Genomic DNA, 140,643 nt, shown 5'->3' on the forward strand with positions numbered 1-140,643 from the left:
GGCTGAAGTGCACTCAGGGAACCTTGGGGCAGAGCTCCCTGTGCTGCTGGGCTGGACTCCATCCCCTCTGGGCAGAGCTGGGATTTACCCTCTTGCATCAAACCCATCAATTTGTCTCTTCCTCCAGGACAACTCTTCAATCTCACTCTTCAGGCTGATGTTCAGGATGTGAGAGCCCCAGTGGCACTCAGTGCTGGATTTGGTACCTAAAGCTGCACAGAGACTTGACTCTGTTCAGGCACAAAGTGATTTCCATATGAAACTCACACTTAATTCCATCATCATTTCACTTTCCCAGTTTAATTCCAGTGCATAGCTCAGTTGCTCTTTGTTGTGAACAGTAAAAGGAGTAGCTATTTTTTACTAATTTTTTAAGCTTCTCGTTATAACCTCAGCCAGCCTCTCTGATTTTGTCCACGATGTTCTTTTCCAGGTCCCTTCCAAGCAGAAAGCTCAGCCCAGCCTGCCCTCTCCTGGCAGCCAAGCACAGCAGCCAACCCAGGAACTCTCCCCAAAAGCAAATCCCCAAGCCAAACATTCAGGCAACTGTTTTTGGAGGGATTTAAGACGTGGAGATGTGGCACTTGGGGACGTGGTTTATGGGCCACAGGGCAGTGCTGGACTCTGATCTTAAAGCTCTTTTCCAACCCCAGTGATTCTGTAACTCAAACAGCACTTAAATAGTGGAGTTTCTTTCAAGTTGCTTTAGGAATTCTTGTCTGGGGAGAAAGTGGTATAAAATTCCAACTGCTCTGGTTGCTTTCAAGCTCTATAAAAGCAGCCAAGTACATAAAGGATTTTATCCCACATCACTCAGAGGAAAAAGCAGGTCACAGAAGGGACTGTGCTGGACACAAAGCCATTTCCTCCAGGCTGGCACGGGGACCCCTCTGGGCTGGAACACCCCAGGATGAAAAATGAAAGCAGCAGCAAAGCTTGGAGCAGAGCACCTGCAGTCCTCACTCTTTATTCCACTGATCCAAGCAGTAAAAAACAGGAAGGTGACAAGGGCCAGCAGGGGATGGGACACACACACACACACAGTGCTGGGAAGGGCTGGAAATGAAGCACAGCCTTCCTGGTGAGGAATGCTTCTCCCCTCAGCCAATTTCATGTGTCAGATGAATTTTGTACAAATAAAGATCTAAAAGCTTTTTTTTTTCTTTAATGACCAGCCTTTACATCAGAGAATAATTCATGAACTCTAACACAAAATCTTACTCTAAGGAGCTGCACCTCTGCTCATGCCCAAAGCCTTTTCAGAAGATAGAACCAGGTTCCCCACTTCCTCCCCTTCCCTTTCAAGAAGTGACTCCTTCGTTCACTGCAGACAATCTCTTTTTAGTGTATTTTTGCAATCTAGAAGAAAGTATTTGCAGATTTCAACAGCAATTTGTAGGGCATGGTCAAGCATATGGGAAACAAACCCTTGGAGCAATTGGAAGGACACATTTGACTCGGTGGTTTAACTGCTAAAGACAAGCCCACATTTATCAGAGAGAATTTTTAAATTCTCTTCATTACCTGCCATAACTGTACCAGACCAATGCTCTAGGCCAGTCCGCCACACAGTTCAGATCTTCAAGCATTTTAGGCATCAAGACAAGGAAAATGAGTTCTGAGTTATCCAGAAAATGAGTAAGAAGGTAAGTGAGGAAATACGAGTGGGAAAGAAAACTGCACTTGAGAGACAACACAAGGCTCTAAGAAGCACCTTCACTTCAGAAAATCAGAGATGCCTGAGACATCTTTCAATCTTAGCTCAAGAGTTTCTGCTGCTTCCGAGTGTTTTTGGTCACTCCTGCCCTTCCCACACACAGAATTTGTGCTTCTCCTTCTCTGGGTGGGAGCCCAGGGCGTTTCTTGAGCTGTGGCTTCACAGGAGCTTCTCCTCCTCCACCTCCTGCCAGGAGCAGCAGCAGGAGGAGCAGAGTCCTCATTCTCCTTCCCTGGGGCTGGCAAGGGGAGGAGGTTTTGCTCCTTGTGGTGAATATTCTCAGCTCCTGCCAGGATGGATGTGCTGCTGCTTCTCCTGGCTTTGGGAGCAGCCGGGAGGGGAGGCTGCTTGGGAATCTCACTGGGAAGCTGAATCCACGCAAGTCCCGTATTTGCTGCATCCCTGCTCAGCCTCATGCTGCGCCTCACCCTGACCTCAGCACTGGCACTGCTCCTCCTCCTGCGGGCCTGCAGGGACCCCTCCTGCCCCTGGGGCACTGACAGAACTTCTTCCACACTGTAAGAGCAAACTGCAACATCAGCCCCAGTTATTTCCAAGTTTCCAACAGGAGGGAAGTAAAAGGCACTGCTGCTTCTTCTTCTTCTCCTTGCTGCATCACCTCTGACAGAATCCTTCTGAGGACACTTGGCTCTCTGGGCATCCTCCTGTACATCCTGTTGCTCCAGAATTTCCAGCCCACTTAGAAGATTTCCTTGTAATTCTTCCTTTTCTATCAAGGAACTGCTTTCTTTTGCTTCTTTTCCACATAGAATCTCTTTGCCCTGCTGGAAATAATCAGATGTATCAAAATCACCTTTGGCATCTGGCACAGCATTTGAAAACTGGGGAGATTAAAAAAAATTGATTTTTTAAAAATATAGGCAAGAGGTAATCCATAAAAACCTGGTTTCAAACAGCTGAACTGGCTCCTATTCTCTTACCATGTGTCTCCAAAATCCCAACACCTGACAGAGAATCCTGCAGGCTGGAATCTGTTTCAGTGCGAGGCCAAACTTAGGTTGCTTGGGAAGCAGAGAATGCTGGAATGGCCAGGCTTGGAGGAGACCTTGAAGATCACCCCCCATTTCACCCCCTCCCATGGGCCCAGGCTGCTCAGAGGCTCAGCTGAGTTCTGAATGCCCAACTCCTCCTTCCAAGGATGGCCTCCAGGCTGCCTGATCCACCCCTCCCAGGGCTTCCCCCCAGCCATCCATCCCTTCTGTGATCCCCAGGGCAGCAGTTACCTCAGGAGCAGTGCCAGGAGCAGGCTGCAGCCCCCCTGGCCCCTCAGAGTCTCCATGCCCAGAGCTGGTGGCTGCTGCCTCCTCCAGGAGCCCGGGCTTTGGGCACAGGGCAGCTGCAGGGAGGCCCCTGGCACGCGTCCTCCCAGCCTGGGGCTCCTGGGCAGGGTCCCTGCAGGCACCCCTGCGCTGGGGGTCACCCCAGCTGGCACCCCCTGAAAGGGAGCAAACACACGGTTAATTCACTGAGTGCACAAAATCTTCTGCGATTACAAGAAAAGCTTCATGGTGGTTCACTTCATATAGAAATTGTTTTACTTATTATACTTATTTACCTATATAAAAATAACCTTCTAAACAACCATCCCAGATGAACAGTGGGGAACAAACCCAACAGAAAGCTCTGCACATCCCTTAACTCTTCATACCCAGCTTAAAGACTAAGGAAAATAGTGTACCCAAAGTAAAGAGGTGGATTTTTTGTCAGATTTACACTGGAGTCCAACAAGAACTGAATTTATCAGTTGGATATTATTAATTTATTAGATCCTCCAGACTCTGCTATCAGAAGCAATTAAAAGTAATTTTTTTTTTGTTTAACTGTTGATATAAAGGAACAGAAAGAGCAAAGCACAACAAAACTAAAACCCAAATTACCTGTGAAAAGTGCATCTGCCTTTGGTGAGTCTGGAGATGACACAGAAGAGAAAACCTCTGGAATTTCAGGGATAGGGCTGAGCAGGGGTTTCTTAGAAGCCATTTCTCTTTCCCCATACAAAGATTTCTTCACTTTTCTCTTTCTTCTTTTCCCGTAGCTAGGGTATTTTGTTTTCTGAAAAGATTGAGAAAGAGAATAACACACAGTGAAATTTTAATCATCCTCTTTAATATTTTTCAATAAGTGACCCCATTACTGGATTTTGATGGATGACAACTGTTTCCCCTAAAAGGAAGGCTCCACTTCTTCTGCCAGCTACAGAACAATCTAGAAACTCAAAAGCAAAAAAGAATTACTTTTCTCACATGCAAGAACCACAAACTCATTTGTTGGCCCTCAACTCTGAAAAGTGGCACACAAACACCTCTTTGCAAAAAGCTCAATCCCTCAAGTCAGTAAGAAGAAAGGATGGGCCAGGAAACGCAGGAAAACAAGATGGGGATGAAGAAGAAAATATGAAGAAGAAAATATTGGCAGCGACAGGAAGATCAAAATAATGCTGTAAGACACGTGGAGAGAGAAATAAATAAAAATAAAAGCAGAATTCAGCAAGTGGCTGGCACGCACCTGGGTCTTCTTGGGAGCAGTTGTGGTTGGATCCTTCTGTCTCTGACTCTTGCTCCTTCTTGGATTTTTAGTGTTTTTGTCATTCTCAGTGTTTGTGGCTCCTGAGCTGCTCCCATCAGTGCCCTGTGCCATGGCCCTGCACTGTTAAGGACAGGATTTGGAGGCACCAAAACCCACCAGAGTCCACCAGGCACAGGAATCAAATGGAATTAATCTCTTATCACCTCATTAGGGGCTGGCACAACTGGGAATTAAGTATTAGAGACTCATTTCCCAAAGTGCAATCCAGTCCTTTTTGTATTAGAATGAAAACACAGTAAATTTTCATCTTCAGTTATTTAAGAAAATGGGTTGCTTTTTTATGTTCCTCTGTCTTTTGCCTTCCCCTCCCACCAGAGCTGTCCAACACTGAAGTCTGAAAGCACTTCTTGTACAATCAATTCCGTGCCTTGAAATTCCAGCAACCAAAACATTTTGTCACATTATTTGGAAAAGCTCCTGGAAAATTCAATAGAAATTGTCCATTTAAAGTATCAGGCTGTATTTTTAACAACTGGAAAATCACTTTTACTGAAAAATCTCATTTCCTCAAGGTACTAACAAGAGGTATTTCCATATACCTGGATATATAGATAAGCCTCATAGCTGAGGCTGGAAAAACTTTTTTAAGCATCAAGAGGGATAAAAGAACAATTCTGCCTGAAGAAGTTCAAATAAACAAAATAAATTTCATCACCAAGGAAACTCACCTTCCTTTTAGTAGAAGAACAAGTTGTTACGTCAGGTTTGTCAGTCTCTGCTACTATAAATGGAAAAAAATTATTTTTAATCACTTTCAATGCAAGTTAATCACATTTTAAGGAAATTATCTACGTAATTTCTGACATTATGCACTTCAGCCATTTTAGTCTTGAGTAGAAACTTAATCTTGAGGACTATCAAACATGGCAAGATAAAAATTCCTTGTTGCTCTACAAAATAGAGGAAAATTCAACTTGGGAGGATTTGGTAACAATAATTAGAACATCCAAAGCTTTCAAAAAATAAATATGCACAACCCATTTTCAATGCTTTTGTTGTTTGGTTGCTGTTTAAAAGTCATCAAAATTACAGTATCAGAATCAAGCCTCTAAAAAAAAATTACTTTAAGCAGTAAAATTGTCACAGAAAGATATGACAAGTTTAAATAAGATCCAGTTAACCTAAAGCTCAGGTAAACACTGCAGCTACTGCAAGGAACTTCAGAAGAAAACCTTTCAATTTAAATGCTAGCATTCAAGTTTTAGCACAATTGCAATATATTAATAATTATGTATTTAAAAAAATACAAACAGAAAAATAAACCAAATCCTCAACTCTCAATTTTCAGGTTCTAAAAGCTTCATTATCTATTGATAAAAAGCCAAGTTGGGGTTACCTTCTGCCATTTCAACAGATGAAGGGGCTTCTGCAGCAACAGAACCTTCCAGGAATTCTGGGGGAGGCTCAACGCCTTCCTTCAGACAAAAAATGACATTTCTTAGCAATTACAGCAGATATTTGATGGACCTTGTCCATCAGTGTTTGCAGACAACGTGGTTTTATTTTGTTTCCTTAGAGAAACCAACTTTGTTCTGTGTGGCAAAGAATTTTAGGAAAATTCTTGTTTCAAAGAAAAGAAATTTCAAAGAAAAAATTTCAAAGAAACACAGCAGCAAAATATAAGAAAAAGTGAAGGGGAAAACACTTCAAGGTCCAGAAACCTTCTAAAACAGCTCTGCAGACCAAAGTGCTGCTCAGAATTCCTAAAAACTCAACTTCTCAGTGTGATTCTCTAACTCCGAGCAGACTCTACATTTCTGTTTCAGCAATTTCTTTGCAAAACCCAGCGGCGGGGGGGAAAACGAAGCAAGAATTGATTATTGACGGGGAATAGAGACAACAAACTCACATCATCCCAGGCAAAATCCAGGGGGGGCAGAGGCTCCTGGGAGAGGCCCGGCCCTGGCCCCGGGCTCTGCCCCAGGGGTCGCCCTGGGGAGGCTCCTCGGCGCAAGGGGGTGTTGGCAGGAAGACTCTGGTCAAAGATTTCAGGGCTCAGAACTTCCCCAAAAGTCACTTTTTTCTTCTTCGGTGTTTTGGAGTTCTGACTGTCAGTTGTCTCTGTTGGAATCAGATGAAACGAAGAGTTGAGTGAAGAACTGGCATAGAGCAGAGGTTTTGCAAGAGATTTAAATATCTCCTAAAAATCACCACCCAAACAATCAGCAAAACACCTGGGAGGACAGCCAGGATTTTCACTCTGGGTTTATTAAAAAATCAAGTAAGAAACATACTAAAAATTATTACCTGTTCCCCAAGTTTCAGTTGAAAAGTATAAAACTCCTTTAATAATCAGGACTTCTATTCTGCTGCTCAAGGCTTTCTGAAATTTTGTGGTGGGATTTTTTTTTTTTTATAGACTTTCCTTTCCTTGGCAATCTTGTTTTCCATGTTATCAGCAGGATGCCACAAGGAGGTCATTCAGTGGTGATTAATACCAATAACCAGACTTAGCAAAGAGGCAAAAATTTTATCAGGACAATATTTTACTTATTTAAAAAAGAAATAAAGCCAAGAGTTTTTTTTTTCTTCTTGGAAAAAGGAATCTGACCTGTTTGCAATGTTTCAAAGGCTTCTACACAACTGGAGATTGCAGCAGATTCCTCTTCTCCTCTGTCAGTGGCACTGTTTAAGTATTCCTGTCAAATTTAAGATATACAGTTCAATAAAATTTAATTAAAATATTGTCCTCTAAGCAGCATTTAATAATCAGTCATATATTCTAATCCTTGTTTGCTGCATGAATGAAACTCAAAACATCCATTTCGTGGAATCATGGAATGGTTCAGGTGGGAAGGGAGCTTAAAATGATCCAGTGCCACCCCTGCCAAGGGCAGGGACACCTCCCACCATCCCAGGGTTCTCCAAGCCCTGTCCAGCCAGGCCAGGGACACTGCCAGGGATGGGGCAGCCCCAGCTCCTCTGGGAATTCCATCCCCACCACACCCTCCCAGGGAACAATTCCTTCCCAGTATCCCACCCAGCCCTGCCCTTTGTCAGTTTGAAGCCATTCCCTGTGTCCTGGCACTCCAGACTTTCGTAAAGTCTCAATTTTTCCTGTCACCCGTTCAGGTCCTGAAGGTGCAACGCCACGAGAGCTTCAAGCAAAGCTCCCAAGGATGACCAAGCAGCATCAAATCATTCCCAAACCATTCCCAAGCCACAGCAATCAGTCCCCCAAGGCACCTTTATGCTCATCCTTGGTGCAAGCACTGAATCAGCCTCGGGGCCGTGGCAGAGCTCCCTGCCCGGGGTTCTCTTCAGGATGGGTCTCGGCAGGGAGAGCTCAGTGCTGGGGGTGCTCCCAGGGGTTTGGTTTCCAACCAGCACTGCCAGGCTCACCACTTCCACAGCCTTCCTTGTGCTGAGCTCTGCCACAGCATCAGCAGCACCACCGTGCTCACACCTGGCAGCTGCAGGGCAAGAACAGAGCTGTGACACTGAAGAGTCTCAGGAAAAGTGACAAAACTTTAGTACAAAAAGCATGAGGATAAAAGCACACACATCTCCACAGATCCTCTGCAGAAACACCTCACAGAAATCCACCAGTCTGTAAATTCTGGCTCTTTTGGTGCCAAATGGACAGCTGCTATTTTCAGAAATTTATAGAATATACTAAAAAGAAGCACTGCATGAATAAAAAGTTATATTGGGTTTCTACTGCATCCTAAATTGTAGACAAGATGACAAATGTCAGCTGAAACGTTTCCTGACAAACATTCCAGTATTTTTATTTCCTAATGAGAGTTTAACAAAGATTATAACAGTGCTGAATCCTCTTACCATGGCCTGTTTCCAGGGAATCTCCAGTTACAACAGTGTCCAAGGATTTCACAGGATTTTGCTGCTCACAAACCCATACCTAAAGAAAGAGTTCCAGGATTTTTACAACAGCACAAACTGTGAAGGGTTTTAATCCCACAGAGAAGAATTTCAGAGTTTTTTCCATCACCCACAATTTCAGCTGAATTTATTTTCCCAAAACACCCAGGGAAATGCTTAGAATATGCTTAACTAATTAAATACTTAGACATATTAATATATTAATACTTAAGATATTTAATACTTAGATTAGACATGGCAAATGAAGAAATTGTCTGTTTTAATGTCTAACTTGGAGGTTTCTCCGCAGTTCAAAGCACCTTTTCAGCAGCAGGGTCAGTGACAGTCACAGCTTGGTGTGGGGACAAGATGCTGCAGATCCTGAGCTCACTCCTGCTGCTCTTGCTGCCATTTGCTCTTAAATATTCTTTCAAAGCAGCTCCACTGTTGCCCAACATAAACTTTTCAGTCCACTGCTCCAGGTTTGGCTCTTTTTTAGAAGGTGCTTTGTTCTGGGCTGCATCAAATAAAACAGAACCCAAACAAAACACAAATTTCAGGTTTTTCAATGAATCCTTTTTATATTTCTTCATCAAGAGGTGCAGAAAGTCAGGAAATGTTCTAGGCAGGGAGAACACATTTTTTAATCTACTTTGAAATAACATTACCAACCTTCAGAAGAAAATAAGAGATTCTTTTCATATAAATGTTGTTAAGATCAGCAATAACATAGAAGCAAAATGAAAACCATTCTCTGTTTCACGGAAGAATGTGCAACACCATTAATGCTCAGTGAGAAATCCATCAAAGAGTACAAATCTAGGAACTAAAACTCAGGAAAGAGACCCAAAAATATGAGTTTTCAGAGAAACCACTAATCAGGGTGCATGAAGATGTTTTAAACAAACAAAACAAACCTCAAACCAAGCACAAACACCTGTGCCGTGCCTTAGAAAGGAAGATGATTTTGTTTTATAAGTATTTCTGGTTTCACACTTTTAGCCTAAGGGAAGAGCTGACATTTAAGGTGAATAACTGACCAGGATATTTAATCAACTTACAGGAACCTCCTTCCTGGGCAGGCTCCCCCAGGTGTGAGGGCCCAGCCTCTGCCTCAGCTTCCTGCAGGGATTCAAAGGAGGCTTGGAAAGCATCGATCTTGTCCTTCAGCGACCTCACATTTGCAGGTTTAAAAGGACTGATCTGCCAAAACAAAATTAATCCCATCAGGCATTCCTTCCCTCATCATTTGAGCTTTAATGTTTTGTATTTGCACTTTAACATAAAATATAAAGGATCTAGCATTTCATCTGGCTGCAATTATATCTGTACAGTAAAAAATAAGGAAAAAAAGGAACTTTATTCAGAAATCTGGTACATTTTATTGCATTTAATCTGTTCCTCTAGTCTAGAATTTGCTTTCTGACAGCCCAGGATAGTTCAAGTTATGAACAAATCTGATTAGCCAAGTAACTCATGCTTGAAATTGACTTCACTTGGAAAGAGCAACAGTTTAATTACCCAAACCCAAGTGCAGCCAGCACGGGAAAGTAACAAAAAATACAATTTATCAACAAACTCAACATGGAGAAGAAATTCCAGCCTCTATGCAGTGCAAACAAAACCTGGAACATTCCCTTGTCCTGAAATCAGGTGAGCAAGGGACAACAGCAAATTACTGCCATGGTTATTCCTTTTGCTGGATTCTTCCCAAGACTCAGCTCCCCTTCTCCCAGCACTGGGTGGTTCCTGGGGGGAATGCAAGCTCCCCATCAGGAATTTGGGAAGGACTCTCACCTGGGTGAAAGCTTCTTTCTGTCTGCTGCTCCTCTGCTGGGCCAGGTACCGGATCAGAGTGTTGTTTTCTGGTGATCCCCTCAATCCAATGGTTGATCTTCTCCTAAATTTCAGTGAAGTTGGGGAAGGCCCTGAAAAGGGGACAAGAGGAGAGGTGAAAAAGAAAAACAAAGTACAAAACCACAAAAATGTTTTGTAATACCTAAAGCTTTAAAATGGTAATTTAATCTTTTTTAGAGGTTGATTAATGCTACTTATTCTAAGGTATAAAATTACCTGCTCTGCCCAAGAAACCTCCCTGAGCATATCAAATAATCACGAATCAAGTCTGCCTTTTAGCTTTTCAATTGTTTGTTAGTGTGCACCAACACTTGCAGAATTTGTCTTGCAACTCCCTTGTGAAACAAGACGCTTCATTAACTGGAGAGAGATACACAGGGAGCATTTAACTGTGTAGGATATGCCCAGAACAGTTAAATGGCATAATTACCCTGTCTGTGGCATGTCCTGTAGAGATGCTGCAACAACAACCTCTTGAGAGTGCTCCTGGGCACATCCAAACCCTGCTCACCTGAACCTGCCCTAAATGAGAGCCTCTGGAACGAGGCTGGACTAAAGGAGCTGGAGAATCTCCTCTGAGAAGGACAAAAGCCATCTGTCACCCCAGCCTCACCCGTGGGTCGTGTTCCAAAACCTTCCTGAGCGATCCCAACCTCGGCATTTAGCACAGCAGCAAAATCAACGGGTTTTTTCCTCTGTTCAGACAGCCCAAAATCAGGCTTTCCCTCCACTTGGTCCCTCTCAGGAGTGGAGAAGGCGTTTCCCAAGGGAGCAGCCGGGCTGCTGGACAAATCCTCCCTGGTGAGCAAAGGCAAGGGGGGCTCACTGAGCACATCCCGCCCCAGTGCCCCCGAGCAGCCCCCCGGGAGCTGCCAGCCCACATCAGCCCCCTGGGGCTGGCACGAGCTCTCCTCGGGGCCTCTGGGGCATTTCCAGGCACGTTTTGGTGACCGTGTCCCCTTCCCATCAGTGAAATTCTCCTTCTTGGATGGCCTGATGACTCTGGGCTTGGTCGCTTTGCAGCTCTTCTGGGCTCTTGATGGAGGTAAAGAGGCCTCTTCCTTCTGTTCAGGACAGCCACTCTCGTTTTCTTTAACTTTCAGGGGAGTTTTAGATCCTCTGAACATTGTTTGGGATTTATTTGAAAGAACATCCACTCAGCCTTTGCTGCTGTAATTACAGATTCCTATTAAAAAGAAAATAAAAAACTTATTTACTAAGAGCAAGAACTCACTACCATGCTCAAGCTTCTCCCAAATCCACATTTTTCCTGGACAAGGTGTTTAATAGTGGGGTGGGAAAGGAAATTTATCCCCTAAAACCTACAGGGAAAAGACACAAGGGGCAGGGAGCAGAAAGAAAAACACAGAGCAATAAAAACCTGCATTATAAACGTGCACAGGAGTGGCAAAGGGTAAGGAGCCACAAGGCTATGATTTCACTCTGTTAAACTCCACATGAATATAAAATATGCGTACAATATACAATTATCACAATTACACTGCAACTGTTTTGCTCCAAGTGTTACAATAAATATCAGCAGTTTCATACTACTTTTAATAGCACTAATTAGTAGCAGCAGAAAGAGAATGCAAGTCTTAGAAAGAAATCAGCAGAAGAAACAACACTAGTAATACTTTTTAACTACCATTAGCTTCTAATCTAGCTAAGCTAGATTTTTTTGCAATTCGTTACTTGAAGTGAATGATGCACAACTCAATAACGTGACTCTGAAACTTCACTTCCGCAAACACATGCACTTTTAGCAATAAAATTACGGAAATTAATCTGCTTTACAACGCCTGGGCAAACCTTTTCTTTCTTATTCTTTCTTTTTCTGCTCTTAGGCCCCGGCAGAGCCAATGGCCACAGTCACAGCCACCAGCCGAGGAGGGGAAAACATCGAGCCGGGGGCTGCCCCGGTCTGTAGCGCTCCGTGGGCTCGGGCACTCACAGCCTGCAACCCCGGGAGAACATCCCGAGGATCCCCCGGGAGCGCACCCGGAGCATCCCCCGGGAGAACATCCCGAGCATCCCCCGGGAGCGCATCCCGAATATCCCCCGGGAGCGCATCCCGAGCATCCCCGGGAGCACATCCCGAGAATCCCCCGGGAGCACATCCCGAATGTCCCCCGGGAGCGCATCCCGAGCATCCCCCGGGAGCGCATCCCGAGCATCCCCCGGGAGCGCACCCAGAGCATCCCCGGGAGCACATCCCGAGAATCCCCGGGAGCACATCCCGAGCATCCCCCGGGAGAACATCCCGAGCATCCCCGGGAGCACATCCCGAGAATCCCCGGGAGCGCATCCCGAGTATCCCCCGGGAGCACATCCCGAATATCCCCCGGGAGCACATCCCGAGAATCCCCCGGGAGCGCATCCCGAGGATCCCCCGGGAGCACATCCCGAGAATCCCCCGGGAGCACATCCCGAGAATCCCCCGGGAGCGCATCCCGAGGATCCCCCGGGAGAACATCCCGAGCATCCCCCGGGAGCGCATCCCGAGGATCCCCCGGGAGAACATCCCGAATATCCCCCGGGAGCGCATCCCGAGGATCCCCCGGGAGAACATCCCGAGGATCCCCCGGGAGAACATCCCGAGCATCCCCCGGGAGCGCACCCGGAGCATCCCCCGGGAGCGCACCCGGAGTATCCCCCGGGAGCGCATCCCGAATATCCCCCGGGAGAACATCCCGAGGATCCCCCGGGAGAACATCCCGAGGATCCCCCGGGAGCGCATCCCGAATATCCCCCGGGAGAACATCCCGAGGATCCCCCGGGAGAACATCCCGAGAATCCCTCGGGAGAACATCCCGAGGATCCCCCGGGAGCGCACCCGGAGTATCCCCCGGGAGCGCATCCCTAATATCCCCCGGGAGCACATCCCGAATATCCCCCGGGAGCGCATCCCGAATATCCCCCGAGAGTGCATCCCGAATATCCCCCGGGAGCGCATCCCGAGGATCCCCCGGGAGCGCACCCGGAGCATCCCCGGGAGCGCACCCAGAGTTCCCCCGGGAGAACATCCCGAATATCCCCCGGGAGCGCACCCAGAGTACCCCCGGAGCGCACCGCCGGCATCCCCCGGGAGCGCACCGCCGGTACCCCCGGGAATCCCGGAGCGCACCCCGGGTATCTCCGTGCATCCTCGGGCCCCCCGCTTGCTCCCGGCCACTCTCGGGGTCCCGTTCCCCCCCGAGCCGCCCTCACCTCAGCCCCACGCCCGTCCCGCCTCACGCTTTCAAACCGCGCCACGCCCCTGCGGATCCCTTCGCGCCCCCGCCCCTCCGCCCACCCCAGCGCCCGCCGCAGCCAGCCCGGCTCCGGTAGCACCGTAAGGAGGACGGATCACGGAGGCGACCCCTCACCGCTGCTCTGCCCCGGGGGTCCGCGGGGCTGGCGGGGACAGGGAGGACTCTTTGAGCCGGCGGAGGGATCGCGGGCCGTTTACCGCAGCACCGCGGTGTAGGGGGAGGAAGAAATAAACCGATTAAATGAATTCATTCAACGGCCCGCGCGCACGTGACGGGCAACAACCAATCACAGAGGAACTATGCAAATATCAGCGCTTCTTCTAGTGGCGATTGGCTGCCGCGCCGAACTTTATCCCGCCTCCTCGCTGCCCGTTGGGCGGACGCGCGGCGCTGATTGGCCGCGGGGCCTGCCCGTCAGCGCCCGCCCCTTCCGGGTGTCGCGCGGCGGCGGGCGCAGCATGAGGCGGGTGACGCTGTTCGTCAACGGCAGCGCCCGCAACGGGAAGGTGAGGCCGGAGCGGGGCCGGCCCCGCTCCCCGCGGCCCTGCCCGGCCCTCCCGCAGCCTCCCGGGGCAGCCGCGCCCTGCTGGGGGCAGCGGGGAGCTCCCTCGCTGGGGGCAGTCGCGACAGGGGGGGATCTTTGGTGGCTTGAGGGAGCCGCGTCCGGCTGCTCGTGCGGGGCACGGCTGTGGGATGAGGGCTCTGAGGGGAGACGGGAACCCTGGGGATAATCGCACTGAATTGTTTAAAAGCTCGCTAAAATCATCTCAGGGCTGAAAACTGTGGGGTTTGGGCCCAGGCAGTGCTTGTCCAGCAGAGGAAAAGGCCCTGGGATGCAGTTCCGCACAGAGTCCGTGATCGTGGTGTTCATTTTGGTGTTTCCATCCACATGCTGAGTGCAGACGGCGATGTGACTGTGCTTCAACGTGTAATTCTATTAATTCTGCCCACGATCCCGGGTGCAGGAGTTCATGTGGCCGCATTTCAGCCTTGCACTTCTGCTAAATCACGTCTGTGATGCTGATTTTCCATCCACATCCTGAGTGCAGACAGTTCGCGTGCCTGTCCTTTAATCCCTGTGTTTAGGCAAGGAAGAACACTTGGGAGAGGCTTGGAACAGCACAAGCAGCAATGTTTCTTTAGAGAAAGAAATAGCTGAATTACATTCCTCCAGCACCAACATTTATTCCCTCCATGCTGTTGCAGTGAGTTTTGGTGGGAGCTGTGCAAGCCACCCTGTGTTTGTGTTCCAGCACCAAAGCTGGGCTTTTCCCTTGTTTCTTGGTCAAGATCCAAATGGATTTTGCTCCTCCTAATAGCCCCAATGAAATCTGAAGTAGCAGAACTTTGGAGCGGTTTGCTGGGTTTGTTTTTATTCACAGCCTCTTCTCTCCTCCCCCAGGTGGTGGCCGTGTATGGGACTCTCTCAGATTTGCTCTCTGTGGCCAGCAACAAGCTTGGGATAAAAGCCACCAGCGTTTACAACGGGAAAGGGGGACTCATTGATGATATTGCTTTGATTAGGTGAGGCTCAGCCAGGAAAAGGCAAACCAGAGCTGTGGATTAAGAGACTAACCAGTTAATCCTCCTTAATCCATACCCAGTGCTTTCCCTAAAACCAGATGTGATCATTTCCAGCCAGGATGCCCAAAGGTCCTTTGTGTCTTTCTAACTTCAAACCATTTATTGAGTCAGAACTTGATACAAGCTGTGTTTGAGGCATTTTCACCTCCTCCTGTGTTGATTCTAGGGCAATGGTTGTGCTGTGAAATCCCCACTATTCCAGTGAGCCCTGCAATGGGGGGATTTCTGTAAAAGAGACAAATTCTGTCAGTACTTTGGCTTCACAGAATAGTCCCAGACTGGAGAGAAAAGCAGCTATTTTGTAAGAATTAATTGATTACACAAGTGGTCCCTACCTGGCTGCTGCAGATAAAATCTCTGATGAGGTCAGTCCATTCCAATCCAGTAGAACCTTCAAAATACGGATAAAAAATAGATAAAGAAATTTCAGCTAATAGCCACTGGTCATAATTTACCTGAAATAATCACGAGAGGTTCCACTATCTATTAGATGAACAATAAATTACGATTTAAGTATGATTAACCTTCTTTTTCTCTTCCCTCTGCCCCCTCCTGTCTCAGGGATGATGATGTTTTGTTTGTCTGTGAAGGGGAGCCCTTCATTGGTGAGTCTGTAATTCTTACTTTTTAAACCTTCTATTATTTATTAAACCTATTTAATAGAGTTTATTTTGCATTCATATGAACTTAAGATTTTATTTTCTGGTATTTTCAGAAGATACCTCTTTGTAATTAAAGAATATTAAGGATTTTTCCAGTAATTAGTTTGTTTCTTCTCTGCAGATCCTCAGACTGATGGGAGGGCTCAGGAGGAGCTGACAGGGTCCCACACAGACTGGCTGACTCTCAATGTGGGCGGCAGATATTTCACCACCACCCGGTAAAAATGGTCTTCAAAAACTCCAATAAAGCAAAATACCTTAAAAAGTAACTTACTGTGAAGCAGGAGGTCTTTGATTCCTGCATCTTTCTCTGTATTTTATGTTTGCCACCACAGTTTTGCAAGAAATTAATTCTTAAACGTTTACAGATGAAAGAGAAGTAAAGTTGGGCTGCTTTTGTTTTCTAGGAGCACTTTGGTTAACAAAGAACCTGACAGTATGTTGGCACACATGTTCAAAGACAAAGGTGAGTATGCTGAGATGAACTTTATTATTTTTAAGTAATAAATGAGCAAAGTAGATAAAAGTTACTGTCAGGCTAAGACTGTTGTTCATAAAGGAAAATATGCAAAGTGTGTTAAAGTACCAGAGCAGAACAGGGAATTATTTTTTATTAACTTTATTCCTCTCTTTATCATCTCACCACCTAATGTTGATCATTTGTCTCACAAGCTGCAAACACAGCTCCCATCCATTGTGAGTAGTTTGGGTCCTTTGTTTGTTTACTTGATTTGAGGTTTTTGTCTTGTTGCATCTTCCTCAGTTTTGTCAGCAGAGCAAATGAGCAAACTGCACGAGGCAGCCTTGGGGAGATAATCAGACTAAATTTCAGTGCTGCTTTTATCCTAGACAGGATTCTTTTGTAAAAATCCAGTTATTCAGAGCAGGAACAAGGTCATTTTAAGCTGATTTTTCCCCTCACTCCTCTTTTCCTTCCTTCTGTCTCCAAACTGCCCTTCCAAGTGGAATGTTTGCTATTCCAGTCCCCTTTGGTAATGAAAAACTCTGAAAACTGAAGCAAATGCTCTTCTATCACTACATCAAAAGTAATTTTATATATATATATGTTGTGGAAACAGATGCTTGGGGGAATAAGCAAGATCCTAGAGGAGCTTTCCTCATTGACCGCAGTCCCGAGTATTTTGAGCCCATTTTGAACTATTTGCGTCACGGACAGCTCATTGTAAATGATGGCATTAATTTGCTAGGTAGGTATTACCTGTCTGACATCTCCTCAATTATTCCTCCTTGGAATTAAAGCTTTGCCCGTGGTGAAGCCAAGGGGGAGCTTTGTGTGCTCATCCCCATGGTTGGGAATTTTCTTTTGGTGGATTTATTCTCAGCAGTGCAGCTCCATGTGCTTGCTTTAATGAGGATAGGCTGGTTATTTCTCTTTGGAGCATTAAAAACCCATACTGGATTAATATCTGGAATTCTGGAGTTGATCTCTTTAACCTAATGCTGGCGTTGGAAATGTTGTGTCCGAGTTATGTTTTTCCTTTTAGCTGCAAGCAAACTTTCTCTCTCTCCCCAGTTACATCCAGTATGTGTGTGTGTGTTCTCCAGTAAGGGGAGAGAAGGGTGCTGCTGGATCTGCAGTTCTCTGAAATAACCAGCACCGCTTTCTTTGTAGGGGTTTTGGAAGAAGCCAGGTTTTTTGGGATCGACTCCCTCATTGAACACCTGGAAATTGCTATTAAGGTACCTTGCTCTCTGTAATCCCTGGAGGCACGTCCTGCTGTGCCAGGGAACACAGAACTCAGTGTCCCTGTTGCCTCCTCTCCCCAGAACTCGCAGCCAGCCGAGGATCACTCCCCCATCTCTCGGAAGGAGTTTGTCCGATTCCTGCTGGCAACGCCCACCAAGTCCGAGCTGCGCTGTCAGGTCAGGGAGCTCAGCCTTTATCCTTCCAACAAAACTCCAGCAATTGTTTCCTAACACCTTCTCCAACCCTGCCCTCTCGCAGTCTAAAACCACAGCCTGTTTTTAGGAAATGTCCAGATTTTGAGAGCTTTGCATTTTCATTTTGTGGTGTTATGTAACAGAGTAAATAATCTTGTGAGTGGGTGTTTATTTAGCACCATGGAATGGTTTGGGGTTGAAGGGACCTTAAGGATAATCTTGTTCCAATCTGCCGTGGGCAGGGAGACCTTCCACTGTCCCAGGCTGCTCCAAGCTGGCCTGGGATGCTTCCAGGGATGGGGCAGCCTCAGCTGCTCTGGGAATTCCATCCCAGCCTCTCCCCATCCTCACAGGGAGGAATTTCTTCCCAATATCTCATCTAAACCTGATCTCCAAACCTATTGCCCCTTGTCCTGGCAATCTCTGTCCATATAAAAAGTCTCTCCCATCTTTTTATCAGCTCCTTTAAGGTACTGGAAGTGTGTTTATCTGTATAGATTTATATACACAACTACCCAGACGTGTTTCTTTTAATTCTTTTGTGTCCAGACCTCCCCCTTCCCTTCTGTGACCATTCTGGGGGTGTTGACTGGCTTTTGCAGGGTCTGAATTTCAGTGGAGCTGACCTTTCCCGCCTGGATCTTCGCTACATCAACTTCAAGATGGCCAATCTGAGCCGCTGCAACCTGGCCCATGCCAACCTGTGCTGTGCCAACCTGGAGAGAGCTGACCTCTCTGGATCCGTGCTGGATGTAAGGATGCTGCACCCTGGGCAGCCTGGGCTGCCCTGCACTTGTCTCAAGAAACAGGAATTGGAACAAAAAAAAAAAAATAATCAATTTCCCAATGTTTTCTGTGATTGTTCCACTTGCAGCGCTCCCACACTTCCTCACAGTAACAGTTGTGCTCACTTCCTCACAGTTGTGCTTTGGGGGGTTCAGTTGCAGTGCAGAATTTAAGTCTGTGTTCTGCTGGTTTTTGGTATTTATCCTGACACCCTCGTGACTCACATCCTGTCTCTGCCAGTGTGCAAACCTGCAGGGGGTGAAGATGCTGTGTTCCAACGCAGAGGGAGCATCCCTGAAGGGCTGCAACTTTGAAGATCCATCAGGCCTTAAAGCTAATTTAGAAGGTAAGTTGTTGCCTGTTAATTATTCCCTGGAACCAGCCCTGAGCCTGTACTCTGATAGGGCAAAAGTTCAGCTGTGTTTGTAAAGTCTGTGGGAAGAGCCCACAACTCTGGTTCTGTCAAATAATAAAATAATTAAATTCCCAGTTCTGCCTTGGCCTCTCCCAGTTGACCCACCTCTTGGGAAGCATCTCCTTGAGCTGTTGCATTGCTGCTTTCCCTGTGTGTCGGAACTCACAATGTTCCTCAGACATTTTTGGATGCTCCAGGCCCAGGTCAGAAGCATTTGAGACCCTGGCACAGCTGCAAACAGCTGTGATTTTGGGTTTGAGCCATGGAATCATTTACCAACCTTGCAGGAAGAACAAGAAGTCACAAAAGTTTAGATATTAGAGTAGAAGTAGTCACAAAGTAGAGGGAAGAATTTCTGAGTGCTGTACAGGGGGGTTTTGGTTTTGTACATGGGGGTCAGAGGGTTTAAGATGGATTTGGGATTTGGGCCTGCCCTGTCCTCCCTCTTTCTCCTTCCTCACCTCCATGTTCTTGGTGATGTTGGCACTCACAGATTGGTTTAGAGTAGAAAAGCACCATTTAATATAGGTAATAGGCATTGGGGAGAACTGTGAACATGTAACACGTAATGTACCATATAAAAGATAGAAAATCACCATTTAATATAGGTAACAGGCATTGGGGAAAACTGTGAACATGTAACATGTAATGTACCATATAAAAGATAGAAAATCACCATTTGGAGGAGAGACTTTTCCATCACACCCCTGACCTGTGGGTGTGTTGCAGGTGCCAACCTGAAGGGTGTGGACATGGAGGGCAGTCAGATGACCGGGATTAACCTCCGAGTGGCCACGCTGAAAAACGCCAAACTCAAGAACTGCAACCTCCGAGGAGCCACGCTGGCAGGGACTGACTTGGAGGTGAGTTAGCCTTCATTTCCTGGACATAAATATACTTGGAGATGAGTTAGTCTTCATTTCCTGGACATAAACATAAGTATATGTACAAAAATATGGTAATTTGGGGGATTTCTGGCTTTTCTCCAGCTACAAAGTTAAATGGAGTTAAGGGAAATGGAGTTAAACTTTTGAACAGAGTTCTGTCTCTATTCAGTGAACGTTATTTTTCCTTTCCCCCTTTCAGAATTGTGATCTGTCAGGTTGTGACCTACAAGAAGCAAATTTGAGGGGATCTAACGTGAAAGGAGCCATCTTTGAGGAGATGCTGACACCCCTGCACATGTCCCAGAGTGTCAGATAGGGGCCAGAAGACACTGAAAAGGAAGGAATCCAAACATTCATCGTGACTTTCTTCACCTCCTCCCCTTCCTGAGTTCAAGTCATGGTTATTAGCCACCTTACATTTGCAGTAGTGCCTAGGTAAACTCTTTTTGGTCACTTTTGGGGAGGGAATTTTTGTTTTCAGAGGTACCAGCAGAGAGTTTGTACCTCTGTGAGCAGAGTGAGGAAGTGGTGGTGGAATCAGAGAGTCTGGCTGGTTTCGGGGGGAAAAGGTTCAATGGTTTCATTATTTAGCATTGCCTCACTTTGGAATGCATTTTAATTTATAAAGCACAATATATGCAATTCTATTTATTAGATCTGTAGCTGCAATATGAATAGAAAATGTTACTCCTGTACAGTAGCAACCAAGTTGAGGTTTACAGGTGTATTTGCAGTCTGGATCCATACCAGGGGTGGCTCGGCGTCCCCAGGGGGTGCTCAGGTCTCTGCTGGGGTGGAAGCTGATGGGAACATCCCTGCTCAGAAATTGGATATCTTTAATTAATCCTCTCCAAATGAGTGTGGAGGTGCACTGTCAGTCACAGCTGGTGAGAAAAATCCTGCTTTCACATGTCCTGACCACACCAGGCTGGAGTTCCTGCAGTGTTTTCACTTTTTGTGGTGAATTCAATGCAGAAAGTACAGAGCTGGCACCAAAGCAGAGAGAGGCTGAGGAGCCCCAGCTCGTGCTCTGCCCTCCCCTCATCACCTCAGCAGGTGAATCTTTCCCTGTTTCCCCTCCATGTACTATGCAAAGACTCCCTGAAAGCTCCCTGGGCATCCTCCTTTTCCCAGCTGGGTCTTCCTCTTCTCTTTGGGCTGCTTCAGGTGGCTGTAAACGCATTTTGCCCCGGGCCAGGTGCCCTCCCAGCCCTGCTGTGCCCGTGCAAGAGCAGCTGGAGCTGCTCTGGGGGAGTTGTGCAGGGCAGAGGCCTCAGCACCCCTGCTGTGGATAAGGAGCTGCTTCCCTGTAGGATCCACGGAGTTCTCAGCTCACACCACCTTTATTTTACACACAATCAAAGAGCACATGAAGAAACTATACCAAAAAAAAAAAAAAAAAAAAAAAAAAAAAAAAGAAAAAAGGTGCATCAAGAACTTACCTCAGATGCTTAAACCACCCCAAAGTTAAAACTAACCTTGAATTTAAAGAAATCAAGCTGTTACTGTAGAAATACAAAGGAAGAATAAGAACCAGTGGGAGTTCCACAGTTCTTCAGGGGGTTGTCTCTCCCTTGCAGTGCAATTTCTGTCGTCTTGTCTCAGTTGTTGTTACAAAAATGCTGCTTTGCCACCAGTCTGGGAGGATCAGAGATGGCTGAGGGTCAGCAAAGGATGTGTTTGGGGGGAATTGCAGGATTCTCCCTCCTTTTCAAGTTGGTTTGACTCAGGCAAGTGACGTGAGCTTTCAAGGCTCAAAATCCCAGAGCCACGAGGTTCAGAATTGGGATTATTTCCTGCAGATCCCTCTGGATCAGGCTCTAGGACAACACTAGATCCTTGGAGAAATGACCTGTAGATTCCAGGGAAATATTCCAGTGTGACTTTGGAGTCCTTTCTCGCACCTCATGGCTTTCAGTGGGAATGTTGTGTCTGTTGCAGTAGAAGAAGATTCCTAGGGCTAGAGAAACAAATGAATTATTTTTCTTTATCATATTTTGTAGCTGGCAGAAGTAAAACTATTGTATGGGAAAAAAATATATATATCTATTTTCATAATCACTGTGTATAAAATCTCTTTGAACTTTCACTGAAGCACTATGGAATAATCACAGCATGTGGCACCATCATTCACAGCTGGATTTTAGGTACCTCTTTTGCCAGGACAGAGCTGTGTGAAAAGCCCTGTGCAGAATTTGCAGGTTCCAGCTAATTTAAGTTGCATTAATAAAAAGTGTGAAAGAAAAAGTGGCTTAGTTGTCTTCATTTTAATAAAACCCCAAATCTTTCCTGGCTTATGTGAGAAGAACAAGATTTTTTTCTTAGTTTTAAGCATAAAATACCTGTTGGAAAAACAACTATGCTTGTGGGGGTTCTGAGCCATGAATTTGCATGGGATTGTTTGTTCTTCTCCAAGTCTTCTCAGTCTTTTTGTCCCCACCCTTCATATTTGCTTAATAAAATAGTTGGAGGCAGAATAGTCAGAGAATCATGGAATATTCTGAGCTGGAAGGGCCCCAAGGATCATAAATGTGGATTGCACCAGAAACCTGTGGAGAAGGAGTTGTTCAAAGCTGTTCAGAGCCAGGGTAAGTGGTGGATAATGAGGTGCAATTATTGGGCAAAGCTCTCTTTAAATGTCCAAACCAACTCTGCTTTTACCTTTAAATAACCCTCATTTTTGCAGAGCTCATCGGGGAAGGAAGGAGGGAAATCCCTGGGGAAGGAAGGAGGGAAATCCCTGGGGAAGGAAGGAGGGAAATCCCTGGGTGACTCCACCTGCCCCAGGCAGGAGCAGGAACATTTCTGCTCTTAAAACCCAAACTTTTCACAGCTTGAGCAGCTGAGCTGGAGCTGGGGCTGGCTGCCCCTGCTGGGAGTGGGAGGAGCACGGGGGCAGGAAGAGTGACTCTGCAGAGAGTCACCAAATCCTCCCTGAATTATTTACTCATTAAATGACTTTAATCCATTAAAGCTCCAAGAGGTCATGGCAGCCGGAACAGAGGAAGTTTGGAGAACATTCAGGTGGCACAGAACAGCGCACAGCAAGGCAGAGGAGCAGCCAGGTGGGCAAAAACTACAATTTCTGCAGTCAAAAATACTGAATTAACTCCTGCATGCAAATAAATCTTTATAAACCTGCAGTGCACAAACTCTCAAGATTGAAAAATAAGGAATCGTGGAATGGTTTGGGTTGGAAGAGGCCTTAAGGATCGTTTCCATCAATTCTATCCCCAACACCTCCCACTGTCCCAGGCTGCTCCAGGCTGACCTTGGACACTTCCAGGGATCCAGGGGCAGCCACAGTTTCTCTGGGAATTCCATCCCAGCCCCTCCCCACCCTCAGGGAAGAAATTTGTCTTAATATAAACCCAAATTATAGATTTTTTCCCAACCTAAACCTTCTCTGTTGTCAGTTTAAACTCATTCCCCCTTGTCCCTGTCACTCCAGGCCCTTCTAAAAAGGATTTGGGGATCCTGTTCACACCAGAGACACCAGCAAAGTACATTTACAACCATAGATTTGTCCATTTTAATCCCACCTGGCTTTTTATAAAGCAAGGAACACCAAGGCACCTGAAGTTAAATACTAAGGAGGAGGATTTCAACCTGCTCTGGGCACTTGTGCAAGCACAGGCATGAGTTTGAGCACTGAAGGGTTTTTCCTTCATGCCTGATAGAAATGAAGATGGGCACGAGGTGTTGCCTGGACCACGGATTCTCCATCCCTGAAGTGTCCCAGGCCAGCTTGGATGGGGCTTGGAGCACCCTGGGATGGGGGAAGGTGGCAGAGGTGGAAATAGATTAATTTAAGGTCTTTTCCAACCCAAAACATTCCAGGATTCTTAAAGACTGAGCTCAATTCCTCACCCATTTCACACCCTCAACAAATTCAGACTCACCCAAGAACTTTTACTAAAGGAAGCAGAACTTGCTGACAGAAAAGCTCCTGCATTTCCCAGCAGGATCTTCGGGATCCCAATGTGGGATTTACAACCTCTTAGAAACAAAGCTGTTACTTTTATGACTTTTTGAGAAAAGAGCTGAATTTAATTGCTGCACCGGGTGTCCCAATTATGGGCTTTGCTTGTGCGTGACAGTAACACCAAAATTGCAGCCGGGGAGGGAGAAGTGGGAAAAGTCTCCTGCTGGGAACGGGGTGGCACTGGGGTTCTTGGGTATAAAAAGTGAGGTGAGAGCACATTTACAGACATTTTCCAGAGGAGAAGAGCTGGAGTTACTCCACAATCTCTCTCAGGCAGCAGGTAATGTGCTGAACAACATCCCACACTCCCTTTTTATTTATCCAGTGCTTACAGATGCTCCTATTAAAAAAAAAAAAAGGATTAGAAGAGTCTGCAAAGAGCAGCTTTTAAGGAGCAGGGACATGAGAGCAGAAACCAGCTGAACACATCTGCCAACACCACCAGGGAATGCAACCTTTGAGGTCCACACATGCCTGGAACTCAGAAATCCTAATTTAGATCTTCATCCAAATTTTTCAGATGTCCAATCTCTTTCAAGTGAGCTAATCCACACTTTGAGAGGCTGCAAACCCAGCTGGGGCTCCTGCCCAGGAGGTGCAGCTCAGAAGTGGAACAGGCACCAGGTGGGATTTTTGGGGTGTCTGTGCAGGGCCAGGAGCTGGAATTCCCTGATCTTCGGGAGTCCCTTCCAGCTGAGCACATTTCATGATTCTGTGTCTCAGAAGTGCCTCATTTCCATCCCTCTGCAAGGTGCAAATGGAGCTGCCATGGCTTTGTGAGCAGCCAGGTGCTTTTGTGTCTCTGGCAGGATGGAGAAGCCCAGGAGGATGGTGGCCACTGTCCTGCTGTGTGTGCTGGCCGTGGGGCTGGGGCTGGCTCAGCACTGGTCCTACGGCCTCCAGCCAGGGGGCAAGAGGAGCACCCAGCTCCTGCTGGGACCATTCCAGGAGGTGGGTCCTGGGCTGGGAAACAACCCCAGCCTGCAACAAATGCAGCCAAAAAGGTGACAAAAGGCTTCCCTCTACACCTCTCCCCGTGGCTGTCCCCCAAACATCCCCACATCTGGGGATAAAGGCATTGGTTGAAGGAGGATTTGGAAAAACAGGGGTGAGGTGAGGTGCCACCACTTACCCTGGCACAAATAATGGAACATTGTAGCTGGCAGAAGTAAAACAATTGTATTGAGATAATTTTTCATAATCACTGTGTTAAAATCTCTGAACTTTCACTGAAGCATTACGGAATAATTTGGACAGACAGCTCCAAGGGAGAGGTGGAGCTCTGAGGTCCAGGTTAAATCTGATTTCATCCTCTCCCTAAATTCCAACATTCTGATGGGTTATTTTATGATAATTCCTCCACTTCCCTTAACATTTTGGCAATTTGCACGTGGTGGATGCTCAGCATTAAATGACAAAGCACGTGTGGAAGGTTCTGTCCAGCAGTGGTTTTCCCCTCTTTTCCAATCCATACCTCATGTCTAGTTCCTTATTTCAGCATCCTGGGGCTGGTGAGGAAAAGGTGAATTTCATTTGTGCACTGAAACATTCCACTCCACAATTGCAGTTGTAGTTTCACCTCCATCTGTAACTGGGGTAGAATTGCTTTTGGCAGAACAATCTCCCTTCTCCCTTCCTGAAGGTTGTCTCACTTCCTCGGGTCACTTTTCCAATCCAGATTGCAAATGAAATGGAGAAATTAGAGGAGGAGCAGCAGAGCGCGTGCCCAGGCTCCTACCAGAATTCCAGGAGGGGGGCTCTGAAGGAAGCCATGGTGAGTAATGTGCTTTTTCTGTCATCACTATGGGGAAATTTAAAGAAGATACATGAGGGGAGGGAAAAAAAAGGGTGGTGGAGGAGGAAGAGGGAGTAAAGTTTAGCTCACATCAGGAAATACTGGCTCTGCCCTTACTATGGAATCCCAGGATGGTTTGGGCTGGAAGGGACCTAAAATCCACCTTGTGCCACATGCAGGGACACCTCCCACTGGATCAAAATCCCTGCAGAGGTCCCTCACTGTCACCTGCACCGTTCCAAAATCCTCCCTGGACACTCCCAGGACAGGGACCCATCATTGCAAAGCTGCCCTTGGAGCAGTGGCGTTTCCTGCCTCAATTCACCCAGAGCAAGCCCAGCCCTCCCCGGCTCCCTGCGCAGCCACAGCAGCCCCGGAACTGTCCCAGGGCTGTCCCTGCCCCAGAACTGTCCCTGTCCCTGTCCCTGTCCCAGAATTGTCCCTGTCCCTGTCCCTGCCCCGAACTGTCCCTGTCCCAGAGCTGTCCCTGTTCCTGTCCCAGGGCTGTCCCTGTTCCTGTCCCAGGGCTGTCCCTGTTCCCATCCCAGGGTTGTCCCTGCCCCAGAACTGTCCCTGTCCCTGCCCCAGGGCTGTCCCTGCCCCAGAACTGTCCCTGTCCCTGTCCCTGTCCCAGAACTGTCCCTGTCCCTGTCCCAGAACTGTCCCTGTCCCTGTCCCAGAACTGTCCCTATCCCTGTCCCAGGGCTGTCCCTGTCCCTGTCCCAGGGCTGTCCCTGTCCCAGGTCTGTCCCTGTTCCCATCCCAGGGTTGTTCCTGCCCCAGCTCTGTCCCAGTTCTGTCCCTGCTGTCCCTATTCCTGTCCCAGCTCTGTCCCTGCTCTGTCCCTGATGTCCCAGCTCTGTCCCTGATGTCCCAGCTCTGTCCCTGCTCTGTCCCTGCTCTGTCCCTGATGTCCCAGCTCTGTCCCTGATGTCCCAGCTCTGTCCCTGCTCTGTCCCTGCTCTGTCCCTGATGTCCCAGCTCTGTCCCTGATGTCCCAGCTCTGTCCCTGCTCTGTCCCTGCTCTGTCCCTGCTGTCCCAGCTCTATCCCAGCTCTGTCCCTGCTCTGTCCCAGCTCTATCCCAGCTCTGTCCCTGATGTCCCAGCTCTGTCCCTGCTCTGTCCCAGCTCTATCCCAGCTCTATCCCTGCTGTCCCTGCTCTGTCCCTGCTCTGTCCCAGCTCTATCCCAGCTCTGTCCCTGATGTCCCAGCTCTATTCCAGCTCTGTCCCTGCTCTGTCCCTGCTCTGTCCCAGCTCTATCCCAGCTCTGTCCCTGCTCTATCCCAGCTCTGTCCCTGCTCTGTCCCAGCTCTGTCCCAGCTCTGTCCCTGCTCTGTCCCAGCTCTGTCCCAGCTCTGTCCCTGCTGTCCCAGCTCTGTCCCTGCTCTGTCCCAGCTCTGTCCCAGCTCTGTCCCAGCTCTATCCCAGCTCTGTCCCAGCTCTATCCCAGCTCTGTCCCTGCTCTATCCCAGCTCTGTCCCAGCTCTGTCCCTGCTGTCCCTGCTCTGTCCCTGCCGCTGCAGGGCACTGCCAGATGGAAGCTGCAGCTCCCAGGGTCCCCAGGCTGGGAATGCATTTCCATGAGCTGCTGCACAGCAGCGACAGCACAGACCTCATCTCTGAGTTCACTGACACCCAGCCAGCCTTCTCAGGCAAAAATCTGCTTTTTCATTAACCCAGCAACACCCCGATGGGGCCAGATGGGCACCATTTCCTGGGAAGTGTCCCTGGGCCATCCCAAAAGATCAATCTCTGCTTACTTTGGATTTGAAGCCAAGCCCCAAAGCTCTGAGTGCTTGAAAGCCTCTCCAGACTCACCGAGGAGTCAGGCCTTGAAAAGGCTCATAAAGTCAGGAACAGGAATGCAGAGCCTGAATTCCACTGGATTTCCATGCAGAAACTACCCCAATAAATACAATTTTAGCTCATCTTTAATCCTGCTTGTACTGAACATGTATTGGAGTTGTGGCCCATGACTTCCAGCAGCACTGCCTGCACAGTGAAGAGCCAGCAGCAGTCATTTACTATAGTCAAGTATTTTTTTTTACTGCAAGAGATGATGGGCAGGAAAACACACCAGAATAATTAGCAGGATATTTGAAATGAGTCCTTCTGGCTCACCCAGGGAAACTTGCCTTGTCTTGGCAGAGATGGAAGGACCAAACCCCACCAGGTTTGCTCAGGAACTTCTCCTTCCTTGCTGCTCATAACACTGAAAACAAATGAAGCTTTTCCCACACCCAGCTTTTCCAGCCCAACACAATCCTGGCGCTGCTACAGGAATATTAAACAGGGAAAAAAAGGGGCGTGGCTGGGAATGTTCCACCCCATGGAAAAACTCAATTTAATTATCACCATTTCCTGGGGAAGGTGGGAGGGAGCACAAAATTCCCCCTCCCTGAGGCACTCCAGGGAACAAACCCCAGATATTCACCCAGCCCATCCCAATCACCCCGGGGCTTCACCTCTGTGGTATCTGAGCACCTGAAAATTCCATCCTCAAAGTCATTTCTGCTCTTTAAACCCCAAATTTGGTGTGTGTTACAGGAGAGGCTGGTGGAGGGAGAAGGCAGAAGAAAGAATATTTAAAAATTTCCGAAGTGAAATGGAGCCACAGAGCCAGAGTGAGGTTTCAAAACTGTGTTAAAATAAATTCCTCCTCAAACGGTCTTTGCTTGGATCAATATGTGAATAAATACTCTGAAATGGCATTAAAATGGTGGAAAATTGTTGTGTAGATAGATTATTTATGTAAAATAGAACACATCCCAGTCCAGAGTGGGAGCAGCAGAGTCTGCTCTGAGTCCTGCAGGGACAATTTGGATGTGACAAATTTTGTTTCACGTGTCCAGACAAAACCATGGCTTCATCTCACTCCTTTCTGGGTAAAACACGGAAACTTTGGTAAAAGAATAAACTCACGTTTGGAATTAACTCCTGTGTCCACCACTGGTCCATGGAAGAAAGACTTTTCCTGCTTGTTTTTTCTGGTTCAGTCATAAAAGCTACATTTATTTTAAAAATGTATTTACAAACTTTACAACCATCGTTACATTTTAAAAACCCACAAAGATGTGTACACCTTGCTTTACAGGTTTAGTGAATCGTGTGGCATTTACCCAGGGAGCTGCAGCCCCTTCCCACAGCTCCTGCCCTCCCCAGAGCCACTTTAAAGCTGTATTTTTATTGATTTAGTTGCAAAGGACTGAAAAAAACCCCACCAAACATCCTATTTACACGCTGCAAAAGTGGGTTTGTGATGGAATCACCAATCCAGGATCCCAGAACACACAAAAACTCCTCAATTCATGTCCTGAACAAACACATCCCAGGGTTTAGAGTGATCAAACCTTTGTAATACCACAGTGAGAAAAATTAATTCAGTGTACATTGGGGTGAATTTGGAGCTGAGGCATTTCCACCTCTACCTAAAAACACAAACCAGCACCACATGGACCTGAAAAATGGGTTAAGGTGGGAACACCCTTTGAGTAACCCCTGTAGTGCCCAAACTGTCCTAAAAGTGCTTTAATTAATGGTCAGAGAGAAGAATCAAGTGAACCTCGTGCTTTTCAACAGCCATAAAATCACATTATTTGTTTATTTTTCCTCCCTGCTGTAGTCTTTGGAAAAGCTTACCCTGGTCCACAAGATTTGGTCTACAAGAGTAAAAATAAGGTCAAGTTCTTAATTAAAATAAAAATAATCAAAAGAAGGTAGCAGAAGCAGGTCAGGAATATTTTCACTATATAAAAAAATCAGTTAAATTACAGATTTAAAATTATTTCCATTTACAATGGTAAAAATAAATAAGGAGAGGAAAATCTGGGGCGCTGTCACTGCAAGTGCTGCTCTCCCTGGAATCTGTGTCCTTTCCTAATCCAATAATCCACTGAAATCAAAGCTGCCTGCTCCCCTCTGCCCCTGATGTGGATTAAAGCCTGTCACATTTTTAAAGGAATTTATCACAGCATGATAAATTTTAATTAAAAGCTCCAGAAAACAAGTGTTGAACACATTTCTCCCAAGGAGAAAAACTGAAAATCCTCAAAGGCTCGAAATTTCACAGCGGCTTTGAAGAGCTTGGCTCTGAAATGGGATAAGGTTTTGTGTCCTCTTGGATGTTTTAACTTTGAGATTTTATTCCAAACCATGAATTGGGCAGAAATTGCTGTAATTTGTGGTGTGGAGAGACCATCGTTATGGATTTTCCTATTCCCATTTTAAACCCTCCAGTTTAAAACACATTAGAGGCATTTCCCAAAGCACCTAATTAACCTGAAGAGATGATCCTCATTTAAAAAAGCAAGGTAGAGACAACCTTAAATTGCCTCTGAAAATTAAAAACTCAAGTCAGGCAGGTACCCAAGCAAAGAGCAAACACAAAACAAAATCACAGTTCTGGCGGGATTTCTCCTAAGAGTGGGCACTTAATTCCACTTATTTAAAAATCATTAGAATGCTCTGTTCTTCCTCACACACTTAAATGCCCAATTGCCTTTAAAAATCTGACACTTACATGATTTTTTTTCTCCCCAAAGCCGTGACTCATTTGGGCACAGAACAAAAATTCCATCTTGCACCTCTGAGCCAGTGACGCCAACTTTTATCAGCCAGGTAAAAGAACTGGACACCACTTTGGGGACATTGCCAAAAGGAGCAGGTTATAAACTCTGGAACATAAATAATGAAGGAAAAAAAGAACCAAATGTAGAGCCCTTTCTGGCAAATTTGCCAGTGAAAATGCCCAAAATGTCCTGGGAAGGGAAAATTTGTCCTGAGCTCTTTGGTGTCGGCTGCTCCCTCCTCCCAGTTCAGAGGGTGCCCGTCCCAGTGCCCAACTGGGCGGGCACAGGGAGGGAGAGGAGAAGCCTGAACTTGTGAGCAGCAAACCCAGGTGAGCTTTAAGGTGAGAGGAACAATTTCAAGGCAGGGCAGAGCTGAAGAATTGTCCTCACCCCTGGCAGCTGCACTGCCCAAAGAAGGGAAGGAAGGGAGGGATAATTCATGCCAAGGATTCTGTTCAAAATCCTGCTCTGTAACTGCAAAAAATGCAGCCAGAGCCAAACCTCCCCAAGTAAAAGAGCAAAAATTCATAAAAGATCTGCTGAAAATTCTTCCCAAGGCCTCACCTTCTCCTGTGAGTGTTTTTTGCATGGAGTTTTCCTTCTCCAGGAAAAACCTGGATGCAGAAGGTAGCTCCCTGTGTTAAGGTTGTTAAAGCAGAACAAAAAGGCAGGAAAAGAGGAATTCAAAGTCACTTAGAACCAAAACAGCCAAACCTGACAGCTCAGTCTGTTTGCCCAAACCATTTTAGAACCAGAACACCCAAACATGACAGCTCAGTCTGTTTGCCCAAACCATTTTAGAACCAAAACAGCCAAACCTGACAGCTCAGTCTGTTTGCCCAAACCATTTTAGAACCAGAACACCCAAACCATTCCTGGGATCCACTGAGCCTCCTGCAGGTTCACTCAAGGAGTTAAACCCAACCTGCTCTGAAAAGCAGCCAGGACTGAGGCAGAGCAGAGGGGAAAGGCACTGAATTAACATTAGGGGCTGTTGAGATGCACTTCAGACAACTCAGCCCACATCCTGTTGTTCTGCCTGAAGCAGAATTCTCAGCCCAGACAAAAAGCTGCTCTCAAAGTGAACTTTCAGAGGATCCAGGGCTGGTGTGAGCACAGCAGGACGGGAGGGAGAGTGCCCAGAAAATGGAACGACAAGAAAACCCAGCGGTTTTCCAGTCAAGCAGTGTCTGTGTCCAAGAACACAACGAGGAGCTGACACGTCCCACCAGGCCCCAGAGAGGGGGAAAGCTGGCCAGGGTGTCCAGGAAGATTCCCAAGATTTCCCCTGAGAAGCAGCAGCCCGGAGGCAGCTGGAAGTGCTGCAGCAGTCAGGCTGGGGATGGATGGGATGTGACTGCAGTGCCACCTCCACAGCAGCTCCAGGCTGGAGGTGATGGGATCTGGGATGACTCTGGGATGAAGGCAATCTGCTTTTAGAGCTGGCCAGGCAGCACAGCAGCTCCTGCAGTCACCCTGATGTCAAAGGAAGTGGGGAAGAACAAATGAAAATGACAACTTCAGTCTGAGCAAAACCCTCCTGCGGGTGGTTTTTGTTGGGTTGGGTTTTGTTTGGTTGGTTTTTCCCTGAGAAAGCCTTTGCTGAGGAAACTTTTCATTAGGTTTAACAAACTTTGGTTTTTCAGTAAGGGCACAAACCCATTTCACTCAGGGGAGCACAATAATGGCCTGTGAAACCCCAGCCCAACAATAATTGTATTTCCTGTTGTGAGCAACACCCTCAGCAGGGTTTTAGTGGCTCTTCCCAACTTCTTCAAGATAATCAGAAGCAAAATGAGAGAATGAACAACAACAACAAAAAAAATTATTTCCTGGAAGAGAAAGCAAAATCTTCATCAATACTGATGATAAATAAACAGGCCACAAGCTGTTTATGGAACTGGTACAGTAAAGTCCTGGTACCGGTGCAGGTGGTACCAGTAAAGTCCTGGTGTCAGTGCAGGTGGTACCAGTAAAGTCCTGGTGTCAGTGCAGGTGGTACCAGCCGAGCCCTGGCAAAAGTGCAGCTTCTGTCATCTCAAACATTCACAGGAGGGATTTTTCCCACCCCATTCAAAAGCACAAAATGAGATCTTGTTCCAAACCAAGCACGAGCTGGGCAGAGCCCCTGACCCAGGCAGGAAACTCCAGTGCCCTGCAGGGATATTAGCAGTGAGATCACCCAGGAGATCAGCAGTGAGATCACCCAGGATATCAGCAGTGAGATCACCCAGGATATCAGCAGTGAGATCACCCAGGAGATCAGCAGTGAGATCACCCCAGGATTCCCAGTTCCACTGGGCAGGAGCTGCTGGGATGGCAGCAGTGACAAACTTGGGACAGAGAAGAGCAGGAGGCAGAATTCCAGTAGGGAGACATCTGGGTTAGTGTGTCAACACAGGGCAGGGAATCCAGGCCCAACAAGGTTTCCTTGGTGGCATTTCCCAGGAGAAGTGCAGGGAAGTGGTGCAGTGGCAGGGGAGATCCCAAATCCTCACTGCTCCGAGGACACCACGCTGGATTTCCTGGTTTTGGGGGGTGGAGGGGGAGGTTTGGCCTCACGTCTGCTGGGCAGCGGTGGAGCAACCTGAGGAGATGGAAACACAAAAATCAACCATTGCTGGCGAGTGGAGGGCGTTTTGTTTCACCAAATGAGAAACCCAAAATGTCGTGATGGTTCCTGCAGGAGCAAACCTTTGACTTCACCCACGTGTGGGCCAAAGGACAGATGCCCAGGAGATACCAGGAGCTGAAATGTTTTAGTTGCTGGAGTATGCCTGAGATAAACTTTAATTGCCTCTGACCTGCAGCCCAACTTCAGCATTTATCCCTCCTTTTGGTGATCAGTAAAATGGCAACAAACCCATCTTTCCAGGTTTTAAAATTCAGGTTTTTTTTTCTCCTGCTGGCTGGATGAGCTGCCCCAAAAGGATGTAAAATGTGTTCAAATCAGAATGGCAAAACTTAACACCCTAAAATGGAAGTGAGGGCAGTTCTAATGAAACAAGCCACATCCTGCCTGCCTGCAGAGGGGCTTGGAGGGCGTTTTTTGTTCTTGCAGAAAACTGCACTAAGGGGGGGTTTCATGTTGTGTCTGCCTGTTTTGAGGGGCATCCTGTAAATAAATGAGATGGGAAAGGCCAGGAGAGTGAGGAGGTTGTGTGGTTCATCACTCCTCAGCCAAAACTCAACATTTCAGGGTTGTTTTAATCCAAGGAAAACACACCCAACTTTACAACAGCAAACTACCAAAATCCTTCAGAAAATCCTTCCCAATCTCCCTTTGCAGCCCTGTGGATCTTTTCCCTCTGGCCCCCAGCCAAGGGGGATGCTGCAGGCCTGGACGTGGCAGGAAATTTTTCCTTACAAGACTCAAGGGAAGGAGGCTCTTTGATTAATTCCTCTTGATCCAGTGACTCCCACAGATCCCTGGAGCTGGGATCTCTGCTGGGCACAGCACCACAGCAACCACAGTCAGTTCCAGCTAAATGAAGGGCAAAGAAGAAGAAAAACTTCCTCCTGGTCCCATATTTCAAGGGTTTATTCCAGTGTCACAACACAGAATTATTAAGTGATGAGCTGTTTTCTTGTTTTCCTGTGCTGCTGAAGTAGTTAAGTGTGCTCACTCTTCAAATTCTTCAGTTTAGCTCACTCAGGTAGTCCCAAATCCTCTCTGTGAACTGGACTGGGGAAGAGATCCCTCCCTTTCAATTGCAAAAAGTAATTCCTGACGGGTTTTGGGAGGGCACCATCCCTCTCTCAGTCACAAAAGGATCTTTTCTTGCTTCCCACTGGTAAGGAATTAGTTTGGCATCACCAGCACCTTCATTTCAGGGACAGGTGAAAGGATTCTGACACAATATTTGCATTTGGATTCCAAAGAGCCTGCAGAAACATCAGTGATACAGCACTGACAAAGGGGCAGTTTGATATTCCTGCAAGAAAATCACTCCATGGAACTGACACAAAGGGCAGGAGTTAAATACAGCCTTTTTAAAGTCACTGATGGCTTGAAAAATCAGATTCTGCCCAGCTGAAGCTTAGGAGGAGACACTGGAGACCTCTGAAAATTGTGGTTTTCTCCCCACTGCTTTTTCAACCCAAATTATTGCACTATTTTAGGCTAATCATGTTTTTGAAACTTCTGCTGCTGGTGTGTTTTCTGTGTCTCTTCCCACCCCCACACACTTTTTTCCTGACCAAGGACAACACAACTCCCACTTGGAAAAAAAAAATAATAATAGAGGCACTGCACTCCAATGTCCTCTCCTGAAGCAAAATAAAAATTTCCCATTTTTTCCTTATTTTGTGCTTTCAGGGAGTGAAGCAGTGAAATGATGAGACAGGTTTCAAGCAGCACCACCCTAAGAAGAGTTTGGAAAATTCCACTGGTGCCTCCTGCCCCAAAGCTGCTCTCCAAAAAGCTGTCAGCTCCCATTTCCTCACCTCCACGGAGTTCCTGGGGGTGCTGCTCTCGTAGGGTTTGTTTTTGGGTGGAGGAGGAGGTGGCGTGGGCAATCCATCAGCCTGCAAGGAGGGGGAGCCTGGAAACAACAGAAATGAGAGAAGAAATAATAAAATATAAGGGGAAAAAAGAGCTAATAAGGAGAAAAACAAAACAAAACAAAAAAACGAGCAAATAAGGAGGAAAAAAAAAACCCCAACCAAAAAAGAAAGGTGAAAAAGAGATGGGAAATGGGGTTGCACACAGATTTTTAGGGAGATTCATTAAATTCCCCATGGTTGTCATGGATGTGCTGGGTCCCAGCTGTCTCCCTGCAGTGCCCTGAGGAGTTTCCCCTACCCCAAATGGCTCTGAGAGCAGCAATCTGCTTCCATCAGCACATCTGGAGTGTTCCTCAGAACTCACTTTGATTTTAACTCCAGCTGATGGAGGAGATAAAACCCAAACCTCACAAGGATTCCAGCAATTAAACCCTTGCTAAGGAGAAGAGAGAGGTTTTACATTCCTTTCACACACCTTTCTTCACCGAGTTCCTGAATTTGTTTCTGGTTGTCTCCCCAACTCATCCCCTGCCCTGGTAAGGATATTTTTTTTTTTTTATCCTCTCACAATATTTTTATGCTGGTTTAGATCATTATCTGCACTGGATTCTGTCTTGATGCCCACATAAAGGCAGCCAAGTCCTAACCAGGAACTTCTGTTCCTTTCAAAAAAGAGCAGCAGACAGAAAAATGCAGCAGCCAGGGAGTTCTAGGGGTGGAACTGCCCAGGGATTTTTATTTTTACCTTAAGCCACATTTAAATATGCTGCAGAATTGACTACAAAACTTCCTGAATATACAAGAAAGGGCCTTTCCCCCCCCCACTCTTTTCCAGGATCAGATTACTGCGCTGTTTTACATTCAGCATGTTTTTGAAACCTTTGAAATTACTCGTTTTGTTAATTCTTGAAGATAAATTCCATCTCCTTCAGGTTGAACATTTACAGCTGAATGTCCAAGCTGCACAGCAAGCTCTCCTAGAACTCTGTGCCATGTGATGGGAGGTATTGCTCATTAATTAACAGAACCCTCAGGGCTCGCATTGATAATTCAGGCACAGAGCTGATCACAACCACCACGGGATCCCTGCAGTGCCCTCCTGGGGATCCACTGGAGGTGCTCCTGCAGACCTGACCTGGTGATATCTACACTGACTGCACGTGCTGTTCTCCTCAGGGTTTAATAAACCTGCCCAAAATTCAGAGTCATGGGACAGCTGGGGTTGGAAAGGACCTTAAATCCCACCCAGTGCCACCCCTGCCATGGCAGGGACACCTCCCACTGTCCCTGGTGCTCCAGCCTGGCTCTGGATGCTCCCAGGGATCCACAGCTTCTCTGGGAATTCCATCTAGGCCCTGCCCACCCTCACAGGGAGGAATTTCTGCCCAAAATCCCATCTAACCCTGCCCTCCCACAGTTTAAAACTGATCCCCTGTCCCATCACTCCACACCCCTGTGAAAAGTCTCTCCCCATCCTTCTTGTCCAGGTCAATACAGGAGAAAACAAGAAAAAGAAAGGAACTGAGAAACCCAGAAACTGTTCCCTGGAATCCCAGTGATGCACTGCTTCAACAAGTGACGTGCAAGCCACAGATGTGATCTTTGATGGCACAGCCAAATCCTGTTATCTGACAAAAATGATAACCTCTGTCTTCCTGGGATACAGAGGCAGTGGACACCTGGAATTCACTGGGGGTAACTAATCCAGCAGCTGGGGCTCAGTTCCCACTCTTTGTGCTCTACACCCCGTCTGAAAATGGAACAACACTGACCTCCAGGAGCATTTTACATGCACTTCCATGGAGTAAATTTGATTTTCGAGATTTCCAACAGGCCCCAGCTGCTCCCTCCCTCTTTCCCTCCCTCCCCAGCGTGTTCCCTCAGCAAACACAGAGTCAGTCCCACCAAATCCCAGCAGCAGGACTTACTCTGGGTCCGGGGGGTTTTGGGGGTGATGGGGGGAGGGCTGCGGGTGCATTGCTGCAGCGAGGAGCCCTGCAGCAGGGTCAGCCTGTTCTCTCCCAGCTGCAGACTCTTGGGCCTCTGTGCCTTCCCTGCCGTGCCCTGCTGGGAACAGACACAAAAACCTCCAGGTGAGCACAGCCAGGTGACACGGAGCTGTCAGTGACACAGAGAGGTGAGCACAGGCAGGTGACACAGAGGTGACACAGGGACACAAACACAGAGAGGTGAGCACAGGCAGGTGACATGGAGCTGTCAGGGACACAAACACAGAGAGGTGAGCACAGCCAGGTGACACAGAGCTGTCAGGGACACAGAGAGGTGAGCACAGCCAGGTGACACGGAGCTGTCAGTGACACAGAGAGGTGAGCACAGCCAGGTGACACAGAGCTGTCAGTGACACAGAGAGGTGAGCACAGCTAGGTGACACAGAGCTGTCAGTGACACAAACACTGTCACAGAGAGTTGAGCACACCTAGGTGACACAGAGCTGTCACAAACACCTGGCACAGAAAGGTGAGCACAGGGAACTCAAAGGTGACACAGGGACACAAACCCTGGCACAGAGAGGTGAGCACAGGCAGGTGACATGGAGCTGTCACAAACACCTGGCACAGGGAGGTGAGCACAGGCAGGTGACACAGAGCTGTCAGTGACACAAACACAGAGAGGTGAGCACAGGCAGGTGACACAGAGGTGACACAGTGACACAAACACAGAGAGGTGAGCACAGCCAGGTGACACGGAGCTGTCAGTGACACAAACACAGAGAGGTGAGCACAGCCAGGAGACACAGAGCTGTCAGTGACACAAACACAGGTGAGCACAGGCAGGTGACACAGAGCTGTCACAGTGACACAAACACAGAGAGGTGAGCACAGCCAGGAGACACAGAGCTGTCAGTGACACAAACACAGGTGAGCACAGGCAGGTGACACAGAGCTGTCACAGTGACACAAACACAGAGAGGTGAGCACAGGCAGGTGACACGGAGCTGTCACAAACACCTGGCACAGAGAGGTGAGCACAGGGAACTCAAAGGTGACACACGGAATTCAGAGGTGACACAGGGACACAAACACTGGCACAGAGAGGTGAGCACAGGGAACTCAAAGGTGACACAGGGAATTCAGAGGTGACACAGGGACACAAACCCTGGCACAGAGAGGTGAGCACAGGCAGGAGACACAGAGCTGTCACAAACACCTGGCACAGAAAGGTGAGCACAGGGAACTCAAACAGTGCACAGAGAGGTGAGCACAGGGAACTCAGAGCTGACACAGGGACACAAACACTGGCACAGAAAGGTGAGCACAGGGAACTCAGAGGTGACACAGTGACACAAACCCTGGCACAAAAGGTGAGCAGGAGTGCAAGCCCTGCCTGGCTTGGCTGTGCCAAAGGCACCCTCTGTGCTCCCAGGACACAGCCCAGCTTCCCCTGGCACTTCCTGAGCAGCATTAAACTGCTTTTAATGGTATTATTAATGTATTAATTAGCTGAATTAATTAAGGAGGGAAGATGTCACACTGAAAAGTTGCTGCAGTTCTGTGGAAAAACTTTGGAGGGGAGTGAGGATTAACTCTTTCCAAGAAATAAAGAAAAATAAAATTCTGGGTGCAGGTCAGGGCCGTGAAATGAGTCCATTTTAGGCTTTACAAATCTTTTCCATTTGGGAATTTGCATCCAGCTCCTTCCAGTGTCACATCCTTTGTGCTCTTCACTCAAACCACGAGGCCACCTCAGTGTGGCCCCAGAAGTGCAGTGATAAGTCCAGGGGCCCTTTTAAATATTAGTTCATTGCTTCCCAGAGCAGGCTGTCACCTAAACACATAATTAAACTCTTTTTCAGAGGTCAATTCTCCATCCCCTGTGCAGGAATTCTCTCTGCACAGAAGGGACCACACACACAAAAAGCCCTCTGGCTTTCCAGCCGAGTCCAGAGCTGCAGGAAATCCCTGTCCAACTCCTGCTCTCTGTGCAGCCATGGAGCAGAGCCATAAAAGCAGCTTTTCCTGGGCTTTGCAGCATCCTGAGGCAGGACTGGAACCCTGGATGGCTCCTTCCCTTCAGAGATGTTGGGGATTTCATCCAACAGCAATTCCAGAGGCAGAGGGCCAGGCCTCCTGCAGCACCCCATCCCCAGCCCCAGTTTTACTGGGCTGGAAATGCTGTCAGTACCAATGACAGCACCACAGATCCCCTGCTCAGAAACACTCTGCAGCCTCCCTCAGAGCTGATGAGAATTCCTGGGAATGGATCAGCATTACCTGTCCCTGCCAGATTCAGCTGGAACTTGGAGAGGAAAGGGAAACACAGGAATTTGTGTTTCCCCGCTATTGTGAAAAATGAGCCTGTGTTAAATCAGATTAGCAACCAGCTTCAGTGAGATTAGGAGCACTGAAATACCCAGGTGCCCAGTTCTCTCAGCCTCAGAGTGTAGCACAGTTTTTATGTCCATCAGGACAATATCCCAGGGTAAAACACAGTTTTTACATCCATCAGGACAATATTTCAAGGTATAACACAGTTTTTACATCCATCAGGACAATATTTCAAGGTGTAATACAGTTTTTATGTCCATCAGGACAATATCCCAGGGTGTAACACATTTTTACATCCATCAGGACAATATCCCAGGGTGTAACACAGTTTTTATGTCCATCAGGACAATATTTCAAGGTATAGCACAGTTTTTATGTCCATCAGGACAATATCCCAGGGTGCACAGTTCTGTCTGTGGCCTGAAACTCATCCCTGTGCTTTGGGTGACCACTCTGAACCCCACTGTGAGCCTCCAAGCCCAACAGCTCCAGTCTGTTCCTCATGCCAGCTCCTGGGGGGCACATTCTGGTTTATTCCTCAAGCAGTGACCGCCCTGCCCTCACAGGGGGCTGCAGCAGAGCACAGCCTGGCAGATCCAGGTCTCCAGAGCTGCTGATGAACCACCAGAGCATCTTCTCCCACCTCCCTGATCCATCCAAGGGCTCTGCACCTCACAGGACATTTGATTTGTGCAGTGCTGCTGCCTGCCAGCAGCTCCACATCTGGCTGGGCAGCTGGATCCCTGCCTGGCTGGGCAGGGGCTCCTTGCTCCAAGCAGAACAGGGCTTTGCCACGGTGCTGAGAGGGCTCAGCACCACCCTGAGCCTTCCTGCTCCCAGTCTGCACCTCCAGCCAAGCTGCAGTTGGGCCCGTGACACGAATTTTCCAAATTAACAAAAAGAGAATTACTCAGATGACTGAGGCTTGTTGGTATTTGAACCCCTCCCACTGTTTAATGAGGCTCCCCCTGACCAGCAATGGAAACTCTCAGCTCCTGCTGTGGGCTTTATTATTGCTGACGTTATGATGATGGGGTTTTTTTACCATTTTGGAAGTCAGTTCTGTTTCTGGCTCCTTCTCCACAATAACCTGAGACTTGCTAATGCTCCACTCCTTCCTCTTGAGTTTGCTAATCCTGTTGTCACCGTCGTCTTTCACAGGCAGCTCCTCAGCTCTGGAAGATGTGGATATTCTCCTCTCCAAGAGAGGCTCCAGGGTAGATCTGTAGCCCAAAAGAGTGAGAAAAACATGAAACACGAGTCCATCAGACATGGAAAGGGCTGATTGTTAAAAAGCTGTGATCTCTTTGTTTGTGTAAGGGATTACTGTGGAAAAGTGAGGCAGGACCATGATTTTTCAGTGGGATTTGTGCTGTTACCCCTGGAATTCTGAGTATGATGTGTTTTTGGTCCAAGGTAAAGTATGATCTGCTTGCAGAAGGAGCCAGAGCTGCAGCTCCTGCTCAGCCGTGAGTCTCACTGACCTGCACCACATCACCTAAACTCTGGTTATCCCAGCTGTAAAGTCAGTGTACAGACAGGGGACACCAGGGGATGTCCCCAGGTGTGGCAGCTCCTTTCCACACCGCGGATGCAGCTGCAAACAGGGTGAAACACATGATGTGTGCCTTATTCACCTCTTGGATGACCAAAATAAACCCTTTGTGCTGCCTCACACCCGTTTTCCTGGGAAACAGAGGCAGTGGGCACCTGGAATGCACTGGGGATAACTGTACTCCAGAGGCAGCAGCTGGGGCTCAGCTCCCTCTGTTTGTGCTCCAAAGCCCCATCTCTAAAATGGAACAACACTGACCTCCAGACACATTTGAAAGGTATTTCCATGGAGTAAATCTTGATTTTCAGAGCACCTGATTGTGGGTGCGACAGTTCAGTCAGAGAGAGACAAGCCACACAAAGTTCCCCAGGAATTGTTCTGGGGAGTTTAGAGAAGGCTGAGAGAAAGAATTAAAACCATCTTGCAGTTGGTGTTTTGAAGAGTTGTTTTCTCATAAGAGGTTTACCAAAGGGTGTTTTCTTAATTACCCAATGGCGTGAGGGGTGTTGATTAAATGATCAAGCAGATGCACCTGTATCAGAACAGTTTCTAACAGAATGGGTTTCTAATAAACTCAGATGAGCCTTCTGAGGAGACTCAGAGTCTGTGTATCACCCCACTCCAGTTCCTGGTCAATGGGGATCCCTGATCCTCTTTAGGGCACATCCCTGCCCCTCTCTGGGGCACATCCCTGCCCCTCTCTGGGGCACATCCCTGCCCCTCTCTGGGGTATTTCCCTGCCCTTCTCTGGGGCACATCCCTGCCCCTCTCTGGGGCACATCCCTGCCCCTCTCTGGGCACATCCCTGCCCCTCTCTGGGGCACAGCCCTGATCCTCTCTGGGGCACATCCCTGCCCCTCTCTGGGCACAGCCCTGCCCCTCTATGGGGCACATCCCTGCCCCTCTCTGGGCACATCCCTGCCCCTCTCTGGGGCACATCCCTGCCCCTCTCTGGGCACATCCCTGCCCCTCTCTGGGGCACATCCCTGCCTCTCTCTGGGCACATTCCCGCTGTCCATCACTGACCCGTCGGAGCCCGGCCTGGAGGAAGCGCTGTCGGATGAGGTGGACGAGGTGGAGGCCACGGACGAGGCCACGGAGGTGACCGAGAGCCTCCTGAGGGTGGAGGACATGATGTAGGGCAGCACCACCGAGCCCGACCTGCTCGGCTTCCTCTCGGTCAGCGCCGGGGGCTGCGGGGACGGGAACGCCGTGAGAGAGCAGCAGCAGCAGCAGCCCTGCAGCAGCCCTGCAGCAGCAGCCCTGCAGCAGCAGCCCTGCAGCAGCAGCAGCAGCCCTGCAGCAGCCCTGCAGCAGCCCTGCAGCAGCAGCCCTGCAGCAGCAGCCCTGCAGCAGCAGCAGCAGCCCTGCAGCAGCAGCAGCCCTGCAGCAGCAGCAGCCCTGCAGCAGCAGCAGCCCTGCAGCAGCAGCAGCAGCCCTGCAGCAGCAGCAGCCCTGCAGCACGCTTGGGGCTCTGCACAGGGACCTGGCCAGGCCAGGCCCATGGCCTGAACCCGGGGACACGAGGGTTAAAAACAGCAACACCGAGGGTCCTGCACTTGGGCCACAACCCCCAGGTTGGGGACAGAGCTGCTGGACACAAAAGGACCTGGGGGTCAGTCGATGGACATGGCTGGACATGAGCCCAGGTGGCCAAAATGGCCAAAGGGATCAGGAGCAGGGCAGGGACTGTGCCCTGGGCAAGTGGGGGGCCACACCTCCAGTGCTGTGTTCCCAAATTTAGGAAGGACATGGAGGGGCTGAGGGGAGTCCAGGGCAGGGAACAGAGCTGGGGAAGGGTTTGGGGCACCAGGAGAGGCTGAGGGAGCTGGGAAGGGGCTGGAGAGTTCCTGAGGGAGCTGGGAAGGGGCTGGAGAATTCCTGAGGGAGCTGGGAAGGGGCTGGAGAATTCCTGAGGGAGCTGGGAAGGGGCTGGAGAGTTCCTGAGGGAGCTGGGAAGGGGCTGGAGAGTTCCTGAGGAGCTGGGAAGGGAATGGAGAGTTCCTGAGGGAGCTGGGAAGGGGCTGGAGAATTCCTGAGGGAGCTGGGAAGGGGCTGGAGAGTTCCTGAGGGAGCTGGGAAGGGAATGGAGAGTTCCTGAGGGAGCTGGGAAGGGGCTGGAGAGTTCCTGAGGGAGCTGGGAAGGGGCTGGAGAGTTCCTGAGGAGCTGGGAAGGGAATGGAGAGTTCCTGAGGGAGCTGGGAAGGGGCTCAGCCTGGAGCAAAGGGGGATCAGGGGGGACCTTGTGGCTCTGCACAGCTCCTGCCAGGGACAGGAGGAGAGGGAACGGCCTCAGGCTGGGCCAGGGCAGGCTCAGGGTGGAACCAGCAGGAATTTCCCCATGGAAAGGGAGCTCAGGAATTGGAACTGCCCAGGGAGGGTTGGATCCCATCCCTGGAGGTGTCCCAGGAAAGGCTGCAGGTGGCACTCAGAATTCTGGCCTGGGGACAGGGTGGGGACTGGGCACAGCTGGGACTCCATGGTCTCAAATTCCCAACCTTGATGATTCTGGGATTCTGTGACACCACCTCACACCCACCCGTGGGTGGCAAAGGGGGAGTTGGGTTCCTCTGGGGCAAAACATGGAAAAAACCAGGTTCCCTCACCAGAGTTATGACCCCGTACTGCTTCTCCACCTTCCTCCTGAGCTCCCTGAAGCAGGCTGTGAGCCTCTCGTGCAGGGGCTTCAGCTGCTCCGTCAGCTTCTCGCCGTGGATGCGGATCCCCTCTGCCAGGAGAGGCATCTGAGCGAGGTGGCAGGAAGGAGCAGAATGAGCTGCAGGAGCACAGACCAGCCCTCCTGCTCCCCAGAGGGTCAGTTCAACAGCTCAGATAAAAATAAAAGCTCTAAATCAACGTGTTTTGTGCTTGTGAAGGGGAAAATAAACAGTGACACAGCAAGGGAGCTCAGCTGCTCCTCAAATTCAGTGCTGGAGCTCCAGGTGCTGAACAAACATCAATGTTTTCCCCAGACCAGGCTGGGTGGGATTTGGAGCACCCTGGCATGGTGGGAGGTGTCGCTGCCCATGGCAGGGGTGGCACTGGGTGGGCCCTTCCCACCCAAAGCATTCCAGGATTCCCTCCTCCCCACTCCCCCAGTGCCTCCACATCCCCAGTCCCACACCTGGATAGCAATTTGTTGCTTAAGCAGCTCAATTTTTTCTTGATCTTCAGGATGCTCTTGGAGATATTTCTCTGTGAAGAAGGCCTGGAAGCACAGAGAGAAAGAGGAGGTGACACAGGTGACACAGACACTGCTTCCTCAGGCAGCTCTGAGGGGAACATCCCTTAAAAGCAACGCTGCCATTATTGTTCATATTAAACCCACATTTTGCTGGCACCAAGATGAGGGACAAAGAACCCAGATTATTTGTTCCTTTAAAAGCAACACTGCCATTATTGTTCATATTAAACCCACATTTTGCTGGCACCAAGATGAGGGACAAAGAACCCAGATTATTTGTTCCTTTAAAAGCAATTCACTGCCATTATTCCTCATATTAAACCCACATTTTGCTGGCAACAAGATGAGGGACAAAGAATCAGGGTTATTGGTTGGGAAAAGGGAACAAACCCCACTTTTTTATTTTAAAAAATTACAGCTTTTTTCCTAGCAAAACATATGGAAGAAAACTTACTGCATCAGAAAGGTTTTGCCCAGCCCTGATCCCCTTCTCACAGCACTGATTTGAATAACTGAGGTTCCATCAACTTCTACTTCTCACTTAAATGTGAGTGGCAGACCCAAAACCTCAAGTTCTGACTTCAAAAAGCCTCTTTATTTTCAGCAGTCAGTGCCTCACAGCACACAAGGCCAGCTGCCCCAAGGAGAGCAAAGCAGCTCCTGCTGCAATTTCCTTATTTCAGCCCTTAAATCCCCATTTTCACCTGGGGCTGGTTACGAAGATTCAGTAGAAATAAAGACCGTGCTGGGATTTGGGCTCCCAGCTTCCTTCAACAAAGCACCTTTAGTCTTCACTTCTCCTGGGTTTACCTTTAATCATCAGAATCTGGTCTTGGTTTGAAGTTGAACAAAAACAAATCCATTTTCCTGGACGAAAAACTTAAATTTGTGCCAATTCCCATGATGTATCCCATTAAAATGGATTCTAATTCCTGCTCAGAGTAACTTTTTTCTTTTTTTTTGTAGATAAACCCCCTAATAAATTTTTCATTTGTCTCTCCAAGCTATTTCAGCCTCTGAGTATATTTTTTTTTACTTCTGTAAGACTGGACTGTGGTACAAGTTTATAGGGCTGGGGGTTTGATCCTGAACAGGATGGAGGTGAACCTGGGAAAGGGCTGCTGGGCTGGTCCCAGAGGATTTTCCTTGAAAGTGCTTAATTATTTCAAGAGGAAAGATGTTAAAAACTCCAACTTTGGGTTTTGGCTACAATGAAACAATTAAAACTCAAGATTTTAGCCGCCCACAAAAGCCAAATGTTCTGCACTGATCTGCAGCTGAAATAGGAAAATATGAACCAGAAATGAGTATTTCCAGATGTGGCTGCAGAGATTTTGTGTTTTCTAGTTTTAACTGCTTTCTCAATTCTGTAATTCTAAACTTGATGTCAACCTTAATTCATAAAATGGGAGGATTCGGGGCCAAATTCAGCCCTGGCAAAGCATCCAAACTCCTTTGGAATCAGCAGAGTTAGACCCCAGATCAATCAGCCCCTCTCCCAATTAATGTGTGCACCTCATTTCAGGGGACTGGGACGCAGCTGAGGAGAATTAAATGTGTTTTACCACATTGCACCCACTTTGTGCAAACAAGCAGTGCCTTTTGTGCTGGGAATTTCATCATGAGGTGGAGGGAATCAACAGCTTGAGTTAAAGATCACAGAAAAGAACAACCTACACTGCTCAAGCGAAGTCAGCTGAGTAAACCTGTAGAGGAAATGCTGCTTTTTTCCTGAATTATTTGCTCTGTTGCAAGACTCCAAAGACACAGAGGCTGCTGGCAAGAGAAAGCCTCTTCTGCCTTCTGTGAATACAGGGGAGGAAGGGCAGGTTTTGGCTTTTCTCTGGTACCCAGGCTGCCCACAAGGCAGGAGCAGGTTCTCATCCCACTGCAAAGGAAGAGCTGGATCCTCCCCTGGCCCTGAGAGCTCTAAACCTGAATCCTTCCACCTTTCAGCCAGTGCAAACCTCAGCTCTCTGTGCTCCTCTCCCCCTGGCTGAGCTCTGCACACACAGAGCCCCAGACAGGGCTGAGATGGAGCTGGAGCTGCTCCCACCTGGGCCTGGCACGCTGCAGGGCTCCAGAGCAGCTCCCAGAGCCCTGCAGTGCTTTGGGAAGGGACTTCAGGGCTCAGGCTGCTCCCTGGGCACTGCCAGGGATCCAGAGCAGCCACAGCTCACTGGGAATTCCCTCCCAGCCACTCCCAGGGAACAACTCCTGCCCAACATCCCACCCATCCCTGCCCTCTGGCAGTGTGAACCATTCCCTGTGTCCTCCACCCCTTGTCCCCAGTCCCTCTCCAAGGAATTTTGGAATAGTTTGGGTGCGACCTTAAAAGTCTTTAAAAGTCACCCAGTGCCATCCCTGCCATGGCAGGGACACCTCCCAGGCTGCTCCAGCCTGGCCCTGGGCACTGCCAGGGATCCAGGGCAGCCACAGCTGCTCTGGGAATTCCATCCCAGATCCTCCCCACCTATTGGGAACAGCTCCTGCCCAATCTCCCACCCATCCCTGTCCTCTGGCAGTGGGAGCCATTCCCTGTGTCCTGTGCCTCCATCCCTTGTCCCCAGTCCCTCTCCAGGGAATTTTGGAATGGTTTGGCTGGGACCTTAAAAGTCTTTAAAAGTCACCCAGGGCCACCCCTGCCATGGCAGGGACACCTCCCAGACTGCTCCATCGGGGCCTTGGGCACTGCCAGGGATCCAGGGGCAGCCACAGCTCACTGGGAATTCCATCCCAGCCCCTCCCCACCCTCTCAGGGAGGAATTCCTTCCAAAAATAACACCCATCCCTGTCCTCTGGCAGCGGGAGCCATTCCCTGTGTCCTGTCCCTCCATCCCTTGTCCCCAGCCCCTCTCCAGCTCTCCTGGAGCCCCTCCAGGCTCTGAGCTCTCCCTGGAGCCTCCTCCTCTCCAGGTGAACACCAGAGGGGCTCCCTGGGGTGCCAAGGACCTTTTCATAGTTGGTGTAGCCCCCCATGACGGCGGGGTCCACGATGCCGCTGAGCAGCATGGACAGGGGGTGCACGGGCAGGCTGCGGTCCCACGTGTGCTGCTGCACGATGTTGGTGATCCTCTCATTGGTCAGCTCCATGGTTTCTATGGCGTTCTCCAGGGGGCTGATCTCCTCCTGAGGGACAGAAGAAACAGAATGAGCCTTCTGCAGAGTCGCAGGATAAAGCTTTCAGACCTTCATGCAGTTTTTAGGGAGAAATCCTTCCCTGTGAGGGTGGGGAGGGGCTGGGATGGAATTCCCCGAGGAGCTGTGGCTGCCCCGGATCTCTGGAAGTGTCCAAGGCCAGGCTGGAGCACCCTGGGACAATGGAAATTGTCCCTGCCCATGGCAGAGGGTGGCACTGGATGATTTTAAGGTCTTCCTAACCCAAACCATTCCTCTCCACTGAGTAAGAAACTCAATAATTTGGTTTAATCTGAGCCACATCCAACAGTGGAAGGACTGGCATTGCCAAGTGCTCCAAGGCTTTATTCCATGAGGGATTGGAGAGGAGGAGATGCAGCCCATGTGGAGAACTCACCGTTGTGACCTGTTTGACCTCAAACCACTTGAGGATGCCTGGAAAGGAATAAGCTGTCGTGTAGGTTGTCCTCTCTATCCACATGTTCTGGTCAGAGAAGGAAAGAAAGAGATCTGAGATGTAAGGGAAATATTTGGTCTTGCTGAAACGTAAATTTTAAGGAATTTAGAGATTTTAGAGGAGCTAAGATTTTAGTTAGAGATAAGCCTTACTAGAGTAAATTAAAATAAATGAGTAGGCCTTGATGAAGTAAGGAGTTAACTAATAACTGATTGCTCGTCAGCACAATGTTGAGTTAGCTGGGTTTATAATGAAGAATATAAACTGATAAACAGCTTTTAGGAACATCAGACAATTGTGGCCTCCTCTGTTCTGAAACCAAGACAAGGAATAGGAGTTCTACCCAGAGTTCATTTGTCATATTTGCATTGAAAAGGTAGAAAGGTCAGAATGAGGGAAAAACTTCATTGACTTCCTCATTTTGGGACCCTCCCCATGGAAGGGACACTGACCCATTTCAAGGAACAAACCACACGTACTGAATGGCTTTTGAAATGAGGAATGGGATGTACCAAAATGATGAATATGCATTTGTATTTTGGGTATTCAACACTTGGATGGATAAAAGGGCTCTGTAATCACCTGGAAGCTGTGGTGTGGATTTGGGATCCCACACACAATAAACACACACTTTGTAACTTTAAACTGTTAGAGAGTGTTTGTCCGTCACAGTTGGATATCGGTACTAGATCAATATCCAGATTTTTTTTTAAATAAATCATTGCAACTCAAGCCTCTCCTGCGTGGAATGAGGCTTCCGGGACGAGCTGGCAGAACTCCACAGCCATTCTCTGGGATGGGCTCTGGTGAGGCTGGGCTCCCACACACATTTATGGATGCTGAATGTTCAAACTCCAGCTGTGAGGAGCTGAGCATCACCCCCAGCTTCAGGTGGAGACCAGAATGCCCTTTGTGTCTCCTGCTTTTTCCTTCCCAACTTCTGTGGTCCCAACAGAGGGAAAAGGTGACAGTTTGGTCAAAATGCCACCAACAAACCCGACAAAAGGCAAAGGACTCACAGCAAACTCGTTGTCTGGATCTTTTTCTCCTTTCCTGACAGGTCTGGAGTGAGTGAATTGCTGCACCTCGTTGGCTCTGTAGTAGCTGAGAAGAAGCAGAGTAAAAAGGTGATTTTCCTCACCTCCCATCCTCCTCACTCAAATGTTCAAGTGTTTCCTCACAGTTGGTGGGGAGGAATTGACACAATTTACACAAGACACAAAGGCACAGCACCTTGTGGGGAAAACACACACAAAACGTTGAGGGAAAAGAAAAAGAAATTACTTTAAGATCTGCTCAGGAACAGGTTTGTCTTTGTAATTAGGTGGCAGGTTCATCACAGGCTTCACAATGAAGCACTGCACATCTGAGCAGCTCTGGTTAAGGATGAAAAACTAGGAACCCTTTTGGGAAAACAGGAGAGGGAGAGGAAAAACCCTTCCTGTTTCCACTGTCAGACTTTTCCACAAATCCCTGTGCTCTCATTAAGTATTTTTCTTCAAACCTGACTAATTCATCACAAATCACAGGCATTCTGTTGCACCTTGCAGTTTGTAGGCTCCTTATGAATTAAAAACCCAAAAAGAAAAGGACTTTACAAATAATAATCCCAGAATGGTTTGGGTTGGAAAGGACCTCGAAATTCAGCCATGGCCAACCCCTGCCATGGACAAGTTCACCTTCCACTACCCCAGGGTGCTCCAGCCTGGCCTTGGACACTTCCAGGTGCTGAAATTCCCTGAAAATGCTTGGGAATCCTTGGCACCACTGATTCCTACTTTGGGAGACAAGAAAAAGAGCAGCAAGGTTCTGCAGGAGGTTCAGTGATGCATCTTCCTTTTCCCACCCCACAGTTATTTCTCTCTCTCACCCCACAGTTATTTATCTCAGGCTGCTGCTCCTTCCCTCCCAATTTTTACATTCATGAAGCCAACTGAACAAAGGAATTGCTTCACACTTGGCTTCTGCACCTGTGAATCATGACAGACACGAAAAAGATCTTAGCAATTGTATCCCCGAGCACAACAGCTTATCGTGTTCCTCCAAAATTCTGCTTTAAGGACTGTGCTGAGGCTTTACAGGAACAAAAACCTGTCTGGAAAAGCAAGGCTGAGCCAATCTGACCCCATTAGGAAATGTCTGTCAGAATCTGAGGTATTGATGATTCTGAGATTTAAAAAGTCTCTGTCAGCCCCGCTGCCAAAGCAGAAGCCAGAATTGGTCTGTGCTGGTTTCCAGGTTGTTTATTCTGTTGATCTCTCACATGTTCTGCTGCCCTGCCCAGCTCTGTCCTGCAGGGCAGCGTGTGGGGCTCTGCCCTCAGTGGGATGTCCTGCACATCTCCCCGTGCCCAGCTGTGCCCCTGGGCTGCTCTGGGCTGCAGGGAGCCCCGAGGCTCAGCACAGCTCACCTGGCAGCCCCAGCACATCACTACCAAAAGAAGAACGAGGTGTTTTGTCATAAAAGAGCAAAAAACCCAGCCTAAAGAAATAAAAAAAGAGCCTGAGGCAAAGGAGGTTAAAGGAGGCTGAAAGTAAAACCAACCCCAGGAGCAGCAAGATCTGCCTGACACAACAGAGGTCTGGGCACTCCTCATCTCAGGAGGTTGGGGGGAGTCCAAGGAGAACCTGTCCCAAATCCAAGCCCTGCAGCTGCTCCCTTCATCCCAGGGCTGTGCCAGAGTCCCGGAACCACAACACCCCCAAACCTTGGGGAGGGTTCAGATCTGCATCCAAATTCTGCTGCTCAGCTTCATCCCGAGCCAGGAAGATCAGAACAAACACAAACAGATGCAAAGGAAGCAGCTGAAACAAAGCAGCAACAGAAGAGGCATTTTTGATACCAAGTTTGATCCTGAATGGATTTTAATTTCCTCTGTGGATTCAGGGCTTGGCAGGAGGATTGAGCAGGAAGCATCTGCTATCACTGCCTGGGCTGGGCCTTTGTGCACAGGGTTTGAGGGCCAAAAAGGACCTTCAGATTCCTCAGCCTGGCCTGGGGAGCACAGGCTGGAAACCCAGAACTTGATTTTCCTGACTGAAGCCACTGGCAGCAACCTGGAGCATCTCCACTGCCTCACACTCACAATTCAGAGATTTAAGCTTGGTGGGGAGCTTGGGACACAGCCTGGAGTCCCACCAGCATGGAGGAAAAATAAGAATTAAAAAATAGCAAGGGCTCTGCACTTAACAACTTTTAGTGACATAATCACTTCACACTTCTTACAAAGGCACTTTCAGGGGAAAAAACACATAAACCCCAGCACTTCATAAATGCTGAAGGACTGCAAGGAAGAAGGGAGTACCCTGCACTTCTCATCCTACTTTCACAGCCTGCATTTCCCATCTTTCACCCAGAAACAGCCAAGTGGGTCCCACCATGGCCCAAGCAGCCAGCACCACCTGAGTGAGAACACAGGAGATCCTCCCTGCAGCCTGATTCTCACCCTGACAGCGACTTGTTGAACTCTGACAGCCTCAAACAGCCTTTAAATCCCCCCTTACGACTCTGGGCAGCCCCGTTTTCATGCCCAGTGCCTGCCTCCACATCCCCCTGGAGCAAGAACCCCTCACTCCTCGCTGCTGCTGCTGTGGCAGGGAACAGGGAGCTCTGGGGTGTGCCAAGCTGCCCCAAACCCAAAAGATACACTGTCTGGGGGAAGCCTTGATCTCCTCTGCTGGAGGGGCTGTGCTGGTCATCTTCTCAGCACTGGGGAACTGCGTCAGCAGCTTCAGGTTAAAATCCTCCCTCCGCTCGTACTCTTTGCCACGGTAGATGAAAACCTTATTCTGTGGGCAGGAGAAGAAAAAGGGAATTAAAATACAACAAAGCAGTGGGACAGAGCTTTCCAAACCCGGTTTATGGGAAAGGTGGATTCCAGCTGGACAGAAAAGGTGAAGGGATGAACAAGGTTGGAATGAGGGCACAGCACCTCCTGGGAGCCAGGGGAACCTCAGATTTGTCTAAAAAATCCATTGCTCCAAAAAGAATCATCAGCTAGGGTTGGAAAGGAGATTTTAAAGGCCACCTGCAATGAGCAGGGACACCCTCACACAGGATTGTCCACACAGACACAGCCCAGAGTCACTGGGCTGCTCACACCTCCCAGCACCCCCAAAACCCCCAGCTTCAGCACAGGAATCTCAGCCAGGAGCTGGATTTTAGTACCAGAATAAACGTGCCAGGAAATTCTTAAATACAGGCACCTGCCTGCCAGGCCTGGTGTGAGCTCCCTGAGGGATGTCCCTGGGCACAGGTGGGAATTCCACCTCGGTCCCATTCCTGACCACCACCACCCACGATGTCCTGGCAGTTCTGTTCTCACACCCACCACCAGACCAGGGCCAACCATTTTTCCACCTGGCAGTGGTTTCAGGAAGGGATGGATTCCAAAACCTGGCCTGGAGCTGAAAGCCCTCTGTGCCATCTCCTCACACAGCTCTAACTTAACATTCTCCTCTTTTTTTTTAAGCTTGGCTTCCACTGAAGACCAGAACTTCAAATAGCTCCAGGCTGAGCAGGTAAAATGGCCCTGAATTTTAAATAACAGGAGTATTTTAAGCCTTGCTGACCCTGGATCTGAGTCATTCCTGTCCTCCACACAGATCCAGCAGTGCTCAGCAGCTGTCTTAAATAAGAAGCACCTTTACAATTGAATTCTTCTGTGTGGGACAAACTCTACCTGAGAGAGAGTTTGTCCCACACATAATATATCTCATTATATCATTATATATATAAATATATCATTTTATGTATATATCATTTTATATGAATAATCCCCATCCTGAAAATTTGGTTTATTGAGGCTGAAAAGCAATGGGATAATTTCTTCACAGGCCAAACATTTTCTAACAGCAGCAATTCCATTTCAGAGGGAGCACAAACACAGAATGTAAATTCTGCTTAAATCCATAGAAGAATTTAACACTCATCTAAAAAACCTATTGTAACACCCAGACTCCACTCGAGCTGGAACACACAAAATTTCATCTCTAACTTGATTCATTTTAGACATTCCTGGGATTTAGATCTGTCAGTGCCACTGAAAGGAAAAGGAGTTTGGCACCGAATTTTCTTGGAAGCTCTGCAAAAATTGTGACTTTTAGGGTCTCCAGCAGTGGAGAAGTTGAGTGGGGAAGGATCCTCACCCTCAGGAAAGAGGGAAAACCCTGTCCATAGTATCCAACAGCAAAGTACTCGGGCTGAGGTCTCATGGCCTTCATGATGTTCTCATAGAATGTAGCTCTTTTTTTCTGGAAAAGAAAACAACATTTTCACTTTGGGATAGTCCAGGACACTGCCAGCTCACATTCCCAGGGACAATTCCTGAGCTCTGCCCTCAGAACACACTTCACAACTGCCCTTTGATGCAGTCTCTCATCCTTATCCATTTACTTGATTAAATATTTGCTTTGTCTGGGCCAGAACCAACTTCATTTCCTGGTCTGCAGGCATGAGAACAATGCCATGGCTTTAGGATTCCAGAAGGATATTTGAAATCCTTCACTGTGGGAAAACAAATTAAATACAAATACATTCTGAAAGAGAACAGACACAAATGGTGACAAATGTCAGAGAACTGGCAGAAATAAAACTGGGCAGATGATTCTGCTGTGAAAGAACATAAAGACCATCTGGTTCCATCCTTAACCACTAAAAAGCAGAATTCAGAGCCAAGAGGATTCTCTAGCTCTGTGCTCATGCCCAGCACTTTTATCACAGAAATAACAAGGTGATGTGATTTATGGAGCCTGAAAATACACCCTGGATGTCACTTCATTTGGTTAAGAGCAAGAATTCTAAACATCTGCAAATGGTATTATCATGCTAATTAGGAGGTGAAAAGACACTATGAAAATATTTATTCTACTACTAACCTTTACAAAACCATGGGGTTAAGTTGGTTTGTTTGTCTTTAACATGCATTTATTTTAGGCTTATCCTGCTTGAACAGTATTAACTGAAGCAGTCAGCAGGCTGCTGGATATGGAGGAAGAAAGCCTTACCAGGAGATTACCAAGTCCCTCGTAGTCAAAGACCTTGTTTTCATACATGTCAGCCAGCTCCTTGCTCAGCTGAATGGCTTTTTCCCACATCTCCAGAGGGTGAGGACAGGCAGGAGGGGGAAGAACAGCACAAGCAACATGAAAGACTCAGTTAAAAGCCTTCATTAGCACAGATAGGTAAACAAAATGCAGCTGATTTTAATTCAGGCACTACTTTCATGCTCTGCCAGGTTTCCCTCAGACTCTGCTGTGCATTTTGGGTTTTTTTTTGCAGGGATTATTACAGTCATACAGATCTTGTGATTTGGAGATCTGAGAGTGATTTACAAAGCCAGGTCTCCACTGAGATCCGGACACGAGAAACTGAGGCACTGGGAGGAGGAAGGACAGGCCTGAACAGCAGAGAGAGAAGCCCAGGTGGTCTCCTGCTCCAGCAGCACTGGGACAGGGGCTCCTTGGGTTTGTCTCATCATGGAATCATGGAATTTGGGTGGAAAGGGACCTCAAAGCCCAGTGCCACCCCTGCCATGGGGAGGCCATCTCCCACTGTCCCAGGCTGCTCCAGCCTGGACACTCCCAGGGATCCAGGGGCAGCCACAGCTCCTCTGGGAATTCCATCCCAAACCCTGACATTCCTTCCCAAGATCCCACCTAAATTTCCCTTATTTCAGCTCAGGGCCATTCAGCCCTGGCAGAAGCCTCTCCCCAAGGTCAGTGCCAGCCAGGGAAGCCCAGAAACCTGCCAGGAGCCACTCCCAGGGGAAGCCAGGAAGGAAGGAAAACTCCTGCCCTGTTCCCATCTACCCAGAACAGCTTCACTTTCCAGACACTCTTTGGCCAACACAGAAATAGGATTTAAAGATCTCCAGACAAACACGTGCCTTTGTGTTTGGTGGTATTTAAATCCTGATGGCAGCATTGGGATCCCTGTCCAAATCCCAGCCAGGTGTGGAACCACATCTGCTTTTCCCCTTGTAACCAACCCCAGCCTGCCCCAACCACCAAGAATTTCCCAGTAAGGAAATCCTAAATCCACAGCAAAGTGGATTTGCCAAGGCAGGGCTTGCTGCAGGAACGGGGTGAGGATCTCACCTTGCCTCTGTCGAAGAAGGAGATGATCTCCTGGTAGAGCTTCTCCTTGAGCTCCTGCTGGGAGTACACGCAGTAGGAATCCCTCTGCAGCAGGTGAGGCACGCAGGGCTTCTCTGACCACTGGCACAGGGAAAAAGGCAAAGCTGGAACAACTGCCACACTTCCAGATAAATCCCCACAGGGCGACTCAAAGCAAATCCCTCATCGAGGCAAAGGAAGTTTGGCAGGGATATAAACCTGAGACGTTCTCTCCCAGCTCACTGCAGCAGGAGGATGCTAATAATGATTCTTCTTTTAACGTTATTATCTGATTATATCACTTATTTTATGTATAACATGCAATTATATAGACATATGTGATTATTTGTATCTCATATCATTATATATATATTGTTAATGTAGGTGAACTCAGTGGGAAGAAATGAAGATGTTTGACTTGATTTAGAAGGCTGAATTATTCCTTTATTATAACTATGCTAAAATACATTAATATGCTATATAAAAGGAGGATATTAAAAGTACATACTACTTTCTCTGACCCTATCTCTAACCCTAACCCAACTTGTGCCCCTCTCTGAGAGTCCAGCCCCAGGTGGGTTGGATTGGCCACCAGGCTCAAACAATCCTCACCAGAATCCAACCAAGCACTTATTTTAGGTAAACAATTCTCTAAACACATTCTACATAGGAAAAACAAGGAGCAGAAATAGAAATTGTTTTCTCTTTCATTTCTCTCTGCGCACCTCTATGAAAAATCCCGAGAGGGAGAGAAATGTGCTTGTCACGTATATATAACTATATCATTTTATGTATATATAATTATATATATCATAGTTATAATTATTTTGCTGTGGAATCCCCAAGACTGTCAAGCCCCTCAATGACCACTGCTACCTACATGATTCAAAGTCCCATTAAAAGCAGAAAAATGAGGGTTTTGGTTATTCTGAGGTGTTTGTGCCTCATGAAATCCCAAACGCGGGGGTACCTGGAGCAGCTCGGCGTGCAGGAGCAGGGTGTAGGCAGCCTCTGTGAAGTTCTCACAGTCTGTGTGCAGGTCCCTGAGCTTGTACAGATACCTGAGCAGAGCAAAAGCAATTCCTCGGTGTGAATTCCTCCTGTGTCCAAGGCAGCTCCAAAGGCTTGTCCAGGCTCAAGGACACGGCCTACCTGATGTAAATGTCCTCTCGCTTCTTCTCCTTGTAAAAATTCTGCCAACAAGAGAAAAAGTCCAACATTGGCAATGTGAAGCAACACAGATTTGCAGAATCATCTCTAGGCAAGTAACCTGAGCAGCAGTTTTAGGAATTTCAGGGATATTTGCTGTTGTTTTGGCTGCTCAGGTGGATCCATCTCTGGGACCATCCCTTCATACCAGAGGGGCACCAGCACCTCCAAAAAAGGGACAAACCAGAGAAATCACTTGTCTAAAGTTAGACAGGCTCTTTGCAGGGGAACAAGATCCCAGTCTCTGCCTGTGTCCCAGGGTTCCAGATTGGGAGGATCAGCCAAGGACCTGATTTTGGACTGTCCATCTTTCTGTGATTATAGCTCCAGAGCCTGACTCGAGCACATCATTAACCAAAAGTGACATGAGGAGTTCATTAAAATCATCCCCTAGATCGAAAAGGATTCCAAGGGGGTCTAGAAAAGCCATGGGGAGGTGCCCAAAGCCCAGAGGAGTGGTCCCCAGCCTAGGGCAGGTGTCCCCAGCCTGGGGGAGATGTCCCCAGCCCAGGGGAGGTCCCTAAAGCCCAGGGGAGGTGTCTCCAGCCCAAGGGAAGGTCCCTAAAGCCCAGAGGAGGTGTCCCCCAGCCCAGGGGAGGGTCCCCAGCCCAAGGGAATGTGTCCCCAGCCCAAGGGAAGCTCCCTAAAGCCCAGAGGAGGTGTCCCCCAGCCCAGGGGAGGTGTCCCCAGCCCAGGGGAGCTGTCCCCAGCCCAGGGGAGGGTCCCCAGCCCGGGGGAGGTCCCTAAAGCCCAGGGGAGCTGTCCCCAGCCCAGGGGAGGGTCCCCAGCCCAAGGGAGGGTCCCTAAAGCCCAGAGGAGGTGTCCCCCAGCCCAGAGGAGGTGTCCCCCAGCCCAAAGGAAGGGTCCCCAGCCCAAAGGAAGGGTCCCCAGCCCAGGGCAGGGTCCCCAGCCCAGGGCAGGGTCCCCAGCCCAGGGGACGTGTCCCCCAGCCCAGGGGAGGTGTCCCCAGCGCAAAGGAAGGGTCCCCAGCCCAGGGGAGGGTCCCCAGCCCAAAGGAAGGGTCCCTAAAGCCCAGACGAGGTGTCCCCCAGCCCAGGGGAGGGTCCCCAGCCCAAGGGAGGGTCCCTAAAGCCCAGAGGAGGTGTCCCCCAGCCCAGAGGAGGTGTCCCCCAGCCCAGGGGACGTGTCCCCCAGCCCAGGGGACGTGTCCCCAGCCCAGGGGAGGGTCCCCAGCCGTACCAGCACGTTGACGGTGCAGCTCATGCGGTTCTCCTTGCTCTCATCGTGCATGATGGTCCTGTAGTCCAGCAGGTTCTCCAGGAGGCTGCTGACCAGCAGGGCAAACACCTCTCCCGGGGCTGACAGGTACTTGTGCTTCCTGCAGTGCTCCAGCAGCCTGCAGGGACACGGGCACGCTCAGCTCTGCCTCCCAGCACTGCCAAATGGCATTTCCCTGCCAATTCCCCAAAATCTTCACCGTTTCCCCGGATGGACACTCGGTGCTGGACACACACACCTGAGACTGCCAACTCAGGCAGGGCAGGACAGCACTTGCTGGTCAAAAAAACCGAGTTTTTGCTGCTAAAAGCTCCAATTTTGCTTTAACTTTGAGCCTGCTCTTCCATTTGCAGCCCCCTCCCAAATTTTGGCAGCCGACTCTGATTTCCATCTCCAGGTTAGGGCAGTTAAAAGTGCAAATAAACCTCTCATTTTTGGGCAATCAGCCTCAGAACACCTGCACAGCACTAAGATCACTGCAGCTGCACCAGCTTCCTGCTCACTGGAATAATTAACGAATTAGGGCTTCTTTGCATTAGAAAAGCAGCCCAATAAAGTGCGGAAAAATATATAAAAAGAGCCTCCAGGTGCTTTATAAAAACTCACAGTTTCTCCAGCAGGATCTTGTACTGCTCATCCCCTCGGCCCCCCTCCACCTCCTGGTCCAGCCTGGTGATCAGCTCGTTTTCAAACTGGAAAGGCACAAAAATCCCAATAAAGCAGAGAGCAGCTCCCAGGGGCTGCCACAGGAACAGCCTGGGGGGCTCCTGAGCCTCCCCACAGCCGAGGCCGGGCTGCTCTCAGTGCTGAGGCAGAAAAAAAGGAGGAAAAAATCCAAACTGGCAAGATTGGAGCAAGGAAATGCAAGTCCCCCCCCTCCCACCCCACACAGCAACGCTCTGCGCCCAAAAAATCCCAATATTTGACTGCCCAGCAGCTTTCTGCAGCCACTTACTGTCTGGTGTGGGGGATTTTGTTATTGTAAAGGTAAATAAACAGCTAAAATTGTATTTTAGACCCGCTGAGGGTCCCCAAACTGCTTCCCAGTTCAGAGGTGAGCATTGACACCTCTGCTAATGCAGGGAAGGGTGAAAAAAGGGGAATCCAAGGATTGACAAAGTCATGGCAAGGCTCAGGCAGGACAGAACTGGCAAGTCCTGAACCCTACAGACCAGAGGGACTTGCCAAGGGGTTTGGCACAATTTTGGGTGGGAAGTTTTTTGTTTTGTTCAAGTGTTCTATTTTTATTTTGCCCGATGGAGAATATGGAACATTTGTAGTGAAGATACCAGTATTGTGTGTCTATTGCAAATACATGTATTACAGTGCATTTATATATATATATTATTATTTTAATATATATTATTTTAAATATACTGTATTTTTATATTTATGTATTTATATATTTATATATTTATATATTTATATTTAAATATATTAAATATTTTAGTATATACTATTTTAATATATACTATACTATATATTTACTATTTTAATATATATTTTAATATATTATTTTAAATATATAATATTTATATATTTATAGATTTATATATATTTATATTTAAATATTAAATATTTTATTATATACTACTTTAATATATATTATTTTAAATATATAATATTTTTATTTTCTATATGTATATATTTATATTGTTTATATATTTATATTGTTTATATTTAAATATATTAAATATTTCATTATATACTATTTTAATATATATATTATTTTAAATACGTATTATTTTATAGTCATATATAATGAATATTCAATCACATTCTGTATAATTCTGTACATATAATATTATGTATTAAAATATTGATTTTTGCATATTGTATATCTGTATTTCATATTATATTGTATTTAATAGCTATATATATTGTATATATTAATTATATAGGGCATGCCTTACCATGTGGAAGTTCCCGTTCCCACTGAAGTTGAACTCACACTGCATCATGTCAAAAAAAATGGGAATTGTTGCTTTCCTCAGCTCAGGCTCTGGGACCAGGGTCACCTCCAGGATCGGCCCCACCATTGCTGGGATGAATTTTATTTTGTGGGGACCTGCAAGAAATTGAGAGTCAAAAGTCAAATCCATCCAGGGGCAGGGTTTGGATTTCCCAATGTTTAAGCACATTATTCACACAACAAACACTCTGCTCAGAATGTGGATTTGATGTGGATGTTACTTAAGGAAGAATTAACAGGTTACAGCTCCAAAATTCAGGAATAGCCCAAGGAAATAATTGGGCTGAATTGTAAAGCACAAAAAAAACTCTCTGAAAAATCCCACTCAACCTTTACATGGCAGAACATCCTTTAGAGGGAATCTAAGAAATCATCTCAGCAGCTGATGTGAGGAGAAAATCAGCTTTTCCAAGTTATTCACAGGAAAAAGGAGGATTTTGTGTGCTGAAACAGCTGAAGTTTAAGTGCATTTCCCCACATTAAACACGTGCAGCTTTTATAAGGAAATAAAAGGATTTGAAAGCCAGCTTGAGAGCTGGAATAAAGGTAATTCTTTAGCTGGAACTCACCCAGGTTATACCACATATCCCTGATTTTGAAGCCGATTTCTTTCCTCATGTCCCCATACCTGGAAACAGAATTCAAAGGAAGAGATGAGAAAGGCCCAAGCACTGAGATGATCCTTGGAATGCTGCTGGAGAATGAAAGGCAAAGCCACAGGTGCCCGTGGCTCACTCTGAGAGGGCACTGCAGACTGCTGAGAGCAGAATTTCCTGGAAATTCAGATTTCCTGAAAGCTGCAGCCCTCCTCCTGCTTCCTGCAATTCCACCCCACTTTGGTTGGGTTTGGGGTTTTTTTCCTAAAGCTTTAATCTCTGATATCAAGGCAATGCAAAAAGATTTTGCTATCAGGCTTCTACAAGCCACTTCTGCAGAAAAATGGGACAAATCATAACAAAAGTCTGTGTCAAGATGCTCAGAGGCACCCAGCTCCAAGGAAATGAAGATGCAAAAGCTGCTCAGTGACTAAAAATTGCTGGTTTGGAGCTATGAATGGCACTGAAAAGAAGAAAAAAATAAAAGGTGGGGGATTAAAAGCTGGAGAGCTTTTAGGATTCCTCTGACCTATGAAAAATAAAAGGTGGGGGATTAAAAGCTGGAGAGCTTTTAGGATTCCTCTGACCTATGAAAAATAAAAGGTGAGGGATTAAAAGCTGGAGAGTTTTTAGGGTTCCTCTGACCTACCTTCCACAAAGGCTGAGGAATTGCAAAAGGGAATTTTGGGAATAATGACAACCTTTCCACTACCGACCTCTCCGTGGAGAGACTCCTGGCAAGATGTTCAAGATCTGCCTGCCCAAACCTCAAGCAGCCCTAATTTACAGCCCTGACATCTTGTCCTGGTCCCTCCCTTATCAGGGTGGCTTAATCAGCATTTCCACCCCGGGGTTGTGTGAAAGTGCCTGGAACAGCAAAAAAAGGGCCAGAAATGGGAACTCACTTCTTGATGATTTTGTTGCGTTTGGCCTGGGAGAAGGTCTCCAGCTGGAGGGACTCGTGAGTGAGGAAGGCCACTGCCAAATGGAAATAATTATTCCAGAGCTGGGGGAGAGAGAGGAGATTAAAATGGGAGGATAACAAAGGAAAAGCAACAACGGGCACAAAAGAAGCTGCCCAGAGCTCCCTCCATGAGGAGGGGACCCACAGTGAGCCACAGCCTGCTACCAGTGGGATTTAGCTGTTCTAGCAGGTCTGGGATCCATAAGGAAATCCAGAAAAACAGGACAATCACCTGGAGTTCAAAATTAGCTTGATCCAGGAAGAAGCGGTTGAGGACGGAGGTGAATTGGTTCACTGCCCGGAGGAAAACCCTGAAGAGATAAAAACATCAAATAAAGGCGATTCTGTGAGCAAAATCAATGACATTGCAGCTCTGGGTTACAGCTCCATGTGCAAGCTCAGGAGGCAGCAAGAGATGCTCCCAAAAAAGGCAGGAATTCCTTTAAATCAGGGAATATTCAGGCAAAGTTAACCCTTGGTTTAACAGCCTCAAGTTGCATCAGGGAGGCTCAGGTTGGATATTGGGGAAAATTTCCTCTCTGCAAGAGGGGTTAAGCATTATCCAGTTCTGGCTTTAGGTTTTCCATGTGATTCCCTCAGAACTGAGACCAAAAAAGCTTCTGTGGATTAAGTTGTAAAAAAGACCCCAGGGTTCGATGATGTTCTAGGCAGGACAGAGATTTCCAGTTCCAGCAGTGGAACTAAAACGGGCTGAAATCTGATTTAAACCAACCTGAAGCAGCTGAAGAAAATAAACTGCCTTGTGTGAGTGGCAGGTCCAGGGAGGCTCCAAAGCCAGATTTAACCCAGATTTAACCCTGTACCTGCTCTGCATCATGTTCATCACCATCCAGTCAGCTGCATACACGTTTTTCCCAATCAGATCCTTGAACATAATGAATGTTTCCATCAGGAAATCCTGTTGGAAAAAGAAAAGCCCATCAGGTTGCACGTGGTGGGTTTGTGTCCGTGGAATTACAGGGAGACAATGCTGTGAGCTGGTGAAATGCAGATGTTTGGGATTGCAGTGATTAATGACCGTGCTGATTGGCAATTAGTGCCCTGCCCTGCCTAAGAGGGGTCTCTCATTCTGTTGGTACAGCCCAATAATGAAATTATTCCTGACATCTCATCCATCCACTTGCACAAGGAGAAATAATTGCACAGAATGTTGGTCTGCTTAATGGTATCTGTCTTTGCTGTTTTGCATTAAGCTGTGCACAAGCTGGATTAGAGAGCAAAACCAATATTGCAAGGCTTGTTCCCAAATCTCTGAGTGCTGACAGTGCAGCAGATCTAAATGATCTAGGAAGTCTGAAATGACAATGTAATTTCACTCACTAATTAGGGTTAAATCTTTCCTGGTCCAGTTTAAAGGCAGTGAATATAACACCAGAGATGCGATTTAGATGTGATTCTACATTATTGTAGAAAATACACTTTTTTGCACAAACACCCTCCAAACGTGACTTCAAACTTGGAAAAAAACAAGGTTGAATTGCAGAATGAGAGGAAAAAAAAGGAAAAATAACAGAGATAAGCAAAAGAAGGGAATATCAAGAATATTGATCTCCTCCTTGTGGTCTCTGCAGATACAAAAGCCACTCTGAGCTCTTAAATCAATTCTATTCTCTGCAGCAGCACATTAATATTCAAATATGAGAGGGACACAAAGAAGGTCACAGGAGGAACCATCCCCCTGAAATGATCACCAGCAAGAAAATCTGTTGAGCTGAACAGTTTGGGCTGAAGAATTGGCAAGATATTGATGGAGAAATGAAGCACTCGGTGCTGCCTCAGTAAAAATCCTTTTGGCATTGTTAAATCAGAGCCTGAGGAGAGGGTTGGATTTGACACGGGCACCTTGAAAATATGAATTAACTCCTAAAAGTGCTAAACTCACCAGGGAATGAGGCCAAGGCAGCACAAACATACCCAAAAAAGAACAACAAAAATAAAAGGAGTTTTAAACCCAAAACTTTCTGTTGGTATCAACAACCACCACACCACTACAAAGGCAGATTTGCTCCTGATTTAAAGGTGTATAAAAATCAGATTAGAAATTATTATTTTCTATAATCATCCTGAAAATCTTCTCACTGGATGAACACTTCCAGAAATCCTGAATCTTTCTGATTTTGGTTTATTTTTTCTTTCCTTCCTTCCTGCCCAACAAATCATTTGGGTAAGATAAAACCAGTCCTAAACCCACATGAAGTGTGAATGATCTGTAGATGGCTCTGTTGCTCCACGCTGGCTCAAGAGCGGATTTTGCAAGTGATTGTCTGTGAAATTCTGTATTTCCAACTGCACAGGGGGAAAAAGGGATCACCTTGGCTCCCAAAACTGAATTCCAAAGCTTCTGGTGGGTTTTGTGGAAGAACACAACTCCAGGCCCTTCCCCAGCTGGTATTTCAATAAACAGCCACTTCCCAATTTCAAAATAAGAATACAGAGACAAAAAAGCTCCAACAGTTGGGTACCAGTCTTGCTAAAATATTAATTTAGGTGAGTTTGGGGGGAAAGCTGCTGATTTTAAGCAGAAAAACCCCTCAGAAATGTAGTATTTCACCTTATTTCACACCCGAAGTTTTTGGGGACGTGAATTTTCAACATTTTGAGAACTTTCTGCACTAAAGCAAGATTCAAGCATTTCATTAAACTTCAGAGGAGGGGAAAGAATTAGATAAAGAGAACAGGGGCACAAAGGGAGCGCCGGATAAAGGGAAATGCTTCTCTTTTCCATCTTCATTCCCTCTTCTGGTTCCTGACTCAAATCAAACATTTCTTTACCCATTCAAAAATGTTTTTCCTCGATGCCACAAATGCTGCTCTTGGGCTCTGCTGAGTCAGCAATCCCCCCGATGCCCAGCAAGGGTGACAGGAATAAATTCCCAGAAATTGTGGCCCCAGGAGCCACTGCTGAGGGTTTTCTCACCCCAAAATCAGCCCAGAAATGACCCTGCAGAGCAGAGAGGTGCTGCTGGGTGGGCTGAGGTCATTCCCCAGCCAGGCTGACTTACAATGATGTCCTGCCTGGTTTTGAAGGTGTTGATGTAATGGCTGTAATGGAAATCATCCATCTGCCTCAGGATGGCTGTCATGCAGGCCACGAAAATACCCTGGAATGGGAAAACCACAAAATACTGGGTTATTTGCCTGGGTTAAGCACTGGAACTTCTAAGTGTGGCACATCAGTGTGACCTGGTCAAGTATCACTGATCAGAATATTCTTATCTGTGTCCTAACATCAACCTCTAAACCAGTCAAGAATTCCTAAAATTAAAGCTTGAAATCTGGCTATTGCTTTCTTTCCCCCCCATGGATTGCAAAAGAAACACATCCTTCAAACACAGAATTTTGTTTTGTATATATTGATCCACTCCATCAGATATTAGAAGTCTTTTCCAAGCTGACCCAGATTTCCAGATTTAGCAGGGCCAGCTGCAATTCTTATGGGTAGCACATTAAAGTGACCCCAGACTTATCAAAAATCAGGTAAATCCCCAGCTCCTGGATTCCCCATCCTTCTATAGATGAGCTCCAGGGTGAATTTTAACACCCCAGCTGCCACACAGGGCTCAGAAATGCCCCTGAATGGTCTCATCCCCCAGCATTTCATCCTCTTGAGCCCAGGTGACAAAATGCAGCAAAGATCCTGTGTCAGGCGCTGCACTGACACAGAATTCTGAGCACAGGGGCCAAAAGGAAACGACTCAGTGACTCAGCTCAGACTGGAGAGGGATAACCTGAATCCTAATCCTCAGAAAAAACACCAGGAGCCATGGCTGGGTGACAGAGAAACCCTGCAGGGCAAGGAGGGATGAGTGCATCAGGCACTGCTGCCCACTGAGAGCTCCCAGGGGAGTGAAGCCCTGTGTCAGAGGGGCTGGAGAAAGAAGGGAGGCAGAGAAGGGTTCTCAGGGTATGAACCCTGTGTCAGAGGGGCTGGGGAGGCAGGGAAAGGCTCCCAGGGTATGAACCCTCTGTCAGAGGGCTGGGGAGGCAGGGAAAGGCTCCCAGGGTATGAACCCGTGTCAGAGGGGCTGGGGAGGCAGGGAAAGGCTCCCAGGGTATGAACCCTCTGTCAGAGGGGCTGGGGAGGCAGGGCAGGGCTCCCAGGGGAAGGGACACAGGGGTGGGGAAGGGCTCCCAGGGTATGAACCCCACTGTCAGAGGGGCTGGGGAGGCAGGGCAGGGCTCCCAGGGTATGAATCCTGTGTCAGAGGGCTGGGGAGGCAGGGCAGGGCTCCCAGGGTATGAATCCTGTGTCAGAGGGGCTGGGGAGGCAGGGAAAGGCTCCCAGGCTATGAACCCTCTGTCAGAGGGCTGGGGAGGCAGGGCAGGGCTCCCAGGGTATGAACCCCACTGTCAGGGGGCTGGGGAGGCAGGGCAGGGCTCCCAGGGTATGAACCCCTGTGTCAGAGGGCTGGGGAGGCAGGGCAGGGCTCCCAGGATATGAACCCGTGTCAGAGGGGCTGGGGAGGCAGGGCAGGGCTCCCAGGATATGAATCCTGTGTCAGAGGGCTGGGGAGGCAGGGCAGGGCTCCCAGGGTATGAACCCGTGTCAGAGGGCTGGGGAGGCAGGGAAAGGCTCCCAGGGTATGAACCCGTGTCAGAGGGCTGGGGAGGCAGGGAAAGGCTCCCAGGATATGAACCCTGTGTCAGAGGGCTGGGGAGGCAGGGCAGGGCTCCCAGGGTATGAACCCGTGTCAGGGGGCTGGGGAGGCAGGGCAGGGCTCTCACGATGTGCGGGGACTGGCGGCTCATCCCGATCACCGTGCGGTTGACCCGGCGCAGCAGCCGCTCCATCATCAGCTGCACGTGCAGAGCAGTGGCACCCTGGGGACAGCCAGCAAGGGACATTGGAGACCATTGCTCAGGCACAGCCTTCCTGCACAGCTCCCTGCGTGGGACGACTGCCCTGGCAGCGTTCAGTTGCCATTAGGGGAAGAAGAAGAAGGAGATTTAAGCGCACGAGCGATCGATTCAAACGCTCTGGGATTCACTTGGTGGAGAATTCCCTTAATGGATCTGTCCCAGCTTCATCAGCTCATCCTGAGGCTTCCACATCTTTTCTCTGAGCAGTTCAAACCACTCTGTTCACAGCCCCTCAGAACAGTTCCCATGGCCAGAGTGGGAAGTGCATCTTTCTGCCTGAACAGTGATTGTTGTCCTTATTCCACAATAGAAAGAATGAGCAACCCCCTCATTTTTATACCATATAATATTTCTTTGACTTGCTCCAAATTACTGAACAAGCCACCAAAGCAGCTGAGATGACATTTTGGTCCCTAGAAAGGGAAGTAACTGTTTCTAGTAGTGATAACAACTAATTCAGCCTTTCCTGACTCCTTTTCAGACAGAGCTCCTACAAAGACCTGCACAGCAAGGCATCACAAAATTTCTATAAATATCACAATTCTGGCTCATTAAAGCATAAGTTGAGCATGTTTCTTTCCTGTAGCATCTCAAAAGAAGAACTGAGCTGAACTGGCAGCCCTGAGAGCTCGTGCTCACCACATCTTTGCGGTCCAGGACCTCCAGGACACTGCTCAGGAGCTGGGAGCTGGCCTCGTGGTCGGGCTTGCTGGAGTTGTCATCCAGCTGCCCACTCAGCTGATCGATGAGCAGGGGCAGGAGGGCATCTCTGCACTCTGCAAAGTGACACAGGGACAGAGCAGAGCCTCAGCATGCCCTGGCTGCGGGCACCTCACAGCAGGGTCCTGCTCCTGATTCCATCTGGGACAGCAGAACTTGCTTAAAGCCACTGGAGTTACAAAAAAAGGACTGGAGAGAGTCATAAATGATCTGTAATTTGAATAATGGAATGCCAGAATGGGTTGAGTTGAAGGGACCAAAAAGATAATCTCATCCCACCCCTGCCATGGCAGGGACACCTCCCACTGTCCCAGGCTGCTCCAGCCTGGCCTTGGGCACTGCCAGGGATCCAGGGCAGCCCCAGCTCTGGGAATTGCAGCTCAGGCCCTGCCCACCTTCACAGGGAGGAATTCCTTCCCAATATCCCATCTAACCCTGTCCTTTCATTCATAAATTCTGTATATTCCACCAAACAGCACACTCAGCTTCTCCCTCCTTCTACATCACCACCCTGGATCAGGATCCCACATACTGGGCACTGAATAAAGACTGAACAGCAAAAAAACTCAGTTCTTCCACGGCAAGGAATGCTTTGAGTTGGATTTAATGGTGGATTGCCCCTGATGACTGACAGGGGAAGGGTTTTGAAGGGTGGGTGGCCCCTGGCAGAACCCAGAGCCTTCCAAGTGCCACTCACCAGCCTGCTTGAACAGGTCACTCTCCACGATCTTGGTCAGGCAGTTCAGCTTCTGCCGGACCAGCTGGTTGTCAGGGATGCTCTGGATGAACTTGCTGAAGAGGACACTGTGTGCAGCACAGAGGGAGCAGAGGGTCAGCATTCCCAGCCCATCCATCCCACACAGACACTGCCAGGCACCCGGGCCACACCAGAAGTGGCAGCTGTGCTTCTTCTGTGCTTCTTGGGGGTCTGTGGCACAGGAAAAACTCCTCTCTCCCTCCATGGACTGAGTATTGATTATCTGAAGGGTGGGAACATGACTGGGGGGTCCAAATGTGTCTCACTATGGTTTGTTGGAATTGGAGAGGGGAGGAGGAATGTTTTGGAAGGTTTTCATTTTGGAGTTGGTGTGTGTTTTTCTTTTTTTTTTCCTTTTATAGTAGAAGTAGTTTAATAAAGTTTTTTCCTTTGTTATTAAGCTTGGGCCTGCTTGTGGGAATCCAGGGCTTCCCTCTGGCTGCCCTGGAAGGCCTGGGACCCTTTAAATGGTGCTTTTATTCTAGGACACGCCAGGTACATCCCAAACCCTAAAACAGGCACTGCTCTGTGCCCTCCCAAAGCCAGGGTCCTCATAAGACAGGAAAACTGGACAGGACAAACACCCGTTAAACCAATATGGTTAATCAAACGTTCTCCCTTTATTAGAGAGAAGATGGCAGTTTTTATACACTTCTATTTAGTTTACAGTTTACAAAGGCACTCTCATTGGCAAGCCAACATTGTTTGTCTTTGTCTTAAGGTGGCCTAAACCTCACACTATAAACCTGTGCTGCTTCACACCCAGACAGCCCAGTGCTTCCCATCACACCTTAATACAATTTCTAACTGTGCCACAAACTCTTAATTTCTAACTGTGCCACAAACTCTTAATTTCTAACTGTGCCACAAACTCTTAATTTAATTTCTAACTGTGTCCCAGGCTTGGAGGCCTCACAAGGCCCAGACCTGAGGTCTAGACTGGAGTAGCTTAAATCTTATTCCAGACATAAATCATGGCCTCTCTCTCACCCTGCAGTGCCACACAGGTAAATCCCACTGGCTGTCACACCCAGGGAAAGCAAGAGTTTGGAAAGATTCATTTGAACCAACTCAGCAGCCCGCTGGTGAAATTTGGAACATCCACAACAGCAAAGGCACAGCCTCCTTCCAGATGCCCCTTTCATCTCCAACCCCAGATTCCCTTAATTCAATTCCAGGGACATTTGCTGCCTCTCTGCTGCTGCCCAGCAAATCACTTGTGTCAGGGCAAGGAGGCAGGGCTGGGCAAAGCTCTGAGCACCAGGAATCCACAGGGCTGAGAATTTCCCGGATAAAAACAACTTTTGGGTTCCCAACCAAAGCTTGGCCTTTGCCACACTTTCCAAGAGCATTCACCAAGAGCTGGTGGAAACTTGCATGAGGTTTCAACACTTCACTGCCCTCAGATTTTGCTTTTCAGTAAAATCTCGAGGTGCCTGTTAGGATCCCAGAATCCTGGAATGATTTGGGCATCAAGGGGCACTAAAATCACCCAGCTCCACCCTGCCATGGGCAGGGACACCTCTCACTGCCCCAGGTGGCTCCAAGCCCATCCAGCCTGGGCTTGGGCACTCCCAGAATGAAAAACTGGGATGCAGAGAATCCTTTGAACTCCACTAACATCCTGTAAAGCCCTGCAAGCACTTCCTCGAGTCCATGCACAGGATCTGCGCCATCAGATCATAACCAGAGTGGCTCTTTTTAGCCAAAGCTCCAAAACTCTTCCCACCAGATCAGATGGGTTTAGAGGACAAACAAACTTAATAGTTACCTGAGCTCAACAGGGTCAAATACCAGCTTGACATCATTTATGATGCTGGGCAAATATTTTAAAGCTGCCCCCTGAAAAAAGAAAGAAACCAAGGACATGAAACACACGTGGGAAATCCAGTTTTTGTCAAAAGTAAATATAAGGACAACTGCAGAGAACAGGTTTAAAATCAAATTTATGTATCCAAAGAGCCTCCAGCCACTCCAGATCTGCAGTGCAGAGTGGGAAAAGTGCAGGAGAAGTGATTCATGGATAATTCTCTCATTCCTTTTTCTGGCCCAGCCCCTTCCCAGCTGCACCAGTTGATCTAATTAAAGATTTTTACTTTTTCCTGGAAATGATGCTCACCTTGATCTTGACAGCCTCCTCCAGGGGCCGGTCCATGAGGACATTGAAGGAGAGGAACAGCTGGCGAATTGCATCATTGAATTCATTCCCATCCTCACTCTTCCCATAAACACTGCAAAGAACAGGGCCAGTTACACACGGAAATCCAGCAGCTGAAACAGGATTTCATCCCGTGGAACAACATCTTAATGCCATCTCCTTCCACAAAGACACAGGGGTAAAAATGGAATTGGACATTTTGCAGGGAAAACTGCACTTTTCAGGCTGCTACTGCAGCAAATTCTGCTTGAGTTCCAAGTATTAAACAGGAAAAAAATCCATAATGGACATGAATAAAGAGTTTCAAACCCTCACTGTGAATCTCTGGAAGGATGTTTTTGAAGCTGCAATTAAACTACTTTGATTGGAGAAATGTGTCATCTCCCACCTCACCTAATGATTGAAGTATCTATGAGTTTCTTAAAGTTTCTGAAAATGAGGAGGAAATTCCATATTTTACTTTATAAAATAAATACTGGGTTCCTTTTCAGCTCTACCATGTGCTGCTTATTGCACGTTAGGGGAAACTAAGAGGTTTTTCTCCCTTCTAATCTAGTACTTTAATTTTTGCTCAACTCATTTGTTCCAGCCACTAACGAAGGGCAGAAAGATCCTCTCAATCAGTCAGTGATGGAGGATTTGATGAAGAATATCTGTTGTAGTGATATTTACTGGAAGGAACCCCAGTGGTTTCCCAGAGGAGGCGCAGGGATGGAAGGGCTGGACCCACCTCAGGTACAAGACCCGTGACTGCACGATGAACCTGAACAGGTATTTCAGGGCCTTCAGGGCTGCAAAGAGCAGCTCTGTCTTGCTGGAGTCCTCAGCGTTCCCCACGTAGCAGTTCAGGACTTTGGTGAGTTTCCTTTGGAAATAAAAACACAAAAAGGGGAAGCGATTCGGGCACGGTTCAGCTCCTGTGCAGGTTCAGCTGCCTCGCCCCAGAGAGGAACTGCAGGCACAAAAACACCACAGGGCTCCTCCTCACTGCCCATTTCCTTCCCAAACCTCGGGCTAAAAGGTCACAGATTCCACCCTCTTGCTCTGCTTTTCTTTTGCCCTGAAAGGACCTGTCCAGGAGGATGCAAACCCCGCTCCCAGGGGAAGGGACCGAGGCTTTCTCCCTGTGAGAGAATTCCCACGTGTGGAGCAGGAGGAGAAAAGGAAACGTGGATGGGCAGGAGAAGAGGACTTCAAGCTGTGTTTCCTCCTTTAGGGTGGCAGCCAATTCATGCAGATCAATAAAAATTAACAGGAGATTTTTAAAGAGGAAAAGCAGTTTGGTTTCTGGTTTTGCCCTCAGTTTGAACTTTTCACTTCTGCCACCACAAGGGTGATGACTTTTGGCTAAGGGGTGCTTGATCAAGGGGCTGGAAAGCCAAGATCCACGACAGAAGTGTCTTTTCTGTCTGCTTTGCCAGAAAAAAACTTCACAACGGAATTTTTTAGAGGGTAAAAAATGCACTAAGAAGGATTCTTTTTCTCCTGAATGCAGAGAAGGGATGGAACTCTGCTCTCTGCTGCCTTTATCACATTAACATCATCCAAAATGACCTCATCAAATACATCACCAGGAGCTGATGTCATCCCCAAAGCCCCCAGTCACACTGCTGGGTGGCACCCGAGCTTTGGGACCAATACTCACACGTAGGCCAGGGTTGCACTGAAGTGTTTGTAAATGTAAGTCTCAAGCACAGTGTTGAAATGCTGGAACTTGATGTCTCCAATCAAAGAAATAATAAATACCTGCCAAAAAATCCAGAAGGAAACAAATCCACAGAGCTGCACACTAACTTGAATAGAACAGTCTCTAATTCCATTTATTTTGCTGGGTTGTAATTTTTTTTTATCAACAGCATCAATGCTACAGAGAGGGTTATTCATGTTGTAACAGTCACTAAATACTGTGTGTGTGCAATTTATTACTCTTTTAACTATGGGTACTAAAAACCTGATGCACATTTCAGTCCTGGCTCCTGAAAAAGCCTCAAAAAGTGTTTAAATATCATTTATTTCTAGAGCAAAATACCAACTGTTCACTGGAATTACCCGGAACAGACTGGAAATGTGGCTGAAAACAAACTCTGCAGCCATCGAGGGTTCACTCACCAGCGCATCAAACACCAGGAAATCATAGGTTTCATTTTCTGACATTTCCATCATGATGTTGAAAAGTGCATCGAGGGTGTCTGGCAAAAACTAGAGGGGAAAAGGAACAGTAAAAGGGTGGGGAAAGGCAACTGCTTCTGGCATCCTGCACAGGAGTATGAGCTGGATCATTCCTCCCCTTCCAGCCTGGCTGAACTGTAAAACCTGTCCACGAGAAAACATCTAAAAAGGGATCTCAGCCCTGTGTTCATGCACATGATTGTCATGATCATCTCTATAGGAAGGAAAATCTTTTCTTCTCAGCTCTAAAAGGTCCCACCTTTGCTGTTCTATTCCCTTTTCATCCCACAGGATAAAAATCCTGACCTCTCCGGAGCAGCCCGCCCTGTCCCGAGGCAGGACACTGCCCTCAGCCAGTCTGCAGTGACACAGTGACACATCAACCCCGTGTTCAGCTGCTCCACAAAACCATCACCTTGCAAAAACCCAGCACAGGTGAGATCCTTCCTCCTAAATCCTTCAGCACACCATTTGCTGTGGGAATTCCCCCCATATCAGGTCCACTGCCCACTCCCCATCTCCTGTTCTGTGAGATCTCTGGGCTCTCTCTGCTCCCAGATTCACAGCAAGCCCCTCCTCATTCACAGAGGAGTTGAAAATTAAATGTTAGGCTTTGGATGTGTCTCTTATTTCATAAGGATAAAGGGGAAAATAAATTCAACGCTCTCTCCCTGATCCCTCTAATATTCAACTTGTGTAATTCTGGTAAATTCCCCTAATGAGGGGTGGAGCAGAGGGTCCCAGAGAAGCTGTGGCTACCCCATCCCTGGTGTCCAGATGTCCAAGGCCAGGCTGGAGCAAGCTGGGACGGTGAAAGGTGACCCTGCCCATGGCAGGGGGTGGAAAAATCTGATTTTCAGGTCCCTTCCAAGCCAAACCATCCCATGATTTGATGATTCTCCCATTCCTCAGCACTCAGACCTGCCCTCCCAGCCTGCCCAGACACCTTTTGGGTCCAACACCAGGCTGACACACGACAGTGTGTGCACCAAGGAGGCTCAGATCCCTGGGGATACCTTCACAATTTCTCCTCCTTCCACCTCCATGAGCTTCCTGAGGTTGTGGGCGATGTTGTGGGCGTTGGAGCGCCAGTTCAGCAAACCCAGCAGGTCAACTGCAAGGACACAAAGCAGCCATCAGCAATTCCTGCTGCAGAGCAGCCCACAGCAAGGCTGGGGGATATTTTTAGTCAGTGCACAAAGAACAATCACCCTGAGGTACAGAACGTTACCTTGAGGTGCTTCTCTTGTCTTGGCAAAACAGCAAAGCTCTGCTATAAATGGAAACCTGGCTGCCATCTGATAACACGCTTGAGACCATTCTGCAGGTTTTTTTAAGAGCAGGTACCTCAAGCCAGGAATTTCATTGAAGTGCACAACTCAGTGCAGGAGCCTTCCAGAGCTGCTGCTGGAAGTCTCCCATCATTTACCAGCACAGGCTGGACTCAGTCACACACTGCTCCTCATTCTGACCCCTCTGGCAGCACAGCAGAGTTAATGCACACCACCACCCTGGAGAGCTCAGCCCTAACTGCTGCTCTCTTAACAGCCAGAGGAAAGAAGGCAATTAACCTTAAATGTTTAACATTCTGATAAAACACAGACACTGTCACTGACAGGTGACATTTCCACGTGCCAACAAACTTGTTGGGTTCAACACTGGCAGTCTGGATGGAATATTTGTGTGAAAGGTGTTTCTAGGGGCTGCACAAACATTCGGGGAGCTTGTTCTGGCAGCTTGATGGGACAGGGCTGCCACTGACACACGAGAAGAAAAACAAAAGCTGAAAAGCTCTCTGGGCACACACAGAAACCTGCCTGAATTTAAAAATGCCCTGTGTATTGCAGAGCCCCTACCATTCTGGGTGAGTTTGGTGGAGCAGATGACAGTGGCGATCTGGAAGCTGTCCTTTGTGCTGTCCTTGGTGGGGGTGAAGTTGGCCAGAGGGTGCAGGTTTTTCCCTGAGGGAGCCTCCTTCTCCTCCACCTCCGTTTTGGTGCAAGGAAGAGTCAAATAACTCCTGGCATCTTCCATTTTCTTGTTGTCACCCTGTTGGTTGGACACAACAAGGAGAAGGGTCATGTCCCACAGTGGCAGCCAGAATGGGTTTGAAATGTTTTTTCATCTCTGTCATTGCTTGAGTTCTGAATTTCAGGGATAAGTTGCTCATACTGCAAATGAACTGAGTTATTTCCAAAGCCACAGAGTTCAAGAGGATTTCCCACCCCACACACACACAGTGTACCTTTCTATAGCTTGGAAAATCAGCCAGGAGAGCATTTTGATGAATTTAACACAGACAAGGCTGGAAATGCCCAGGTTACCTTGTAAATAATCAAATTGTGTTTGCCATCCTGCAGCGTCGTTCCATCTGCATTCATCAGCTTCACAAAGCCCATGCCAAAAGCTCTCTCAGATCTATCCCTGGCTGCAAAATGGAGAAATCTTCATTAGGAATTGTCTTATTCATGCCCACACAACCCAAAATGCAGCCCTCTAACCTCAGCAGCAGCAGTATTTCATAGGCAACTGCAGCTACACAAACACATCCTCCTGGAGCATCTCCCACACACAATTTCAGTGGGTTTTGTGCTGATAGATGGACAGATTAATGGTTGGAATCCTTGATCTTCCAGGCTTTTTCTAACCTTAAAAATTCAATGATCCTCTGATACAGAATTTTATAGATATTTTTGGTTGGGATTTTGGTTTGTGAGCTGTGGATATGGAATGATGTCACTGCCTTCCTTTCAATGGCTGAGCCTCACATTATTGATTTCTTTTCAGGGCTCTGAAGTGATCTGATGGAACTTCTGGCTCTCACTCTCTCATTAGCCTTTCATTAGCCTAATTAGCAATCTTTCTATAGGAACATCATTAGAAGCCCACCAGGCCTTGCAGTGAATTTTGGGGAATAAATTAAAAGCAACACCCTACACTGAGAAACCAAATCAATAACAAACATAGATAATTGTCTTTCGAGGGGATAAACTGCTGCTCCTTATCAAATTTCAGTTTCAGGACAAAAACCAGCACCTAACTTTGGGTGCAAAAAATCTGAATGAGTTTTGGTTTTTTTGCTTGCCACAAAACTGGGAATAAGTAAACTGGGCAGGAAGAAACACTGTGGCTATACAGAAATTCAAGTTCACAGCAGTCCTGCAGGTGTCCCCTCCTGGCACTCACATTCCTGGGACGAGCGGTGGCGGAAGGTGAACCTCAGGTGGCAGCGACTGACTTCTTCTATGGCAATGGCCACCTGCAGGGAGAACAGGGTGAAAACACATTTTTCCTGCCCCAGCCACTCTCCAGCACGTTCTGGTGCTGGTGCAGCTGCTGGCTGTACATCAGCTCAGGTTTGCACAGAGAAGAAAGCAGCTGCTGACGTTTCTGGAAAAGTGTTGCTGACAAATTAAGACACATTGAGCAGACTAAAAATGCCTGTTGCTGCCTTGGAATTAATAAGGTTTTTTTACAGGAAAAAACAAGGCTTGATTGTAAAGAATTTGAAAATTGGAAATCTCTCTGAGAGTTCTAAATCAGTGTCTGATTGAGGTTCAGATTAACAGCCAGCACATTGCTAAAGTGACCTCTTGAGCTGTGCTTGTTTTCCCTGCAAGGAGCCCTGCAGGGCATTACAGATGCTGCCTCCTCCTTTAAACAAAAAGGGGGACCTGTGGAAATGAAGTTTAGTCAGAGAGAGAAACAGATCACTTTGCCAGGCATTGTTCTGGGAAAAGCTGTGAGAAGCTCAGGGAAAGAATTAAAACAATCTTGCAACTGGTGTTTTGAACAGTTGTTTTCTCACAAAATGATCACCAAAGGGTGTTTTTTTAATTAGCTAAATTAGGAGTGAGGGGTGTTGAATAAATGACCAATCAGGTGTACCTGTATCAGTGTGGGAATTTGAGCTTCCCTCTGGCTGCCCTGGCAGGTCTGGGACCCTGGCAGGGCTCAGGAACCCCCTGGACAGAGCCCCCAGAGACACTGGCTGTGATCTCTGCCCATGGAAAAGAGTTTTCAATCTCACAGGATGAATTACCAGCTCTGAGGGTTTGATATCAGTAATAATTAAGTGTGGCACAGGTACAAAAATAAAATTTTAGGATTCTCGATGAGGGGTCCAAAGGGGACAAGCTGGAGGAAATTGGGTGTGCCTTGTCCTTTTTCTCCTTCTTCATGCCCTCCATGTCTCACTGTGGTGTTGGCATTTTTCTGTTGGTTCAGGCTGGGGACACACTGTCCAACGTAGGTGACAGATATTGGCACGTTCTTGTAAATGCAGCCCAGGGAGTTTCTGGTATTTAATGTTTGTCACATCCCACTGAGGGCAGAGCCCCACACGCTGCCCTGCAGGACAGAGCTGGGCAGGGCAGCAGAACATGTGAGAGATAAACAGAATAAACAACCTGGGAACCAGCACAGACCAATTCTGGCTTCTGCTTTGGCAGGGGGCTGACAGACAGAGACTTTTACAATCTCAGAATCATCAATAGCTCAGATTCCATCATATCAGAAGAGTTTATAACAGAATGGGTTTCTACTACAGTCAGGGCAGCCTTCTGCAGAGCCCCAGAGCCGTGCTGCTGCCCAGCAGAGACACACAGGGACTGACAGAGCCTCACCTTGACAGTCTCGTACCAGCAGGGCTGCTTGACCTGGTAATACACCACAGACTTGTACTCCGAGACCCCCTCGTAGCCAGCCCCGGGGTGGATGGCTTTCTTTGGAGGAAAAAACACAGGCACGGGGGAAAAAGGTCAATACAGAATATTTTGGGTGATGAATCCAGAATATTTTGGGTGTCGGAGGCCATCCTACCTCCTGCAGGTTCCCGTCCTCGTCGTGCACAGACATGGTGACCTCGACGTTCTTGGGGGTTTTCTTCTTGCCTTTGTCAAATTCCCCCTGGATCAGGGTGACGTAGATGTCATTGCGGACGTCACCTGCAATTCCCAGAGTTTAATCAGCTGGTTGTTCACTCCCAGTGTGACAGGTTAAAATTGAACACCCTTAGGTACCACGTTATCCTAATTTCCTCTTAGCCTTTCATTAACAACACCCACCAGCACATCGTTTTCATCTCCATCTCAAATGACACAAAATCTTCTAAAATGAACCATTTTCCTTTCTACAAACCTGTGCCCTGATGTTTTGTTTGGTTTTCTTTCTGTTTTTTTTTTTAATTTAATGAAATTTCTAGGGTTAAACCCACTCCAAATGGGTGGGTCAAAGCCATATGCAATAAAAACTCCTTTGACTAAAGAGATTTTCTTCCAGAAGCTCCATAAACCATCATTTTGCTGTAAGAAAGGAAACTCATGTTTTCAACTTCTTGTGGCAAAAAAAAAAAAAAACAAAAAAAACCCAAAAAAAACCCCAAAAACCTGGACATTTCAAGAAAAATAAAAAGTTTTCAGATAAAAATAAATTTTTTTTTTTAATAAATCTTTTTCTGACAGAAATTCTAGAATTTCAGGTGGCTCTTTCACTCCATGGAATGCAAAAGCACATGGAACCTACCGGGAAGGATGATCTCAGGGAAACCCATTTTTCGAGCCACTGCAGTAGATCTGTCTACAAGGTGAGAAAAATCCTTCTGAACCTGAGCCAGATCCCCAGGGAGCAGCTTCAGGGACACCCAGAGACCTAAGAAAAGGGGGATGACACTCGTTTACTGAAAATAAAAAGGTACAAACCTGTGAAATTTCAGTCTGTGCTTCCAAAAAATCAGTGTTTTCATGACAATTCCATGTTCTCCATTGCCCAGTCCTCTCTGTCCCTGAATCTAAGTAAGATTTTTCTGGGCAAGAAGATTCTCTGAAGCAAACCCCAAACTTTCAGAGATGAATCTTGATTGCCTTTGAGCCAAGGAATAATGTGATTTAACCCCAAAGCATTTGGGACACACAGCCAAGTCTACTTACAAATATTTCACGTCCCATAAAACACTTTTATTTTAAAGGTGTTAAAAAAATATTGACCTTAAACATAAGACCAGCGAGCAAGTGAGGAGCTGGAAGAGCTGTTCCCGTGCAAGTTTTGTCTGGTTTTATGTGGATTTCAGCTCCGTGTGTGATGGGGTGACAAAGGGACAAAGTGAGAACCACGGCAAGGAGCATGGATTGGGCTTGGGGAAGGGATGGAACTCCACTAAAGCGTCACCCTCAGACTTTCAGCACTCGTTTATTCCCTGGAGCCTCCCCCAGGCTGCACCTTGGCCCTTGTGGTTGACCTCCTTGGCAGCGATGACTTTGTTGAAGACGGAGGTGAGGGGCTCGTTCTCGCCGATGACGTGGGAGGTGATCAGGGGGGACATGATCAGCTGCCGCTGCCTGATGTAGGTTTCCATGGCAATCCTGGGCAGAAGAACCACCAAAACGGCATCAGGAACTGGGGCACACTGACACCAACCACCTACAAGGAGGGGCCTGGCCAAGAGCCGCCTGTTTTCCAAATAAATGTGGGATTTTTTTAAGGATTCCATGGGGATTTTCATTCCTTCACCTGCACAAAATCCATTTAAACCTTCATGCTAGGAAATGCATCTATCCCTCAACCTAAGTAACACTGACCTCAGGATTGAAGCCCTTACTTCAGGTTTGCCTCAGAGCCAGATTAACTATTTGTAAACTAATATAAATTAATATAAATTAATGATTGCTGTGACAACACCTAAGTGATGAACCCATCCCTAGTCACAAACAGGACTAGTGAGGTTTAGATCTTGAGCCTGACTTTACTCCTGTACCCACACCACCAATAAAGAGGGAGAAACAAGGTCTCCACAGGCTGCTCATCCTGGTGTCCACCTGGGGCTCTGAATTCAGCCTCACTGGAGCAGAAGAAAGATGGGAAAAAAACTCAAACCAACAAAACGAAAAATGAATCAAACAAACAAGTAAAAAAAAAAAAACCAACCCAACCCCAAGTAAACCCCAAACCAAATAATTAAAAACAAACAAAAAAAAAAAAAACAAAAAAAACAAAACAAAAACCCTGAAACAAAAAAAAATTAACCAATCAAATTTATAAAAAAAAAAAAGTAGCAGACTAATGTTATTTTGCAAAGGGAAAGTCATTCTTCCAGGCACTGAGAGGGCAGGGGAACAAACCCAAATCTCCCCTGAAAATAGCCTGTAATAACAAATGGCTGCAGCCAATGCTTTGCTCTATTTAGGGCTGTAACAACAAGGCTGGGTCTACCCAAACAAGCTCCGTTTTCGTGACTCTAATGTGCCAAAAAAAGTGAGCAATCAGAGCAGACAGAACACACAAAGTCGAACTCTCAGTGCAGAAATGCAGAACTCGGTTGGGGTTGGAATTTCTTCCCCAGGAAGAGGAGAAACCCCTTCCCTATGGCTGAGCCTGACCAGGGAGGGGCACAGAGGGCCCCACACAAAAATCTGTGTCTCTGCTCAGCCTCTGCCAAAGTCCTGCCTTTCAACCCCTCAACAATTTTCTAAGTCACATCCCCCCAGCCCCACAACATTATTTTGCTCTGTGCTGCTTTTCCTCACCCCACAGAAATTCCAGCAACTGAGTCTCTCACAGAGCCACGGAAACCAAGGGGAACAAAGGTTCCTGAGGGCTGGCAGAAAGCTCTCCCCGCAAAGAGCTGACTGCTGTCTCACTGATCTCTTTGTGCCTGGGGCTCTGCCAGGCTCCCAGGCAGATCTGTCCTGCCCCAGAGCTTCGGCCAGGGCTGGGGTGAGCTCTGGAGCCCAGTACTCACTGCTGGAAGGGGATAAAATGCTGCTTCTCCTCGTCGTCCACCTTGCCATGGATGATGTCGGTGATGTCCATCACTGCAACGACACCAGAGCATCCCTCAGAGCTGCCAAGACCCCAGAGACAGCTTCTCCCTCTCAGAATGGAAACAGCAAAGGGTTATTTTGGGTCACTCAAAACAAGGGATCCTAGTGACCTGGGATAGTGGAAGGAGTTCTGGCCATGGCAGGGGTGGAACTGCATGGGATTTAAGGCTATTTCTAACCCCAAAAAATCTGGGATTCTGTGACAGCAACAGAGGGAATCACTCTCATTTTAGCTTTTTTAAAAGCACATTTACATTGATGTGCATGTCAGCCCACAGCAGTGAGTGTGAATATACTGAATACACTCTGATAAAATACTCTGAGAAAAACCAGGTGGGACTGGGGCATTTCAAGGCAAAGAAACTCCACTTCTATTCAAATGCTGCCTCTTTGGAAATTGATTTCCACCGAGGATTTCAAGTAAGCCCCTTCACAAGAAATCCCAGGAGCAAAATAAGAATTGGCAGTCTGGCTCACCAAGGCTTCTTTAAAACCTCCAGCTTTATCCCACAAGTCCTGAGGAGCAAATCCCACTCTGATAAGGCCCTGTAAGTCTCTGCAGCCTGGCAGCCCGTTATCTTTGGGGGAGGTGACAAAAGGGAGCAGTGACAGTGTTTGATCTCCAGCTCCCACTGCATGAAGGGTTCTCGTGGGGACAGTTTGTCTGCTCTGGGGCAGAGCTGCTGGCCCTGGCACTCACAGCACACAATTCCCAGCTCCCAGCCCCATGTCCCAGTCCCCCCAGGCACCCAGGCAGGGCTTCTGGGTCGTGCTGGTGTCCCCAGGGTGTCGGAACTCCAAATGTCCCTCAGACATTTTTGGAGGTTCCGGGTCCAGGTCAGAAGCATTTGAGACCCTGGCACAGCTGGAAACAGCTGTGATTTTGGGTTTGAACCATGGAACAATTTACCAGCCTTGCAGGAAGAACAAGAAGTCACAAAAGTTTAGATATTAGAGTAGAAGTAGTCACAAAGTAGAGGGAAGAATTTCTGAGTGCTGTACAGGGGGTTTTGGTTTTGTACATGGGGGTCAGAGGGTTTAAGATGGATTTGGGCCTGCCCTGTCCTCCCTCTTTCTCCTTCCTCACCTCCATGTTCTTGGTGATGTTGGCACTCACAGATTGGTTTAGAGTAGAAAATCACCATTTAATATAGGTAATAGGCATTGGGGAAAACTGTGAACATGTGACATGTAATGTACCATATAAAAGATAGAAAAGCACCACTTAATATAGGTAATGGGCATTGGGGAAAACTGTAAACATGTAACATGTAATGTACCATATAAAAGATAGAAAAGCAGCCCTGGGCAGGGGGAGAAGAAGCAGTCGGGGTCAGAGAGGATGTCAGGGTGTGTGTGTGCCTCTGCCTGAGCTGTGAGCAAAGCACAGCAGCCCCAGAAGAAAATCTTTTAGATAACTTGCAATAAACTGCCTTGAGACCAACAACAGAGACTGCTGAGCCTTTCTTTGGGAGCTCGGGTTGGAGGAGAGACTTTTCCAGCACACGGAGCCCTGAAGCAGGGATTGCTCCGGCACCAGGGTGGCAGTGCCCACCTGCCACGCCGAAGGGCCTGCGGAGCCCCCAGGTGTGCTTCTTGCCATCCTTCAGCTCCATGTGCCCCACCCGCACGATCTGGCACACCAGGCTGATCCTGGGCCTGATCAGGTCAGAGCTGCTCAAGTCCTGAAAAAAAAAAAAAAAAAAAGAGTTCACATAAAGTTCTATTGCAAATGCAGGAGAACCCAAGAAGAAATGACAATGCCTGACTCAATTCAGAAGGCTGAATGATTTCTTTATTAAAACTATGCTAAAATACATTAATATACTATAGAAAAGGAGGATACTAAAACTATACGACTTTATCTCTAACACAACTCGTGACCCTCTCTGAGAGTCCAGCCCCAGGTGGGTTGGATTGGATTGGATTGGATTGGATTGGCCATCAGGCTCAAACAATCCTCACCAGAATCCAATCAAGCACTCACCCCAGGGAAACAATTCTCCAAACACATTCCACATAGGAAAAACAAGGAGCAGAAATAGAAACTGATTTCATTTCATTTCTCTCTGTGCACCTCTATGAAAAATCCTGAGAGGGAGAGAAATGTGCTGCCACAAAGTTCCATCCATGTCCTTTCTGGGTGGTAAAGAAGAAACAAGGAGAGTGGGAGGGAGGGGTTTTGTTGGGCTCTACACAGGTAAAAATTGTGGCCCTCTGGATCTGGAGGGAGACCACGAGGGGGATGGAGACATTGTAGTGCCAGGACACAGGGAATGGCTTCCCACTGCCAGAGGGCAGGGAGAGAGGAGATACTGGGGAGAAATCCTTCCCTGGCAGGGCTGGGATGGAATTCCCAGTGAGCTGTGGCTGCCCTGGATCCCTGGCAGTGCCCAGGCCAGGCTGGAGCACCTGGGACAGTGGGAGGTGTCCCTGCCATGGCAGGGGTGGCACTGGGTGGGATTCAGGTCCCTCCCAACCCAACCTCTGCTGGGATTCTCTGAACTTACAGTAAACACAGCTTGGAGGTTGTTCAGTTTCTCAATTTCTTTAGGCATCCCATTGCTGCCCCAGCGAACCAGGTAATTTTCACTGCAAAGAAAGGGAGAAAAAGCAAATTTTAACAAATCAACACCTGACATCTTCATTCCCTGGCAAAAGCCCAACAGCATTTTGACCTTTTAGGAATATTTGACCAGTCTTTTATCCCAAAATGCTTCTGGAGTGACTCACTTATGGAGGCAGATGGGGTGAGCCCTGGCAGCTGCTTCCCTGGACAATTCCCACTGCGTGGCCACACCTGATAAGTGCAGTGGTGGACACAGAGTGTTCCTGACACGGAACTGCCTCCCTGATAAAGTTCCTCATATCCTCCCCAACTCTTCAGATGTGAACTGGCACTGACTGGATGGCAAACAACATTTAAATCCATGATTTACTGGGAAATAATTAATGAAATGCTTAACCAAGGCTTGCAGCCACAGCAGGGAAAATTAACAATATAAAAAGACAATGTGGGATCAAAGAAATACCTAGCTCTAGGCAGGACAGTGCCTGGACTTCCTATCTCTCTGAAATTCATTCCAAAGTAATTGGAATTAATTTTCCCCCACTGGGGCAGCAACCAAGAGAACTGGAAAACATCTGCTGGATCTCCCTTCCCAACCTGCTGACTTCTACGAATGGTGACTGCATTGCATAAGAATTTCCAAAAAAAAGCCCCTACCTGATGAATTTGGAGAGGTCAGGGTCATAGAGGCTCATCAGCAGCTCTGCATCTTCCCCAATGTTGCAGACAAAGTTTTTGAAGTTCACATAGAGGCTGTAAGTGTGTGTGGAGTTGAATATTGGCTGTCCCCTGAGGTCCAAACTCTGCTGCAGGGACTGCAAAGAATTCCGTATTTCCATTAAATTTTATATTTATATACCAACAGACACAGGAGAATTTAGTTCTGCCGCCAAAGAAGCACAACGTTAAGAGGAATATAAAAACACGGCGGGCACAGTGACTGAAGAGGCCACACCAGGGACAGCAGAGGTACCTTCTCCTCCTGGATCCTCTCGTCAATCCTCTTGGATGCAGTTTCATGGGCCTTGAAGAGGGAGATGGTGCTGGTCTCATCGGGGTCCAGGATGTTCCCATTGTCATCTCGGACAACCAGGTCCAGACCCAGGATCCTGGACAGCCCCAGGAGACAAAAAAAAAGTCAGAGTGTGGGAGCAGCAAAGATCAAATCACTGCCCAGGCTGCCAGTGCCCAACATCCCACTCCTTGGAACAGCCTCACTCACTGCTGGCTTTCCTGCCTTAAAAACCTCCTCCCTCCCATTTTCCCATTAAAGGCAGAAAGAATTAGTCAGGTAACTCAATCCTAAAACGACATCTCCTTTATTCCTGCTTAAACGGCTTTGTTTCAAAGGTGGATGAATGCCTACCAAGCTCACAGATTGCAGCTGATTGTTATTCTTTCCATAAGCTTTTTAATTCACTTACTGGGCCTGACTCACAGCTGGCAGGCAGACAAGTGAGTGCTGGGGACTGCAAAGCACCCAGGGCTGGGCTGTCCATGGAACCCTGCCCCTCAGCTGCTGATAGAGCATTTCCCCACCAGCATCCCGACCAGGCACGTGCTGTGCTCCGAGGGAAAGGCCACCCCGTGCCAGGAATTGTGCAGAATTAAGAGAGGAGAATTCCTGCCAAGGCACAGAGATCTGTGGCACATCAAGAACCACGTCCACCTGCCAGGTGGCCACCTTGTCAGAGGGACTCAAAGCTGCCACTTCACCTAATTTCAGCCCAATTCAGTGCCTGGTTCTGCATTAAGAGCCTTCCCCGGGGTTTGGGAGCCTCCAGGTGGAGTTTGGAGCTCACCTGTTGCCATAATCAATCTTGGCTGTGACTTTTTTCTTGAGCTCAGCCAGTTCATCCTTGGGCAGGGTCCCGGACAGGATTTGGGATCTCCACTCTATCAGGCTGTAGGTGAGCTGCTGGACATGCCTGAACTGCGTGGTTTTGTTGTTCTGAGGCAAAAAAAAAAAAAAAAAAAAAAAAAATAGGCAATTTTAATCAAGGAAAACCTGGAAACCTTAGCTCAGCAACCCTTGTGAAATGTGTGCAGCTGCAGAACCACACAAGTTTTCTTTAACCAAAAATACCTGGCACTTTGTAACACACAAGATCAGAGCCATGCAGTAAATTCTGCAGCACTTGGCACTGCCAAGGTTTAAGTGCCTTTAAGATATTTAAGTGCCTTTAAGGGCTTCACCTTTCCCTAGGACGTTATTTCAGAAAAACCTCACCCACTAAAAATAGACCTCTGGTGATTTCCAGCACTTCCAGACTGCTCTGATGGAGGTTTTTTATAAAAGGGACAGAGAAATTATGCTAAAGGACCACAGCTGAATAAGGACACTGAAAAAGCCCCGCCATCCCTTCAGTTATCATCTCCAATTAATGAAAATACTTCCCCTGCCCTTTACTGGTTGCACCCTCATAAAATCAGTCCCATACCCACACTTTGTTCCTGCACCTCCAAGCTCCAAGGCTGTAATTAAATTAAACATGGATACGTGGTAACCCACCCTGTTTGTGGCAGCATGTGCTCAGATAAATAAGCTTTTAGAAGTGTCTGGGAAGACACTGAACCCATTAAAAAGGGAGTCCAAAAAAAGGCTTCACTCTCTGCCTGCCACCTCAGTGGGGCAGCTCCTGGGAGGATTCTGACTCTTTTCACAGGGAATTGCCACAGATTTGAGTTACTGGCACAGCGATGAGGTGATTCAGCTCCAAAGGAGAAATTCAAGTGCACATCAGGGCCTGGTTTTGCACGGGGATCCCGAAGCCCAGGGGTTTGGTTTGGGTCACATCTGCCCCTCAGCCAGTGGCACCTTCTGGGGTTCACTGGGGGCTGGAGCTGTTAATGGTGAGCTACAAACCCCCTGCTCCCACCCAGCACAAAAAGAACCAAAATTCAATTTTCTCCCCATTCTCTTCTCCGCAATGGACAGGAATGGTGTCAGCTACTCGTATTTCCCTCAAATTTAAAGGTATGAAAACAATCCTCCCTTTCATTTGGGTGAACACCAAGGTGCTGACGAGGGCTGAGTTTTCAGCTCTATGGAAAGGATATTTAATTTCATAAACAAAAAAAAACCCTCATGTTCTTGTGTAAAACAGCTTGCTAAGAAAAGGCAATTTGTTTGAATTTTCAGAGCAGATCTCAATTTGACCTGAGTTATCTCCACAGATAATTCCTATTAACTAAACCAATTAAAAACTCTCCTCAGTTTTGTATTTATTTTGCACTGCTGCAATGAAACCCACAGAAATTAAAGAAGTGAAATTAAATGCTGCCAAAATAAAAAATCCCCTCATGTTTCCCTTTTCTCTTCAAATGCCTCCTTCCTCCTTTATCTTTTTAAAAAATTCTTTTTCTACATACTGCAGGGAAAATAAAATAAACTCAAATCCATTTTAAACCACAACATTTTCCAAACCTATTTTAAGCCTTGTAGTGGTTAAGCACAGGAACATGAAAGATTTCTGCTTGTTAAAATAACAGATTGTGAGGCTGGGATCTGAAAGTTATTCAGAAATAAATATGCCAGGAACAAAACTCTCTTTTCACACAGTAATACCAGCACGTAGAGCTTCTCATTAAATTGAGAGGGTGGAACAAATTCTTGTGGCTTTGTGGCACACAAACACAACTTATTTGTGGCCTGGTGAAATTTCCAATAGGAAAACTTGCTGTGGGTGCACTGGGTGATTAGAGCTCATTTAAAACTCACCCCCTCTTCTTAATTAAAAGTATTGGAGCACGTCTTGTGCAGGCTGAACTCAGAGAAAAATCAAATTTGACTCTTTAGTGTGCCTTTAAAATAAAGGAACTCGCTGTGGACTCATTTCCTTGAGCAAGAAGCTGCAGGACAGTCCTCAAATCCCTGCAGTGGCAGGTTGGTGACACTGCTGAGGGGACTCTGTGCTCAGGGATTTATTTAGGACAGGAGAGCTCCTTCCCCACCCTGCTGAGAACCCCAGACAGGGGAGGCCTTGGAGCAGCCAAGGAATTCCTCCTGTGGGGCAGCTCCTGCTGGGACAGGGACAGGACCCAGGAGCAGCTGGGGCTGTGCCAGGGCAGCCCAGGCTGGATTTTGGGAAAGGTTCTTCCCCCAGGGGTGCTGGGCACGGCCCCGAGGCTGCCAGAGCTCCAGGAGGGCTGGACAGCCCTCCAGGGATGCCCAGGGTGGGATTTTGGGGGGTCCGGATCAGTGATCCCCTCCAGCTCAGGATATTCCATGATGTTTTTGACAACTCACATCTCCCCCCACAACACATCCCTGAATTTTCCCTGCTTCCCAGGGTGCCCAGGGTGGGATTTTGGGGGGTCCGGATCAGTGATCCCCTCCAGCTCAGGATATTCCATCAAGTTTTTGACAACTCACATCTCCCCCCACAACACATCCCTGAATTTTCCCTGCTTCCCAGGGGTGCCCTGGCTGGGGATCAGCCATCCACAGAATCCCTCCAGCATTCCCAGCCCAGCAGAGCCGTGTCCCAACTCCAGCTTTGTGCCCGGCTGGGTTTTCCTGCCTCTGCCCCAGGCACAGGGCGCCCTGCAGAGCTGCCAAGGGCTGATGTTATGGTGTTTGTATCCCCACTCGTGTGCTCTGTTTATGTTTGATATTCTGTCCTGTGCTTTCAAAATGACTCTGAAAGTGAAGGTTTGTTTTGTCTTGCCCATGGTCTGCTGTCTAGAAGAGGCTGGTGCTGGCTGGCTTGCTTTTGCTTTGCTTGCTTGCTTTTGCATTAGTTTATAAGCAGTCCAATTCTTTCCCTGGACTGTTTTTTTTTTCCTTTCCCTTTCCTGAATATCACTCCAACTGCTCCAAACTGGGACCTGGGAAACACAGAGGAACACCGAGAGCCTGCGCTCTGTGATCTGCAGCAGCCATCCACATTTCTCTCCCTCTCAGGAATTTTCATAGAGGTGCACAGAGAGAAATGAAAGAGAAAACAATTTCTATTTCTGCTCCTTGTTTTTCCCATGTGGAATGTGTTTGGAGAATTGTTTACCTGGGGTGAGTGCTTGGTTGGATTCTGGTGAGGATTGTTTGAGCCTGGTGGCCAATCCATCCCAATCCAATCCAATCCAATCCAACCCAACCCAACCCAACCCAACCCACCTGGGGCTGGACTCTCAGAGAGGGTCACGAGTTGTGTTAGGGTCAGAGAAAGTAGTATCTAGTTTTAGTACCCTCCTTTTTCTATAGTATATTAATGTATTTTAGCATAGTTATAATAAAGAAATCATTCAGCCTTCTGAATTGAGTCAGACTCAGCATTTCTTCCCATTGGATTCTCCTGCATTTACAATAATCCCCAGCGCCCAGACCCAGACGACCACTCCCAGGAGAGACTTTCTAGATTTGTCATCTCTTCAGAGTGGTGAAAGGGTTTTGTTGTCATCAGTGCTGTTAATTTTTTTTGGTGCTGGGGAGGGTTTTATCTGTTAAATAAACAGGTTTTTTTCCACTTCTCTCTGTGAAAATTCTTCCCAAACCAGGTGGGTGGGGAGGGGCCGTGTTTGTTTTCTGGGGGGAATCCTTCCAGAGGTTTTTCCCCCAAATTTGCCCTAAACTCAGCTCAGCTGGGCACGCAGCAGCCCCCGAGAACTCACCACGTAGAGCTTGTGCCAGATCACTGCCCACTCCCGCAGCGTGGCCGTCAGCTCCTGGCCCAGGGGCAGCTCGCTGGGAATCACCGTCTCGTGCTGCCTGCGCAGAAACGTGTCACACTCGGGGTTAAAACTTCATGGAAAACACCCTTGGTTGAGAAACACCACAAATGGGACTCCAGAGGAGTTGATTTGCACACAACTCGCTCACACGTGGTGTCAAACCATTAAGCTCTTCTCAACACAGCCATCATCCATTCTTAATGCAAAAATGTCGTGGTTTGACGCTGGCACAATGCCTGCCCTTATGAAAATGCAACCTCTCAACTGGATGCTGTGAAATGCAATCAGGAAACAGAGCAGAGCTGGCTTAATGTAATCACAAGGGAAAACTTTATTAAGCTACTACTACTATACTATTATAAAAGAAAAAAAAAGGGAAAAAAACCATACAAAATTTAAAATGAAAACTTTTTAAAACATTCTTCTTCTCACTACCTAACTACAGTGAGACACAACCTGGACCCCAACCAGGTTCTCACCTTCTAGATAATTAATACTCAGTTTATTGAGGGAGAGAGGAGCCTTTCTTGTGCCACAAACCCCCCAAGGAACACAGCTGCCACATCCTGTGCTTCTATGCCACACATGGCACTGCTCGGAGAAAATCTGCTGGTGTAACACTTTCCTTTTTATGTACCATACTCTACTCTTTGCTTCTGATTGCAAAAATTATTATTAAAATTATATTTAACACACTTTTACATAAAACAATAGTTTACACTAAACATCTACTTTAATTTACCTTATAACTTAATACATGCTTTGTTCTTATATTAAACTACAACAAAAATGCTTCAAGCTCCTTTCACTCCAGCGGATCTGTTCCAAACCCAGGATAAAGAGACAGAAACGAAGTTTGGACAAATCCCCACTTGGGATGGTAACAGTTACTTGAAAATAAGAGTTGAAAAAGAAGTGTTTTATAAAGCTGCTTCCTTTGCAGCCGCTGTTAACGAGCACAGACCCAAGGAATCCAAGGAGGAGTCATTTCCTCCAGTGTTTTCCAAGACAGGAAGGAATCCACGCTCCTGCTGGGCCCTTGGCTGCCTGCAGGAGGCTGTTAGGACTTCCAGGAGTCCCCGGAGGGGCTGGATGGAGCTGGACTGACCCTCCCCACTACTGACTCGTCCAGCAGAACCTCCTCCATCCTTCAAACCATCTCCTGCTGCCCCTGCTCTGCCCCGCCAGCGCTCCGAAAAATGCAATTGTGCAGTGCAAGGAGGTACACGCTGGGCTCGTGGCACCCACAGCTATTTGAATTGCTTCTTTTGGGGTTTAAACGGAATGAAATTCCCTGGGTTTTGCTGCCAAAGAAGTGCCAACCTACCCCCGGTCCTTCACGATGGCCTCTTTTAAATGGATGTAAGTTTCTGGGAAAATGCCCTAAAAATAAAGAGAGAAATGAAATAAATCAATTCTACTGTGGGATAGGATGTGACAAGAAGATATTTAACAGCAAACAGGGGAAACGAATAAGAAATGTCCCGGTATGCCAGGAAAAAAGGACAGGGAGGAGCGACAGGTTCCACATTGGCAACTCAGAGCATCTGATTCCTTGTTTTACTCTAATGAACCTCATCTTCCTGCAGGAAATTCCTGAAAATTATCAGTAATTCTCATGAAATATTCCTGCAGTCCTCCGTCATGCTACCCCGTGCTCCCTAGAAAAGCTCCCATCACCAGCAGCTGCAGAATTTCCCAAATTCTTGTTGCTGCAGAGAAACCTCCTGGAAATGCTGGAATCCTTTTCTGCTCCCTTTTCTCTCCTCTTCACCCCTAAAGCCAGAGGCTGTGGGGGATTGAAATGAAGATGAAAAATTAAAGATTAATAAAGATTTGTAGGGAATGGGTATTTTTATTTATAGTGCTGTGGATGCACGTTGGGATTTATTGCTTTTTGATGGACATGGGTACTTTTGAGAACTTTTGATTTTTTTTTAAATTATTCTTATTAATTTTTATATGCATAGGATTTTATAATAGGTAAATGCATATTTATTTTGCTGGTTTTACATTATACTTATAGCTAGTTACAACTGTACTTAGTTTTTGTCAGAAAGTACAGAAAGAACTTTTGGGTCACTCTGCCCTGTTTTAAGGTTTGAGGAGTCTTTTTTATTTCTTATTTTTTAGTGTGGAAATTTGCATTCTTTTTCTCTAGTTGGGGTAGTTTTGCTAGGCCTGCAGTCACTAGACTAAATAGCATATTTAGCAAGCTTAAAGTGGCACATTTTATCTAGATCTAAATGGATTTTTACCTTGTTAAATTTTTACTCTGTCTCAGGATGTCACCACAGGAGAGGTGCAGCATTCCTGGGGGAACCTGGATTTCCAAGCAGCCTCCAGCCCATGCTCCAGCAGCTTGGCTGAGAGCCAGGGATGTTTAATTTCTGGAATATCTTCCAGTCAAAACTCTGATATTCCCATTAAATAAAACAAATTCTGGATGTGCAGAGGTCCCAGAGCATCACGATAAAGCAACAAACCCCTGTATGGAGATGGGAGCAGGGAATTTTGGAAATTCCAACTGCATTCCTCACGCTTCCAGTGCAGGAATTCCCAACACGTGGCTCTGAACTTGCAGCTCCAGGTCATTAATTCCTGTCACTGAGGACAGGACACCACAGCAAGGAGTCCTGCCTGAGCTTCAGACAAGAAATAAAGGAGTTTTCAGCAGCAGATGGGCTCTGGCGAGGTGTGAAATTAAAATGGGAGTCACCCAAAAGTGAGGTCGTACCTTCTTGGATTTATTCCGGAGCGTGTATCCTCGGTACCAGCCTGGCAAAGCAAACACAGATATTTGTACTTAATTATTTCCTGTTGGCAGCAATGAAATACGGATTGTGATTCTCACCACCTTTCTACAACACCAATTTATCGATTTTCTCATTTGGGATCCACTCCTGGGAGACACCTCTGTTTGTAGGAGCTGAGCTCCCTGCCCTGGCACAAATCCTGTTTATCAATCCTACCTTTGGGAAGATCTAAAAACTGTAAGAAGCAATAATTGTGCTGCCCAGGCCCCAGGAGCAAATGTTTCTGAGAGAACATTTCTCCTTCTTTGGCACCAGGGTTTTCACCAGGATTTCCATGGAAGGGGTTGGGTTGGGAGGCTGAATCCATTTAATGGCTGAATTCATTAAAGCCCCTCCCAGGAGATTACATCCAGCTGAGTGGCAGCATCAAGAAGGCAAAGGGGTTTAAGGGAATAATCAGGAAAAGAAGAGAGGAGGGGAGGCTGCTTCCTCTGGGTTTATTTTCTAAATTTTTTTGGTGTTTTTATTGTTGGTCCCCCCCATATTCCTGAATTTATTGAATATGGTCCCATAAAGAACCATGGATCTGGCACTCCTCAACCACACATCAGACCTTAAAATGGTTTAATTAGTATTTTATTGAGTATTTTTATGTGCATGTGGTTGAATTTCTATTTATTTATTTTCTGAAGTGCAGTTTTGTGCCTTTTATCCAGCAATGGGGAGGTACCTCCACCTCAAAAATTCCAATACTCCAGTAATGAGTTCAGAGGAAAGAAGAAATTCCATTTCTTTCCACAGGAGGAAAACAAGATTATCCATTGCTCATGGAGCCATGGATGAGGTCCTGGATTAGGGATGAGAAGATTTAGGTTCTATTTTTATCTAAGTTGCCATTAATTGAAGGGGAAAGCACAAATGACTACGGGTGGGAGACAGAGCTCATTGGAATTTCCCAGGAGGGATTTTGATCCCATTGAACACGTTCAGCCCTTGGACAGAACCACTTCCCCCTGTTTCAAAGGGCCCCTTGGCCTTCCCCCCATTCCTGTAAAATATTTTGCAATCATTGCATAAAAGCACGTTGGGTCTGATTGTGCAAAGCTGTTTCTGCAAGCACCTCCTGCAAGTTCTGTCAGAATTCTGCTCGCACCTTCAATAACTTCATCCATCACTTCAACATGAACATCAATCTTTGGGCAGTGGTTAATTAACTATGTGATTTCTTCTTAAAGAAACCCCCAAAATCTGCTTAAATCTTCAGAGGAATGAGACTGTTTAAGTGTTTTGAGTGGTTTTCCCCTAGCAGAGATGGGCTAAAAACTGAGAAAGGTTTTGTAGCTGATGATGACAGGGAAAATTTCAGCTGCTCCAACACTCAGACTGAAATCTGAGTGAAAACAAAAAAAACAAAGCAGACTTGCAAAGAAATGACTCGAAGTTTGGGGTTGTTTTGTTGGGGTTGATCAAGTCCTCAATTTTACCCTTCACTAAGTGGATTTTATGCAGCATGGAAAAGACAAATTCAGACTGAAATCTGAGTGAAAACAAAAAAAATAAGCAGACTTGAAAAGAAATTACTGAAAGTTTGGGGTTGTTGTTTTGTTGGGGTATTTTTAATGGATGAAGTCCTCAATTTTACCCTTCACCAAGTGGATTTTATGCAGCATGGAGAAGACAAATCTAAGGACAAGGCTCCAGTGATGATCAAGTTCTCCGCAGTGATGCAAGGCCAGGTCACGTGTGGGACCACAAGGTCCCTGTTCCTCCTCCTGCGGGGTCTGTCCTGTCCCACAGCACTCAGGGCATTGCTTCACCCTCCCCAGGGCTGACCAAAACCAGGAACAAATTCAAGGTGAACTCCTTTTCAGCAGGAGCAGCACCTGCCAGGGGTCACGGTATGTGAGCACACATTCCTTCCAGCCACAGCGTGGCTTTTCCTGCAGTCCCCCTGAAATCCTACAGCTAAAAAAATAATGATAAATCCTGCAGATGGGGAGGGATTCCTTGTGTAAAAGGAAAAGGGGATCCAAGAAAAGAGATCTGAGAGCCCTCATGTGTCCTACACTGATGGTTACTGGCACACAGAAGCATCCCTGGAAGTGTTTCCATCCCAAGGCAAGGTTGGAGCAACCTGGGATAGTGGAAGATGTCCCTGCCCATGGCAGGGGGTGTGACAGGATGATTTTAATGTCCCTTCCAACCCAAACCACTCAATGACTCCACAGACATCAGCTCATAGTGGAAGTATCTGGAACCCTCATTCACTGCTCAGCCTGTGGTTTTCCTCTGATGTCCTCCCCTATGCCCTTTGTCCAAGTTGGAGCTGAATTTGCAGGGATATCACCCCCTGATGAATCCCTGGCACAGGGGAGCTGCAGCTCAGAAAAATGAATCAATCACCCCCTGTGTCATCCCTGTCGTGTGATCCCTGCTGTGTTATCACCCCTGTGTTATCCTGTGTGTTATCACCCCCTGTGTGATCCCTGCTGTGTTATCACCCCTGTGTTATCCTGTGTGTTATCACCCCCTGTGTTATCCCGTGTGTTATCACCCCCTGTGTGATCCCTGCTGTGTTATCACCCCGTGTTATCCCGTGTGTAATCACCCCCTGTGTGATCCCGTGTGTTATCACCCCGTGTTATCCCGTGTGTAATCACCCCCTGTGTGATCCCGTGTGTTATCACCCCTGTTATCCTGTGTTATCACCCCCTGTGTGATCCTTGCTGTGTTATCACCCCGTGTTATCTCGTGTGTTATCACTCCCTGTGTGATCCTGTGTGTTATCACCCCCTGTGTGATCCCTGCTGTGTTATCATCCCCTGTGTTATCCTGTGTTATCACCCCCTGTGTGATCCCTCCTGTGTTATCACCCCGTGTTATCCCGTGTGTTATCACCCCCTGTGTGATCCCTGCTGTGTTATCACCCCGTGTTATCCTGTGTGTTATCACCCCCTGTGTGATCCCTGCTGTGTTATCACCCCGTGTTATCCCGTGTGTTATCACCCCGTGTTATCCTGTGTTATCACCCCCTGTGTGATCCCTGCTGTGTTATCACCCCGTGTTATCCCGTGTGTTATCACCCCGTGTTATCCTGTGTTATCACCCCCTGTGTGATCCCTGCTGTGTTATCACCCCGTGTTATCCCGTGTGTTATCACTCCCTGTGTGTGATCCCTCCTGTGTTATCACCCCCTGTGTGATCCTGTGTGTTATCACCCCCTGTGTGATCCCTGCTGTGTTATCACCCCGTGTTATCCCCCCCAAATCTTCTCAGGTGCTCTGACCATCCACCCCAGCTGCATCAGCCTGGCTGGGGCTCGGAAAACAAGAGGCAAAGCGTGTTCAGAGCCTCAGCCCCAATTTTGGGGTGGGATTTTGGGATGTCTGTACAGGGCCAGGGTTGGACTGGATGATCCCTGTGGGTCCCTTGGGATATGTTGTGATTCCAGCCTTTGCAGTGGCAGCACAACCCAGCAGCAATTTCAAAAACCCTGAAATTTTGGCACGGTGAGGCAGCACAGGAGCAGCACCCGACTGCAGGGACTGCCCAGAGGGTTTGGGAGCTGCCTCAGGAGAAGTTTGTGCAAAAACTGCCCCAAAGCACACCCAAAATCCCCTTTATTGCCTCTGCCTGAGCCCCCAGAGCAGCTCAGCTCTGTCAGTGTTGTGTCTGGCAGCCCTGGCAGCAGATAACATTTCCAAATCCCAGCAGGAATGTTCTGGATCACTGGGAATTCCTGGGATGTGCTCCTGAGCATCCTGAGCTGGGCAGTGACAGCGACAACACCCAGGAGCTGCTGGAGCCAGAGCCTCTGGACAGCCCCAAAACTCCCCTGAAATCCCTGAGGAATGGCACTGACAGCCTAAGGAATGCCCTCAGCTATGGGTAAGGTAAGGTAACCCAAAAAGTGACCCACAGGGCATCTTCTAACCCCCAAAAATACCTATCAGCCTCCAAAAATGCTTTCACAGGGCTTCCTCCTCCCAGCCCCAAATAATTATTTTATAGGGCATCTCCCAACCTCCAAATCATGATTTCACAGGGCTTGTCCCAACCCCCAAAGATTATTTCACTATTGCACTATTTCACATAGTCACCTATTTCATTATTTCACAGGGCATCTCCCAGACCCCAAAAAATGACTCCACAGGGCATTTCCAGCCCCAAAAAAACTACACCACAGGGCATGTCCTAACCCCCCCCCAAAAAATGACTTCATGGGGAATCTCCCAGCCTCAAAAAATGATTCCACAGGGCATCTCCATCCTTTCCTCCCACAGAACCCCCGCCCTGGTTCCATGGAAACTTTTCCTAAGTCGAGGCTTGTGTGTCCAGATAAGAGCAGTGATTAGAGGAACAAAACCAGTTTTTACGAAAAGGAGCAGAAAAAGCCTCTTGTGAGAACATCTACCCTCAAAAACAGAGCCACAGACAGCTGGGAGCACAGCTCAGAGCTGATATCCCAAAAAAATACATTCGGGAATGTCGGAATCTGAGGTATTGATGATTCTGAGATTGTAAAAGTCTCTGTCTGTCAGCCCGCTGCCAAAGCAGAAGCCAGAATTGGTCTGTGCTGGTTTCCAGGTTGTTTATTCTGTTGATCTCTCACATGTTCTGCTGCCCTGCCCAGCTCTGTCCTGCAGGGCAGCGTGTGGGGCTCTGCCCTCAGTGGGATGTGACAAACATTAAATACCAGAAACTCCCTGGGCTGCATTTACAAGAACGTGCCAAGATCTGTCACCTACGTTGGACAGTGTGTCCCCAGCCTGAACCAACAGAAAAATGCCAACACCACAGTGAGACATGGAGGGCATGAAGGAGGAGAAAAAGGACAAGGCACACCCAATTTCCTCCAGCTTGTCCCCTTTGGACCCCTCATCTAGAATCCTAAAATTTTACTTCTGCACCCATGCCACACTTAATTATTACTTATATCAAACCTAATTATTATATCAACCCTAATTATTACTGATATCAAACACTCAGAGCTGGTAATTCATCCTGTAAGGTTGAAAACTCTTTTCCATGGACAGAGGTCACAGCCAGTGTCTCTGGGGCTCTGTCCAGGGGGTTCCTGAGCCCTGCCATGGTCCCAGGGCAGCCAGAGGGAATTCCTGGATTCCCACAGGGAAGACACAAGAAGCTCCTCCCAGGCAGGCAGAAAATGGGAATGGGGAGGGTTTGAGGTGAATTTATGGGAAATTAGAGCAGACCCACAGCAGTCACCATCTCTGCATCTTCTCCTGTGCGCTCACAACTCTCTGGCCTGGATTTTTCTGGGAAAAGGGATTTTTGTTGCCCTGCAGGAATGCTGAGGTGCCTCGGGCACAGATTTCTGCTCCCCACTGATGGCTCAGCATATGGGAACAATCACGTTCCCCTCCACACACGAAAACATCCACGTCTTTCCCAAACTATTCACAGGCAATTTTCTCCTGACAAAGCTCCAAACTGGGAGACTTCAGGCCAAAAGAATAAAAAAAAGGTGCCATTTATGTACTCATTCCCTATTCCTGTCTCTGTTGAACTGATTATAAGAAACAGGGGCTAAACAATGATTTTAAAAATTTAAAACAGGGAGAAAGAATTATATTCCCCCAAATTCTGGGGAGTACAAGATGCCTCCTCCTTCTGAGGGAGTTTTCCTCCCTCTTCCCTGTGTCTTTTTGCAGAACCATGTCATAAATCAGTGATTTCCCCTGGGCATTTCCCTTTTTCCCCTCTCCCCCACCACGGAATCTTCCTTCAAATCCATGTTGCTTGTGAAAATAATTGGATTTCTATTTTACCTTGGAGTTTTGGAGAGGGAAGCAGTGACCAGAGTGTTCCTTAAAGTGATTGAATATCTCTGTTCCAGTCTTAATATTGAAATCTTTGTCAAAGAGTCAAATTTGATAGGGAGATTTGAAACACTCCAGTGTCATTTTAAACTTCAGAATAAGAATTTTGTTTACCCTGTGGTTTACATTAAGGCATTAAGAAAAATGTCCCAGTGAAGGACTAGGAGAACCTAAAAAGGGCATGGAGGCTCCACAACTGGAGCATTTTAAGAACATTTAATGCCAGTTTGTGATATTACAACTCAAAGCAACATGAATTATGAAATAATCAGCCCTTTCCCCTCCTTTTCTGCCATCCACTCAGGTTAAAAGCTCAGGTTTTTTAAAAATTATTATTCTTATTTTCCAGCAGGATCAGTTCATCCCATGAGCACAGGTGCCTGGCCTGGCCCAAAGAAGAGCCAAATCAAAGAAGTGTGGGGTGAAAACAGCAGTGAACAGCCAGAATTAAATGTTTCTTTGTCTTTTAGTGAGATACTGGTGAAACCTTACCTTGATAAACTCTGCCTGTAACAGCACAGATATGAGAAACTTTCTGCTTTTCTGCATTTTTAACAGCATTTTAAAAATTAAGAGGCTACAGCAGCTACCACACACCAAATTTGTGCTTTGGGGCGTAAGAGAAACCTAAAAATCTGGTACAAAAAACCCCTAAAAATTTAGGTACAAAGCTAAAATTTGAAAACCAATCTTGATTTGTTCCTGTTTTCCTCTCCAACCCCCTGTGAGCTGCACCTACCTTCGTACATCTCCAGGATGTGAACAGTGTCCCCCACCTGCAGGGACAGCTCCACGTCCTGCACGGCCTCGTAGTTGTAGATGGCTGAAAAATGGGGAGAAAAGGAGCAAAAACAGAACCGTGAGGGAATCAGCTTTGGGAATGGGCTCTCCAAAGGCAGGGGAGGAATTTGGGAAAAGGAATGAAGTGATTCAATGCCCCTGGGTGTGGAATACACTGGGAAAGGACAGCCTGTATCCATTTCCAGATTTTATCATGCAGAAATAGATAAAATCTAGTTTATCTATTGAAATATAGATTATCTATGAAATTATATATCAAATATATTATTTGACCTTCCAGACAGGCCTGGGACACCTTCTGGAGGAGCTGCACGTTCTCACTTTGCCAAAAACCTGCCCACAGAGGTCACCACCACCTCAGGCACATCAGTGCCATAATTCTCATTTTTCAGTCTTCCTCAGGAGCCACTCCAGCATCAGAAAACATCAGAAATGGGATGTTGTAATAAAAACCACCCTTGCTCCAGACTAAACCATTCCCAAACCAAATCACACTTGTTTGCTGCTAAAGGCTCTGCCCAGCCAAGAAACAATTTTAGCACCAAAACTTGGGATTCTGTGCAAATTTAATCCCTCCCAAAGACAAAATTAAACTGGATGCTTATGGGATTTCCAGTGGGAATAGGATTAAGTGCAGGAGCCCACACTCCTGGAGTGCTTTTTCCCTGGGATTTGCTGCAGCTTCTCGGGGCAAAGCAGAGCCCTCCCTGGGACCAGATGAGAAATTTAAACTAAATTTGCTTTCAAACCAAGTAAAAAGACATCAGTGAAATGTTTTGAAAAAAAAAAAAAATCAGCGAAATGTTTTGCTGTGGTTCAGGGAATTGAGCAGCAAAGTCAGAGCAGACCAAACCCAGACCACCTGATTTATTTAAAATACTGATTTAAGAATAGATCACATCCTAAATGAGGCAATGAAATCTTCCCAAACACAAAATTCCCACATTTATGTATCCCTGAGGAAATCCATTGGTGAATAACCACATTTGGTTTTAAGAAAGCAAAAAAACCACCCGAATAATTTTCGGAGGGAAATTGTTGAGACTTCCCAAGGTTTGTGTTTGAGGAGCTCTGGACTGGAAATGAAATAAATAAATAAAAATCAGAGCTCTTTTGCCAGGAAATTCCCATGAAATGCCCCCATTCCCACTGGGATGAGGAGCTCTGCCTCCTGGCCGGGCTCCAGCACAGCCTGGGGCTTTCACCACCGGAAATTCTCTCCCTGATCAGAGGTTTTTCCAAATATTTTGGCTACAAATATCCCAACAGGCCGGGGATGTGCATCCCTGCAGGATCCCTGATCCCAGATTTCCTTGTGCAGGGCAGGCTTTGCTCCCAGACACATGGACAAGGCACTGAATCCTTGATTTCCACAGGATTACAGGAATTTTGCTGGATTTCTGCTCCTAAGAGCAGCTTCCTCACCCACCTTCCCCTCCCTCCCCACAGAAGTAAATCAGGATTTTAAAGCTGACTGGTGAGCTGGCTGAGCAGCTCAGACACCTTCAAGAGCCCAGAACGGGCCATGAAGTAAAAATTCCATTCACATTCTAACAGAAAAAAATCTGGATAATGTTCATGGCCAAAGCTGGACGTGAGTGAGAAGTGTGGAATGGTTTGGGCTGGGAGGGGATTTAAATCCCACCCAGTGCCACCCCTGCCATGGCAGGGACACCTCCCACTGCCCCAGCCACCCCAGCCTGGCCTGGGCACTGCCAGGATCCAGGGGCAGCCACAGCTCACTGGGAATTCCATCCCAGCCCATCCCCACCTTCCCAGGCAGGAATTCCATCCCAAAATCCCATCCATCCTTCCATCCATCCATCCATCCATCATCCATCCATCCATCCATCCATCCATCCATCCATCCATCCATCCACCCATCCATCCATCCATCATCCATCCATCCATCATCCATCCATCCATCCATCATCCATCATCCATCCATCCATCCATCCATCCATCCACCCATCCATCCATCCATCCATCCATCCATCCATCCATCCATCCATCCACCCATCCATCCATCCATCATCCATCCATCCATCATCCATCCATCCATCCATCATCCATCCATCCATCCATCCATCCATCCATCCATCCATCATCCATCCATCCATCCATCCATCCATCCACCCATCCATCCATCCATCCACCCATCCATCCACCCATCCATCCATCCATCCATCCATCCATCCATCCATCCCTGCTCTCTGGCAGTGGGAGCCATTCCCTGTGTCCTGTCCCTCCATCCCTTGTCCCCAGCCCCTCTCCAGCTCTCCTGGAGCCCCTCCAGGCTCTGAGCTCTCCCTGAAATTTCCCTTCTCCAGGTGAACATTCCCAGCTCTCCCTGAAATTTCCCCTCTCCAGGTGAACATTCCAACTCTCCTGGATCCTTCCCTGCCCCAGGTGAGCATTCCCGGCTCTCCTGGATCCTTCTCCTCCTCCAAGTGAACATTCCCAGCTCTCCCTGGAATTTCCCTTCTCCAGGTGAGCATTCCCAGCTCCTTTTCTTCTCCAGGTGAGCATTCCCAGCTCTCCCCAGAATTTCCCCTCTCCAAGTGAACATTCCCAGCTCTCCCTGGAATTTCCCTTCTCCAGGTGAGCATTCCCAGCTCTCCTGGATCCCTCTCCTCCTCCAGGTGAGCATTCACAGCTCCTTTTCTTCTCCAGGTGAGCATTCCCATCTCTCCCTGGAATGTCCCTTCTCCAAATGAACATTCCCAGCTCTCCCTGGAATTTCCCCTCTCCAGGTGAGCATTCCCAGCTCTCCCATCCCAGCTCCAGAGGTTTCCAGCCCCGGAGCACCCCCAGCTCTCTCTGGCCTGGCCCCTCCAGGTCCCCGTGGAGCTGCAGGGCTGCCACACCCAGGGATTCCCACACACAATTCCCACACGCCGTGGCTTTTTCTGGGACAATCACCCATTCTACCAGCACCAGGCTGCATTTTTCCAGGGAAAGGTGGGCGGACTCAGCCTTTCTGCTGGGAACACAGAGTTAATTCAGCCCAAAGAGCACCAGGGAGGACCCAGCCATCCCCTTCCCCTTCCTGCAGATCACAGCAGCCACAAGACAGAAGCAACCCCTGCACTCCCCTTCCCTTCCCCTTGCCTGCTCCACCGGGCAGGTTTCACATCCCAAAACGCAGCATTTACAACCTGGAGGAACTCCCACATAAAAAAAAAAAAAAACAAAACAAAAAAAAAACAAAAAAAAAACCAAAAACAAAAAAAAACCATAAAAAAGTCAATTTTATCCAATTTTATCTTTCCTCGCCATGCCAGACGGAACTAAGGCAGAACAGAGGGTCACTGTCTGAAACCTCCTCCCTCATGCTTATGTACAAGATTATAAAAGACAAATTGCTGGCATATTTTCCCTGGGAACTCTGCTGCTTGCAAGTGATGTTTCCTGCTGCTGGAAGGCAGAGCTGTCCCAGCCATCCCATCTGCAGGGATTTGTGCTGCTGAGCCCCCTCCCTGACCTCTCCCTGACTTGAAAGGAAAAGGAAGCTGCACTTCACAAACATGGGCATGGTGTGGAAAAATAAAACCCCTTCACTTAAATCCTGACAGAGCAGAAAGAAAGGAAGAAGGAAAAATAATACAGAGACTTTTGCATTCAAATTTGCAGCAATGTCTGAAGTTCAGTCTTTTTGCTCCGAGCTAAACTTCAGCTGTGATTCTGTCCTTTGAAATTCACTTCAGAGTGTTGATCCTGCTCCTTTTATCATCCCAGATGAAACGCAGAAGTGAAATTGAGGAAATTTAATCCAAATAAAGAGGTGGAGGTGGAAAACACGAGCCTGGGTTTGTTGAATGATCACAACTGGAGGCAAGGTCTCGCTGTGTTTGGTTTAGCGCTTCAGTTTGGTTAAAAGGTGAAGAATGTGTTTTCCAAGTGCACCCAGCCTATGGAATACATCAGGATTGGAAAGGGCAGCAGATAATTCCACAAGCAGTTCACTTTATGGCACAGCCAGGGCCAGAAGGTGAAGATAAGCAGCAATTTTCATACTCCAGGGCAGAGGGTGATTCCCTAGCAGGGCTGGAGGAGGAACCCTGAGGGCATTGCACAACCTTGGGGGATGCTTGTCAGAACTCAAAATGTCCCTCAGACATTTATGGATGTTCTGGGCCCAGGTCAGAAGCATTTGAGACCCTGGCAGGCAGCTGCAAACAGCTGTGATTTTGGGTTTGAACCATGGAATGATTTACCAGCCTTGCAGGAAGAACAAGAAGTCACAAAAGTTTAGATATTAGAGTAGAAGTAGTCACAAAGTAGAGGGAAGAATTTTTAAGTGCTGTACAGGGGGTTTTGGTTTTGTACATGGGTGGGGAGAGAAGAAGCAGTCGGGAGTCAGAGAGGATGTCAGGGTGTGTGTGTGCCTCTGCCTGAGCTGTGAGCAAACCACAGCAGCCCCAGGAGAAAATCTTTTAGAAAACTTGCAATAAACTGCCTTGAGACCCAACAACAGAGACTGCTGAGCCTTTCTTTGGGAGCTCGGGTCAGAGGAGAGACTTTTCCACCACATGGAGCCACCCCTGACCTGAGGTGAGCTCTGGCTGATGCTCTGCTCCAAACTCACGCCAAAACAGTGACTGCACGAGTGGCAAAGGAAAGCTGGCACAGCCTGGGCTCGCCAGGGCTGAGAAGGGTGGTGTTGGCATTTTTCTGTTGGTTCAGGCTGGGGACACACTGTCCAACGGAGGTGACAGATCTTGGCACGTTATTGTAAATGCAGCCCAGGGAGTTTCTGGTATTGAATGTTTGTCACATCCCACTGAGGGCAGAGCCCCACACGCTGCCCTGCAGGACAGAGCTGGGCAGGGCAGCAGAACATGTGAGAGATAAACAGAATAAACAACCTGGAAACCAGCACAGACCAATGATGGCTTCTGCTTTGGCAGGGGGCTGAAAGACAGAGACTTTTACAATCTCAGAATCATCAATAGCTCAGATTCCAACACTCCACTTTGTCCCAGAGCCTGGGGAGAAGTCTCAGTTTTTGCAAGAGGCCTGTGAGCAGCTCATGGAACCTGAGCTGGGGTTCAGTGGAACCAGGAACAGATTTTAGGAGGAATGGCTTCAAAGTGAGAGAGAGGAGGTTTAGGTGGGCTATTGGGAAGGAATTCCTCCCTGTCAGGGTGGTCTGGAATTCCCAGTGGCTGCCCCTGGATCCCTGAAGTGCCCAGGGCCAGGCTGCAGCCTGGGACAGTGGGAGGTGTCCCTGCCATGCCAGGCGTGGGATGGGATGTGCTGTTAAATTTCTTCCAATCTAACCATTCCATGATTTCTCTTAATTCCTAGACCCATTTTTTCCCACAGATTAATTACTTTTTCAAGGCTGCCCTAAAGGCCAAGCCGGGCTAAAACGCCTCAAAATGCAAAGAGAACAAAGCAGCAACCGCCACACCACAATTTGTGCATCATTCAAATCGGCAGGAAATGGAATCTTTCCCTCCATGAGGGCACTTAAAATGTGGATTATTGGCCTGGAAAACAGAGTCCCTGCAAGATCCATTATCTCTGAGCTGGCTCTGAACCCCCCCACACAAAAACCCCATCCAAATGCCACGTCCTGCTCCCCCTGCCCTCCCATCTGAGCAGTTCTGCTGCCCAGAACAAAGGAGCCCATTCAGGGCCCTGCAGGACCCGGCCCCAGCTCATTCCACCCCTCAGCCCCACAGCCAAACCCCAGAGACACAACCAGAGCGAGCTGATCTCACTCAGGAATGGCCCTTCCCCAGGACAGCCCTGCCCGGAGCAGCCCGGGATGGTCCCCGGTGCCAAGATCCAGCAAAAACACAGTGGCTTTATTTAAAAAAAAACAAGGAACTACCCAAGGAATTAATTCTTCAGAGAAACAAAGTCTTTTTTATGTATGGAGCAAAAACATTCTGGTAACTTCCCAGGAATTTTTGTCTGACAAACTGAGAAAGGCGTAATTAAGATTTAGATGTCAGGCTACTTCTTCTGCTTAAAAAAAAAAAAAAAAGAAAAAAAAGTAATTCATGGATCAACACTGGGAAATACAGACATTTAGTCACTGTGATTAAAAAAAAAAAAAAAATCCCACTCTTGGATGGTGGTTGCTGCCATTCAGATCAATTCCAAAAGTTGCCAGTGAGTGCTGAGCATTTGGGAAGTCAGTAACTCCGATTTAATGGGATTATGCAGCTGGAAATGCTTTCATTGACAGCCACCCTCAGCCAGCAGAGTCCAGCTCTGAGGGGCTGCAGGTGGAGAATCCCTGCCCAGGGAATGAGGGGATCTTTAAGGTCCTTTCCAGCCCCAAGCTCCCTGGAATTCTGTGGGTTTCTGACTCCAGCACCTTGCACACTCACTGGTGACCTCACACAATGAGTGCACTCAACGTTTTCAAACTGGGCTATCTCAAAAATGAGCATTAAATCACCCGAGCAATGACATCCTCTGCCTCTGCAGGAGGAGGGGACGTGCCCTTTCCGATCTGGATGCTGGAACCATTGGGTTTTACACTCACTCCTCTTGGAGATCACCTCAGGTTGGCGGTGGCTTTGTGTGGCGGAAAAATTTTTAACTTGTGTTTTTAAAGAAAGGCTTAGTAGTCTTTTGTTGTTTGGTTTTAAGGTAGCTCATTGTAAGTTATTTAAAAGATTGTTTTCTTGAGCTGCTGCGGTTTGCTCAGCAGCTTAGGTAAAGGTACACATACTTTGATATCTTTTTTGACTCTTTGTTTTCTTCGTTTCTCTCCCCACCCAGGGTTGGTGTTATTTTTTATATGGTATATTATGTGTTAAATGTTTACAGTTTTTCTTTAATGTTTATTACTTATATTAAATGGTGGTTTTTTATTCTAAACTAATTTGTGAGTGCTAACACTACTAAGAATATGGAGGTAAGGAATAAGAAAGAGGGAGGACAGGACAGGCTTAAATTTTTCTATTTTAAAACTTCTGACTTTTATGTATAAGACTAAAACCCCTCCGTATAAGACTTAAAACCCCCCTGTACAGTATTTTTTTTTTTCTTTATTTTGTGACTACTTCTACTACAATATCTAAACTTTTTTGACTTCTTGTTTTTTTTTGGTAAGGTTGGTAAATCATTCTATTGTTTAAGTCTAAAATTACAGTTATTTTTAGCTGTTTGTTAGGGTTTTAAATGCTTCTGACTTGGAATATCTAAAAATGTCTGAGGGACTGTGGGAATCCAGGGCTTCCCTCTGGCCCTGGGACCTGGCAGGGCTCAGGAACCCCCTGGACAGAGCCCCCAGAGACACTGGCTGTGATCTCTGGCCATGGAAAGGAGTTTTCAATCTTACAGGATCAATTACCAGCTCTGAGGGTTTGATATAAGCAATAATTAAGTGTGGCACAGGTGCAAAAGTAAAATTTTAGGATTCTGGATGAGGGGTGCAAAGGGGACAAGCTGGAGGAAATTGGGTGTGCCTTGTCCTTTTTCTCCTCCTTCATGCCCTCCATGTCTCACTGTGGTGTTGGCATTTTTCTGTTGGTTCAGGCTGGGGACACACTGTCCAACGGAGGTGACAGATATTGGCACGTTCTTGTAAATCCAGCCCAGGGAGTTTCTGGTATTTAATGTTTGTCACATCCCACTGAGGGCAGAGCCCCACACGCTGCCCTGCAGGACAGAGCTGGGCAGGGCAGCAGAACATGTGAGAGATAAACAGAATAAACAACCTGGAAACCAGCACAGACCAATTATGGCTTCTGCTTTGGCAGGGGGCTGACAGACAGAGACTTTCTACAATCTCGGGATCATCAATAGCTCAGATTCCAACAAGGGACATTTTGAGTTCCAACACATTCCTTTTTTTGGGAAGCAGGAGAAAAGCAGGAAGAGCCCTCAAGAGGCTTCCAACACTTCCAAGCTCAGACTGCTCCAGGAACCCAACCCAAATCATCGTGTCCCCTGCTCACCTGCCAAGGACAAGGACTTGATGCACACTTGATCGAAATCTGAAACATTTCCTCTGAATAATGGATTATTTTGGAGTGAGACAGGCAAATAATCAGAGGTTTTGCAGATCCTGTCCTGACCCAGCAGCCCGAAACGAAAGTGATTCCCGGATCTGGGAGCAGGGACGGGTGGCTGCCATGCCCTCATCATCTCTGGGCTAATCTCTGTCTCACTGCCCATCCAGGGCTGGATCAGATCCTGGGCTCAACGCTTTAATCTCCTAAAGCCTGGATTGCTTTAGGAAAAACAACCTCACAGCCCAGCCCATGGGAATGGGGAGGTTTTCCCAAGGTTACACAAGGGCTCCCATGGGATGAGCCCGTGGTCTCTCACAGCTTTAAATGCCCCCAAACCCACAGGCAGCTCCACAACAGAGCTCTGGTGAAGGGACAAATGAGTCCCTGGATTTTAATCAGAGCTTCTCAGATCCAAATTAGGCAAACTGAGATCACTCAGAACTGCTGAGGCATGAGATATCCTGACTGTAAGGAAAAAAAAAAAAGAGATAATAATATCTGTATTTTCGTGTCTGCAGAATTCCCATCAGTCACATTCCCTCAAATATTTGTTGCAAAGTGTTTACACCACGGTATCTATGTAAAAAGAAAGAATATTCAGTTCTCAGAGTGCATTTGAACTGCACACAGGACACAGATACACCCTGAACACCAAGATTTGGGCACAAATTTCACCCCAGCACAAACTGTTTTGTCTCTGAGTGTGGCTCAGGGTGGAAGGAGCCAAACTTCAGCTGCTCCCATGCTCTGACCCTCCCAGACACTCTGGCTTATCTTCCCAATGAATACTCACACACAAACCTTTTGCTGTGTCATTTTCTTCACTGGCCTCTCCATTTCCTTTTCTATTTTCACTCTGAAGGGCCCTTGGGGGTTTTAAGCTCCGATAAGGAATTAATCTACATGAGCTGTCTCAGCTCCTGTCTGGGTAAGGAGTGTTGTGAGCCAGAGGATAAATAAATCAGCGCTGCCAATGGAGGAGCCAACGTGCTCCTGAATTTACAGCACCCAACCAGATCTAGGCCATGATTTCAGAAAAAAGAAACCAACCACAACACCCAGACCTGCAATTCCAGTCCCCTTGGAACACCAGGAAATGTTCCCCCTTGCAGAGACAGAGCTGGAAAACCAGCCTGGCCTCTCTTCACACTTCTGTACATTTTATGGGGTTTGAGGCATCTGTTGATGGGGATCTCCGAGGTTCTGCCAGGAGAGGTTGGGCCAGATGACCCTCGAGGTCTCCTCCAATCTGATCTTCCCTGATCCTGCCGTTCCCCAGGCTGTGCTCTGGGGGAGTGCCCCAGCTTTTGCTCCCAGTGCACCCCAGTGAGAGCAGCACCTCCTCTAAAAGAGTCCAAACATGAAAAAGGGGAGATAAATAATGAAGCTTAGCCTAAGCATCAGTTTTTAAGGCTGCAGAGTGTTCCAGGTCTGGTGATCTCTGCCAGGCATCCTGCCAGGGTTAAAGGTGCTGATGTTATTGTCCCCCAAGCCCTGCAGCTTTGTTCTGCCTCTTTGGGATCCCAGCAGCTACACCCAGCCTGAAGGACCAGTATTCTCCCAAAAAGGCATTAAAACATTTAAAATAATCACCCCAACCCCTGAAATTGTTCCAACGTGAGCACAGAACAAAGGGTTTTGCTTGCTGCTTTTCGAGGGGGCAGAACCTGGCTTGAGGTCAGCCCAGCTGCTGGCCTCACTGCAATTCCACACACCTCAAAGATTATGGTTTTCCTTTGTTCCTCTGGACAAAGATCTGGGAGAACACAAAGCCATTCTTGGGGCTGCGCCCTCCACAAGAAGGAGTTTCTACTCCACAGTACTGTGGCACTAATTCTGATTTAATAACTGCACACCCCTACCAGGGCTCTGAAATCCAACTCCACAAAAGCAACCTCTGATTTAATTTTCATTTTTACGGCCTGTGAAGATGCAGTGTTTGTTTACAACACCCACACAACTGCAACTGGATTTTAGCAAGTCTGTCTGTAATTACCTTTTTTCCTCTGAGCTAAAAGTGCAATTTGTGCTTGGGTACTTTAAGTACAACATAATAACTTTTCCAATGAAATTTTCAGGCAGATTTGTAAAAGCAAGACCCCACCACTCCATAAATTGGACTGCTCAGCTCGTTTCCAAGTTGAAAGCACTTTCAAAAGAATTAATTGAATTTGCCACTGGCTTGAAATTACTGTCCCAGTTCTCGCTGGGCAAAACATCAAAGCAGGAGTGGGAAAACTTGGAAATGCCAGAGTTGAGTGCTCCCACCCTGAGCTCTGCTGTTTGCATATTCCAGGGGCAGAGATGAGGGGTTTAAGGAGTGAAATATTTGAGCACAGGGTCCAAATGTGCCCGAGGGCTGAACTTCAGCAGAATGGAACCCTGAGTCCAAATTTATTTCAGCAGAATGGAACCCTGAGTCCAAACTTCAGCAGAATGGACCTCTGAGTCCAAATTTCAGTCTGTCCCTTGCTGGCATCAACACAACCAACACAACCAGCAGCAAACCAGAATAAAGCTGAGGAATCCCCCCTTGCCAGCTGCAAGCAAAACCCACCTGAGTCACAGCTGGGAATGTGCAAAAAGGGCTCCAACACCTTCCCAGGGCTCAGGAGAGAGAGCAGCTCTCCCACAGGTTGAGGAAAGAGCTCATAGCATGGCTCAGCCCATCGGGAGAAATTTGGGATTCAGTGCCAAGGAAGATTTTAGCTCCACTGGGAAACCCCTTTATGGAAAACCCGGAGCTCTCTGGTGCTGGCAGGGGTAACACAAGGAGAAATTCTGACATGCAGAACAATGGGATTGCAATTCTGCACCTCGGGTTCTGCTCACCCAAGGCAGATTTTGGGGCAGATTTACCTTCCCTTCATGGCCTGGGGCTCACTGATCCCCTTCTGCAGAACAAAACCCATCAGAGAACGGGCACTGCACAGACAGACTGGTTCACAGCTTCTCACTTCCAGAGAAATGTGAGTTTTGAGGTGTTTTTCTCTTGCCACCTATCCCAAATAACAAGAAATGGGGGAATAGGATTAAAATGAGGAGCAGGAAATCTTGGCGGGGAATGGGGGGGGGGAGCTTACACTGGAAGCAAAAAGCCAAACAAGAATATTGATCCCTTTGTTGCCAGGAAGAATGAAGAACAAACTGCTCCAAAATTTGCAATAAGTTTTAATTGAACTGCCTGAGATGCCAGGAGACAAAAAATTAACCACTGAAGCCTTCCCTACTTTATTCCTTTACCTCAAACTCTGTCTCTCTGCAACTTGAAGCCCCCATGGCATTGTCAGAGCAGGGGAATGGAGCTGCTGCAAGAACCAGGGGAAATAAGGTAAAAAAACAAAACAAAACAACAACAATAAATAAATAAATATTAAAAAAAAACCAGCAGCACTTTTCCAGAACTAACTGGCCACTACTTGTCCATGACATTCTGAGCCACTCTCAGAACTTCAGAGCTGAAGCCATTAATGGCTTAATTGCCATGGTGGATCAAAGTTCCAGGCTTCCCAAGAACAGGAATCTTTATCTCCACTGCACCTTCATGAACTTTTGGCTCAGACTCGGCACCCTTCAGGACCAGGGGCACTTGGATTGCACCAACCCCTCCCAAAAATTCGGTGTCAGTGAGCAAAGAGCACTCCCCACAGCACAGGCACTGCTGGGTTTGCATTCTGTGACGAGGCTGCCAGAGAATTAATTAATCCTTTAAATGGAGCTTCCCCCTCTAGCCCAGGGAGATCTCCCCAGAAGAACAGCCTGTACTGCACCAAAAAAAGACATTTTTATCATTTTAGCAACGGCTCCAACTAAAACTCTGCAACATCATCGCTTTATGAGGGCAACCACGGACTACCAGCCCAAAAAGCTGCTTAATAAATTTTTGTATTTATGGGCTGGTTTTATTAGCACAATTGCTGGCAAATGCACCCAAACCCATGGCAGGATTTCAGGCATTCAGGCCTCAGCAGTTAAATGGACCTGAAACATCCCCTCAGCTCCAGCAGCAAGGAAATGTGTTTATGGCTGTGGGCTGACGTGGTTTTCAGCTTGGTCATGGTTGTGTCTTTAATGTCCTGGCAGAAACAGGACTTTTTTTTCTTTAAAAGCAATAGTTGAGAGAAATGTTCTACCACTCAAGTAAAGTGCAAGTTGAAGAGCAAAAAAAATGTAGATTTCCAATTAAAGTTTGCAGGTAGAAGGGGGGTGCATTTTTCAGCAGCTGAATGATAGGGATTATTACACATTATTATGATAAAGAATATTATACATTAGTACACTGTCACTGTTTCTTGACCAATATATTTACATTTTTCTCAGCTCATGAGTGTTTATTTTGCTTTTTCTCTCCGTAACTCCCATTTGCAGCTGTGCCAGAGGAAGAACCACCAGGACAATCAAGAATTGGTGTGAAATTCAGCACTGGTCCCATGCCCAGCTCTGGGGGATGTTGGTTCCTGTGACCTCTCAATGCCTCAGAACAATTAACCCACATTTACTCAGCAGGACAGAGCTCAGCCTGATTCCAGAAGCACCCAGCAGCTCTGGATGACTTTAGAGTCTCCATAAAGAGATTTAATTGTTAAAAAGATGAACTGTGGGCAGTTCCTGAACACCAAGGTTATGTCAGTCAGAAACTGAAGCAGCCACAAGTCACAAACACTTGGGGAAATATTCCTTTTCAAAGGGAGAGTAAGATAAGGAACAATGACAAGTCCTGCTCATGGCAGTGAGATGCCTTTGAAGTCCACAGGATTAATTTCACAGGGAATGACTTAAGCAATAGAGTAGAGATCACCAAAAATAAGAGAAGACAGACCCTGGCTAATATGGATTTAAAAAAATAAAAACCAGAAAGGACTATGGAAGCAAAGAAGCAGCATGGCCAAATTTCACATCCAATCAACTGCAGACACAGCACTAAAAGTTGGGAAGTTAGGTCAGAAATGAAGTGTTATCTGCTGGGAAGATTCAATTCTCTGCTGTTAACAGCGCCAAGGTTTTGCTTTTCCCCATTAGGAATTTTGTTGGCATTGCCATCAGACAATTTTTAGCCATAAATGATAATAAAGCAGGAGAAAGGAGCGGGAATGGGGGGATTGGCTTTTCCATCCTTCTGGAGCCCCTGCAAGGAAGCAGAGGCACAACAGTGGACGTCAGCTCCAAGTCAGAAGAGGGAGAAAAGCAAGGAGCAAGTTGAGGCAAATATGGATTTTGCCCTAATTTGCCACGATGCACAACTCCCTGTGAAGGGCTCTGCAGCTGCCTGCAATGGGGACAGGGAGCCAGGAGCTGATGGCCCAGCACCCCAGGTGATGCCTTCCATTTTAGCATTTATATTTTGCACATCCTGCGCTGCCCCAGTGCGTAACTCAACTCCACTGAGAGCTGAGTTACTGCCTTCACAACCTGGGCACACAAAACAATCCCTCCAGGCCTGAGAACCAAGGACACTGCACTGCCTCAGGCCCGGAAAAGTATCAACAAAAGTCAATTGTGGGGAGCAAACTGGGGGTAAATTACTTCATTACCTGAAGCTGTAATTGGAGGATTGACCCAATGGATTAATGGAGGATTAATCCATTGATATGTAAATGGATCGAGATCATACCTGTCTGAAAAACTCATCTACTGAAGAACTTTAATAAATGCCCACTTTATTCTCTGCCTCTGTCTGGCCTCTGTTCCAGGCAGCCACTCCAAGGAGCCACCAGGAACCAAAGCAGGAGTGAGCAGCCCTGGTCCTGCAGCTCCCTCCCTGCTCCATCAGCACCCAGGGCTGGTGTTTGAGGAATTCCTGCCATTCCTGCGCCATTCCTGAGCCATTCCTGAGCCATTCCTGAGCCATTCCTGAGCCATTCCTGAGCCATTCCTGAGCCATTCCCGAGCCATTCCTGAGCCATTCCTGAGCCATTCCTGAGCCATTCCTGAGCCATTCCTGAGCCATTCCTGAGCCATTCCTGCGCCATTCCTGAGCCATTCCTGAGCCATTCCTGAGCCATTCCCGAGCCATTCCCGAGCCATTCCTGCGCCATTCCTGCGCCATTCCTGAGCCATTCCCGAGCCATTCCTGAGCCATTCCTGAGCCATTCCTGAGCCATTCCTGAGCCATTCCTGAGCCATTCCTGAGCCATTCCCGAGCCATTCCTGCGCCATTCCTGAGCCATTCCTGAGCCAGCCACCAGTGGGATCTGACAAAGGAAAGACTTCAACACTTATTTTCAAATAAAGCAGCCCAATGCTCTGCTCCTGCCAGCCAGGACAGGTGCCACGGGTGTGAGAGGCCACCAAAACCTGGCAGGGCTAATCCCAGGTCCCTCCCCAGTCCCAGCACATGAACTCTGTGGAACAGCCACACTGCCCCAAAAACGAGGGTCAAGGAATCATGGAATGTCCTGAGCTGGAAAGGACCCACTGGGATCGCTGATCCAAACCCAGACACCTGAACAATCCCACCCTGGGCATCCCTGGCAGCGCTGTCCAAACTCTCCTGGAGCTGTGACAGCCTCACGGGGTGCCCAGCACCCTCTGGGGGAAGAGCCTTTCCCAAAATCCAACTTAAAAATCCCCTGGCACAGCTCCAGCTCTTCCCTCAGGACAATGGAATCCCCCCAGCCCTCCCAGCGCATCCAGGTGCAAGCCACCACCTTCACCACAATTATGCTGGTTTTCACCCCTCAGAGCATTTCTAACCAAACCCAAGTAATTATTTCCTGATTCTGGAAGCTCAGATTTGTGTATTCACCAAACAATCGGTGCATTTTCAGCTCAGGCTGCCACAAGGATGAATAAACACTTCACATCCTGTTGGTTCACAGTCAGAGGAGCCACCAGAAGCTGGTGTGCCTGATCCATCATCTCTGCAGACACCTGGAAACCCCAAAGGCAGCACTGCCACTCCAGCAGAAAGGGGTCAGGAAAAGGGAGCTGCCTGCTTGTTTATCATGGATTTATTACAGATCAATTCAGGATTCCACAGACTCCAGGTTCTCTCACTCCATTAACAGTTTCCAGTCCACGAAGTGAAGAACAGCTGATGAGCAATGCCAGAATTGCTTTTACAACCCAGGTGTAGCACTCGAGTAAAAGGCCGTGCAAATGCAGGTTACTGCCAGCAGAAAAAGAAAGTAATTACATTATTGGTTCCTTATGCTCTAAGTTAATAATTTTAAACCAAATAGATAAGGAAAGTTAAAAGCCTGGGGAATTCACTAAGGTGTTCTTTCCCTCAGAGCAGAGTTCTTTGACTGGAAAGAGTCTTTGCGAAAGGATTTCTGCAAATGACAACTCCTTTTTGAGAGAAACACATGACCAGAACAGGTTATTTTGTTCAGTGTGGCTCAAAAACTGATCAGCTTCCCAAGAAGATGCTCTTTCAGCCTGTGGCAAGGAGGCTCTGTCAGAGCCAGCAAAGCCTGCTGCTCAGCGAGGAGATGCTGCCTGTGAGCTGATCCATCCCCAAATCCCATCTGTCTCTTGGTTGGCAATTCACTGCGAGGGAGAAGCTGCAAGCTGCTTGTCTCTCACGTTTGCTTCCCTAAAAACACTGCAATTCCCAGTTTTGCCCTCCCTGCTGCTGCCACTCCAAACTCAGCCCTCTGCCAAGGGAGCCCTCCCCAGCTTTAACCAGTTCAGGACAGAGCTACAACGCAGCAAACCCCCTGGAACTCGCAGTGCAGGGATCTGTAAAATACAGCCCAGCACAGAAACCCTCCTGAAGGGTACAGAAAGCAGACAAGTGACACTGAATCACACGGCTGACTCCCTGGAATTCCCCACTTCACTGCCATGCCTTCCAGGGTCGTGTTTTAAATAAATCCAAGGAGTTCTACAGAAGTGTCCGAAGCAAAGACCACCAGCAGCTACACCAGAGCAGGGTGAACACCAGGAGAACGCCAGAATCAGGGTGTCCTGGTTCAGGGAAAATTTGGGAAAGAACCTTTTGCAGAATCCCAGACTATTTAAGGGTGGAAGGGACCTCTGGAGTTCACCCAGTCCCAGCCCCTGCCCAAGCAGGGTCAGCTGGAGCACAGGATTCATCCAGGTGGGTTTGGGATGTCACCAGAGAGGGACATTCCAGACCCTCACTGGAGCTGCTCCAGGGCTCTGCCACCTCCATGGGAAAAGATTTTCCTCATGGTGAGATGGGACTTGTGTTTTATTTTATGGCCATGACTGGGAAGGGTCTGGCACCATCCTGGCAGCCTTTGGAGATGTTTATGTGCATTGGTGAGATGCATATACACAATCTTTTCTTTTCTTTATTCTGAACAAAAGCAGTGTCTTTGCTCTTCACAGCTCCCTGGCTGGGGTTTGTCACCACCCCACACAACCCGGGGCATTCCCCTCCTTGCAGCCACTTCACCACTGGTACAGCCCCAGCCCAAAATCCCAAATCTCCCTCTCAGTCCTCTTCAACCCCTCCAAAATAACCCCAAACCAGGGAGAGCTGGGCCCTGGAGCACAGCACGGGACACACTTGCAGATAAGAAACTCATCGAGTCCGCAAACACCAAATTGACACAAGTACAACACAAGTGAGCCAAACACTTCCCGACAGAGCCAGGCGGTGCCTGAATAATTCTGTCAATTCCTTTGGATCAACTTCATTGGTCCTGGCAACGAATTAAACCCCAGAGCTGCAGCAGGACATCCCCCATGTCACCTGGGGGAAAAAAACACCTTTTCACCCAGGTGATCACCCGTGGTACATCCCACCACACGCTTTTTGGGTGGAAAGATGCAGAAGAGGCATTTTTTCCCTTCACACTGCTTATTCCAGGCCCTTTTCTGGAAGAGGAGCTGTCACAAGGAGCTGAGGCCAGCATGGAAAACTCACCCCGGAAGGTAATAAATAAAAGGGAAGTCAGAGGAGTGCCTCTGATTCATCTGCTGCCCAAGGCCATCCTGAGGTGTGCTCAGAGAGCAGCAGCACAGGCAATCACCCCGGCAGGATATGGGGTTATCTGATCATCCACCGAAGTCTGGGAATGACGGACGCCCGCAGCAATCTCAGCAGGCCATGTCCACGCTTCCATGGAGAAACAGCAAGAAGCAAAGTTCAGGGTGTCAGCACTCCACACCCTGCCAGTTACCTGGAGAAACCAGATAAGGCTGTGAAATGTCCCTGCAGCTCCTGAGGAGCTGAGCTGCCTCCCTGCACAGCCACTCTGTCACCCGGCTCGAAGTCACTGTGAAAATCACCCAGGGTGAGGTTTTTCACCTTCAAACTCACAGGCTGAACACCCTCATGGGAGCTGGGGCAACGAGCACTTTGCAAGCACAAAATTAGTTATTTTTTTTCTCACGTTGAGAAGTCCACTGCTAAACACCGGCGGCACAGAAGATCGCTCTTAGTAAAATAAGTTATCAAAAGCTCTCTGTGTCATAAGTGGCTTCCTGCCAAATGTTCCCTGCCCAGTTCTCACCACCAACCTCAAAACTGTGGGTTTAAACTCTCAAGCAGAGCGGAATTGTATCAGCAACACCACAGGGTTCTGTTCCTGTTACAGACAAATGAGCCAGCACTCAGAAGAATCCTTTTAAATAAAGGAGAGAGCAGGAGGTACGAGGCGTCACTCACGGAATCATGGAATGCTTTGGGTTGGAAGGACCCCAAAGCTCCTCCAGTTTCACTTCTGCCATGGGCAGGAGCACCTTCCACTGTCCCAGCTTGCTCCAAGCCCCGTCCAACCTGGCCTGGGAGACTTCCACTCAAGCTTTCCCTATCCCTGACCCTAAATCAAGATTTCCAGCCTCTGGCAAAGACGTCACCCAGAGCCCTCAATTTGCCCATGACACTCTCTTTATCCTTTTCCAACCACATCTCCTTCCAGGCACACCACACCAGAAGGCAAACTCTTTTCTGCTGCGTTAGAGCTTTTTTTTTTTTTTTCAGTGTAAATCATACTGGGAAAGTCAGCCCTGAACTTTGAGGGGTTCCTGGAGAAGAGCGGCGGACGCGCACCCCCGGCTCCGTGCACCCCGAAATTCCGGGAGCGGCAGCCCGGGAACGGGAGAGGGATGCCCGGAGCGGGAAGGGATGGAGTGAAGGAGGGGAAGGGAGAGAAGGAAAATGAGGGACAGGGATGGGACAGACGAGAAGGGATGGGACGGAGTGGGAGAGAAGGTGCGGAACAGAGGGAAGCATGGAAAAGGGGGAAAGGGATGGGCAGAAGGTCCGGGGCATCCCGGCTGGCACTCACTCACCGACCCCATACTTCTCGCGCTTGGTGGGGATCCAGCGGGCCATGCCGGCGGGTTCGGGGGTCCCGGGGGTCCGGGGGTCCCGGGGTTCGGGGGTCCCGGGGTTCGGGGGTTCGGGGGTTCGCTCAGCGCCGCGCCTCGCCCGCCGCAGCCCCGCGCTGCAGCCGCGGGCCGGGCGCTCCGGGCTGCTCAGCCATGCTCCGCTCCTGCCCCCGCTCCAAAAACTCCCGAACTCGCTCCCAAACACGCTCCAAAAACTCCCCGGCACACGCCCAACTTCGCAGCCTCCCCCGGCGCGCCGAGCGCAGGAGAGGGAGGGGAGAGCGCGGCAGGAGGAGGAGGAGGAAGAGAAGGAGGAGGAGGAAAAAGAGGAGGAGGAGGAGGAGGAGGAGGATGAAGAGAAGGAGGAGGAGGAGGAAGAAGAGAAGGAGGAGGAGGAGGAAGAAGAGAAGGAGGCGGCTCTCCCCGCCCCCGGCATCACCTGCCCCGCACGGCTCCGCCCCGGGACCGGGGAACGGCCGGAGCCGGCGGGGCAGCGCTGGGGACAGAGCCGGGTCCTGGTTCCGGTACTGCTGCTTCAAGGGTTTGGGGTGTGAGCGTGCAGAAATGGCCCCGATGGCACTGAAAATGAGGGGTTTCAGTGCCAGCAGAGCGTGGGTGTCAGGAAAGGTTGGGGATCAAGGAAAGGTTGGGGATCAGGGAAAGGCTGGGGATCGAGGAAAGGTTGGGGATCAGGGAAAGGTTGGGGATCAGGAAATGTTGCGGATCAGGGAAAGGTTGGGGATCAGGGAAAGGTTGGGGATCAGGGAAAGGTTGGGGATCAGGGAAGGGTTGGGGATCAGGGAAAGGTTGGGGATCAGGGAAGGGTTGGGGATCAGGAAAAGTTTGGGCATCAAGAAAAGGTTGGGGATCAGGGAAGGGCTGGGGATCAGGGAAAGGCTCTTCCCCCAGAGGTGCTGGCACTGCCCAGGCTCCCCAGGGAATGGGCACGGCCCTGAGGCTGCCAGAGCTCCAGGAGAGTTTGGACACCACTCCAGGGATGCACAGGGTGGGATTTTGGGGGTCTGTGCACAGCCTGGGGCTGGATCAGTGATCCCAGTGGGTCCCCTCCAGCTCAGGATATTCTGTGATTTGACAGGATCATGGTTTGGGTTGGAAGGGACCTTGGTGCCTGTGTCACCCCAACCCTTCCAGCAGCCCAGGCTGCTCCAAGGCCGCTGCGCTGGTCAAGGTAACTCATTAATAGCTAAGAAAACAACGAGGTGACTCGAAAAGCACTCCAAGCATCTGGGAAATGTCACAGGGCCACACTTGACAGGAGACTCGATGTTCTAGAGATTGACTGGGCACGCGGTGACGCAAAGCTCCACTCCAGGGCCAGGAGCTGCCACTCTACAAAGGGCTTTGAGGTGAAGCACCTCGGGCTGGGGACACGGGGACCAGCTGAGCATGAGCTGGGTCCTGCAGGGCCAGAGCTGGGCTGGCAAAGTCCTGGGACAGGGGTGCTCAGTAGCACCTAAAGAGATGTTAAATCACATTGTTCACCCAGCCTTGGGGCCAAACAGAGGAGATCCGGGTTCTTCCCATCTCTCTGGGGCTGTAATAACTGGATATGTTCTGTATTAGTGCCCGTGGAATCATGGAATGGTGGGGCTGGAGGGGACTTCAATCATACTTCCTTCCAGCCCCCTGCCATGGACAGGACACCTCTGTCTCTTATGAAAGAGAACAGTGATCATTCTGAATATTTTAACATCTGACCACTTCTTTAACTGCATTAAAGCGTGAAGATCTGGAGAGATCATCACATTTTTGATTATTTTACACTGCAGGTGAGAGGCAGCAGGGCAGAGTTTTTGCCCAGCTCTCAGGGTGCCCTGGGCAGATCACTTTGGATCTCTGATTCCAGCCTGGCGTGTTCAGGAAGAGTTTTCCATACTCCCTCCTCTCTCACCTGTGTTTCCAGTAAGTTCAGTTTTCCTTCCTCTTCACTGGTGCCTGTAAAGGGCAGAGCAGCATAACTAAGAATTAATTATCAGCAATTTGCTCTAACAAATAAACCCAAATAAAAGCCAAAAGCCACAGGCAGGACACTCGCTGTCACCCTCAGGCACAGTCCCTCTGCACAGCGCCCTGGTTTTTGTCACAGTGCTGCTGATCTGTCACCCCCAGGAGCAGAGCTGGGTTTGTCACACACACAGAGCCTTACTCACCCAGGATGTGCTGGCCTGTCACACCCCGCTCACAGCAGGCAGCCAAATGGGGGAAATGAATTTACAGAAAATTCAGAACCCTTTTTACGGAAAATTCATAACCCTTTTTACAGAAAATTCATAACCCTGCCCTGAAATAATGTTTGGGTTTTGCCCAAGGGCTGCTGCTGGGGAGATGCTCCTGGAGCTGCTCCCTGGACACGGCAGCCTGAGGACTCCTGAGAACTCCTGAGAACTCCAGCAGCACCTCAGAGCGGGGCAGGGAGGGACAGAAGGAAAAGGAGACAAGATTTGCAAGCTGGAGCTGCTTAACTGATTTGTTATTTATAAAACACCAACTCAGCGCAGCCAGCCTCGCTCAGACCTTGTTCTGGCACATCAAATCCTTGTTCTCATGCAGAAAAAGCTGCAGCTCCTCTGGCTGAAGGTTGAGTGGTGCCAGGGTGTGTTTTTCTGGAGCTGGGGGCTCACAGAGAGCACACGCCCTGCCAAGGCCCCTCCTGGTCCCAACTGTGTGAACAGAAAATATTAATGGGTTTGGCAAATCCTGAAAGATTCACCCAGGCTTTATCAATGAAAACTAAATATTGCAAAGGCCTTTGAGGCCTTCACGTGAATGGGATGTCAAGACAATTAACCATGATTTTCTAGGTCTGATTTTGGACTACCTGGATTTCAAAATATTCCCTGCTATTACTGGGATGTGGCTTTGCTGTGGCCTTTTTTTGCAGCGTGTGGCAACAAGAGAAGCAGAGGAGAATGGGGTTTTTGGATCACTCTGTATTCCCTTCCATCCTGGGAATGCTCCATCCATCACCTTCCAGGGCTGATGGTTAAATCTTGTAAAATTTTCAGTGCTTGGAATGAAATATTCCTTGCTGAAATTCAAGGTGCTAATACCCAAAATCAGTTAAAATGTTTTTCCTCAGCAGAACACAACCAGCTGTTGCTTTCCTTAGAAAAGCAGTTGTATTGCTTTCTTTCTTTTATTTTACTTGGCCTGGGCATTGATTTCTGCAGCACAAATCCCCCCAAAAAAGAGGAGAATCAGCTCCATGAGAGGTGTCCTGCAGGGGACAGGAGGGGGACCAAGGAACCTGCTGAGAGCTGGGGCCAGATCATTAAAGAAGAAAAGTTTTCATGTAGACACCAACTCTTTTTCAAGGCCTCCTGAATTCTGGCTGCCAATTCTCTGCTCAGGAGTGGAACTGACAGCCCAGACCCTGATTTTCCTGTCAGATCCCTGATTTTTAGATAAGCTGCCTGAACTGTGCCAGTGTTTTTCCAGCCCAGGTGAAACAAATTCTTGGCAGCAAATGAAAACCAGAGCAAAGCATGAAAGGCAGGCAAGTAGCAACTGGAGTGCTGGTTTTACCCAAGTGGGGGAACTTGGGGAATGCTCCATCAGGTATCAGGATGTGCAAATGTCAGGCAGCGAGCTCAGCTCTCGCTGAGAGGTGGAGTTATTTCAGAAAGTCTTTTATCTCATTTTTTAATCACCAAATCCATGTTTTCCTTCTCATTTTCTCTGTTGCTTCACAGGGCCATTGATGGGGAGCCTGTTCTTCTCTGCCCCAAGCAGGAACAGGATCAATAATTAAATTTTAATTGAGGCTGCAGCAGAAATTAACTCTCAGCCACATCAAACCCCCGATTCTGAGGTCGTGGGACAGATCAGAGCTGGGGAGAATTTGGGTGACTGAGGTTCACCCCCATTTTTAGTGCTCTAAAAAAGTCGTGTTACTCCTGGGTCCTCATAGCTGAAAGAGCAGCACATTTGCAAACCATCAGGCTGCAAAAGGAGAACCTTTCTCTACATTTCTAAATGTCTCTAAGCTTCTAAATGTGAAGTTAAAGTCATTTAAAAAAATCCATTTATTGCAGATTTTTCTGATTTTTTTTTTTTTTTTTTTTTTTTTTTTTTTTTTTTTTTTTTTTTTTTGTGGCACAACTGAAGTTTAAGACATGGAATTCTGGTGCCCTCCTGTGTCCAAATCAGAACTACAGCAATTAAATTGCTACTACAGCTAGACAAAAAAAAAGAAAAAACTTTTTTTTTTTTCTGGGATCTTAAGAACTCTCCTGGATCAGTCTGGATCCTCTCAAGTCCGGCTTTGTGCATGTACAAACAGCAAAGAGGCCCTTGAATAAACCAGGTTATATTTTAGCAACAGAAAGGACGTGGAAACTGGAGAAAAAATAATGAAGCCAACAAAAAAACTGATACAACAAAAGCCATCTGTTCATTAATGTAACAAGTCTGTCCCTCTGGAAGGTGAATGATCAGGTCTGAAAAGAAATTAACTTTGGATTTTCAGTCCCCACCAGAAACCATACAGAAAAAGCAGCAGAGGACGGTGGATAATTAAATATGCAAATACCCCACAAAAAGGAGGAAAGCAGTGGGTTTATCCATCTGCCTGAACATGTTTGATCATGGAACAATGTTTAAGGTATTGTCTGGCAATCCCATTGCCCAGATATGTTCTGTCTGAATATTCCACTGCACGTTTTGTTACCCATTTGTCTGCTAATGTTGATTTTGTCCCTTGGTTTGCATTACCCTCTTGGCAGTTCATTTCGTGTTATGTTGAGGTGTCAGGTGTATTTATAAATATTTTTTCAGCAAAACCACTCTTTACCTGCCACCCATTCCCCTGGCTCCAGCCATGCTGTGAGAAAGGGCAGAGTTCATTAATTAAACTGAATTTACAGGCACCAGAACCCAGCTCTGATGGAGCCAAGGTGTGACAAACTTGTTCCCATCTGCAGCTGGACAGGGGAGGGAAAAATTGTTGTTTCATCCAGTAAAGAAATTATTTCTTTCCATCAGGTGAAACACACTGAACTGGGTTTGCTGGAGACAGAAACCTTGCAGCAATGCATGAGCTGCTGTGGGTTACACTGTGCTCTGCTGGAAACAGGATTTGTCCTCCTGAAGAAGTTGTTGCTTTTGTGTAAAACTACCAAACGTTGCAGGATTTGGACAGGAGATTTCCTGGGGACAGATCTGTAAAGGTGCTTAGGTGCTTAATGATGCTGAAAGGTGCCTTGTAGGAGTTCAAAAGTACCTCAGGTTCCTGCTGAAAGGAATCCAGGAACAGTGAATTCCCCAGGAGCCACTCAGGTGTGGGTTTATAGTGTGTGTCAGAGTCAATTTGTACCTCCTCAGCACTCCCAGCTCAAAGCCAGGAGCTGCAGAGACCTGGCATGGAATCACTGAGGTTGGGAAAGGTCTCTGAGGTTGGGAAAAAAACACCAAACCCGACCTCAGCCAGTCCCACCGTGCCCAGCACAGCACGTCCCCAAATCTCCAAATCCCACCCTGCCTTTGGACACTTCCAGAGGTGGTGACTCCACCACAGCTCACCCAGCTGGGTTCAGCAGTGTCCAAAAACTCCCAGTTCTGGTGACTTGGGGATCTGCATTCCAACAACAGCCAGGCACAGACTCCTTGGTGTGGGAGTCCAGAGCATACCTCTGGCTGCCCTGGGACCCTGGCAGGGCTCAGGAACCCCCTGGACAGAGCCCCAGAGACACTGGCTGTGATCTCTGTCCATGGAAAAGAGTTTTCCATCTCACAGGATCAATTACCAACTCTGAGGGTTTGATATCAGTAATAATTAAGTGCGGCACGGGTGCAAAAGTAAAATTTTAGGATTCTAGATGAGGGGTCCAAAGGGGACAAGCTGGAGGAAATTGGGTGTGCCTTGTCCTTTTTCTCCTCCTTCATGCCCTCCATGTCTCACTGTGGTGTTGGCATTTTTCTGTTGGTTCAGGCTGGGGACACACTGTCCAACGCAGGTGACAGATATTGGCACGTTATTATAAATCCAGCCCAGGGAGTTTCTGGTATTGAATGTTTGTCACATCCCACTGAGGGCAGAGCCCCACACGCTGCCCTGCAGGACAGAGCTGGGCAGGGCAGCAGAACATGTGAGAGACCAACAGAATAAACAACCTGGAAACCAGCACAGACCAATTCTGGCTTCTGCTTTGGCAGTGGGGTGACAGACAGAGACTTTTACAATCTCAGAATCATCACTAGCTCAGATTCTGACACAATCCCAGCCCCGCTTCAGATTGAGGATGTCATACACAAATGTTTATTTATTTTCTTTAGTAAAATTGTCTGTTCTGAGTCACTGTGGGAGCCCAGGAGGGCACTGGGAGGGGGCACTGCCAGCTGGGTGAGTGGCCACTCTCTCCATAGGTCCTGCGGAACTGGGAGGACTGGGAACGTCTGTCCTGCAGGGAATGCTGAGAGCAGCGGCCGTGCCACTCTGCCCTGCACTGAAGGTGGCATCGTGTGACAAAACTGCGACTTTCTCCTGCAGGGAAGCAGCTCCTGCTGCTCCCAGCCCTCCGGCATCACTGACTGACCACCCTCCATCCAGGCAGAGCCAGCACACTGCCCTCACCTCTCTGATCCCGGGGAATGAGCCCCAGGCTGGATGTGGCCCTGGCCAAAGAGAATTCCTGACAAATCTTTGTTCCTGAGTTTCGGGAGTGCTGCACTGATGTCAGCTCGCTGTTGCCAGGCATTCAGAGCTGTACCCACTGCCTGGAGCAGGGAATCAACCCAGCAAGAAAAAGAAAACAGAATTACTTGCTGGCAACTTGTAACTCGCCGTAGTGAGTGAGGAAAACCTTCTCTGTGTCTTCCTGTTTGTTGGGATTTTAATTATTGAGTTTAGTGTAGATATGGATGAGGAACAGCTTGTCAATACCCTGCCCCAGTAACTCAGCCCAAATCAGAGTTATCTCAAGCACAGCAGCCTAATTTCCCCAAAGCTGCAGAGAAAGGTTTGATTTTAGAATTGCTTTCCTAATCCAAGTCTGAGCAGTGTAAGACAAAAGTGCCTGACCCAGCAGCAGCTCTCAGGGTGGAGGATTATCCTCTGTGAGAGTCCAGATCCAGGAGCTGTGAGAGGAGAGGAGAGGAGAGGAGAGGAGAGGAGAGGAGAGGAGAGGAGAGGAGAGGAGAGGAGAGGAGAGGAGAGGAGAGGAGAGAGGAGAGAGGAGAGAGGAGAGAGGAGAGAGGAGAGAGGAGAGAGGAGAGAGGAGAGAGGAGAGAGGAGAGAGGAGAGAGGAGAGAGGAGAGAGGAGAGAGGAGAGAGGAGAGAGGAGAGAGGAGAGAGGAGAGAGGAGAGAGGAGAGAGGAGAGAGGAGAGAGGAGAGAGGAGAGAGGAGAGAGGAGAGAGGAGAGAGGAGAGAGGAGAGAGGAGAGAGGAGAGAGGAGAGAGGAGAGAGGAGAGAGGAGAGAGGAGAGAGGAGAGAGGAGAGAGGAGAGAGGAGAGAGGAGAGAGGAGAGAGGAGAGAGGAGAGAGGAGAGAGGAGAGAGGAGAGAGGAGAGAGGAGAGAGGAGAGAGGAGAGAGGAGAGAGGAGAGAGGAGAGAGGAGAGAGGAGAGAGGAGAGAGGAGAGAGGAGAGAGGAGAGAGGAGAGAGGAGAGAGGAGAGAGGAGAGAGGAGAGAGGAGAGAGGAGAGGAGAGAGGAGAGAGGAGAGAGGAGAGAGGAGAGAGGAGAGCTTTCAGCCCAGAATATTGACTCGGGGCTCAGCTGTGAATTAGAGACACACTACTTAAGAAATAGGGAAAAAACTGCACAAGAAGGATGGAGCCTTTTGTGCTAAGAGAAAATAAACACATTTCTGTTGCAGCATTTCTGAGAGAGAGAGGGCACGATTTATGTCTGGAATGAGATTTGAGCTACTCCAGCCCAGGCCTCAGATCTGGGCCTTGTGAGGCCTCCAAGCCTGGGACACAGTTAGAAATTAAGAGTTTGTGGCACAGTTAGAAATTAAGAGTTTGTGGTGCAGTTAGAAATTAAGAGTTTGTGGCACAGTTAGAAATTAAGAGTTTGTGGTGCAGTTAGAAATTAAAGAGCTTGTGGCACAGTTAGAAATTAAATAGTTTGTGGCACAGTTAGAAATTAAGAGTTTGTGGCACAGTTAGAAATTGTATTAAGGTGTGATGGGGAGCACTGGGCTGTCTGGGTGTGAAGTAGCACAGGTTTATAGTGTGAGGTTTAGGCCACCTTAAGACAAAGACAAACAATGTTGGCTTGCCAATGAGAGTGCCTTTGTAAACTGTAAACTAAATAGAAGTGTATAAAAACTGCCATCTTCTCTGGAACAAACGGAGAACGTTGCATTAATCACATTGGTTGGATGTGTGTTCTGTCCTGCCCAGCTTTCCCGATTTACGAGGTCCCTGGCTTTGCATTTCTTCCATCAGTCCCTAATTTCTGATCCCAAGTGTGAGTGGAGAGCCAAGGAGAGTGCAGGAGCTGACCTGCTGCGTGTCAGCCCCGCTCTCTGCCTGCTCTGACACCTCTCAGCTCCTGGATGTTGCTCACAAGGCACAAACCCATCAGCTGCAGCCCAGCTCTGGCAGGTCAGGGCTGCCATTCAGCTCCCAGAGAGCCCCAGCTCAGGCACATCAATGGGCAGGTTCAGGGCAGGGAGGCAGAGCAGACAAGAGTGGAGCTGGCATTTGATGATCCCAGCCCTGTGAACATGGGAAGGTTTTGTTCAGCACTGCAGGAGCAGACTGAGCTCCTGGGGAGGTTCCTGATCCACTCTGCCAAGACTGAGGGACTCCGTCCTTTCTTCTACAGCAGAAAAGGAAAATTCAAAGAGCTTTATCTGCCCTGTGGCTGCTTCCCAACTTCACTGATTTGGGAAATGTCAGTGAAAATAGTGATTAGAAAATCCACTGTTAGAGGAAATTCTCCACTGATGTCCCCATTCCAGCAGGGATGTGCTGCAATACTCAGAGCTGTCTGTTAAGATAGGTTTAATTTCATATATACACATTCCAGTCTTATGAGCAGCACTGCTGTAGTAGTACACCATCCTCAGCCAGTATAAAATATTCCACGTTTTGTTCTAAAGGAATCAAGGGCTGAAAAAAGACCCAGCTGCTGGGGATGGTGCAGTTCAGCACAGCTCTGCTGCTGGGAAAAGAACAGCAGGAGCTTCTGTATTAGCTGAGCTCTGAACCCAGGCATTATTCCCTTCCCAGAGCACAGCAGAGGGAATGCAGGACAAGCCTGAATCACCTTGAGTGGCTGAGAACAAAAGCCAAGCAGCACAGAGAGTGCTGGCAGAGCCAGTCCACTTGAGACTCAGGAGTGAATACCTAAAAATGTCCCAGCTCCCAGTTGACGTCAGTGCTGGCACTCTTACATCTGACATTACATAAGATCAGTGCATCCCCAGGATGTGCCATTGTCTCACCCATCAGAGCTTTAGAGCTGCCACAGTTTCAGGATGTACCTTCCCTCCTCTTCTGTTTCGATTCGGATTTCAGAGGACAACAAAATAATCTTTTTCCAGTTCTTTCCCTGGAAATTTTTTTTTTTTTTCCAAAATAAATATTCTTTTTCAAAATTATCTTTTCCCAGCCCTTTCCCCAGATGCAAAACCCAGCCCAGCACACCCAGGTTGGCTCTCAGGCCACCCCTGCACATTCTGCTGAGTAACCTGCCCTGGCTCTAGCTGGGGAGAAGGACGTGCTCAGGAATGAAGCATCTGGCACTTCTTTGGCTCTAAACTGTGCTGCAGGACCTACATCTGCTGGGTCAGCTCCTGAGCGGTTGTTTCTGACATTTCAGTCACCACATTTAAGCCGAGAATGGGGCTAAATCCCTTATTAACAGCTAATTTGCAATCAGGTTTAAGGCCCATGTATTGTAAATGCAGGCGAACCCAATGGGAAGAAATGACAATGTCTGACTCAATTCAGAAGGCTGAATGATTTCTTTATTATAATTATGCTAAAATACATTAATGTACTATATAAAAGGAGGATATTAAAACTAAATGCTACTTTCTCTGCCTCTATCTCTAACACAACTCGTGACCCTCTCTGAGAGTCCAGCCCCAGGTGGGTTGGATTGGCCATCAGGCTCAAACAATCCTCACCAGAATTTAATTAAGCACTCACTCCAGGTAAACAATCCTCCAAACACATTCCACATAGGAAAAACAAGGAGCAGAAATAGAAATTGTTTTCTCTTTCATTTCTCTCCGTGCACCTCTGTGAAAAATCCTGAGAGGGAGAGAAACGAGTTGCCACACCCGTGGTGCAAATATCCACCTGAAGAATTTTTAGCGCTGTTTCGGGGTTATTTTAGCTCCCACACAGATCCTGCATTCCCTGGGAAGGAGGCAGGCAGGCAGGGCTGGTTCCTGCCTGGGGAATGGCACTTGGTGGCACCAGAGCTCGTCCGGAGGAAGGGAGGAGAAGGCACGGATGAATCAGCAGCGCTCCCCTGCTGATGCTGATGCTGATGCTCGCTGGGCTCCAGAACGCTTGGCTCTGTTCCACCCCTCCCCGAGCTCCCCATCCCGGCTCTGCCATTCCCCTGGAAATGTCAGCGCTGTCTAATCCTTCCTTCCCTCTGAAGTCTCCACGGGGCTTCAGAATTGTGAATTTTCACAGCATCAATGGGAACAGAACAATTTCTCCCGTTCCCAGTGCCAAAAGTACAGCGAGCCCTTCTGGGGCAGGCAGGGGTGATGCCTGCCCTCCCCAAATTGCAGGGATTGATCCCGCAATCAGCCCTCGCCAGGAGCTGGAGGTTTGATCTGAATCCCACACATCCTGCAGGAGCTCATGCATACCCATGAGCCCCCGACATGAATGTGTGAGAACGTGCGAGCTGCTATTAAAGCAGCAACGAAATTATAGTTTTATCGTGGTTAAGTATCACTCTCGGATTTAGGTTAAAAAAAAAAAAAAAAAAAAGCATTCCAGCTTCTCAGAAGGAAGATCAAGTCTCAGATGCATTTTGTGATCAAAACCTCAATTAAAAAAGGATGAGATTTGGAGCAGTGAGTGCAGCTGGTGACACTGAGATTGTTCTGAGAGCAGCACTTTGTGTCTGCACAGCGAGGAACTGCAAGGTGTGCTGAGGAAATGTCTCTAAAAATATCTGCAAACACTGTCTATCAAGTTTAGAACAAATAAATTCCCCAGGATTTTAATGTGATACTTCTGTAACAGATGGCTGTTTTTATATAAGGAGAACAAGTCCTCAGGGAGGCTGGGGAAAGCTTTGGATCCCCAAAGCATCCCACGGAAAGCTTTGGATCCCCAAAGCATCCCACGGAAAGCTTTGGATCCCCAAAGCATCCCACGGAAAGCTTTGGATCCCCAAAGCATCCCACGGAAACCTTTGGATCCCCAAAGCATCCCATGGAAAGTTTTGGATCCCCAAAGCATCCCATGGAAAGCTTTGGATTCCCAACCCTCACAGCAGCAGTGGGTCCCCAGCCCAGCCACTCCAGTTGTGAAGGCATAACACACACTCTCAAAATCATTTCTGTCTTCATCCTCTAAAAGCTGCTTCTCAGGACTTTTAGGAGCCAGCACCTTTCATGACCACACATCAGATGAGTTTAAGGGATTGTTAAAAATGCAAAGGCAGCTCAGCAGCCCAGTGATCTCCGTGTAAGTGCCACATCCAGCAGATTCTGCAGAGGTGTTGGAGGAGTGTGAGGCTCTAACAGGGCGAGATGCTGCGGGTTCTGCATCCCCCTCGGGCTCCTTTTTGTGCCTTTTAACCCCCTAAGGCACAGGCTCAGGCACAGACCCCTGGGCTGGGTGTTGGCAGGGCTGGGGGATGTGCTGGGAGAAGTTTCCCACCCTTCGTGGGCTAATTTCTGTTTCACATCAAGGTGCAGACAAATTCTCTGTCTGAGCGTGCCACCAGCCGCAATTGTCATTAACTGAAGAGGGTTAATGAGGCAGCAGAGCCCTCACTGCAGCAGAGACTGCAGCAAGTGGCTGGGCACACCCAGTTAAAGATGCAGCACATCCATCCTGCTGCCCTTCAGCTTTGCTCCATCCCCTTGCTGCAATGCTGGCACCAAACCCAGAGCTTAACTCTTTTCAGGGCAAACTGCCTCAAAAAAATTTAAAAAAAGGGAGAGAAATGTGGGGCTGGAGCCAGAAAAATCCAGGTAGGAGTGATCTGTGTTTGCTGTAACTGCCCCTTTCCTCCTAACAAAGTTCCAATAGGTATTTATGTGCATGTGGGCAAGGAAAGGATATTTTTGTTTGTTCTTTTCCTCTCCTTGCTGCAGGCAGCAGGGTTTGAAATGCCTGCCTGGGAATCCAAGTTCCTGGATCCTCACTGCAAAGCTCCACTACAATGCAGGAATGACACTGCAATTTTCCCAAGCCCAGCTGGTTTATCTGGCAAACTGAGGCACAGGCTCCACATTAACTCTTTCCCAGGCTCTGATTTTGGTGAAAAATTAGCTATTTGTAAACCCAGCTCTGCTTCAGAAAAGGCTTTTGGCCAGAAGGAAGAAGCAAAAGTGGAACTTTGCTGAAGTTAATCAGAGAACCATCCCCTAAAGGAATGCCTTTGACTTTTAATTTCTCAAGTGACCTGAATTTCTTTCCAGGATAAGAATCTGTGTCAGATCACCAAATAAATCCATCTATTCCACACAAATATTTCACTTGGGTTGCTGCTCTTTAGAAAAATCTCAGTGCCAGGATCTGAGGAAGCTGCACAGGACATTCTGCAGTCCCCTAATTTTGATCTGTCACTGGTGTGCAAGGGAGCTGACCCAGAGCATAAATTAGAGCAGTTCCCGAGGTCAGAACTGATTGGAATCTGGGAAGAGGCAGAGCAGCATTCTCCTCACTCCCTGTGAAGGGCAGCCCAGCCTTGGGATTTGTTGGTGCCTCTGCAGCAGGAACAGGAGGATGCAGTGCAGAGGCAGCCCTGGGGCTCACACTGAAACGTAAACTTTAAAGAATTTAGATATTTTAGAGGAGCTAAGATTTTAGTTAGAAATACGTCTTACTAAAGTTAATTAAAATAATAATAATAAATGAGTAGGCCTTGATGAAGTTAAGAGTTAGTAGTTAACTAATAATTGATTGCTCGTCAGCACAATGTTGAGTTAGCTGGGTTTATAATGAAGAATATAAACTGATAAACAGCTTTTAGGAACATCAGACAATTGTGGCCTCCTCTGTTCTGAAACCAACTGAAGACAAGGAATGGGAGTTCTACCAAGAGTTCATTTGTCAAATTTGCATTGAAAAGGTAGAAAGGTCAGAATGAGGAAAAAACTTCATTGACTTCCTCATTTTGGGACCCCTCCCCATGGAAGGGACACCGACCCATTTCAAGGAACACATTTCATGCTGAATAGATTTTGAAATGATTGGCATAGGAAATGGGGAATGGGATGTACCAAAATGATGAATATGCATTTGTATTTTGGGTATTCAACACTTGGACGGATAAAAGGGCTCTGTAATCACCTGGAAGCTGCGGTGTGGATTTGGGATCCCACACACAATAAACACACACTTTGTAACTTTAAACTGTTAGAGAGCTTTTGTCCATCACAGCTGGATATTGGTACTAGATCAATATCCAGATTCTTTTAATAAATCAACACCCAGACAGCCCAGTGCTCCCCATCACATATTAATACAATTTCTAACTGCGCCACAAACTCTTAATTTCTAGCTGTGTCACAAATTCTTAATTTCTAACTGCGCCACAAACTCTTAATTTCTAGCTGTGTCACAAACTCTTAATTTCTAGCTGTGTCACAAACTCTTAATTTCTAACTGTGTCCCAGGCTTGGAGGCCTCACAAGGCCCCGATCTGAGGCCTGGACTGGAGTAGCTCAAATCTCACTCCAGACATTAATTTGTCAGTTTGGTGTATTCTTCATTACAAACCCAGCTAACTAAACATTGTACTGACAAGCAATCAGCTACTAGTTATCTACTAACTATTAACTTCATCAAGGCCTACTCATTTATTTTAATTAACTCTAGCAAGGCTTATTTCTAACTAAAATCTTTGCTCCTCTAAAATCTCTAAATTCCTTAAAATTCACGTTTCAAAGTAGTACAGGTTTATAGTGTGAGGTTTAGGCCACCTTAAGACAAAGATAAACAATGTTGGCTTGCCAATGAGAGTGCCTTTGTAAACTGTAAACTAAATAGAAGTGTATAAAAACTGCTATCTTCTCTCGAGTAAAGGGAGAACGTTTGATTAAACAGATTGGTTTGACGTGCGTTTGTCCTGCCCCAACTTCCTGTTTTATGAGGATCCTGGTGTCCTCATAAGACGTATAACCATTTCGGATTACAACCATTTCATAACCATTTCTGGTTATGGCAGAGCCACGGCCCAAAAAGGGATTTTTAAGCAGAGACCCCCAGGAGAAGGGAGCAGGGCGGGTGCAGGGGAGCCCGGCTCATTTCCAATCCCATTTCCGTGCCAAATCCCAGCCTGCAGCCACGTCTGCTGAGCCTGCAGGAGCAGGTGCCCTTGTAATGTGATCTGCAAGGCTTTTAAACCTCATTGATCAGCTGCAGGGCCTGATCCTATCGATTGATTTCTTCATTGGGGCCTGCAGCTGCACAGGGATGGTCTGATCCCCAAAGCCCTGCTGCTGCTGCCATGGGCTTCAGGAGGGAAATGGAACTTTAAATGGGACTCCAGATGAATGGACTGCAGGCAATTATCTTCCAGCCAGCTTCCAGCTTGATTCTATACATTATTTATCCTCTGGAGGCACGCTGGGCTTTAGTTCTAATCCAGGAAAACGTAATGAGAGCTACACAGCAGCTCTGAAAAGCAAAGCAAGGTCAGGGCTCTGGGCAGGCCTAAAACACTGCAAGAAAAAAGTTTTGGAGGAAAATGTATCACCAAATAGCTGGAATATGGGCATGCTGTTAAAAAAAAATCTGAATTCTCTAAAAAATCTCAATAAATCTGGATTTGACTCTCAGCTTTTGGGAGGTAAGGATTAATTAGAGCAGCCTCTAATTAATTAGAGTAGCAGTTGATGTTTTTCTCTCTGGGCAGGAAGAGCCTGTGTGAAGGAAGAGAACTGGAGCCAGGACAGCTGATGGATTTTTTCCAGGTGACAGGAGCCTGGGCAGGGCTGGGGGCTCTGCCCCTTTTGAGGAGAGCACCAAAAGTGTGCCCTAAAGAACCCCCAGTATCCAACCCAGCCTCATCTGCTCCTTCTAATCCATGCCACCGTTCCTGCTGCTGCGAAGGGGCAGATGGGCCTCAGTAAATCCAGGTTTTCCCTGGATTTATTCCAGGGAAATTCCAGTTTGATCCTCCTGCTCAGCCCTTGCTGGGGCTGAAATCAGGAATATCCATCACACCTCCCATCTGCCCCTCGCCCAGACCCCATCCCTGGTCTCCAGGAATAATTCATTGCTGACCCTTTAAACCTCCTTCCTTCTGGGTAACCACAAAGGGGGGATGTGTCTTTGTTCATAATTCATTCCCCCGTGGCCAAGGCTGAGGTCAGCAAATGGCATTTGCTAATGGTCCCTCCACCCCCCACCCCCCATTCCTCAAGGGCAGCTAATTTAATAGAGCTGATGTCTATATCCTTTAATAAATTAAATTTAAAACGTTGCAGCAGCTGCACGTGGAATGGAATCTGCAGGCTGTTCAGCAGAAATTTATTGCTTTATTCCTGCTTCTTCCAGGCAGGTGCATCTCAAAGTGGGGGCAGTGGATGAGAGCACCCCTGCCTTACACCACAACCAGGTGTAAATCCAGGGAAATCGCAGACCTGGGCTCTGTGTAGGTGCAGCTGGGCAGATTTTCTGTCCTCTGTCATTTTTTATTGGAGTCATTGTTAATGTTCCACAAGAACTGGGGATTTCTGGGGTGGCAGTGGGGCTGAATTCAGGTCTCTACCCTGCTGTGGAAGTGCTCAGGAAATCACCTTCAGACATCTCTGGTGCTGCTCCTAAAACTGTTCCTGTTCCTGCCTGGGTTTCCTGGAGCAGGGGGAGATTTCCTCTTGTGTCAAAGCTGTGACATTTCCTGTCCAGGGAGGGGTTGATCCCCAGAAATAAACCCAACCTCCAGACCAAGCTCATCCTCTTGCTCTGATGCCTTGAAACTGCCGGGGATTTCATTTTAAAATAAAAAATCCTGAGCAGAGCACAGGTAATGAGAGACAGTGTCATATCCATAACAGAGATGCCCTTCAATGTTAATAAATTTAACATTTTCTTTAACATTCTGAGAGCCAGGCTCTGTTTCAGCCCATGCTCCCTCCTTCACAGTGCAGTAATTAATCAATTCACTCATTAATAACCTCACCATTGGTAACCTGTACCACAGAGAATATGAAGCTTTTCCTCGATGGGGTTGATAAAAGCTGGAATAAACGCAGGCTGTTCCAGCTCCTGCTCCCCAGGAGGGGCCCTGGGAATGCTCCGGGATTTCACTGGGCCCCATCTGCAGCTCCCCAGCCCAAACCCAGCTTGGTCTGTCCATGGGGGATTTCAGTGCCCAGCCCAGCCCAGAGTGCAGCAGTGGCTGCAGCTGCCTCAGGTGGCAGATCTGCATCCCAATTATCCTGGGCATGCAAAGCCACTTTTGTGCTTTGCTCTGGAAATCCCTCTGTCAGCTTCAGGAACACAAATAATCACAGGATATGATTCCATGCAGGTGCTTTTATTGAGAGCTCTGGGAATCAGGGGTGCAGACCATATTAATTATTAAACTCATATTGTTCTATTGTATACATTGACATGAGTTTCTCGTGATCTTTCTTTGGTCCCTGACCACAGTTTCTCATGATTATTCTTACCATTAAACAGTAATTTTATTTAGTCACTATACAATCATCACATCTAACAATTATGTCATTTATCATGTACTAGCTACACAGGTGCAGTTCTAGCAAGGTACAAAGTCTTCATGTTCTTAGGGTATTTATTTATCTTTTCAGGGCCTACTAAGCTTAATTTTCCTTTTAACCCTAAATCCCCATGATTTTAAAACCCTTTAACCATTGCCTCCTGCACCAGGGGTGCATATCTGATGTATGAGGAGCTGTCAGCGTGCACATGTCACTGCAGAGGCTGGCACAGGGCAGGGCACACGCAGCAATTCCCACTGGGAAAGGCACAGCTCAGCTTCTGCAGCAGGATCAATATCAAACCATTAACATGAGGCACTGAGAGAAATGTCCCCATCTGGGGTTCATTTTGCAGGGGTCTAATTTTGGAGCAGCTCATGAGGAGCCAGTGGGTGTCTGTGGTGTTTTTAATGAGCAAATGCAACAGGAACATCCTTGGGAATCATTGCCAGGGCCACTGAAATAATCTTAACTCCATATTTAGCTGGGACAATCCAAAACTCCTCTGAAGCTGATTCATGTTTTTGATGCATCTTGAGATCTGCAAATGAAAAGCTCTAGAGAAAGACAATGTTACCCTCTATTATCTATATGATAATATATTATTATTATATATTGGAACAGCCTCTGAAATTAAATCACTGGGAAAACATCAATGCTTTGTCTCCTCTTCATTTTCTTCCATCCTTTAATTCTCTTTCTTTGATGAACTCTTACATTTCAGGAGCCTGGGCTTTAATGCTCCTTTTGGAGCTGCCCAAGGTGTGGTAGGAACGAGCTGCTCCCAGAGGAAGTCTGGAGGGATCAGTTCCAAATGTTCCTAAGGAGTTTTTCAGCCCTGGAGACTTTGCTGAGCAGTGTGGGAGGAAGGCAGAGACACGGAGAGAAGGGAAGAGCTGAACTTGCCCACACACTCTTTGGTGGTTTCATCAACCCCCTCAGGCTGCTCAGATGAAATGTTGCTGTACCTGGTGTCACACAGACAATTCTGGCTGGAGAAACAGCTCCATGGAAATTACAGGGCGGGATGTGCAGCCCTGGTGCTCTGCTGCTCCCATGGATTTTTCCTTCCTGTGGGGAGATTTCAGGCCAGGAATTGTTAACGAGGCAGATTCATTGTGGGACTACCCACAACTGGCCTTGGCTGGTCCTGAAATTGAGGACAAACTAGATTTTAATGGTTTGTCAAATGGTAAAGTGTTTCTCTTGGCATCTATTTCACCATTTTAAGCATTTTACAATTATTTACTGTGTGATAATCATGGAAGAAAACTCATAAAAGCTAAAGGTGCTACATACAGAATTGTCTAAACACTACAGAGTTTAACTGGGGTTAAGCACTACAGAAAGAGGATAAAAAAGTCAATATATAAGCTTCAGTTCATTGTATAAATCTACAAGTGCTCTGGAAAAAAAAGTGCATTATCACTTAATTTAAAACTTTGTCATAGGGAAACAAGACAACTGAGCAATAATGCTCACCATTTTGGCATTTCAAAATAAAATATAGGAAGGCAAAATAGATTCTAAAGCAAAAGTTAGAGTTGTTTTTTATTCTTTTTAATATTATAAATAAAAAATCCGAACCAATGAAAGTAGGATTAAAAAAATATAGCTGGAGGCAATGAATGATCCACAGAATCCCAGGCTGGTTTGGGTTTGAAGGGACCTTAAATCCCACCTGCCATGGGCAGGAACCTTCCCTTGGACCAGGCTGCTCCGCCCAGCCTGGCCTCGCTGCATCTTTCCCCTTCCCATTTCCCCCAAAGCTGCACAATGGACAATTTCTGAGAGTTTTACTGAGCTCTTTTGTGGCAATCCCAGAGGAAAAAGAGGTTAGAGGAGTAGCTTGTACAGCAGGCAGTGCAAAGCAGCAGCAAAGAGCTTTTTATTGCTGCCAATTCCTTGAAGAAATGAAAAGAAATTCAAGTTTTCCCCAGCCCTGCCCTTCTTCCAAGAAGTGCCAGTGATGGAAAATCGTTGCTGACTCATTCAGTGCCCGGGAGGGCTCCTTTAAAAAGAAAATTGCTGCAGCATTCTCTGTGTGCATCAAAGATTATTGCTGCTCTCCAGAGGAACGGGAAGATCCATTACCAGACGAGAAAGGATTCAGCAGCAGCTGCAGCCGTAGATCTTTATTTTAGAGCAATGATTCCTTTTGACTGGGACTGGGACGGGGGGAGGTACTGGGAGAGGAAAAAAGAAACAAAAGTCAGGTTGTGGGGGAAGCGTGCGCTGTCTCCATCATTGGCACTGCGGGAAAGGCTCGGGCGGTGGAGCTGCGGGAGTGACTCAGCATCTTCCTCCTCCTCTTCAGCATCCTCCTCCTCCTCTTCAGCATCCTCCTCCTCCTCTTCAGCATCCTCCTCCTCCTCTTCAGCATCCTCCTCCTCCTCTTCAGCATCCTCCTCCTCCTCTTCAGCATCTTCCTCCTCCTTTCAGCATCCTCCTCCTCTTCTTCAGCATCCTTCTCCTCCTTTCAGCATCCTCCTCCTCCTCTTCAGCATCCTCCTCCTCCTCTTCAGCATCTTCCTCCTTCTCTTCAGCATCTTCCTCCTCCTTTCAGCATCCTCCTCCTCTTCTTCAGCATCTTCCTCCTCCTCTTCAGCATCTTCCTCCTCCTCTTCAGCATCCTCCTCCTCCTCTTCAGCATCTTCCTCCTCCTTTCAACATCCTCCTTCTCTTCTTCAGCATCTTCCTCCTCCTTTCAGCATCCTCCTCCTCTTCAGCATCGTCCTCCTCCTTTCAGCATCCTCCTCCTCCTCTTCAGCAGTTAAAAAAAGGGAGGAAATGGGAGAAACTCCCAGACCCAGACAGCTGAGGCTGCTCTCCTGCAGGTGGGACAAGCACCTGGGTTTGTTTTGTCAGGGGCGTGAGGGCAGGTGGGGAACCCAATCCCACAGGGGGGAACCCAATCCCACAGTGAGGAACCCAATCCCACAGGGGGGAACCAATCCCACAGCGTGGAGCCAAATCCCACAATGAGGAACCCAATCCCATTGTTGAGAACCCAATCCCACAGTGGGGAACTCAATCCCACAATGAGGAACCCAATCCCACAGGGGGGAACCAATCCCACAGCGTGGAGCCAAATCCCACAATGAGGAACCCAATCCCATTGTTGAGAACCCAATCCCACAGTGAGGAACCCAATCCCACAGTGAGGAACCCAATCCCACAGTGAGGAACCCAATCCCATTGTTGAGAACCCAATCCCACAGTGAGGAACCCAATCCCATTGTTGAGAACCCAATCCCACAGTGAGGAACCCAATCCCACAGTGAGGAACCCAATCCCATTGTTGAGAACCCAATCCCACAGTGAGGAACCCAATCCCACAGTGAGGAACCCAATCCCACAGTGGGGAACCCAATCCCACAGTGAGGAACCCAATCCCACAGGGGGGAACCCAATCCCATTGTTGAGAACCCAATCCCACAGTGAGGAACCCAATCCCACAGTGAGGAACCCAATCCCACAGTGGGGAACCCAATCCCATTGTTGAGAACCCAATCCCACAGTGAGGAACCCAATCCCACAGGAGGGAACTCAATCCCACAGTGAGGAACCCAATCCCACAATGAGGAACCCAATCCCATTGTTAAGAACCCAATCCCACAGTGAGGAACTCAATCCCACAATGAGGAACCCAATCCCACAGTGGGGAACCCAATCCCACATTGGGAACTGGGCTCTTCCCAGTCCATCTGCAGGACTGGGCCCAGTGTCCAGCCTGGACGTGCTGTGGAGAAGCACTTGGTGCCCACAGCTCTGCTGTGTGCCAGGGCTTGGGCACGGTGGCAGAAGAGAGAAGAGCCCCAAGGCTGCTACAAACCCGGGGGTTTTCTCTCTGTTCCCATCCTACCTCTCTATTCCTTATTTGACACCTTCCTCCTGACTTGTTTGGGGTGTAAATTGACCTTTCCCCACCTATCCAATTTTACCTGGACTCATTAAAAAGGTAATTTATTTTTTTTTTACCTTTTCTGGACAAAACTGTTCTGCTCCCATGGACATCCTAATCCTCTACTGCAGCATTTTTGGCTCGTTGGGGTGAGTTTTATGTGGCATAAAACACAAAGTGCAGCTCTCAGTGTGCTGCCTGGAGGTGCTAAAAGCCTGTTTAACCCTCAGAAAGTTGGGGTGCAGCAGGAATTGCTGCTGGAAAATTGAAAAGGGCTCCTTGCAGCAGTTCTGCTGCTGGCCAAAGGTGGCCTGGAGCAGCAGAGCTCCTCCTTTCTGCGGGATTCTCCTCCTCTGGTGCAGTGTTGAACTTTTGCCAGGAGCTGGACCTGCTGCAGAAGCAGCAGCAGCTTTGCAGAGGAGGAGGGAGCAGGCAGGTGGAGGGAATGCTGCTCTCCCGGGGCTCCTCCGGACAGCAGGGCTCACACAGCCCCTCCTCCTCTTCCTCAGAGCATCCACAAATCCCTGCGTCCCACCACCGCGTCTGCAAAAAGCAGAGGGCACTGCCAAGGGCTCCTGCAGGAGCTGATATTTCCCCCCCTCTCAACCCCTAAATTATCAAGCCAGCCCAGAGATCCGAGGCTTTGAGGGGAGGAATATCAGGAGATGACAAAGATCTCCAAAAGAGGTTCTCACCTCGATGTAGGTTGTCCAGCTCTCTTTATTCTGTGGTGTCCATGGGGAGAGCAGGGCAAAAGAGGATGAACAGGAAATGTCAGGGGTTTATCCAGGCTTTGGACAGGGAGGCTCCTTGGCTCTCCACCAGCCCTGTCAGGGCAGGAAGGAGGGGTCCAGGGTTCTCTGATCCATCACAGGGGTCCGGGGAATGGGGAAACAGCATGTCCTGAGTGTCATGTAACAGAGAGCTGCCCCTCCTTTGCCGCTGGAGAAGGCCAAGTCCCTCTCTCCCACATCCCATCCCTCCCTAAGGATGCGGAGACGCTCCGGGTTTGCCCTGGGGCTGCAGCTGCCTCTGGTACTCTCCTGCCAGCCTGCACCTCCTGCAGGAGTTTCTGCTCCCTCTGCAGTCCCTTATTCCCCTGCCTGGGGGAGAATTCCCAGAAGGAGCCCCAAATTCCCGACATTTTTCCACTGGGACCTGCAAATCCAGGATGTTGGAAAGGATGGATAAATATAATTGCCCGGCAAAAGATTCGCAATAGTACAGCCAGGATGAAAACGATCCCCCCTACTGCCTGGACAATACCCTTAGCTACAGGTAGGTCCAAAAGTCAAATGGACTGTTCCATCTCAACCCCCAAAATGTTCATCCCCCACCTGTAACCCTCCCCTGAAGCATCAGGAGTCTGCGACCCCATTGGCCCAAGTCTTGTTCCAGCCCACCTTGAACTACCTGATAAGGGGTCTCTGAGGGGCCAGATGTTCTCTTGGATCTTCCCCTCCTTTGGAACTCCTCCTCTTCTTCTTCTTCTCCTCTCTTGGAACTCCTCTCTCTTGGAATCCCGGCTCTCTTGGAACTCCCACCCTCTCCTGGAGCATCCTCTTGTCTCTCCCTTCCCCATCCCCATCCGGCAGCTCCAAGCAGGACCTTTCTCCATCCCTAATAAACCTGATATCCTAGGAGCAGCCTCCAGAGCTCTCTCGTCTCCATCCATCCAAACCCTCCTGGAGCCCAGCGCTCCCTACACCAGGATTAACCCTTGCTGCACCCTTCCCCTCCAGCATCTCCATGCAGGCAGCTCCAGGGGTGAGGAGCTCCCCAGGGGTGATTTGGGTCAGAAGAGAGGGATAGCAGCTCCGGATTTGGACACTCTTGCCCAGCCCGAATGAAATCTGCAGGAGGTTTTTAGTTGGGTTTTTTACCCCTCCTCTGAGCCTCCTGTTTTATTCAGCAGCTGCATTTCTGTCAGGAATAACTCCTCCCTTCCCCTCGGTTCACCCCCAGCTCTTCCACACACACACCTGGAGGAAAGAGCCCCAAAATTCTCCTGCACCTGCCTGTGGCTGGGCCTCTGCTCGCTCCTGGCTGTGCAGGACCTGCCAAAACACCTCCTCCTTCTGCAGCCAAATCTGCAGACTCACAGCCTCCACCCAGCTTTGTGGTCTTAAAACAAACATTCAGGTGTTCCCAAAATTAAAGGTGATTTTAGTGACAGGAGCAGCCCAGGTTGTGCCACTTGTGTGCTTGGATACATGGGAAGGGCCCTGCCACACTCCCAAATCAATAAATCAGCAGGAGCAGCAGGTGTTGTCCAGAAAAAACAGGCTCTGAACTCCTTTTGGCATCAATTAAGCCCAGAGGAAACACCCTAGGAATGGGATTGGACAGAGGGAAAGATTGTGGGAAGAATAATGATTGTATATTTAACAAACCAGAAAAATATGATTATGAAGATCAAGCCATTTGAAAAGAATTGGTAAAGATTTATTCATGTGAATGTGATTAAAGGATCTAAATAAAATGTCTGAAACAGAAGTTTTAATACTCAAGTTTTTACCATTTAAGGTTTTATTAAGGGTTATAGAAAGAACTAAGAGACAGAGATTTTAAAGGGAAAAAAAAAAAAGAAATATCCAGATGCAGTTTAAATGGAAGTGAAGTATTTGTCAAAAAAATTGCACAGAGAAAAATATACAATAATATTTCTCTCCAAAAATTGTAATAAAAATTAAGACCAGCAACTCCTTATCCTCACTTAGCAGTAGTGCCAATAAAAACCCTGATTCTCCCAGTAACCTCCGCTGGGAGAACCTCTCATCCAGGCTGGGTAATTTATAATTTAATCTCTGCCTCAGAGTGGTGCAAAGCCCTTTTCTCTCCAGGAGGAGAAGTGCCAGGGATGAAACAGCTGAAATGGAGAGGAGTATTTGCAGACCTCTGCAAACCTTTCCATTAAGGGATGATAATTAAAAACCCGAGTGACGGAGGCGATTCCTATTCCATCCCACAGAAATCCCATCCCTAAGGACAGCGCCAGGAGCGAGCAGCCTGCAGGGAGGGCTGGGCTGGGAGGGGAGCTGCAGAATTCAGGGATTTTTATCCACAGACTGCAGAGCTGAGCACATTCCTCTGCCTTGAGGCACCTCACTGCAGCAGAGCTCTCCCAGCTTTATTTCTCCCTGCAATCTGTGTTTTATGGGCAGCAGCTCGTGCCAGACTGGGGAATAAAAGAGATTTTTACATCTTCCCAATAATTGCTTTTCACTTGTGCGTGTGGGGGTATTATTCACTCACTCCAGGGTGCCTTTGTGAACACCCTACGTGGATTTTATTGCTGCCTCTGCAGCAAGGGGAAAAAATATCCCAAAGATTGAAATAACTGAATTACAGGGAAAGTATTCCTGAGCTGCTCATCCCCTTTCTGTGACCAAAGAACATCCTGGAATTCTCTGCTTCACCTCCCTGCAGATAAAACCACGACTCTAAAATCTCTCTGCTTTTTAATTGTCCATGCAGCCCACAAATAAATGCTCTTTTGGACTCATGTTTTATCTTTATTTTCATTCATACTGGACTTTTTTGGGAAGGAAATGGAATGCCTGGCTGCATTATGAGCCTTCCTGTGCTCTCAGCTGTGTTGTAAATGCAGTTTTCACTCTTCACCCTGTCACCAACAGGATTTACTTAAGCTGGCACAGCAAAAACGGGGAAATAGGGAAATATTCCACTGCTTCATTCTGGATATTGCTGCTGCTATGAGGATCCAAGTCCCAAAATATGAGGGATGTTAAATTTCTCCTGTTGAACCAGCTGCGCTCGCTCAAGCACATGTTCCTTCAGCACCCAGCCCTCAACCAACACCCCAAAAAGAGAATTTCTGTTAAAGACCATTTATATCTTTGCAGCAGGGATGGAGCTGGTTCCCAGAGCAGCTTTTTAGGGCACAACAAAGCTCAGCTCAACTGAGATCATCCGGTGGCCTTAAGTGGGGGCTAAAGTCAGGGCTGGCTTGAACCCAGCTCCTGCTGTGCCCTTGGGTCCAACCCTTGCTCCTCACACGGGCAGAAATGCAATTAAAGCAACGAGACTGCAAATTAATAAATTGTCTCCTTCCAAATGGGCTGGGAGGGGTTTATTTTCAGGAGTTTTATTTGTCTGGAGAAGCTGCCCCATCCCTGGACGTGCCCAAGGCCAGGCTGGAGCAGCTCGGCCTGCAGGAAGGGGCCCATGGCAGGACATGGAATAAAAATGTTTTTTAAGGTCCCTTGCACCCAAACCACTCCAGGATCTGGCCAAAACCCCTCTCAGCTGATGTTTAATTGCTGGAACCAAAAGCAGAACATCAATTTAATTGATTGTGTGAGATAAGAACCAGCCCTGGGATCTGCCATCAGATGTTGTGGTCTAGTTTGGAGGCCTGATCCAACAAGTAAACAAAGCTAATTAATGAATCTTCTAATTAAGCGTTCCCTGATAGAACTCAGATGAAAGAACTGGCTGCTTGCTTACTCCAGCTCCTGTAATCAAGAGAGAGAACAAACTCAAAGTGAGCAATTTGCTGCTACTGTGTGCAGAAATTGGTGTAAATAATAATAAAATAATGCAAGCTGCCCAGGCACTTGCTATATCTGGCACCAACAAAGCAAAGACTGGTTCAAAGGAGATAAATTAAACACTTATTTGCATTTCTTCTGAGTCTCCCAGAGGCTGTAGTTCAGTCCTTGCAGACAAAATTCTGCTTTGGGTTGGAAATTCCTGTGAGTGTTGCCTCATATTAAAAGGACTACTTGGAATACAGGAAAAGGAATTCCTAAAATGTGAGATTTTGTTTCATTTCATCAAAATAGATCAGAGCATTTTCTTTTGCCTTTTTAATTCAACTCATGCAGACACTTTGATATAATTTTAGATAAATACATAAGACCTGACATCAGAGCTATTGAACATTTTTAGATGTGGGAGTGTCTGATTCCCCACTCCCTCAGAGCTGGGCTTTTATGAGGTAGAAATATTTTTTTTTTAAAGGAAAACCAATGTTTTTGCTTTTGTTTTTTTACTCAGGACTGCTTGATTTCTGTGTAAATCCCAAGTAAGCAGGCACAGCTCCTTCTGTGCTTCTGCAATAAAAGCAGCAGCAGACAATGAAGACTGAAATGTCCCTGTTGCAGTTTCTAACATGAAATTCTTTGATTAAAAAGGGATAAAAAGGCAAATCCCCACAGAGTTCACTGGGGACATTCAGGTAATTTCCTGGCGCTCAGCACAGGGCTCAGGTCTGAGCTTTTCCTTGAGGAAATGCCACTTGCAGGTGGGGATGTGTTATTTATGGATGCAGCAGAGGAAAAGGAATGAACAGAAATATTTTGCCACGGAGTTGCTGCTTTTCCTCGGGCAGCAGTGGGATTTGAAATCATGGAATGGTTTGGGTTGGGAGGGACCTCAAAATTCACCCAGTGCCACCCCTGCCATGGGCAGGGACAGCTCCCAAGGGACAG

At 47.7% G+C, this 140,643-nt stretch overlaps 4 protein-coding genes across 5 annotated transcripts; 2 read left to right on the plus strand and 2 right to left on the minus strand.

The window, feature by feature from the left end:
• Nucleotides 1–1,716: 1,716 nt before the first annotated feature.
• Nucleotides 1,717–13,249, minus strand: CDCA2 (cell division cycle associated 2). The gene is made up of 15 exons (XM_077789217.1): nt 13,214–13,249; nt 10,617–11,189; nt 9,944–10,074; nt 9,208–9,349; nt 8,467–8,663; nt 8,108–8,186; nt 7,547–7,737; nt 6,876–6,963; nt 6,174–6,385; nt 5,661–5,739; nt 4,993–5,045; nt 4,244–4,384; nt 3,616–3,790; nt 2,962–3,173; nt 1,717–2,559 (listed from the first exon to the last, which is right to left on the minus strand). The coding sequence occupies exons 2-15, from the start codon at nt 11,128–11,130 to the stop codon at nt 1,717–1,719; spliced, it is 3,057 nt and encodes a 1,018-aa protein (XP_077645343.1). The 5' UTR covers nt 11,131–11,189; nt 13,214–13,249.
• Nucleotides 13,250–13,680: 431 nt separating this feature from the next.
• Nucleotides 13,681–21,512, plus strand: KCTD9 (potassium channel tetramerization domain containing 9). Of its 2 annotated transcripts, XM_021548312.2 has the most exons (12): nt 13,681–13,763; nt 14,660–14,781; nt 15,403–15,446; nt 15,625–15,721; nt 15,911–15,969; nt 16,583–16,711; nt 17,137–17,204; nt 17,292–17,387; nt 18,008–18,157; nt 18,432–18,537; nt 19,336–19,469; nt 19,693–21,512. In XM_021548312.2, the coding sequence occupies exons 1-12, from the start codon at nt 13,716–13,718 to the stop codon at nt 19,807–19,809; spliced, it is 1,170 nt and encodes a 389-aa protein (XP_021403987.1). In that variant the 5' UTR covers nt 13,681–13,715; the 3' UTR covers nt 19,810–21,512. The 2 variants fall into 2 exon arrangements, with proteins under 2 accessions (XP_021403987.1, XP_077645364.1); XM_077789238.1 differs by lacking the exon at nt 16,583–16,711.
• Nucleotides 21,513–23,718: 2,206 nt separating this feature from the next.
• On the plus strand, nt 23,719–27,987 carry GNRH1 (gonadotropin releasing hormone 1). Its single transcript, XM_021548314.2, has 4 exons — nt 23,719–23,758; nt 24,288–24,429; nt 25,157–25,252; nt 27,824–27,987. The coding sequence occupies exons 2-4, from the start codon at nt 24,289–24,291 to the stop codon at nt 27,863–27,865; spliced, it is 279 nt and encodes a 92-aa protein (XP_021403989.2). The 5' UTR covers nt 23,719–23,758; nt 24,288; the 3' UTR covers nt 27,866–27,987.
• Nucleotides 27,988–31,764: 3,777 nt separating this feature from the next.
• DOCK5 (dedicator of cytokinesis 5) lies at nt 31,765–114,482 on the minus strand. The gene is made up of 52 exons (XM_077789239.1): nt 114,398–114,482; nt 96,145–96,228; nt 89,544–89,584; nt 88,134–88,189; nt 86,747–86,843; nt 82,939–83,087; nt 82,110–82,245; nt 81,794–81,951; nt 81,078–81,159; nt 80,123–80,252; nt 78,486–78,558; nt 76,967–77,109; nt 76,274–76,399; nt 75,572–75,696; nt 75,376–75,474; nt 73,937–74,009; nt 73,075–73,178; nt 72,607–72,799; nt 71,767–71,864; nt 70,691–70,780; nt 70,227–70,327; nt 69,312–69,446; nt 68,543–68,654; nt 68,195–68,265; nt 66,364–66,470; nt 65,586–65,722; nt 64,812–64,907; nt 63,089–63,187; nt 60,890–60,984; nt 60,298–60,376; nt 60,007–60,107; nt 59,075–59,133; nt 58,447–58,601; nt 57,140–57,225; nt 56,495–56,651; nt 55,238–55,278; nt 55,056–55,146; nt 54,068–54,187; nt 52,976–53,065; nt 52,118–52,222; nt 50,617–50,758; nt 48,255–48,336; nt 47,990–48,074; nt 46,911–46,997; nt 46,328–46,504; nt 43,316–43,399; nt 42,798–42,935; nt 41,218–41,384; nt 39,682–39,859; nt 36,279–36,417; nt 34,291–34,388; nt 31,765–32,431 (listed from the first exon to the last, which is right to left on the minus strand). Exons 1-52 carry the CDS (start codon nt 114,438–114,440, stop codon nt 32,339–32,341), a joined length of 5,607 nt encoding a protein of 1,868 aa, XP_077645365.1. The 5' UTR covers nt 114,441–114,482; the 3' UTR covers nt 31,765–32,338.
• Between the last annotated feature and the right edge of the window lie 26,161 nt (nt 114,483–140,643).

Source organism: Lonchura striata, chromosome 32 (assembly GCF_046129695.1).
Source record: "Lonchura striata isolate bLonStr1 chromosome 32, bLonStr1.mat, whole genome shotgun sequence".
Classification (NCBI taxonomy): Eukaryota; Metazoa; Chordata; class Aves; order Passeriformes; family Estrildidae; genus Lonchura; species Lonchura striata.

What these genes read in the sequence shown, in the direction of transcription:
- CDCA2 (XM_077789217.1), bottom strand. Translation starts at nt 11,130, where the DNA reads ATGTTCAGAGGATCTAAAACTCCCCTGAAAGTTAAAGAAAACGAGAGT. An exon ending in TGCCCAGGAAGGAGGTTCCT is followed by an intron (nt 8,664 to 9,207) that starts GTAAGTTGATTA and finishes TATTTGATGCAG; the next exon opens with CCCAGAACAAAGCACCTTCT. An exon ending in CTGACCCTGCTGCTGAAAAG is followed by an intron (nt 8,187 to 8,466) that starts GTGCTTTGAACT and finishes CTCTTTCTTTAG; the next exon opens with GTATGGGTTTGTGAGCAGCA.
- KCTD9 (XM_021548312.2), top strand. Translation starts at nt 13,716, where the DNA reads ATGAGGCGGGTGACGCTGTTCGTCAACGGCAGCGCCCGCAACGGGAAG. An exon ending in TCTCTGGATCCGTGCTGGAT is followed by an intron (nt 18,158 to 18,431) that starts GTAAGGATGCTG and finishes TGTCTCTGCCAG; the next exon opens with TGTGCAAACCTGCAGGGGGT. An exon ending in CCTTAAAGCTAATTTAGAAG is followed by an intron (nt 18,538 to 19,335) that starts GTAAGTTGTTGC and finishes GGTGTGTTGCAG; the next exon opens with GTGCCAACCTGAAGGGTGTG.
- GNRH1 (XM_021548314.2), top strand. Translation starts at nt 24,289, where the DNA reads ATGGAGAAGCCCAGGAGGATGGTGGCCACTGTCCTGCTGTGTGTGCTG. An exon ending in TGCTGGGACCATTCCAGGAG is followed by an intron (nt 24,430 to 25,156) that starts GTGGGTCCTGGG and finishes TTTCCAATCCAG; the next exon opens with ATTGCAAATGAAATGGAGAA. An exon ending in GGGCTCTGAAGGAAGCCATG is followed by an intron (nt 25,253 to 27,823) that starts GTGAGTAATGTG and finishes TGTGTGTTACAG; the next exon opens with GAGAGGCTGGTGGAGGGAGA.
- DOCK5 (XM_077789239.1), bottom strand. Translation starts at nt 114,440, where the DNA reads ATGGCCCGCTGGATCCCCACCAAGCGCGAGAAGTATGGGGTCG. An exon ending in GACCTCTCCAAATTCATCAG is followed by an intron (nt 81,160 to 81,793) that starts GTAGGGGCTTTT and finishes CTTTCTTTGCAG; the next exon opens with TGAAAATTACCTGGTTCGCT. An exon ending in AGTGCAACCCTGGCCTACGT is followed by an intron (nt 69,447 to 70,226) that starts GTGAGTATTGGT and finishes TTATTTCCAAAG; the next exon opens with GAAACTCACCAAAGTCCTGA.